The sequence below is a fragment of the Mustelus asterias genome, chromosome 13 (assembly GCF_964213995.1).
Source record: "Mustelus asterias chromosome 13, sMusAst1.hap1.1, whole genome shotgun sequence".
NCBI lineage: Eukaryota > Metazoa > Chordata > Chondrichthyes > Carcharhiniformes > Triakidae > Mustelus > Mustelus asterias.
Window position 1 is genome coordinate 44,849,012 of NC_135813.1, and position 144,179 is coordinate 44,993,190.

Below are 144,179 nucleotides of genomic sequence, written 5' to 3' on the forward strand. Positions count from 1 at the left end.
CTTGTGACTGACCCTTCAATTAAGGGGAATAGCTGCTCCTTATCCACTCTGTCCACATCCCTCAATCTTGTACACTTCGATCGCGTCGCCCCTCAAGTCTCTGCTCCAATGAAAACAACCCAAGTCTACCCAACCTCTCTTTGTAACTTAAATTTCCATCCCAGGCAGCATCCTGGTGAATCTCCTCTGCACCCCCTCCATGGAAATCACATCCTTCCTATAACGTGGCGACCAGAACTGCACACACTACTATAGCTGTGGCCTCACCAAAGTTCTATATAACTCCTGATGTGAAAACGCCAGCATTGGACTGAGATGAGCACAGTAAAAAGTCTCAACAGTAGGTTAAAATCCAACAGGTTTATTTGGAACCATGAGCTTTCAGAGCATTGCTTCTTCACCACCTGGTGAAGGAGCAGCGCTCCAAAAGCTCATGATTCCAAATAAACCTGTTGGACTTTAACCTGGTGTTGTGAGACTTCTTACTATACAACTCCAACATGACTTCCCTTTTTGTAATCTGCCTTGATTGATAAAGGCAAGTGTCCCATATGCCTTTTTCATCACCCTACTAACATGTCCTTCCGTCTTCAGAGATCTGTAGACAAACACACCAAGTTCATTCCACTGAACTTCCTAGTGTCCTACGATTCATTGAGTACTCCCTTGTCAAATTACTACTTCCATATCACCCCTCACCTTTCAGGGTTAAATTCCATCTGCGCCTTACCTGTCCATTTGATCATTCCATCTATATCTTCTTACAGCCCAAGACACTGCCTCACTGTTAACCACCTGGCCAATCTTTGTCATCCGCAAACTTACTAATCCTAAACGCTCCCCCCCCTCCTCCCTTCCCCAACATAGTCATCAATGTCATTTATATAAATGACAAATAACAGGCGGCCCAACACATCCTTGTGTTAAGCCACTGGACACTGGCATCCAGTCACTAAAGCAGTCTTCCGTCATCACCCTCTGTCTCCTACAATTGAGCCAATTTTGAATCCAATTCATCAAATTACTCTGTATCCCACGTGAATTTATCATCTTTACAAGTCTCCCATGTGGGACCTGGTCAAAGGCTTTGCTGAAATCCATATTAACTACATCAACTGCACTACCCACATCTACACACCTGGTCACCACCTCAAAAAAATTAAATCAAATTTGTTAGACATGGCCTCCCTCTGACGAAGCCATGCTGACTATCCCTGATCAAACTTTGCCTTTCCAAGTGGAGATAGATGCTCTCCTTCAGAAGTTTCTCCAATAGTTTCCCTACCACTGACGAGAGACCCATTGATCTGTATTCCCTGGTTTATCTCTACAACCCTTCTTAAATAGCAGAACCACATTTGCTGTTCTCCAGTCATCTGGCACCTTCCCTTGTGGCCAGAGTGGAATTGAAAATTTGGGTCAGAGCCCTGCAATCTCCTCCCTTGCCTCCCACAATTGTGCCCAGGTTGGATGGCCTCTACTTCAACGCCCAGGGCACAATTCCTCCAGATCTAAGGCTGCAAACATGTCCAATACCTTGTTCTTCCCTTTGTCAATTTGCTTAAGAACCTCAGTCTCTCTCTCCCTGAACCATTGTCCTCATTCTCCTGGGTGAAGACAGATGTGAAGTATTCATTCAACGCTCTACCAATGTCCTCTGGCTCCACCCACAGATTGCCCCCTTAGTCCCCCCTCTTTCCCTGGTTATCCTCTTCCCATTAGAATATCTTGGGATTTTCCCTACTTTTACCAATCAGAGCTTTCTCATATCCCCTCTTTACCTTCCTAATTGCTTTCTTAAGCTCCACCCTGCACTTTCTGTACCTCACTAATACCTCCACTGATTTGCTCCTTATATTTTTTTAAAGCCTTTCTTTTCCTTCATTATATCCTGAACATCTCTGGTCACCCATGGTTCTCTCTGCTTGCTATTCCTTCCTATCACCCTAGAGGGAACATGCTGGGTTTGCACCCTCCCCATTTCCTTTTTGAATGCCCCCCCACTGCACTCCAGTAGATTGTTAGTAGCTGTTCCCAGTCTACCTTGACCAGATCCTGCCTTTTTTACTAAAATCTACTCTTCCCCCCAATCCAAAATGTTTTTTTGGAACTTGTCTATTTCCATGTCCATAACAAGCTTAAATTGTACCATGTTGTGATCGCTATCACTAAAATGCTCCCCCACCACCACCTCAACCACCTGTCCAGCACAGCTCCTTGCCTTGTTGGACGGTCTACATATTGGTCTAAAAAGTTCTCCTGTACACATTTCAAGAAATGTACTCCATCCAAGTTAACTAACTATCCAACTGACTATCCCAGTTAATGTTGGGAAAGTTGAAATCGCCTAATATAACCCTATTGTTACTGATTTTACACCTCTCCGTGAATTATGCACATATTTGTTCCTCAATATCCTTCTGATTGTCTGGGGCCTATATTAAACATCGAACAATGTGACTGCCCCTTTTTTATTCCTAAGTGCTCCCCACAAAGCTTCATTTGATGCACGCTCTAAGATGATATCTCTCCTTACTGCAGTAACTGACTCCTTAACTAATAATGCAATGCCTCCTCCTCTTTTACCCGCTCTTCTGTCTCACCTGAAGATTTTAAATCCTGGAATGTTGAGTTGCCAATCATGCCCTTTAACCATGTCTCTGAGATGGCTACTATATCACACTTCCATGCATCAATCATCACCCTCAACTCACCCACTTTACCTCCAGTACTCCTGGTGTTGAAGTAGAGGCCATCCAGCCTGGCCTTACTCCCTTGAATATTAAGCTGCACTCCCTCTGACTTGATTGTTTTACTGTATGACTCTGTGCCCTTTTGCTGCTAACAGTCCATGTCCCCTCCCCTTGCCAAATTAGTTTAAACTCCTCCACAAGGATGTTAGTCCCAATCTGATTCAGATGTAGACCATCCCGCTTGTACAGATCCCACCTTCCCCAGAAATGGTCCAGGAATCTTAAACCCTCCCTCCTGCACCAACCCTTAAGCCACACATTCATCTGTACTATCCTATTTCTGCGCTCGCAAGCATATGGCACTGCGAGTAATCTAGAGATTACAACCTGAGAGGTCTTGCTTTTTAGCCTACTGCCTAAGGCCCTGAATTCTTGATGCAAGACCTCATCCCTCTTTCAATCTGTCAGTCATTGGTACCAACATGTACCATGCCATCTGCCTTATCACCCTTCCCCTTCAGAATGCCCTGCAGCCATTCATGATATCCCAGACCCTAGCACCAGGGAGGCAACATACCATCCTGGAGTCACATTGACAACCATAGTAGCATCTACCTGTACCCGACTGTAGAATCCCCTATTACCATTGCCCAGCTTCACTTTCTTCCCTCCTCTACAGACAGGCTGTTTGTGGTGCCAGACATTTGGCTTTGTCTGCACTTTATGGGGGAACCAGTGCCCTCATCAGCCTCCAAAATAGAATACTGATTTGCAAGTGAGACTCCAGAGGACTCCTGAACTACCTGCCTATATCTCTTAGACAGCCGATGGTAACTCATTCCCATCCTTAAGTCTCTTCAACTGTGGTGTGACCACCCCCCTAAATGAGCTCTCCGCAATGCTCTAAGACGCACTGATGCTCCACAGTGTTGTTGTACCTGTTAATTCTCAGATACTTTCAACCAGTTTACTTACTCCAAGGTTTTACCCCAGTGCCCTTATTTGCAAGGTGGACAAAGGACAAACACAAGTAAAGGTTCAACAAGTTTATTAATAATAACACCATTGACCCTTAAATTACCCACATAAAACAAGAGGATACCCCAGATTCAAGTATACTACCCGTAAAGGTGGTTTGGTTAAACTGCAGGCCCGATTCTCTTAGTCCCTCTGGTCTGTCGTCACGAAGGTGAGTCTCGATGGCCGCTTCTTCCTTCCTTCCTTCTCTGGTCAGTCTTCCGAATGGTCACGGGCGCCTCCCTTGTCGAGTCTTCGCTGCAGTGTGCCTCTGAGTGTGTCCCTTTATCCCCAGCCTGCTTGCCTTTCCAGAAACTTCTCTGGCTTCTGGCCAATGAGGTCCCAGGAGGGGGTTCCAATACCCAGTGGGTTTCTTGATGTCTGCCTGACAGGACACCAGGGTCCGCCCCCCCAGGTTTCTTGATGTCTGCCTGACAGGACACCAAAATCCGCCCCCCAGGTGTCCATCTCCATGTTGTTGAACTTGTTATCAGGTAAGCTTTCTACAAGATCTCTTGGTGACAGAAAGTCTGGCCCGATCTGGGCTTCTAACAATAGACCGATGCATTTCAATGAGGTGCCATGATCTCCTGCTAAGTCTGAAGTAGAGTGTAACGACCTTTGATGGGTGGTTGATGGGTCAGGCCCAGACACATTTGTGTATTGTACAATTGGCGTGCCTGAGGTGTGACTGTGTTTGATTTCAAAATGCCCAATTCTTTAATTTAAGATATCCAATTTTATCAGCCTTAAAACTAGGCCCTGTTTATATCACCACATTCCCTCCTCTTGATCCAATGAGCGTCAGCGAACCGGATCACACAATTCTCACAAACCATCTGAACAAGCAAGTACCTCGAATCTGGAGTTGACAGTATCATCCCTAACCCACAATAGTACTAACAAATTTAAATGATGTAAAATAATTTTAAAAAAACAATAAGCAATCGGGTATATACAAAACCAAGCAATAAACAGTACAAAATGAAGTAAAATAATTTTTTTTAAAAAACAACAAGAAACAATACGTCAATTGGGTATATACAAAACAAAGCAATAAACAGTACAAAATGACAAGTGACCAAGATGGGAGAGTATCAAGGCTCTTGATTGTAGAGCCTCTCCCGATGTCGGATGGCCCTTGCCGAAATTCCTTAGGACGATAGGGAAGCCGGAGCAGTCTGATTGTTGTTGGAAGAAAACGTGGTTGGAAAACTTCCAAGTTGCTTCTGTAAATCAACCATATACTGGTAACACTGAGCGTAGTAGGTCAACTGGGCATCAACATAGTCATGCAGGCAACGAAGGTGATGAGCATGTGTACTGCTAATTCCTTCAAGCAAAAGTCTTGTGATCTCTGCCTGGCGATCAGATTCACTTTGTGTAATTCTCATTTCCTGTTCTGCTGCTGAACGGGCCTCTGAGACCTTTGCCTTCTTCAGTCTTGCTTTTGCTCACTACCAGGGGTTGGGCCTATGTCCTGCGCGGCTTTGTGGTTCCCTGTGTCGGCAATCAGCAATAGTGTATGGGTATTCGGGGTTTGCTGGTCCCCTGAAATTTGGTGGTGCCCTGCAGTCCCGGGCAAAATGGCCGATCTGGCCACAGTTATAACACTCTGCTTGTGGGGGTGCATATCTGGGATTGGTTTTATCTTGTTCCCTGTACCTGGGGTTGGGAATATATCGGGGTTCTGTGTGGGGCTGTGGTTTTCTGTATCGATGATTGGCACGGGTATATGGGGTTGATTTTCCCAGTCCCCTGTTTCCACCACCCCCTTCGTTACGCCAAACCGGGGCCAGGTCTGTGTGGATTGGGTTCATCTTTCCATGTTTTGTGGGCTTGGGGGTGTCTGTTTGTCTGACTTCCCGTTCCCACACACGAGTCATTTTGCGGATGGCCCAGGCTTCTGTGTGTGTATTATCATCGGGATCAAAATTCTCACAGGCTTTCCGACTCCCCTCGGTGGCGTGTGCTATCAGAGTCCGGATCCATGTGGGCCGGTTGTGTGCATTTAATTGGACTCGATTTAATTGGCCAAAAACCGCAACAAATTGGTTCCATAGTCGGCCAGCATAGGCTGTCAGGTGCTCCCCTCTCTTTTGTTGGCAGTTGTTTAAGCCTTGTACCGGGTCATCCCTATTGTAGCCTATGGCGGCCAGAACGGCCGCCTTCATTTCTGATAGGGTTCCCCCGGCCACGTTCTGGGGTTCGGGTAGGGCGGAACGGATGGCAGGACTTAAACATAACAGAATAAGTTTAACCTCTTCTGCCTCGTCTAGGCCGTTTAAAACACGATATTGGGTAACCTGGTCAAAGAGAGCATGTGGATCCCCGGAGGGTTCAAATACTCCAATCACTTTAGCTATGTCAGTGAGCTGTGTCATGGTGTATGGAGTTACATAAGTCACATTGTGGTTCTGTCCGTCCTGTCATTGGGTGGTGACCGGATTCATCGGTACAGGAACCGGATTAGTGACTGGGCTTTTTGGGATGGTACAAGGACTAGGAGCTGAGACTGAGTTTTCCCAGGTGGGGGCTGGATTAGGTGGTGCCGTTGGTTCCACTACCGGGAAGGGAGGTGGGGATCCCCAGTCGGCAGTGATGCGAGCTGTTGCATAATGGCAGGCATCCTCTTCTAAATCCCCCCACTCTACCCCTGGGTCACTATCCCCTGTTTCAGTCGTGTATGCACACATTACCCCCCTTTTTATGGCTAGTTGTGCTTTTAAATCTTCAATCTCGTGCAGGCATTTGGAGTGGTCTGTTGCGCGGGCTGTATTTACTTTTCCTGCTTGGTGCAAAACGTTTACTGCAGCCTGTAGGTCGCTGCATTTACGTTTAACTTCCTCTACCTGTTGCAGCACAGCCTCTCTCTCACGGACAGCTCGCCGTGCCTTTAGGTAGGCTTTATCACATTGAGCCTGGAATTGGCTCATGTGTATCATATTGATTTGGTTCCTTTCCTCTCGTGTGTTTACCTCCGCTTCCAATTGTTGTATGCGTGCGGTCTTCCATTGGGCGCACTTAAATGTGAGGATAGTTAGGTACACTATCATAAGTAGGATTCCTATTACGGCCAGTTGTAACAGAATGCGGACCCATGGGTGGATTTGGACATTTGAACCCCAATCCCAGAGGTCCTCCCATGCAGCATGACTGGCCATGATTATTTCCTTTTAGGATTCGTCACTTGAGTATAGGTAAGGTACTAAATTCCCTCCCGTAGATTTTACCCAAATTCCCTAGACTGTTCTAGTTCTGACGACACAGTTTGTCCACCTTGTGTTACAGACACCAGGTTTATGGCCCAATTTACTGGTTGAATCTGTATTAGTCCTTCACTCACTTAAGACTGGCCGTCACGTGGGGCAGCTGCCCTCTTAATTCAGGCTCAGACGGAGTGTTGGAGAATACCGGGTTGAAGGTTCGACTTCGGAGCAACGTATTACTTCTTATCGAAGTCCCATCTGGAGTGCCACTGTTGTACCTGTTAATCTCAGATACTTTCAACCAGTTTACTTACTCCAAGGTTTTACCCCAGTGCCCTTATTTACAAGGTGGACAAAGGACAAACACAAGTAAAGGTTCAACAAGTTTATTAATAATAACACTATTAACCCTTAAATTACCCACATAAAACAAGAGGATACCCCAGATTCAAGTATACTACCCGTAAAGGTGGTTTGGTTAAACTGCAGGCCCGATTCTCTGAGTCCCTCTGGTCTGTCGTCACGAAGGTGAGTCTCAATGGCCGCTTCTTCCTTCCTTCCTTCTCTGGTCAGTCTTCCGAATGGTCACGGCCGCCTCCCCTGTCGAGTCTTCGCTGCAGTGTGCCTCTGAGTGTGTCCCTTTATCCCCAGCCTGCTTGCCTTTCCAGAAACTTCTCTGGCTTCTGGCCAATGAGGTCCCAGGAGGGGGTTCCAATACCCAGTGGGTTTCTTGATGTCTGCCTGACAGGACACCAGGGTCCGCCCCCCCCGGTGACTTGATGTCTGCCTGACAGGACACCAGGGTCCGCCCCCCCAGGTTTCTTGATGTCTGCCTGACAGGACACCAGGGTCCGCCCCCCAGGTGTCCATCTCCATGTTGTTGAACTTGTTATCAGGTAAGCTTTCTACAGGATCTCTTGGTGACAGAAAGTCTGGCCCGATCTGGGCTTCTAACAATAGACCGATGCATTTCAATGAGGTGCCATGATCTCCTGCTAAGTCTGAAGTAGAGTGTAACGACCTTTGATGGGTGGTTGATGGGTCAGGCCCAGACACATTTGTGTATTGTACAATTGGCCTGCCTGAGGTGTGACTGTGTTTGATTTCAAAATGCCCAATTCTTTAATTTAAGATATCCAATTTTATCAGCCTTAAAACTAGGCCCTGTTTATATCACCAGTGTCCCCAGCCGCCGTTCCAGTTCTGAAACGTGAGCTTCCAGGAGCTGCAGCTTTGCACACATGCTGGCCCCGGGCACTGGAAATGTGCCAGGCCTCCCACATGGAGCAAGAAGAGCAAACCACAGCTTCGAACTCTCTTGCCATGGACTTTAAAAAAAACCAAATAATTCCCTACTCCTGTCTAAACAATGAGTTTCAATTTAATATGGTTTGTAAATGCCCACCAGGACTTAAAGTCTCATGGGAAAGCACTAACTATTCACGGCTGACGCACCAGATCCTTTCTACTACTCTGCTCTCCACAAGGTTTCTCAGACTTGAGGTGCTACCAGTGGCTCTGACTCGGTCTCCAATTCCCCTTCCTGACTCTTTAGCCACCGTCCATGCCTTCAAACTGCCCTACCCACGGCCTTGTCTGTCACCACACTACAATTCAAGTCCTGGGGTTATCCTTGCTGCTTTCTCCCTCACCTCATGAAATCTGGCTCTGCTCATAAGTTTGCCAAACACACTGTTCCCTGGTTCCCTGCAGGAAGGCACAACCAGTAACCCTGCTCAGTGCGCCCCTGACACCATTGCCAGCTGCTGCCGGAGGCTCACTGGTACCTTCTGAAGTGACTTAATAAGCCACTTGTACAATTAGTGGGATCAATGAGAAGGTGGTCAGATAGCTGAAGATTCAAAATGAGTCCTAACTCCAGCTCCTTCAGTGTCACTCACATCCATGTCAACTGGTTCATAATTCTGAAACTATACTGACTCATGAAATTTATATCAATACAATCAGGTCATAAACATTGCTAGAAATGCTATAACTAGCCTCTACCAATGGAATGTAATAGACATACAAAAAGGATAGAGAAAGCCCAATCAAGCTGGTTCCATCCATGGCCCAACTATGTACACAATTAAGCAACGCTAAGTGCTTTCTGATTTCGTTCCCGAGTAGCCTAGCTCGACGGTGGCACAGTGGTTAGCACTATTCCCTCACAGCGCCAGGGACCAGGTTCGATTCACGGTTTGGGTCACTGTCTGTGGGGAGTCTGCATGTTCTCCCTATGTCTGTATGGGTTTCCTCCCACAGTCCAAAGATGTGCTGGTAGGTGCATTGGCTATGCTAAATTCTCCCTCAGTGTATCCGAACAGGCACCGGAGTGTGGTGACTAGGGAATTTTCACAGTAACTTAATTGCAGTGTTGATGTAAGCCTACTTGTGACACTAATAAACTTTAAACTAATTCTTAGCCTGTGTTTTCCCCCCTTTCCCTCCCCTTTTTCCTCTCCCCCGCCCCCTCCCACCCACTCCCCCGCCCCCTCCCACCCACCCACTCCCCCTCCCACCCACTCCCCCGCCCCCTCCCACCCACCCACTCCCCCTCCCACCCACTCCCCCGCCCCCTCCCACCCACCCACTCCCCCGCCCCCTCCCACCCACCCACTCCCCCGCCCCCTCCCACCCACCCACTCCCCCGCCCCCTCCCACCCACCCACTCCCCCGCCCCCTCCCACCCACCCACTCCCCCGCCCACGCCCACCCACTCCCCCGCCCACGCCCACCCACTCCCCCGCCCAGCGTTGTGTGAGAATCAATTGGAGTCCACAATACATGCCATTTCTAAAAATCCAACCTTCAGTTCGTTAGCTCTTTATAAGACACTTTGTGGAAATATTTACAGAGTTCCTGGCTGGGTTAGTGATTTTCACACCATTGTATCATACATTTGGAACTGCCCTCAGCAGAAGAGTGAGCAGTGCACTAAATTGCCCCAGAACATTGACGACTCCAGGTCCTTGAATTAGCAATTCTCAAAATCCTTAGGTACTGGTTCTGAAGCCTGTTGAACCTGTACACTCTGTGTGTTTGTGTTTGTGTGTGTCTGTCTGTCTGTCTCCTTGCCATCAGTGGAGGTTTCCAAACAGAGAGAAGGGTTTGTTGATGTGAGGATTAGGTCGGTAACCAATTCGCTCGTTTATCTTCTCTCGGACTTTAGCATCATCTCGTGCTCCATTTGCACCATCCACGTCACTGGAGCTCACCATTACCCCTTCCTCTCGCTGCTGCTTCTTCCGATTCTGCAGACACACCAGACCACAATAAAAATTTAGCAACTCTTCCAAAATTCAGGTTCTGGGCTTTGAACACTTCCAGCAGAAACTAGAGACATTGCTTAACTTGGAGTCAGAGGGACAACAAACCAGAAAACCAGCCAAAGTCCAGGACTGGGATAGAAACTGTTAAAAGCTCCAATGAGCCTGAACATCCTCATGAGAAGTAAAGTAAAGTCTATTTATTAGTCACAAGTAAGGCTTACATTAACACTGCAATGAAGTTACTGTGAAATTCCCCTAGTCACCGCACTCCGGCACCTGTTCGGGTCAATGCATCTAACCAGCACGTCTTTCAGACTGTGGAAGGAAACTGGAACACCCGGAGGAAACCCACGCAGACACAGGGAGAACATGTAGATTTCACACAGACAGTGACCCAAGCCGGGTCTCCGGTGCTGTGAGGCAGCAGTGCCAACCACTGTGCCACCATGCCGCCCAGGAGGGGAAGTGTAAAGTAGTTGTAGGGAGTTCAATAATTAAAGCTACGGGAAGCCTCCTGCGTAAACAGGATTGTGGATCCTATATATATTGCTTATCTAGTGCCAAGGTGAGAAACCTCAAACTAGTTTGAAAGGATATTGGAAAAGGAGGGGAGGATCCAGTTGTTGTGGTCCACATTGCGACCAATAATGTAGGAAAGAAAAGGATAAAGTTTGGTTCAGGGAATATCAGGAACAAGGAGCTAAAACAGTACATCAAAGGTTATAATCTCTAGAATATTACTCGAGCCATGAGCAGAATAGGGAGGTGAACATATGGCTAAAGGATTAGTGTTGGAAAGAGGGGCTCCATTTCATGGGGCGCTGGCACCAGTCCTGGGAGAGGAAGGAGCTGTGCGGTTGGGTTAGGCTCCACTTGAATCGAGCTGAGTAAAGAGTCTTGTGGAAAAGATAAATAAGGCAGTCGCAAAGACTTCAAAACTAGTAAATGCTGGGGAGGAGGGTTCAGGTGGAAAAGATAGTGAATCATTGAGCGGATTTTCCAGCCCTGCTCGCCTCAAGGCCGGAAATTCCCACCTGAGGTCAATGGACCTTTGCATGGTCCACCCCCAACGTGCTACGATTCCCATGGTGAGCGGAACAGGAAAATTCCACCCATAAAATTCCTACAGTGCAGGAGGAGGCCATTCGGCCTATCAAGCCTGCACCGACAACAATCTCACCTAGGCCCCATCCCCTTAACCCCACGTATTTACCCTGCTAATCCCCGACACTGAGGGGCAATTTACCATGGCCAATCAACCTAATCCGCACATCTTTGGACTGCGGGAAGAAACCGGAGCGCCCGGAGGAAACCCACACAGCCACGGGGGTAATGTGCAGACTCCACACAGACAGTGACCCAAGACCGGAATTAAACCCGGGTCCCTGGCACTGTGAGGCAGCAGTGCTAACCACTGTGTCATCGTGAACAATAGTGTGAATAATCGTTCAAAATGAAACCAAAAAGAGAGTGTCAGAAATTGCTCTTTAGATGCTACAGTTAAAAGGAAAAACTAAAGGGTGTAAATTAAGTAAACCAGGATAGATAAAGAAGAAATGTGTGCAAAACAAACATCAGAGAGGAAGGACAGGTTAGGGTTTGTGATGCAAATAAACGCTGTTTACAAATACAGAGGATAAGGAACAAGCTGAATGAGTTGCAGATGCAAATTTGACTTAGGAAGGTATAACATGGTGGCCAGTATGTGGTGGCTGTAAGACAGTCAGGACTGGGAACTACATATACAGAGTTATAAGGTTTACGGGAAGGACAGGGAAGGAATACCCCTAGTGATTAAGGATTTAATAACTTCTATATTAAGAGATGATATAATGTGTGGAATGTGGACAGTGGACACTTTATGGGTAGAATTGAGAAATAGAAAAGGATTTAAAACTGTAGTTGGGTGTGTGTATGTGTGTGTGTATGTGTGTGTGTCTCCTCTCCCTCCCCCAAGTAGGAGCTGTGCAGTGACAGATGTTTAAATGCAGAGATTCAACAAGCACATAGAAAAAGCTGAGTGTTTTTAATGGGAGAATTTAGCTTCCAACAGTTTGGGGTAAACCATAAGACCGTACGGAAAACGGAAGCTCATGTCAGAAAGGCAGTACATTCCTTGCGAGTGTTCGAGACAATTCTCAACAACATGTCCGAGAAGCAACAAGGGAGAATGCCACATTAGAGTTAATAAATGAGCCAGGTTTTATTAACAGCCTGTTAATGTGCATGAACATTTATCCAAGATGGATCACAATACTTTCCCCTTCCATTGGCCAGGATTTGTTTCCTTCTCTTTTCACAGTAAATTCATTGCAACGTTAATGTAAACCTACTTGTGACACTAATAAATAAACGTTAAACTTTAGTTTCTCTCCTTTCTCCCCTCATGCCCTCTCCAAACTCACCTTGTCCATGAGACTCACCTTCCACTCTCTCCAAATCCTGGCCAATGGAAGGGGAAAGTATTGTGATCCATCTTGGATAAATGTTCATGCACATTAACAGGCTGTTAATAAAACCTGGCTCATTTATTAACTCTAATGTGGCATTCTCCCTTGTTGCTTCTCGGACATGTTGTTGAGAATTGTCTCGAACACTCGCAAGGAATGTACTGCCTTTCTGCAAGGAGGCTGTTTCCTTGGTTGGAGAATCTAGACAGTAAGAAGTCTCACAACACCAGGTTAAAGTCCAACAGGTTTATTTGGTAGCACAAGCCACTAGCTTTCGGAGCGCTGCCCCTTCATCAGGCGAGTGGGAGTTCTGTTCACAAACGGGGCATATAAAGACACAAACTCAATTTATAAAATAATGGTTGGAACGCAAGTCTTTACAGGTAATCAAATCTTAAAGGTACAGACAAGGTATGGGGATGGCCTTGGCGAGATGTTCGTCTTCATCAATGGCATGTTGAAGGCTCTGGAGAAGATGTCGTAGCTTCTCCGCTCTGGAGTGGAGAAGCTACGACATCTTCTCCGAAGCCTTCAACATGTCATTGATGAAGACGAACATCTCGCCAAGGCCATCCCCACACCCCCACTTCTTGCCTTCAAACAACCGCAAAACCTCAAACAGACCATTGTCCGCAGCAAACTACCCAGCCTTCAGGTGAACAGTGACCACGACACCACACAACCCTGCCACAGCAACTGCTGCAAGACGTGCCGGATCATCGACATGGATGCCATCATCTCACATGAGAACACCATCCACCAGGTACACGGTACATACACTTGCAACTCGGCCAACGTTGTCTACCTGATACGCTGCAGGAAAGGATGTCCCGAAGCATGGTACATGGACCATGCAGACGCTACGACAACGGATGAATGAACACCGCTCGACAATCACCAGGCAAGAGTGTTCTCTTCCTGTTGGGGAACACTTCAGCGGTCACAGGCATTCGGCCTCTGATCTTCAGGTAAGTGTTCTCCAAGGCGGCCTTCACAACACACAACAACGCAGTCGCTGAGCAGAGACTGATAGCCAAGTTCCGCACACATGAGTACGGCCTCAACCGTGGGTTCAATCTTGGGTTCATGTCACACTATCTGTAACCCCCACGACTTGCCTGAGCTTGCAAAATCTCACTAACTGTCCTGGCTGGAGACAACACACATCTCTTTAACCTGTGCTTAACGCTCTCTCCACTCACATTGTCTGTACCTTTAAGACTTGATTACCTGTAAAGACTCGCATTCCAACCATTATTTTGTAAATTGAGTTTGTGTCTTTATATGCCCTATTTGTGAACAGAACTCCCACTCACCTGATGAAGGGGCAGTGCTCCGAAAGCTAGTGGCTTGTGCTACCAAATAAACCTGTTGGACTTTAACCTGGTGGTGTGAGACTTCTTACTGTGTTTACCCCCAGTCCAACGGCGGCATCTCCACATCATGGAGAATCTAGAACCAGGGACACAGTTTCAGAATAGGGGGTAGACCATTTAGGACTGAAATGAGGAAAGATTTATTCACTCAAAGGATAGTAAACCTGTGGAATTCTCTACCAAAGGCGGCTATGGAGGCCAAGTCACTCGATGTATTCAAGAAAGAGGTCTATAATTTTTTAGATTTTTAGGGCATCAAGGGGTATAAGGAGAAAGCTGGAATATGGCATTGAGATCAAGGATCAGCCATGATCATATTGAATGGTGAGCACACTTTAAGGGCCAAATGGCACCCTAGTCCTCCTAGTTTCTATGGAGCTACTTACCACGAACCTCCCTTCATAGCTGCCATGTTAACTGACATTGTTAACAGTTCTGGTCTCAGGTTTTGTCCCTTGCTCTTTCAAATCTGCCGTCATAACCCTTCTAAGCCCATATTCTTGCAAACTATGCCCCATCTCCAACCCGTCTTTCCTCTTCCTTTCCATGACAAGTGTTGTTGACTCCCCATCTTTCCTGAAACTGTTTGAATCCTTCCAATCAACACCAAAAGGACTCAATTGTCATGAGACTATGACAAAAACGAACTATTCATCCTTGCCCTTCTCACCCTGTCTGCAGCCTTTGACACAGCTGACATAGAAACATAGAAACCCTACAGTGCAGAAGGAGGCCATTCGGCCCATCGAGTCTGCACCGACCACAATCCCACCCAGGCCCCACCCCCACACATTTTACCCGCTAATCCCTCTAACCTACATATCCCAGGACTCTAAGGGGCAATTTTTTTTAACCTGGCCAATCAACCTAACCCGCACATCTTTGGACTGTGGGAGGAAACCGGAGCACCCGGAGGAAACCCACGCAGACACGAGGAGAATGTACGCAGACACGAGGAGAATGTGTCTCCTCCAATGCCATCAGCTGGATGGAATTGAACTCTTCTGGTTCCATTTTTTATCTAATCATAGCTGGAAAATCACCATAATTGGATTTCCATTCCCATAGTTGCCCCTGGTCTTGTGCAAGGATTTATCCTTGGCCCCCCTCCTGTTTCTCATCTACATGCTGCCCCTTGGCAAAATCATTCCCAACTAATAGTGTTAATTTTTTGCATATATGACATCCAGCTCTACCTCAGCGTGCCTCTCTCAACCCTTCTATTTACACATTCCTTATCTGACATCCAATACTGCATGAGCAGAAATTACTTCCAACTAAATGTTGGGAAGACTGGAGACATTGTTTATAGTCTCTGCTGCTCCATTGCCATTGATTCCATCCCTCTCACCGGTAAGTGTTTTTGGCTGAACAAGGCTGTTTGCAACCTTGGTGTGATATTTAAGCCAGGAATGAACCTTCAACTACATATCTGCGCCGTCACTAACAATGTCTATCTGTATCTCCCTTGCATCGTCTGATTCTGCTCCTGCCTCAGCTCTTGCTGCTGAAACCCTCATCAATGCTTCTGTTACCTACAGAGTTGTCTATTCTAATGCACTCCTGGCTAATCTCCAACAATCCAAGCAGCATAAGCTTGACATCATTGAAACATCAGCTGCCTGCGTCCCCAACGCATGCCAAATTCCTTTCACCCAACACTCCTGCACTTGTTGACCCGCATTGACAACCGGTTAAAACAAAAGCTCGATTATATCATCTTCATTGTTGTTCTCAAATTCTGCTGTGGCTTGGACCTCTCTTTATTTGTAACCTTCTCCAGCCTTAATATCTGTGCTCCTCTAATTCCAGCCTCTTGAGCATGCTGGATTTTAATCCTTCCACCACTGGTGGCAGTGCCATCAGCTGCTTGGGCCTTAAGCTTTGGAATTCCCTCCCTAAACCTCTCTGCCACTCTATCTCACTTTCCTTCTTTAAGATACCATTTCAAACCTCTCTCTTTGACCAAGCTTTTAGTATTCTGCCCCACTATCTCCTTGTGTGTAGTTTGGTGTCACATTTTGTTTTAGAATGCTTTCCGGAAGTACCTTGGGACATTTTACTGCATTAAAAACACTTTATAAATGCAAGCTGTTGTTAAGGTTGTTTCCAACACACTGTTTGAAAGGGAGAAATTAAACCAGCAACAATTCTAAATTTCTGTTTCGTCATATTCAGCAGGAGGTCACAGCTGCTACCTGACCTGAGCGTTTCCAACATTTTGTATTTTTATTACTAAACTGAGTAAATCTTTCAATGGGTACAACTGAAGATCAGTAGGAAGTCAAAAATAATTATAGACCAGTTAGCTTAACACGTTACGAAATAACCAAAGTCGATAATTAATTATAAAGCGATTGAACATCAGCTGACCAGAAAGAGCCAGCATGGATTTGTAAAGGGTAGGTGATGCCTGATGAACCTGACTGAATTATTTGAAGAGGTGACTAAAGTAGTGGATAGGGGAATAGCTTTGGATGCTGTTTCTATGGACTTCCAAATGGAATTGGGAGGAAATTACAGGGGCTCTGTCCTAAACTTATAATTGCTCTCTGGCCACAGGGAGGTGCCAGAGTATTGGAGGAACCATAGAATCCCTACAGTGCAGAAGGAAGCCATTCGGCCCCTTCGAGTCTGCACCAACTCTCAGAAAGAGATCCCACCCAGGCCCTCTCCGTCACCGTATCCTCGTAACCCTGCGCATTTACCATGGCTAATCCACCTCACCAACACAACTTTGGACACTAAGGGGCAATTTAGCATGTCCAATCCGCCTAACCTGCACATTTTTGGACTGTGGGAGGAAACAGGAGCACCCAGAGGAAACCCATGCAGACCGGGGAAAATGTACAAACTCCACACAGTCACCCAAGGCCGGAATCAAACCCGGGTGTCCTGGATATCCTTGTACAAGAACCACAAGGAGTTGGTTTGCAAGTGCAGCCGGTAATTAAGAAGGCAAATGGAATTTTGTCTTTCATTGCTAGAGGGATGGAGTTTAAAAACAGCAAGGTTATGTTGGCAGCTGTATAAGGTGCTGGTGAGGCCACATCTGGAGTACTGTGTACAGTTTTGGTCTCCTTACTTGAGAAAGGATATACTAGCACTGGAGGGGGTGCAGAGGAAATTTACTAGGTTGATTCTGGAGTTGAGAAGGTTGGATTATGAGGAGAGACTGAGTAGACTGGGGCTATACTCATTGGAATTCAGAAGAATGACAGGAGATCTTATAGAAACATATAAGACTATGAATAGATAAGATAGAAGCAGGGAAGTGGTTTCCACTGGCGGGTGAAAGTAGAACTAGGGGGCATAGCCTCAAAATAAGGGGGAGCAGATTTAGGACTGAGTTGAGGAGGAACTTCTTCACACAAAGGGTTGTGAATCTGTGGAATTCCCTGCCCAGTGAAGCAATTGAGGCTACCTCATTGAATGTTTTTAAGGCAAGGATAGATAGATTTTTGAACAGTAAAGGAATTAAGGGTTATGGTGAGCGGGTGGGTAAGTGGAGCTGAGTCCACGAAAAGATCAGCCATGATCTTATTGAATGGCGGAGCAGGCTCGCGGGGCCAGATGGCCTACTCCTGCTCCTAGTTCTTAGATTCTAATGGGCCCATGGCGCGAGAAGGCAGCAGTGCTAACCACTGTGCCGTGGAGCATAACTGATGTAGTTCCACTTTTCAAGAAGGGTGGTAGAGATAAATCAGGGAATTACAGACCAGTGAGTCTCACACCAGTGCTAGGGAAAGTACTGATTTAATCTCCACTTGGAGGGGCAAGGTTTGATCAGGGATAGTCAACATGGCTTTGTCAGAGGGGGGTCATGCCTAACAAATTTGATTGAATTTTGAGAGGAGGTGATTAGGTGTGTTGATGAGGGTGGTGCAGTCAATGTAATTTATATGGATTTCAGCAAAGCCTTTGACAAGGTCCCACATGGGAGACTGATAAAGAAGGTAAACGCACTTCGGATCCAGGGTAACTTGGCAATTTGGATCCAAAACTGGCTTGGTGGGAAAACACAGTAAGAAGTCTCACAACACCAGGTTAAAGTCCGACAGGTTTATTTGGTAGCAAAAGCCACTAGCTTTCGGAGCGCTGCCCCTTCGTCAGGTAAGTGGGAGTTCTGTTCACAAACAGGGCACATAAAGACACAAACTCAATTTACAAAATAATGATTGGAATGCAAGTCTTTACAGGTAATCAAGTCTTAAAGATACAGACAATGTGAATGGAGAGAGCGTTAAGCACAGGTTAAAGAGATGTGTATTGTCTCCAGACAGGACAGTTAGTGAGATTTTGCAGGTCCAGACAAGTTGTGGGAATTACAGATAGTGTGACATGAACCCAAGATCCCGGTTGAGGCCGTCCTCATGTGTGCGGAACTTGGCTATCAGTAGCCAAGTTCCTGGTAGCCAAGTTCCACACACATGAGGATGGCCTCAACCGGGATCTTGGGTTCATGTCACATTATCTGTAACCCCCACGACTTGCCTGGGCTTGCAAAATCTCACTAAATGTCCTGTCTGGAGACAATACACATCTCTTTAACCTGTGCTTAACGCTCTCTCCACTCACATTGTCTGTACCTTTAAGACTTGATTACCTGTAAAGACTCGCATTCCAATCATTATTTTGTAAATTGAGTTTGTCTCTTTATATGCCCTGTTTGTGAACAGAACTCCCACTTACCTGATGAAGGGACAGCGCTCCGAAAGCTAGTGGCTTTTGCTACCAAATAAACCTGTTGGACTTTAACCTGGTGTTGTGAGACTTCTTACTGTGTTTACCCCAGTCCAACACCAGCATCTCCACATCATTGGTGGGAAAAGACAGAGGGTCATAATGGAAGGCTATGTGTGACTGGAGGCCAGTGTTCAGTGGCCTACCACTAGGTCCCTTATTGTTTGTGATATATATATAAACGATATGGATGAGAATGTTGGGGGGATGATAAGTAAGTTTACGAATGACACGTAGATTGGCAGGGTGGTTAACAGTGAGGAAGAAAGTCTTAGGTTGCAGGAAGATAGACGGGTTGATCAGATAGGCAGATGTAACCTAACCTGAAAAGTGCGAAGTGATGCACTTCAGAAGGAGTAACAAGACAAGGCAGTACTCAATAAATGGCAGGACACTAGCAAGCTTAGAGGAACATAGGGATCTTGAGGGGCTTGTTCACAGATCCCTGAAGGTGGAAGGACAGGTTAAGAGGGTAGTTATGAAGCCATACGGGAGACTTGCCTTTATCAGCCGTGGCATATATTAAAAGAGCAGGGAGGTTATGTTGCAACTTTTGTTAGGCCACAGCTGGAGTAGTGTGTGCAGTTCTGGTTGCCTCACTATAGGAAGGATGTGATTGCACTGGAGAGGGTGCTGAGGAGATTCACCAGGATGTTGCCTGGGATGCAGTATTTCAGCAATGAAGAGAGGCTGGATAGACTCAGGTTGTTTTCTTTAGAGCTGAGAAGGTCGAAGGGAAACTTATTCAGGTCATAGGATCCCTACAGTTCAGAAGAAGGCCATTCAGCCTTTCAAGTCCGTACTGACCACAATCCCACCCAGGCCCTATTCCTGTAACCCCACACATTTGCCCTGTTAATACCCTGACACTAGGGCCAATCAACTTAACCCGCACATCGTTGGACTGAGAGAGGAAACGCACGCAGACACTGGGAAAAAGTGCAAACTCCACACAGACAGTGACCCGAGGCCGGAATTGGACCTGGGTCACTGGAGCTGTGAGGCAGCAGTGCTAACCACTGTGCCATTGTGCTGTTTAAGATTATGAAGGATATGGACAAGATGGGAAGCAGCTGCTTCCCTTAGTTGAAGGGTCAATAACAAGGGGGTATAATTTTAAGCTGAAGGGCAGGAGGGGATTTGAGGAAAAGGTTTGGGAGTCTGGAATGCACCGCCTGAAAGTGAGGTAGAGGCGGGAAACATCATAATCTTTAAAAAGTATGTAGACGAGCACTTGAAATGTCATAACATTCAAGGCTGTGAGCTAAGTGCTGGAAAGTGGGATTAGTGTAGATTCAGTGTAGTTTTGTTGGTGTAGTCTCTATGGGTCAAAGGGCCTATTCTGTACTGTATAACGCTATGACATAGCAAACCCTCTCAAAGTGCTTTTTAAACCAAAGTTGGGTGGGAGGGTGAGCTGTGAGGAGGAGGCAGAGATGCTTCAGCCCACACAGGCTGAGTGTGTGGGCATCTGCATGGCAGATGCAGTATAATGTGGATAAATGTAAGGTTATCCACTTTGGTAGCAATAATAGGAAGACAGATTATTACTTGAATGGGTGTAAATTGAGAGAGGTAGATACTCAACGAGACCTTGGGGTTCTGGTGCATCAGTCGCTGAAGGTAAGAGCGTAGGTACAACAGGCAGTAAAGAAGACAAGACGACAAATGGTATGTTGGCCTTCATAGCGAGAGGATTTAAGTATAGAGATAGGGATGTTTTGCTGCAATTGTATAAGACGTTGATAAGGCCACATCTGGAGTATTGTGTGCAGTTTGCTGTCTTTATCTGAGGAAGGATGTCCTTGCTATAAAGGGAATACAACGAAGGATTACCAGGCTGATCACTGGGATGGCAGATGTGTCATATGAGGAGAGACTAAATCGGTTAGGATTATATTCTCTGGAGTTTAGAAGAATGAGAGGATCTCATATAAACACTTAAAATTTTAACAGGGTTAGACAGAGTAGATTCAGAAAGAATGTTCCCAATGGTGGCAGAGTCCAGAACTAGGGGGTCATAGTTTGAGGATAAGGGGTAAACATTTTAGAACTGAGGCGAGGAGAAATTTCTTTACCCAAAGCATGTGTGGAATTCACTACCACAAAATGTAATTGAGGCCAAAACGTTGTCAGATTTCAAGAAGAAATTCGATATAGGTCTTGTGGCTAAAGGGATCAAGGGATATGGGAGGAAGGAGGGATCACGATATTGAATGCGATGATCAGCTATGATCAATATGAATGGTGGAGCAGGCTCGAAGAGCCAAATGGCCTACTCCTCCTTCTAGTTTCTATGCAAACCAGAGCTGAACGCCAAGAATTCAGGAAGGGGGGGAAAATGGTTGCATCCTTTGAAAAACAGGGAGGGATGTAAAAAGGATTTGGGGAAAGGTTTTCGGAGTGCTCCAGCACACAAGCAGGCCATTCAGCCCATCATATCCAAGCCTGTTTTTTTCCACCTGGTCTATCGCTATTGTTCAGTTTTTAGTTTGTTTATTATTGTCACAAGTAGGTTTACATTAACACTGCAATGAAGTTACTGTGAAAATCCCACAAATTGTCATTCACTCTGCTAGTTCTGGAGTGATTCCCAATTCCCCCTGACTCTGTTTTGGTAACACAGGATGTTCCAAGGCTGCAGTGTGCTGACTCCAGGCTGTGCCACAGGCGGTGCCAGAATAAAGCCTGGGCCTAACCCGTCTCCGACACTCACCTCCAGCTCCTTTTTCATACTCTCAAACTCCTCGATGTCATCCAGTTTCAGTTCGAGCCGGGTGGGCTTCCTCCGCAGCATCCTCTCACACACTCAACACCCAGGCTTCAGACTCAAACAGGCCGCATCGCGCTAGGGCGCATGCGTCGCCGAACTGCATACCGGGACAAGTAGTCCATGCATGAGGACTACAACTCCCGGCGGCCTGTGCGCCGCCACCGCGCCGCATGCTGGGACATGTAGTCTCCGAATGAGAACCACAATTCCCAGCGGTCCGTGTGGAGATCTCGGCCCGGATGTAGTCGGTGCCAGCCTAGCGACAGCGGTAGCTGCAGATTGAAGTGTGCGAGGTAAGAGGCCTAGCTCAAGTTGTTTCATTGGACCCTTCGGGTTAAAGAAGCGGGCTGTTTCACCTCCTTTCAGAAGTACCTGGATGAGTACTTGGCACATCATAACATTCAGGGCTATGGGCCAAGTGCTGGGAGATGGGGTTAGGTGGGAATTCAGGTGTTTCTAATGTGTCGGTGTGGACTCGATGGGCTGAAAGGCCTCTTCTGTGCTGTATGAGTCTATTCTATGATATCCCGGCTGGAGTCTCCGGGAGATCAGCCGGTAGGAGAGAGTGAGGCCCAAGGCCAGGTGATGCTGGTCAGTTTCCCCCTCATGAACTAAGCCTGGATATCTCCTGGACTGCTGAGTTTGCGGTTGGAATGGGACCACAGGCTGTTCCAGTGGCCCTCAGTGAGCAGTGGGAGGGGTCAGTTGTAGCTGGATGGCAGCAGGGATTTGGGATCATTTTAGTTTGACCCTTAAAAATAGAGCAGGAGATTATTCCGGACTTAAAAGCCAGATCTGCCCTTTATTAAGATCATGATAGACTCAATTCCACTTTTTTTTATTCATTCATGCGATGTGGACCTCACTGGCTAGGCCACCATTTATCGCCATTGAGAAGATGGTGGTGAGCTGCCTTCTTGAACCATGGTAAGAAGTCTCACAACACCAAGTTAAAGTCCAACAGGTTTATTTGGTAACACAAGCCACTAGCTTTCGGAGCGCTGCCCCTTCATCAGGTGAGTGGGAGTTCTGTTCATAAACAGGGCATATAAAGACACAAACTCAATTTACAAAATAATGGTTGGGATGCGAGTCTTTACAAGTAATCAAGTCTTAAAGGTACAGACAATGTGAGTGGAGAGTGGAGACTGTGCTTACCCCAGTCCAACACTCTCCACTCACGTTGTCTATACCTTTAAGACTTGATTACCTGTAAAGACTCGCATTCCAACCATTATTTTGTAAATTGAGTTTGTGTCTTTATATGCCTTGTTTGTGAACAGAACTCCCACTCACCTGATGAAGGGGCAGCGCTCCGAAAGCTTGTGGCTTGTGCTACCAAATAAACCTGATGGACTTTAACCTGGTGTTGTGAGACTTCTTACTGTGCTTACCCCAGTCCAACGCTGGCATCTCCACTTCTTGAATCATTCCAGTCCATGTGGTGCAGGTGCACCCAATGTGCTGTTAGGGAAGCAACTCCAGTATTTTCACACAGGGATAGTGAAGGAACAGTGATATATTTCCAAGTCAGGATGGTGAATTTGCAAGTTGTGGTGTTCCTGTGCATGTGCTGCTCTTGTCCTAGATGATAAAGGTTGTGGGTTTGGAAGGTGCTTTGGTGAGTTCCTGCAGTGCATCTTGTAGATGCTACACAATGTGGCCATTTTGCGTCAGTGGGAGGGAGTGAATATTTGTGGAAGGGGTGCCAGTTAAAGCTTTGTGCTTTATGGCATTTAGCTTCTTGAGTGTTGTCAGAGTCAAGTGGAGAAGATTCCATTGCATTCCTGACTTTTGGCTTGGAGATGATGGACAAGGTTTGGAGAGCCTTGGGGTGAGTTGCTCATCACAGATTTACCAGCCTCTGACCTGCTCTTGCATCCACAGTATTTATATGGCTGGTCTTGTTCAGTTTCTGATCAATAGTAACCTCCCAGGATATTGGTAGTGGGAGGATTCAGCAATGGCAATGCTGTTGAAAGTCAAGGGGGGATATGGATTCTCTCTTCTTGGAATGTTCATTACTTGCCACTTATCAACCCAAGCCTGGGCATTGGGTCTTGTTACAGATGGACATGGACTGCTTCAGTGTCTGAGGAGTCACAAATGGTGCTGAACATTGTGCAGTCATCAGCAAACATCCCCACTTCAGACCTTATGATGGAGGTATTTGATGAAGCAGCCGAGGATCTTTGGGCCGAGGACATTACCCTGAGGAACTCCTGCAGTGATGTCCTGAACTGAGATGATTGGCTTCCAATAGCCACAACCATCTTCCTTTGTGCTAGCTATGACTCCAACCAGTGGAGAGTTTTCCCCTCAATTCCCATTGTTTCCAATTTTGCTAGGGCTCCTTGATGCCTCACTCAGTCAAATGCTGTCTTGATGTGAAGGACAGTCACTCACCTCAACTCTGGAGTTCAGCTCTTTTGTCCACATTTGGACCAAGGCTGTGATGAGGTCAGGAGTTTGAGTGGCCTTGGAGGAGCCCAAACGAAGCGTCAGTGGGCAGATTATTGCTGAATAAGTGCAGCTTGGTATAACTGTCAACGACACCTTGCATTACTTGCTGATGATGGTGAAGAGTCTGATGGGATGGCAATTGAAATAAAAACAAAAAATGCTGGAAACACTCAGCAGGTCAAGAAGCATCTTTGGAGAAAAACAGAGTTAACATTTCAGGTCAAGATGACCTTTCATCACAAAGGGTAGTTGGTTGGATTGGAATAAAAGAACAAAGAAAATTACAGCACCGGAACAGGCCCTTCGGCCCTCCAAGCCTGCACCGACCATGCTGCCCGACTGAACTAAAACCCCCTACCCTTCCGAAGACTATATTCCCATCCTGTTCATGTATTTGTCAAGACATCCCTTAGAAGTCACGATTGTATCTGCTTCCACTACTTCCCCTGGCAGCGAGTTCCAGGCACCCACCACCCTCTGGGTAAAAAAAAAACTTGCCTTGTACATCTCCTTTAAATCTTGTCCCTTTCACCTTAAACCTATGCCCTAGTAATTGACTCTTCAACACTGGGAAAAAGCTTCTGACTATCCACTCTGTCCATGCCCCTCCTAATCTTGTAGACTTCTATCAGCTCGCCCCTCAACCTCCATTGTTCCAGTGAGAACAAACCAAGTTTCTCCAACCTCTCATAGCTAATACCCTCCATACCAGGCAACATCCTGGTAAATCTTTTCTGTACCTTCTCCAAAGCCTCCACATCCTTCTGGTAGTGTGGCGACCAGAATTGAACTCTATATTCCAAGTGCGGCCTAACTAAGGTTCTGTAGAGCTGCAACATGACTTGCCAATTTTTAAACTCAGTGCCCCGGCCAATGAAGGCAAGCATGCCGTATGCCTTCTTGACTACCTTCTCCATCTGTATAGCCACTTTCAGTGACCTGTGTACCTGTACACCTAGATCCCTCTGCCTCTCAATACTCTTAAGGGTTCTGCTTTTGTGCACAAGGCATGTCTGGGAAATTTTCCACATTGTTGGGTGTTGTAACTATACTGGAACAGCTTGGCTAGGGGCAGAGTAAGTTCTGGAGCAGGCGTTATCTGTACTATTGCTGGAATGTTGTCAGGGCCCATAACCGTTGCAATATGTAGTGCCTTCAACCGTTTCTTCATGTGAAGTGAATTGAGTTTGCTGAGGACTGGCATCTGTGCCAGGAGGAAGCCAAGATGGATCAATTGCTCGCCATCTCTGGCTGAAGATGTTGTAAATGCTACAGCCTCGTCTTTTGCACTGATGTGCTGGACTCTTTCTCCCTCCCCCAATTGAAGTTGGGGATATTTATAGGGTTTCCTCCAGTGAGTTGTTCAATTGCCCACCACCATTCATGACTGGAGAGCTTTGATCCGATCCATTGGTTGTGGAGTCACTTAACTCTGTTTAGTACTTGCTGCTTCTGCTGTTTGGCATGCAAGTGGTCCTAGGCCGATGCCTCCTTTTTAGGTATGCCTGGTGCTGCTCCTATATTGCCCTCCTGCAAGCTTCATTAAACTAAGGTTGTTCCCCTGGTGTCATGATAATGGTAGAATGAGGGTTATGCTGGGCCATGAGATGATAGACTGTGGTTGAATACAATTCTGCTGCCGATAATCCACAGCAGCTCATAGATGACCAGTTTTGAGCTGCTAGATCTGTCCTGAATCTTCCCGTTTAGCACGGTGGTAATGCTACATAACATGATAAGATGGGACTTGCTGTCACAGGATTGTGTGATGGGCATTCCTACCTGCACTGTTATGGACATAAGACCATAAGAAATAGGAACAGGAGTAGGCCATTCAGATCTTCGAGCCTGGTCCACCATTCAATAGGATCATAGCTGATCTGACATTCCTCACATCCACACTCGTGCCCTTTCCCTGTAACCCTTGATTCCCTTACTGATCAAAAACCTATCTATCTCAGCCCTAAATCTACACAAAGTCTGTACGGCCATAGCTCTGTGAAAAGGAGAGGATAAATACAACAAGTAGATCGGTAAGGACAAGGTCAAGTTAGTTTTTCCCTCTCATTCCTTCTCTCATTAGGGAACCAGCTGCCACAGGCCCAACCTGACAGATATATCCTTCAGGACTCAGCTCAGTCAATATTGATACTTCTGAACCATTCTTGGTGATTGACATTGAATTTTCCCCACCCAGAGTAAATTTGATGTCCTGACCACCATCAGTGTTTCCTCCATATGGTGTTCAACATGGAGTACTGATTCATTCATCAGCTGATGGAGGGCAGTAGGTGGTAATCAGCAGGATGCTTCTTTGCCCAGATTTGACCTGATGCCATGAGACTAAATGGGTTCAGAGTCTATGTTGAAGAATCCCAGGGCAACCTCCTCTCGGCTGTATACCACTGTGCCACCACTAATGATGGGACAAGACATACCCAGGGAGGCGATGGTGGTGTCTGGGACATTGGCTATAAGGTATTCTGTGAACATGACTGTCAGACCGTAGCTTGACTACTCTGTGGGTCAACTCCAAATTTTCGTAGAAACCCCAGATGTTGGGAAGGAGCTGTTGGGTTAGGTGTGCAGTCCTCGATGCTATGTGGTCAGTCCACATTTATTTTTTGACTTTTCAGTAGTGCCTTATAATTCCATTTCAGAGGGCAGTTAAGAGTCAACCACATTGCTGTGAATTTTGATTTGATTTATTAGTGTTACATGTATTAACATACAGTGAAAAGTATTGTTTCTTGCGCGCTATAGAGAAGGAAACGAGAGTGCAGAATGTAGTGTTACAGTCATAGCTAGGGTGTAGAGAAAGATCAATTTAATGCAAGGTAAGGCCATTCAAAAGTCTGACAGCAGCAGGGAAGAAGCTGTTCTTGAGTCAGTTGGTACGTGACCTCAGACTTTTGTATCTTTTTCCAAATGGAAGAAGGTGGAAGAGAGAATGTCTGGGGTGCGTGTGGTCCTTAATTATGCTGCTGCTTTGCCGAGGCAGTGGGAAGTTGAGACCGAGTCAATGGACGGGAGGCTGGTTTGCGTGAAGGATTGGGCTACATTCACGACCGTTTGTAGTTTCTTGCGATCTTGGGCAGAGCAGGAGGCATACCAAGCTGTGATAAAGTCAGAAAGAATGCTTTCTATGGTACATCTGTAAAAGTTAGTGAGCGTCGTAGCTGACATGCCAAACTTCCTTCGTCTTCTGAGAAAGTACAAAGAATCTGGAGTCACATGACCATACCAGATAAGGAAAGCAGGTTTCTTTCCCTAAAGGGAGTTAGTGAACCAGATGGGTAGTTCGGATAATCAATGGTAATTAAATGGCACCATTATTAAGATTGACTTTCAATACCAGATCTTGAGGCCCTATTTGAATTTAATTTGTGGGATTTGTACTCATGTCCCCAGAGCATATCCTTGACTTCAGGATTATTAAGTGAGTGACATTACCACTATACCACAATCTCCACCTATTCCCCTTCCCACCCTATTCCCATATCGCTTAAAAAATCTATTGAGAATATATTCATTGACTGATCTTCCACAGGTCTCTGGTATGGAGCTCCAAAGATTCACAACTCTTGTGAGTGAAGAAAATTCTCGTAATCTCAATCCTGAATTGTCAACCCCTTATTCTGTGACTGTGCCCCTGGTTGTAGACTCTCCTGCCAGGAAAAGCTTCTCAGCATCTACACTGTCAAAGCTTTTCAGAATTTTATCTTTTGATGCGATTGTCTCTGAACTCCAAAGAAGTACAGGCCCGGTTTACTCAGCCTCTCATATCGGACAGGTTTTTCACCCTAGGAATCAATCTACTGAACCTTCATTGCACCCTCTCTAAGGTGACTATATATTTGGATACAGAAACCAAAACTGTACACTGTACTCCAGGTGTGATCTTGCTAAAGCCCTGACTTCATTCCATGGAGAATCAAAGACAACAGTAGAATCAATGTTTCTGGCAGTTGAAGCTCAAAATGCACAATCTTACATATTGTTCTTGCTTCCTGTGTTGAATTCATTACAAGGTCTCCTCTCCCAACTTGTTACCCAGAGCATTAAAAGACTACAATCCCTTCAGCCTTTCTTTTAGGTCTATACCAGGATCAGGATTATAGAACACAATGTTTCTTCTAAATTCTCTTTGCTGTTTGCCTGTTGCACTGTGCAATCCCTTTATGAATGACACGCATATTAAAAGGAACACAGCATGTGCATAGCCCATTTGTCCCCTGCATGGTACATCACCGAATGCTGCATTGCCTTGCACCCATGCAGGCTACAGAGAACATTGATGGGACTTGTAGGTCTCCTAGCCACTCTGCCTTGCCTTTGTCATCTTGTTCCTTTTCAACCTCTGATGCCCAGTGTTATGGCCATAGTCACAACGATCACCTTCTAAACAAAAAGGCTGAAATATTTTCAAATAATTTTGTTTAACCTCAGTCTTGAAAATTTAAATTGACCTAGGGTGTTATCAACCTTTTGGCGGAGAGAGTTCCAGAGAATTCTGCGGTCCTTTGCATGGAAAAAGTGCTTCCTAATTTCACTCCTTGAATGGTCCAATTCTAATTTTAAGATTATGCTTCATTGTCCTGGAGAGTGGCCAGAACATAACATGAGCATTGGGTTAAGACATGTTGTTTGGGAAAGGAAGGGGAGCCTTATTCTGCCTCTTGCTTTACAACCTATTGCTTTACAACGGCGTGTTTCAGACCATATCCGAACATAGTTACTCTGTACCTTGCTCTTGCTATACCGGATATAATACTAAAGGCTGAGTGAAGAACATTGGGGAAATATTTATATTTTTCTGGGTTCTAGGTTCATTCTAGTATGAAGATGCACAGATACAGATTAGAACTAGACTCTTTTTCATCTTTTATCGCTGGTCCTAATAGTTCATTCATTTTGTGCATTTTCTCCACCCACAGTTTTCTTTCTCAGATCACAAAAATGTCTGATGACGAAGATGCCCCAATGGCAAAGAAATCTCGGATTTACTACGGAAGTCTTGAAGAGAAGGAGAGGGAGAGGCTTTCCAAAGGAGATGCAGGATATCTGGGAAGAGATGCAGTGAAAGCCGGGATAGAAGCTGGGCACATTAACATATCTAGTAGTAAGTTCGAATGGTTAAGTGTCTTTCACCTCTGTCATTGAACAATTATTACATTTGATTGAGTTATAAAATGTGGAGGCTCTGAAGAATTGCTGAACATTTCAGTAAGTAACTGTTTTTGGGTGTGATGGGTTGAATTTTAGAAATATTCTGCTTTCAAACATCAATTCCTATGCCCACTGGGATCATGGTAGGTTGAAGAGACTTAAATGCCTCAGAACATTGGAAGGCAGTGGTTATGGTTCGATAGAAATGAATGAAAACATTTTTAAAAATCTGTTCAGTCTAAGGCCTGAATAATGGCACAGCTTATCATCACAGTGCTGGGCCATGGAGTAGCAGGTCAGAGATTCACCTCCAGAATTCTTCACACTGAATTACTGATCTCTGTCTTGCTGCTACAGGGATTTAACAACCACTTGGAGGGAAAGAGAAAGAGCAATTGTGGATCTGTCTCTCAGTTCACACACACCTTATGAGCAACATTAGTAGAGGTCTGGGAAGCAGTCTCCTGGCTTTCTGCTCAGCCAGTATTGAATGTTACAGGAGAGAGGCCATAAGACACGAGGAAAGACTAACTATTGGAGATGTTCACAAGAAGGGTACTCTGAAGATATGGTGAAGTTAGCTTCTGGAAAGGTGTTCAATGTTAACCAAGGAAAAAGGAACATGAATTCATGTTGAGACACGAAGAGGAGAATACATAGGTAAAATATAACTTATTCACTCAATGTGTGGATAATCCTATCCTGAGAGGCATTAGAAACAGGATGTTACAAATTCCACAAAGATAATGGATACTGTTTGGCAGACAGAGCTCTTCATGTAGAGAATGAGAATTAAATAATTAGCTGGTGTGTGTAATCCAAAGAATAGTGAGAGGAAGAACTGTGGACTCCCCAGCTCAAGCAGGTTGCTTGCTGCATGCTTGCTTAGTGATTCCAAGTCAGAAAACCCCTTGGTTCCTCTTGACTCTCTGCTCCTGGTTCCAGCTGCTTTACCGCTTCTTTTTCTCTGTCTGTCTCAAACGCAGCCCCCAGGTTGACTGTCTGTTACTGTGAAAAATCTCACAGATCAAAACCAAACAAAAACCCACCTCCCTCCCATCTATCCCCATGTCAACATGACACACCTGGGATGTCCCATAGAGACTTGAACTAATTATGCCTCTTTGTTCTGGGAAACCATATGAATAATTTAAACATCTTATTAAGACAGCTGTGGACATCCTCTGTCCACAGGGAAGTTCAGAGAGGTAGCCCATTGCTGAGTTTTCAATACTTCCCACTATGAACTATGAACCTTTGATTGGCAATTCTCAAACCAAGTGTTTTCACTTATCTTATTTGTTTAAAAAAATCAATTTCCAAAGCAGAATTTATACTCCTAAAACACACATAACAAAATTAGACATTCATAACACTGTATATTTAAAAGCTCCACAAGCCTGATTCCCAATTTTAAATTCTACCTTAATCTTACCCATATCTCAAACTCCACAGTAAGAAATCATCAACATGCATCATAAAGATGCCTGAAAACGTTCCTTTAGGATACCAATAAAACATTGCGAGAGCTGTTTTTAATTGAATGCAGCCTGTTTTCAACAAAGCAATTCATACTGAAAAATTCCACACCATGAAGGTAGCATAATGCACTTGTTTAGTTTCCATATTTTCCCTGCTACATCTGCTGTCTGTATAGGAAGTTTTAGAAAGACTTCTCTCTGAAAAGGATCACCCTGTAGAAATGAAGCTTTTATATTTATTGTGATCTAAACTTCCAAAAAAGTTTTAAAAGATTTTTAAGATTAGTTTTCTAGGTGTGGGAGAATCTGAGAGACCCCTTAGCAATAATACAGCAATTTAAATGCGAGTACAGGAATCCCAAATTCAATGTTGGCAATATTTCACACACTGTTAAAGTCCATGATATATTCCTCCATGGAATGAACACATGTTTTTCAAAATCTAACCATTCCTTGTAAACATTTAACAGATCATCTTTCTTGTAGATGTCAACTAATAAATCTAATAGAAGATCCAAACCTTCATCACCTGACTGGCATCTCTCTCACAAAATAATTCTGATTATACTTTGATTTGATTTATTATTGTCACATGTATTAACATAGTGAAAAGTATTGTTTCTTGCGCGCTATACAGACAAAACATACCGTTCATAGAGAAGGAAACAAGAGAGTGCAGAATGTGGTGTTACAGTCATAGCTAGGATGTAGAGAAAGATCAGCTTAATGCAAGGTAAGTCCATTCAAAAATCTGACAGCAGCAGGGAAGAAGCTGTTCTTGAGTCGGTTGGTACATGACCTCAGACTTTTGTATCTTTTTTCCAATGGAAGAAGGTGGAAGAGAGAATGTCTGAGTTGCACGGGGTCTTTAATTATGCTGGCTGCTTTGTCGAGGCAGCGGGAAGTGTAGACAGAGTCAATGGATGGGAGGCTGGTTTGCGTGATGGATTGGGCTACATTCACGACCTTTTGTAGTTCCTTGCGGTCTTGGGCAGAGCAGGAGCCATACCAAGCTATGATACAACCAGAAAGAATGCTTTCTATGGTGCATCTGTAAAAGTTGGTGAGAGTCGTAGCTGACATGCCAAATTTCCTTAGTCTTCTGAGAAAGTAGAGGTGTTGGTGGGCTTTCTTAACTATAGTGTCGGCATGGGGGGACCAGGACAGGTTGTTGGTGATCTGGACACTCAAAAGCTTGACGCTCTCGACCCTTTCTACTTCGTCCCCATTGATGTAGAGAAGGGCATGTTCTCCCTTACGCTTCCTGAAATCAATGACAATCTCCTTCGTTTTGTTACTTCCTGCAGGAAGTGATGCCAGGATCACACTTTGTTTTCTCTTTGTTAGGGAAGTAACCTGTGTGCTCATAGCCACTTGATTCTTCTACTCATCGTATGGTTCAGACTCAATTATCAGCGGGTAATCATACCCTGTCAATTTGCACTTGCCTTCCCCCATTTTTCCCACTGGCCACTAGTTTCCACCTTTCACCTTTTAGGCAACCACGTTCTATTCCAGGAAGCCAGTTGATGAAAGATGGAACTAGAGCCAATCTTTACACACTTTATAAGTATTTATTTATAGAGTTATACATTACAAGCATAGATCTCCTAACCCAACATCCAAAATTTCAGTCTGTTCCTATTTATAGGAAGAAGTTTAACAACACCAGGTTAAAGTCCAACAGGTTTATTTGGTAGCAAAAGCCACACAAGCTTTCGAGGCTCTGAGCCCCTTCTTCAGGTGAGTGGGAATTCTGTTCACAAACAGAACTTATAATGACACAGACTCAATTTACATGAATAATGGTTGGAATGCGAATACTTACAACTAATCCAGTCTTTAAGAAACAAAACAATGGGAGTGGAGAGAGCATCAAGACAGGCTAAAAAGATGTGTATTGTCTCCAGACAAGACAGCCAGTGAAACTCTGCAGGTCCACGCAACTGTGGGAGTTACAAATAGTGTGACATAAACCCAATATCCCGGTTGAGGCCGTCCTTGTGTGTGCGGAACTTGGCTATCAGTTTCTGCTCAGCGACTCTGCGCTGTCGTGTGTCGCGAAGGCCGCCTTGGAGAACGCTTACCCGAATATCAGAGGCCGAATGCCCGTGACCGCTGAAGTGCTCCCCAACAGGAAGAGAACAGTCTTGCTTGGTGATTGTCGAGCGGTGTTCATTCATCCGTTGTCGCAGCGTCCATCATGTATTTATAGGGGCATATGTGACAGAGCAGTTAACGCCCACCACCTTCATCCAATTAAACACAATTAATATACAACTAACGACCCGCTCTTCTTTGAATAGGATCATGGAATCTTTTAGATCCATTGGAAGCAGATGGGGGCCTCAGTTTAATGCCTCATCCAAAGGACAGCAGCTTTGACAGTATCTCGGGCACTACTGCACTGTTAGCTTAGATTTTGTGCTCTTGTATTTCATAGAATCTACAGTGCAGCAGGAGGCCATTTGACCATCAAGCCTGCAGAGACAACCAGGTCCCATCCCCGTAACCCCACATATTTACAGTCCTAATCCCCCTGACACTAGGGCAATTTAGCATGGCCAATCAACATAACCTGCACATCTTTGGACTGTGGGAGGAAACCGGAGCAGACATGGGGAGAACGTGCAAACTCCACACAGACAGTCACCCGAGGCCGGAAATGAACCTGGGTCCCTGGCGCTGTGAGGCAGCAGTGCTCACCCCTGTGCCACCATGCCGGATCAAGTCCCATTTCGAATTGGACTTGATCCAAAAACAAGAGTGCTACCTGTTGAAGTCATGGTGAATCCACCTAAAACCTTAGTAAAATCAGCGGGCAGTTTTTGACTTCATAACTATAGAAAGGATTTGGCAAGAGAGGATATGGCACAGATTCACTTGGAAAAGACAGCATGATAAACAGTCTGTTTTGGTAATAATATGCTATTTAATAAGAGGCATTGAAAATTATGATGGGATGGGACTTGGTAGGTTGAGGTGTCCAGAACAAGGAGACATAACATAAGGTTGGGACTGAGAGCGGCTAAACCCTTTTAACAGAGATTGAGAGGCTACTAGATTGAAGCAGAGATCAGGTCACCATTTAAGAATAAGCCGAATGTGATTGAAAGAAAAGGGAGAAAAACCTTTATGGGATTAGGTTAGGCAAATAGGATTAGGACTTCTGCTCATGAGGAGTGCAAACAGTGTCATGGCCAGGTGAGGAGTGAATGGCCAGTTTCCACATTGCAATCCATTTGTTATTGATCAGAGATTGTGCACAACATAGAACTGGGAGGGTGAATATCTAAGGTGGGAATCAGTGTTGTGTTTAATTCTGATCTCTCTTGTCCAGGCGAGTTCTATGATGTCGAAGAGCACGTCAGTGAGAGGCAGGCTGAGGTGCTGGCAGAGTTTGAGCGCAGAAAGCGAGCACGGCAGATTAACGTTTCTACAGACGACGCGGAGGTGAAGGCCTGCCTGCGAGCACTTGGAGAACCAATCACACTTTTTGGTGAAGGACCGGCGGAGCGACGAGAGAGGTAAAGTTTGGTTAACTGTGATGGGATTTGGTTGTGAGGAGGAACAGTCATGGGGATTGGCTCACTATGGGTAGTCTGGTATATTGGCTGAGAGGGATGATCTGGTGGGGATTTCTGTGAGGAGGGATCGAGTGGTGGTTTGGTTGGAGTCAACTGTGAGGAAAGGTAACTTGGTGACCATGGATGACCTGGTGGGCTTGGCTGTGTTAGGGACCAGATGAGAAACTCCAAGGTACATTCTGAAGCTAACCTAGATCCCAACTATTTTTGATTCTAGCATAGGTGAGCATTAGGTGTTTAACTCCAGGTGTGATTTTATTGACCCACTATAAAGCTTTTATTAAAATAAACTTTATTCAATAACACATTTAGAATATAACAAAAAGAATTAGCATAACTTTTACCAATTGAAATACTTCTGACAAGATGTAATTCTTACTGCTAGCTAGTTCTATTAGTTCCAATTTAAGTAATACAATGCGGCCCCGTTATAATGCGATGGTTGGGGTCCATAAAATGTTATCGTGAAAAAAGCGGGGTCGCGCTAAATTTGCCAATTTTTGCGGGGAAAAAAGGGTCCAATGATTCATCGCGTTATATCCAAATTCACGCTAAATCGGGACGCGTTAAAAGGGGGTTCCACTGTATTTCCATCGACGTAAACTCTTCAGAATCAGTTAGCAAGATGCACAGTCCTCCGGTCTTTTAACTCCTCTGAACAGAGAGACATCTGTCTTCTGAGTCTCAGACAGCAGGCTCCAGAGGAAAACGTGTCTTCACACAGCAGAACTCCAGAGAGAGAGAGAAAGAAAAACACCTCTTGTCTTTTGCAGACCTCTGGAGAGAGATACCTATTTTCTAGCAGTTCCCCACACTTTAATGTCCAGAAAGAGCCACTGTTCTTGTCAAATTCAAACTGGGGCTGCCTGTTTTTTTTTCTCTCTAAGCCTAGATCCACCCACACACATGATTATCCTGTCAGTCAACCTAATCAAACCCTACTCTGAAAAACCCCAGGGGATAACCCTAACATAACACTAATGCATTAGCCCAGATTAAAACCAAACTCCGATAATCAGGAGCAATTAACCTTCTGCAGAATCAGTAGGTGGGCTGCTGGCTGTAGACAATTCAGCATCGTAATCAGAGTTTATGTAAAAACACAACCGTCACCAGAAACATGATATAAATAAATTACTTAAAGGCGCAGTATCGTCACAGCTGTGAGGATGGATAATCAGGGGATGTTTGCTATGAGGAGGAGTAAGGTCTAGTGACGTTGGCTTTGAGAAATGATGGATCGTTGATGATGGATATTCTCCTGGAATTGGCTGAACAGTCACTTCCATCACATTGTAATGTGCAAATATTGTGATGTGTTAATCCAGGCCAGGCCTCAATTAGTGTCATGAAATCTGGTTGCTGCAGCTGAGTGCGATCATTGTGTCCATTAGCTGGAATACAGTGAAAGGATTCAGACTGGGCAGAAAAAAAGGGCACAGGCTCTAGTTCTGGCATAGTGATTTTGAAGATTTCTAATTCTGGAGCAGGAAATGTGACTGTCTATCAATAGTTTAACTTTCATCTTTACAAGAAGCATGGTGTGTGCTGTCTAAGCAGTGCACCCTCTTAAACTGTGTGTAAAAGTCATTTATAAGCAGTGTCCATTTTTATTTCGTCAAATAGCTAACTTTGAGATTGTGAGGAATGGAGCCCTGGCTATGTGTTAGGATTTATATTGAAGATGTGTTGCTCTGGAATGAGACTCCATCCACTCCTTGCAGGCCAGCCCAGGGTCCACATCATTCTTTCAAAGTTCTGAGCACGCTGCCTTGCAATCCATCTCCTCCCTGCATAGGTCCAGCCTGACTGTTAAAAACCCATGACAAATTGTTAAAAACAAAACCAATTTAAAGTTCAATTTCACTTTTGACTTTGGAAGTAGAGGTTTAGAGGGGTGGGTTTGGGGTAATGGAATTATTGGGGGCAGGGCTTAAGAGGTAATTGTTGCAATGACCACCGACAGACGTTGAAAGATTTACAGCACAGAATGAGGCCATTTGACCCATCGGGCCTGTATAATCCAAAAAGAGCTATCCAGCCACTTTTCAGTTCTTGCTCCACAGCCCTGTAAGTTACTGCATCTCAAATACCAAAGTTTTTTTTTAATGCAGTAAGGGTTTCCACCTCTATCACCCTTTCAAGCAGTTAGTTTCAAAACACAATCACCCTCTGGGGGAAGAAACTGCTCCTCAACTCCTTTCTAATCCTGCGACTAATTCTTTTTTCTTTGCTCCCAACCCCCAGTTATTGACTTGACATGGTGCGTGAGTGGCAGTCTCTGTAGCCGCATCATCTTTATACAAGCGCATGCAGGGAAAACAGCATTTGGGAACCTATTCATCTCCCAGATGCTTAATTTCCTTTTCTGCTTACTCTGGCTTTGTTGGTTTAACAAGTGTAAGGTTGAGCACAAGGGGGAGCTGTTTGCCTATAATCTAAATAGGAAAACAAGCCCATGCAGTTAAGTAAAGGAATTGCCCTTTTTATAATTGCCTCTACCGTGTTCCATTTCCATGGGAATCATTTCATTTGATAATCTGATTTAAGATGAGGTTTATCTAGGTTCCTTTAATGATGCTGAAGCATGTTCTCTGTCCTCCCCAGCATGAATCCAGGATAAATTATGGTGGCACAGCGGTTAGCAGTGCTGCCTCACAGCACCAGGGTCTGGGTTCAATTCCGGCCTTGGGTCACTGTCTGCGTGGAGTTTACACATTCTTCCTGTGTCTGCATGGGTTTTCGCCGGGTGTTCCGGTTTCCTCCCACATTCCAAAGATGTGCAGGTTAGGGGGATTAATGGGTAAATATGTGGGTTACGGGGATGGGGCAGGGGGATGGGCCTGGGTAAGATGCTCTGTCAGAGAGTCGATACAAACCTGATGGGCCGAATGACTTTTCTGCACTGTAGGGATTCTATGATAAATATAAGATCCTATATTCACTAATCTTTTCTCTTTTAGCTGAGTGACCTGTATTTCCAGGTCTGTTTTTATTTCGGATTTCAGCCAGTGTCATTTCCTTTCGTCCTAAGATCTTGCTCAGTTTGAAGGATTCTCTGGCCCTTCTTCCTGTTTTTCTCTTCTGCTCAGTTTCCTCTCACTATCTCCCATCCTGTACATTGCACCCATATTACACAGGTATTAATCACGATATAAATGCAAGCTATCATTTCAACTCTGCAGCCGGCTCACACACTCCGGTTTAATTAGTGGATACATTCAGAATTTTGGGCTCATTCAGAAGTTTCCTCATTTTACGATATTGAGACTTTTGGAGTTGGTAACATAGGGCCTAACTCAGAGGTTGAAGTGTTGTTGCTAAAAGAGCTGCCATGTGGGTATCATGTTGGAGATGTGTGTCTGCCTGCAGACTCCTGAATTTGTGCTGCCTTTTTCCAGGTTACGCAATATCCTGTCTGTGGTGGGAGCTGATGCCTTAAAGAAAACAGAGAAGACAGAAGATGCAAAGAAAAGCCGACAGGAGGTGAGGCATATGAAATTGTTCTGGTGTGTTATAATACATTGCTGATGACCCCTGACCCCAGGTGGGAACTCATGGCTGCTTGGCTAAAATACTAACTCAATGATGTTTCTGTGTTCAGCATCAGCAAACCTGGTATCATGAGGGCCCCAACACCTTGAAGACAGCTCGTGTCTACATTGCTCGCTTTTCACTGCCAAGGTGAGTCTTATATCAGTAAAGTTGCTGGTTTGAGGATTGGGTATGCATTTCAGGGATCTCTGTACAATACTCACACCATCATACTGGACCCAGTGAGTCTAAAACACTACAACACACTCATCATCATACTGAACCAGTGAGTCTAAAACACTGTACAGCACACTCATCATCATACTGAACCATTGTGTCTAAAACACTGTACAATACATTCATCTTCATACTGAACCAGTGAGTCTAAAACACTGTACAGCACCCGCACCATCTCAAATGAATGCTTAAGAATTGGGCAACTTGTGCATCCCTGTTTTGGGTCATTTCAAATCGCCTGTGGACTAAAAGAAATTATACTTCTGCATTGGTAAGTCTAAATAATCTCAGCAATGTTCAGGTTTTTAATTATTTCTGTGAATCGAGCACAGATTTAAAATGGTATGTACAGTGGTAGTGATGGTGTGAGAACTGTGGCAGACTGTATCACGGTTCAAAGTAGCAGGTCAGCACTGAGAGGGAAAGGAATGAGTCAGAAAATATAGCGTGATCTAGAGACAGTGTTAATAAGTATTTTAGCAACTTGCTTCTCTGTAGACTGGGATCAATTGGCCCTCACCAAGCTTTGTTCATGATGAAAAATGCCAGCACCTACCCCCACCCCTTCAAACAGGCCCTATATATTTCAGAGTAAAGTTAGCAGAAACTGATTTCAGAAGGAATTTTCCAGACAGTGTGTCAGGTTGATTGTGACAGTAGTTTGCATATCCTTTGTATGAAGAGTTTTATCCTACATGGGCGGCATAGTGGCACAGTGGTTAGCACTGCTGCCTCACAGTGCCAGGAACCTGGGTTCAATTCCTGCCTCGGGTCACTGTCTGTGTGGAGTTTGCATGTTCTCCCCGTGTCTGTGTGGGTTTCCTCCGGGTGTTCCGGTTTCCTCCCACAGTCCACAGTTAGGTTGATTGGCTATGCTAAATTGATCCTAGTGTCAGCGGGGGTAAATATGTGGTGTTACAGGAATAAGGCCTAGGTGGGATTGTGGTCAGCATAGGCTCGATGGGCCGAATGGCCTCCTTCTGCACAGTAGGGATTCTGTGAGAATAAATTCTATGAGAATGTATGTGCACGAATTTGTGAATGTGTTTTTGCAATATGGAAATGAGTGTGTCTAAAATACTGATGTGGAGATGCCGGCGTTATCTGTACCTTTAAGACCTGGCTGGCTGTAGAGATTTGCATTCTGATTAGTATTCTGTAACTTGATTTCTGTGTCTGTGCACTGTTGGAGAACAGATATCCACTCCATCTGACGAAGGAGCTGTGCTCCGAAAGCTTATGGTATTTGCTACCAAATAAACCTGTTGGACTTTAACCTGGTGTTGTGAGACTTCTTACTGTGTCTAAAATACTGTACAGCACTCTCACCATCATACTGAACCAGTGAGTCTAAAACACTGTATAACACTCTCACCATCATACTGACCAGTGTGTCTAAAACACTACAACACTCGGGCGCAGTACGATGTTGCTGTTATACAGTGTTTTAGACACGCTAGTCCAGTATGATGGTGTGAGTGTTGTACGATGTTTTAAACACACTGGGCGCAGGATGATGGTGTGAGTGTTATACGGTGTTTTAGACACACTGGGCGCAGGATGATGGTCTGTCTAAAACACTGTACAGCACTGATATCATTTAACTTTGTCAACTTATAAAATACTGTGTACTGTCCAAACACTTTCTCACTGAGTCAGTTTATAAAACCTGTAAAACAGCTTTTGTGCCATCTTTTGGGTGAGTATGTATAAAACACATCTTGCTGGGTCAGTGTTTAAGACAATATGAGGATCCCTAACCATCTATCTGGGTTAGTGTATAGAACACATTGTGTTTATCAACCTGTAATTACTGAATTTTGTAATTTTTAAATATTCTTTCTCAGAGCTGTGAAGAGACTGGAGGAAGCCCGGGCTAACAAGGAGATTCCGGAAGCATCACGAACAGCGCGACAGCAAGAACTCCACAAGGGTTTACGGGTAAGTACAAATGGAGAGTACTCACATTGGATAGTTTGAGAACACGGAGTTAAATATATATCTGAACTGAACAGCAGGTAGTGGATTGCAACCATTTATGTGAATTTTGTATTGGGTAGTGCAAGGAGCTTTACTTGCAACTAACTTGTGTTCTTGTTATGGGGGACACATGATGTGCTCACGTAAAGGAGGGGAGGGGGGGGGGGGGCGTGCGGTTCCACCCAATCTGAAAGTGTTCAGAATAATATAAATAGATTTTCTGTGCAGCTAACCCATGTCATAGCTGATGGGACACTGCAGGGGGAGCTTTGCTGCGGCAGTGTTTGATGGGACTCTGCAGATCAGTGGGTGTTTCAATTAATGTCCCCTGTTACAGGACCATTGACCAGAAGGTTGCAGGATGCTGCATCGTGGAATGATTAAACATGAGTCTGCAGCCTCATTTCGCTCCGTGCATTCACATTGGCACCTCTGCATCATAGTGGCACAAAGCACTAATCACAATGAATTCCTTTGCAAAGTGTGGTGAATGTTACAATGTTACTTGCTTTGTGAATGTGCGAGAGCCCTCGGTTCATGTAGTATTCCTGTGCCTTCACTTTCTGGAGAACAATGGAAGAGAGGGAGTTCTGACAACGATCTAACTCTGCACACCACAGCTGTAAGATCTGAAATGGAAGCCCAGAGGCATATGGAGCAGTATTATTGTGGAGGAATAGAGGTGAAGAGGTGATGGGCTGCAGATGGTTCAAGATAGTACATAATGAGTGCTTTGGATAGGAGAATCATAACACCCACTTTACCCTCCTTGGGGACAGTGTAGAGGGAACTATCGCTGTACCTGTCCTGGGAATGTTTCATGGGATGATATAGAAGGAGCTTTATATTGTATATAATTTGTATCTCTGGCAGTGTTTCATGAGTCTTTAAAAATTCAGAAAAATGTTGCCTTTTTCCAGCACTGACATCTACTTACCCTGCAAACCATTTTAGGAAAATGAACAATCTCAGTGATAAAGTCACATTATATTTGATTAAACTGTCAATATTTGTTTTTGCATTTATCAAGGTGATAGATGTCAGTGTTAGGGATGGGCACACATGTGACTTCTGTCACTTGAACCATGGCCAAACTCTCCCGTGTCAGGTGTAGAGCTGTTTATCATATCCACAGGCCAGATACAAAGTAATGTTTGCTCTCCGATCTGTCTCTTAAATACTGCCCGGGAGGAGCTTCCTTTGCATTTCTGTTTACTATGTTCTCTTCCAATGTGATTGCCATTTAGTGTCGAGAACGTTTTAATACTGCTAGCTTCTCCCAGTGCAATCTTAACAAGGAGATCTTAGAGGTACAAGAAACTGAAGACTTTCATTCTGGTTAGGATTAGACTGAAGCTTTGGTAGTGGAGCGAAAATGTTACCAGTTACAGTATTTGATCTCTGGAAAGGCCACAGTTAAGTTTGTGTTTTATTCAGTGTTGGGCTTTTGTGTGTCACAGTTAGTTACTGCTGCATTCTCCCTTTTGTGTTTATACTACCTCATTGTATTGTAAACAAAGTACAGTTTAAGAGCAAATTCTGTTTGTTTACTCAAGAGGACCATCCACACACGTGCGCGCACACACACACACACGACTTTTACCCCCATTTTCTATTTGTTCTCATTGCAGGCTCTAAATAACTTCTGCAGCCAAATTGGTGATGACCGGCCCATCTCCTACTGCCAGTTCAGCCCCAACTCCAAGCTCCTGGTTACAGCTTCCTGGTAAGACCCAAGGGCATCAACTCCCAGTCATAATGTTCAGTGAGGCTTGTAAGTGGGTGAGTGGACTGCTAGGCATGGTACTGAGCCATACAGGTGGCAGATATCCCTAGTCTTGGTCTCCGCTGAATTAGTTGATTCCAGCCAGGTCATGGCAGAAATGCTGGAACTGTTCCTGAACCCTGGGTTCTGAAACAGAAAATGAGCCGAGGATCCCCCCGGTGCCACTTGCTGGAAAGTGCTGTGAGTGGCTGGCAGTAGGAACAAGATCAGCCTCCTGTTGCAATATTTTGCATGGTTGCATGGTTGTTCTGAATATCCAGTTCAGACACAATGTATGACCACATGATTGAGGCACTAGAGGCTTTTCTCTGTCCAAAAATCCATCTCCCTTTTCTCGGTTATGAGACTTTCAGATCCAGGGGATATCACTGAAGGAAAGAAGTATTTCGTGATTTAAAATAATCAAGTACCATGCTCTCTTTGGTGTTGTTCTTGGGCATGAGTCAGAAAGTCAGTGATTTATGTCCCAACTCTCCAGAAGCTCAAGCACATTATCCAGGCTGATATTTCAGTGCTGTTCTGAGGGAGTATTGCATTGCTGAAGAATTGTCTTTTGGATGAGACATTTAACACAGGCCCTTATTTGCTCCCTCAGATGAATGTGAAAGATTCCATAGCAATATTCAAAGATGAGCAAGGGGATTCTCCACAGCAACCAATATTTATCTCTCAAACAACATCACTAAAACTGATGATCTGTTCATGGGACTTTGCTGTGTGCTAATTGGCAGCCACTTTTCCCTAAATTACAACAGTGACTGCATTTTAAAACTATAAAATTGGCTGTAAAGTGCTTTGAGACATCTTGAGTTTATGAAAGATGTAAGTAGGGAGGTGATGGCCGAGTGATATTATCACTAGACTATTAGTCCAGAAACTCAGCTAATGTTCTGGGGACCCGGGTTCGAATCCCGCCATGGCAGATGGTGCAATTGGAATTCAATAAGAAATATCTGGAATTAAGAATCTACTGATGACCATGAAACCATCTTCAATTGTCGGAAAAACCCATCTGGTTCTTTAGAGAAGGAAAGTTGCCGTACTTACCTGGTCTGGCCTACATGTGATTCCAGAGCCACAGCAATGTAGTTATAGAGTCTTAGAGGTTTACAGCATGGAAACAGGCCCTTCGGACCAACTTGTCCATGCTGCCCCTTTTTTTAACCCTTAAGCTAGTCCCAATTGCCCACGTTTGGCCCATATCCCACTATACCCATCTTACCATGTAACGGTCTAAACACTTTAAAAGACAAAATTGTACCTGCCTCTACTACTATCTCTGGCAGCTTGTTCCAGACACTCACCACCCTCTGTGTGAAAAAATTGCTCCTCTAGACCCTTTTGTATCTTTCCCCTCTCATCTTAAACCTAAACCTATGGGGTTTTTAGACTCCCCTACCTTTGGGAAAAGATATTGACTAGCTGATCTATTCCCCTCATTATTTTATAGACCTCTGTAAGATCGCCCCAAAGCCTCCTATGCTCCAGAGGAAAAAGGTTCCAGTCTATCCAGCCTCTCCTTATAACTCAAACCATCAAGCCCCGGTAGCATCCTAGTAAATCTTTTCTGCACTCTTTGTAATATGGGTGCAATATCCTTTCTATAATAGGGTGACCAGAACTGTACGCAGTATTCCAAGTGTAGCCTTACTAATGTCTTGTACAACTTCAACAAGGCGTCCCAACTCCTGTATTCAATGCTCTGACCAATGAAACTAAGCATGCCGAATGCCTTCTTCACTACTCTGTCCATCTGTGACTCCGTTTTCAAGGAGCTATGAACCTGTACCCCTAGATCTCTTTGTTCTATAACTCTCCCCAACGCCCTACCATTAACTGAGTAAGTCCCAACAAGTGGCACGCTGGTTAGCACTGCTGCCTCACAGCGCCGGGGACCTGGGTTCGATTCTCGGCTTGGGTCACTATCTGTGTGGAGTTTGCATGCTCTCCCCGTGTTTGCGTGGATTTCCTCCGGGTGCTCCGGTTTCCTCCCACAGTCTGAAAGACATGCTGGTTAGGTGCATTGGCCCGAACAGGCGCCGGACTGTGGCGACTAGGGGAATTTCACAGTTACTTCATTGCAGTGTAAATGTAAGCCTTACTTGTGACTAATAAATAAACTTTACTTTTACTTTAATGCCCTGGTTCGATCGACCAAAATGCATCACCTCGCATTTATCTAAATTAAACTCCATCTGAAATTCGTCAGCCCACTGGCCCAATTGATCAAGATCCTGTTGCAATCCTGTATAACCTTCCTCACTGTCCACTATGCCACCAATCCTGGTGTTATCTGCAAACTTACTAATCATGCCTCCTAAATTCTCATCCAAATCTTTAATATAAATGACAAATAACAGTGGACCCAGCACCGATCCCTGAGGCACACCACTGGTCACAGGCCTCTAGTTTGAAAAACAACCCTCTACAACCACCCTCTGTCTTCTGTCATCAAGCCAATTTTGTATCCATTTGGCTACCTCACTCTGGATCCCGTGAGATTTAACCTTATGCAACAGCCTACCATGTGGTACCTTATCAAAGGCCTTGCTAAAATCCATGTAGACAACATCAACTGCACTGCCCTCATCCACCTTCTTGGTTACCCCTTCAAAAAACTCAATCAAATTTGTGAGACATTTTCCACTCACAAAGCCATGCTGACTGTTCCTAATCAGTCCTTGCGTCTCTAAATGTCTGTAGATCCTGTCTCTTAGAATACCTTCTAACAACTTACCCACTACAGATGTGAGGCTCACCGGCCTGTAGCTCCCAGGCATTTCCCTGCAGCCCTTCTTAAACAAAGACACAACATTTGCCACCCTTCAATCTTCAGGCACTTCACCTGTGATTATCGATGATTCAAATATCTCTGCTAGGGGATCCGTAATTTCCTCCCTAGCCTCGCACAGTGTCCTGGGATACACTTCATCAGGTCCCGGGGATTTATCTATATTGATGCGCTTTAAGACTTCCAGCACCACCTTCTCTGTTATGTGTACACTCCTCGAGATATCACTATTTATTTCCCCAAGTTCCCTAACATCCATGCTTTTCTCAACAGTGAATAAGGATGAGGAATATTCATTTAGGATCTCACCCATCTCTTGTGGATCTGCACATAGATGACCTTGTTGATCCTTAAGAGGTCCCACTCTCTCCCTAGTCACTCTTTTGCCCTTTATGTATTTTTAGAAGCTCTTTGGATTCTCCTTTGCCTTATCTGTCAAAACAACCTTGTGTCCCCTTTTTGCCCCACTGATTTCTCTCTTAACTCTACTCCTACACCTTCTATACTCTTCAAGGGATCCACTTGTTCCCAGCTGCCAATGCATGTCATGTGCTGTCTTCTTCTTGACCAGGGCCTTAATATCCCGAGTCATTCAGGGTTCCCTACTTCTACCAGTCTTGCCCTTCAGTCTAAGAGGAATGTGCTTACCCAACCCTGGTTAACACACTTTTGAAAGCCTATCACTTACCAGACATCCTTATGCTTTCCCACAGACTCCCCCAATTAACTGTTGAAAGTTCCTGCTTGATACCATCAAAATTGGCCTTGCCCAATTTAGAATTTTAACTTTTGGCCCAGACCTATCAGTTGACTCTCAACTGTCCTTGGACAACTAGAGATAGAACATAGAACATTACAGGCCCTTTGGCCCTCGATGTTGCACCAACCAGTGAAACCAATCTAAAGCCCCTCTAATCTACACTATTCCAATATCATCCATATGTTTATCCAATCACCATTTGAATGCTCTTAATGTTGACAAGTCCACTACTGCTGCAGGCAGGGCATTCCACACCCTTACTACTCTCTGAGTAAAGAACCTACCTCTAACATCTGTCCTATATCTCTCACCCCTCAATTTAAAGCTATGTCCCCTCGTATTAGCCATCACCATCCGAGGAAAAAGACTCTCACTATCCACCCTATCTAATCCTCTGATCATCTTGTATGCCTCTATTAAGTCACCTCTTAACCTTCTTCTCTCTAACGAAGACAACCTCAAGTCCCTCAGCCTTTCCTCATACGATCTTCCCACCATACCAGGCAACATCCTGGTAAATCTCCTCTGCACCCTTTCCAACGTTTCCACATCTTTCCTATAATGCGGCGACCAGAACTGTACGCAATACTCCAAGTGCGGCCGCACCAGAGTTTTGTACAGTTGCAACATGACCTCATGGCTCCGAAACTCAATCTCTCTACCAATAAAAGCTAATACACTGTACGCCTTCTTAACAACCCTATCAACCTGGTGCCAAATTTCAGGGATCTATGCACATGGACACCCAGATCCCTCTGTTCATCCACACTACCAAGTATCTTACCATTAGCCCAGTACTCTGTTTTCATGTTACTCCTTCCAAAGTGAATCACCTCACACTTTTCCGCATTAAACTCCAGTTGCCACCTCTCAGCCCAGCTCTGCAGCTTATCTATGTCCCTCTGTAATCTGGCACTTTCCTCCGCACTGTCTACAACTCCACCGACTTTAGTGTCATCCGCAAATTTATTAATCCATCCTTCTACGCCCTCATCCAGGTCATTTATAAAAATGACAAACAGCAGTGGCCCCAAAACAGATCCTTGCGGTACACCACTAGCAACTGAACTCCAGGATGAATATTTCCCATCAACCACCACCCTCTGTTTTCTTACAGCTAGCCAATTCCTGATCCAAACCACTAAATTGCCCTCAATCCCATGTGTCCGTATTTTCTGCAATAGCTTACCGTGGGGAACCTTATCAAACGCTTTGCTGAAATCCATATACACCACATCAACCACTTTACCGTCATCCACCTCTTTGGTCACCTTCTCAAAGAACTCAATAAGGTTTGTGAGGCACGACCTACCCTTCACAAAACCGTGCTGACTATCCCTAATCAAATTACTTCTTTCTAGATGATTATAAATCCTATCTCTTATAATCCTTTCCAATACTTTGCCCACAACAGAAGTAAGGCTCACCGGTCTATAATTACCAGGGTTGTCCCTACTCCCCTTCTTGAACAAGGGGACAACATTTGCTATCCTCCAGTCTTCTGGCACTGTTCCTGTAGACAATGACGACACAAAGATCAAAGCCAAAGGCTCTGCAATCTCCTCTCTAGCCTCCCAGAGAATCCTAGGATAAATCCCATCCGGCCCAGGGGACTTATCTATTTTTACCCTTTCCAGAATTGCTAACACCTCCTCCTTATGAACCTCAATCCCGTCCAGTCCAACAGCCTGCATCTCCGTACTCCCCTCGACAACACTGTCCCTCTCCTGTATGAATACCGATGAAAAATATTCATTTAGTGCCTCTCCTGTCTCTTCAGACTCCACGCACAACTTCCCACTACTGTCCTTGACTGGCCCTAATCTTACCCTAGTCATTCTTTTACTCCTGACATACCTATAGAAAGCTTTAGGGTTTTCCTTCATCCTACCTGCCAAAGACTTCTCATGTCCCCTCCTGGCTCTTCTTAACTCTTTCTTTAGGTCCTTCCTGGCTAACTTGTAACTCTCAAGCGCCCTAACTGAGCCTTCATGTCTCATCTTAACATAAGTCTCCTTCTTCCTCTTCACAAGAGATTCAAACTCTTTAGTAAACCACGGTTCGCTCACACGACTGCTTCCTCCCTGTCTGACAGGTACATATTTATCAAGGACACGTAGTAGCTGTTCCTTGAACAAGCTCCACATTACAATTGTGCCCATCTCCTGCAGTTTCCTTCCCCAACCTATGCCACCTAAATCTCGCCTAATCGCATCATAATTTCCTTTCCCCCAGCTATAACTCTTGCCCTTCGGTATATACCTATCCCTTTCCATTGCTAAGGTAAACGTAATCGAATTGTGGTCACTATCACCAAAGTGCTCACCTACCTCCAAATCTAACACCTGGCCTGGTTCATTACCCAGTACCAAATCCAATGTGGCCTCGCCTCTTGTTGGTCTATCTACATACTGTGTCAGGAAACCCTCCTGCACACATTGGACAAAAACTGACCCCTCTAAAGTACTCGAACTATAGCTTTTCCAGTCAATATTTGTAAAGTTAAAGTCCCCCATAACAACTACCCTGTTACTTTCGCTCCTATCCAGAATCATCTTTGCAATCCTTTCCTCTGCATCTCTGGAACTTTTCGGAGGTCTATAAAAAACTCCCAACAGGGTGACCTCTCCTTTCCTGTTTCTAACCTCAGCCCAAACTACCTCAGTAGATGAATCCTCATCAAATGTCCTTTCTGCCACCGTAATACTGTCCTTGGCTAACAATGCCAATTGTTAGATGGGCAATAAATGCTGGTCAGCCAGTGACACCCATGTCCCATGAATGAATGAAAAAAAATTGTGTATTTCTGCATCTTAAGTTTTGAGAATTCTAGATGCAACTGAGTGCACATCATACCCAACTGTAGGTAACCTTGTGGGGCACCGTTTCATTTTATCCTGCAGTTGATGCAATTATAGCTGCTGCTGGCTTGGGGATTATTTGATTTATATTTAATGAAGATCCCTGTTTGTTTTTAGTGGAGCCGCCTCCCTCAAAGTAAAACAAATCTCTATTTCTAGAAGTAAGAGGAGGCCAATAACAGTTTGGACAACAGAGGGCCTGTAGAGATCTGCAGTTAAAAATGAGAAATGAGCACCACTCTTAATGAATAAAGGCTTTCTCGCCCTCCGTGGTACCTCATCGCATAGTTGAAACTTGCTGTTGGAGGTGTAGTTCTTGGATGCATACCTGGTGTGCTGGTGCGGGGAGTTGGAGGGGGGGGGGGGGAGGGGATGGGGGGGGTGGTATAGCGAGGTTCCTCTCCTTTGATCTTCTCACAGAACGAAGAGCTCCGAGCTAGTGTCATAGCATAGTAGTTATGTTACTGGACTGCCAATCCAAATACCTGCACTTATGATCCAGAAATATGTGTTCAAATCCCACCACAGCAGTTGGGGAATTCTGTCAGTGAGATAAAGCTAGTATCAGTAATGGAGCTATCGGATGGTTGTAAAAATCTAACTGGTCACTGACGTCCTTTAGAGAAAGGAATTTGCCATCCTTACCCAGTATACCCTATGTGTGATTCCAGTCCCACAGCACCGTGATTGACTCTTAACTGCCCTCTGAAATGGGAGCCACTCCCAGCAAGCCATTCAGTTGCATTCAAACCACTGAGTTATAATAAATCCACAAAGATTTAAACAATTTCCGAAGGCAGCTCGCTGGCACCTTCTCGAGGGCAATTAGGTATGGTCAGTATGTGAGTCTGGCGAGCTCGCCAGTGGTGGTGAGGAATGGAAAAAATAAAGAGCGAGATCTTCTTGTTTAAAACAGTTTTATAAAAATGAACTTGTGTTCTGTAGTGTTGCTGGTATTGTAATGTTTTGCTGTTTGCTTGGACAGTCATTGCCTTTGTGTCATTATTACATTACAGTGGAGAAAAGCTGCAACTCTGCCTTATCAGTAATATGTTAAAACACTACTGATTTACATATGCTTCTGCCAATTTGGCACATTTGTAAATGTTTCCACCACATTTATAATGGAAATTATCTATGCAAATTCATCAAGTGTAACTGGAGCATCAATAAAAATTCTGCTTCACTGGGTGAATCATTAACCCCAACCCTCTCTCCACTAACATAAAAAGCTGAGTTTAAAGACAGGAGGAAAAATCCCAAATTGAGATGAAAATCTGGCTTTTCTTTTGGCTAAATATGCTCGTTTGGTTTTGTCATGACTTACCCACCCAGATGTATTGGTTGGAAACTCCTCCCTGAATATTGACCCAGTATTAACATGGGCTAGAAGCCTCTGCAAACTGCAACTTGCCTCTGCCTTGCTGAGTGCCCTGCTGTCTTTATGTCCTCCACAAAGTATTTGTAGCTCCCAATCCACTCTAGCCTATTGGCTGTTTCTATCTTCATCTCTGCGTAAGTATCTTCAGGGCCTGAGACTGTTCTGCGTCCTTATTAGCCCTTTCCTCTGAAGTAGTTCCTCATTCAAAGGAGACCTGGCATCGCCATTCTTCAATCCTGGGCCTCTGGTGGCTATCATTCTGCCTGCAGCCCCCACCTCCCTGATGATGTTGGTGAGCAAAGGAGCTGCTGGCCTCAGATTGGCTGGCAGTTCTTGGTGAGTGGAAATTCTGTCCCCAAGGTCCTTGATCCAGGGGAAGGCAGCTTGCTGGGAGGCACTTAATACTGATGGAAGCAACACCAGACTCCTGCTGGCTTTCAGCAGCAGGCAAGGTCCTGATGCCTCCTTAAAATCCTCTTTCACTCATCTGCTTCATAACATGCTGCAATTTTTTGCTGTTTAACTAAGAATATATTTAAAGATATCATGAAAAAAGAATAAGAACACATGGAGCTGCATGGATGCATAGCCACAGAGTAATGCACAGTGAAGGGAAAAACAGGCCATGAACAATAAACATTCCTTTTAGGGTTCACGCTTGCACAGCCCCAAGGCAATCTTAAAGGGGATGCACAGTGCAACAAACAGGGCGAATTCGAGGGAACATTGGTTAGAGTGTCTTAAACTCTTCCCACCCCGATTTCCACCCTCACTGGAAGATTATACTTTCTGCTGAATCTGTGTGCTGTACCTGGGAGATATATAGAAGGATTTGAGAGTGTTCTTGTTCTTGGATTTCCTGCCATGTTTGGTTAGGTTGTGCTGATACCAGTTTGTATTCGTCTCATTTATCTACAGGAGTGGGCTCTGTAAGCTGTGGGGCGTTCCTGACTGCAGTCTCATCCGTACACTGAGAGGTAAGGCACTCTCACACCAAGATTCCACAAAATCACAAGATAGTTATAGGTGAAGAAGGTCTTTTGGTAAATCTTAATTCATGATGCTGAAGATGCCTCCCTGCACCATCAACATTGTAGCCAATTATCTTGTTTCCAGATAATTCCAGCATTCTTCCCAGCAGACTATACTGGTTACTCTGAATAAAGGAGAAATACTGTAATAGAATCATGAAATAGATCAGAAAAGTTTGTTCCATCTCCTTGGTAGAATAACCCAAGTAATCTCAGTCACCCAGTTTCCCTAGTCTTACAAAGTTTGCACATTCTCCTCGTGTCTGCGTGGGTTTCCTCCTGGTGCTCCGGTTTCCTCCCACAGTCCAAAGATGTGCAGGTTAGGTTGATTGGCCATGTTAAAATTGCCCTTAGTATCCTGAGATGCGTAGGTTAGAGGGATTAGTGGGTAAATATGTAAGGATATGGAGGTAGGGCCTGAGTGGGATTGTGGTCGGTGCAGACTCGATGGGCCGAATGGCCTCTTTCTGTACTGTAGGGTTTCTATGATAATACCAATCGGTCATTGCCTCCCCTGTTGTGAATATCAACAAAGCTTTTCCTTTTAAGTATTTATCCAGTCCTCTTCCTGAAATGCATCTATCCTGAATTTTCCATTTACAACAACAACTTGCATCAATATGGCACCTTTAATATAATTAAATGTCCCACGGCATTCACAAGAGCATTCCAAAACAACATATGATACCGAGCCACGTAAGAAGCTATTTGGTCAGATGACCTTGGGAGAATCTTATAAAGAAGAAGTAAGGGGGAGAGACAGCAAGGTGTAGGGAGGGAATTCCAGAGCTGAAGGCCCAGACAATTGAAGGCACAGCCGCCAATAGTGGAGCAATTATAATTGGGAATGCACAAAAGGCAGGTTTCAGGTGTGCAGATTTCTCAAAGGATTGTCGGTTTGGAGAAGATTATAGAAATAGAGAAAGGCAAGGCTGTGAAGGGATTTGAAAACAAGAATGAGAATTTTAAAGTGACGTTATTTGACTGGGAGCCAGTGTCAGTGAGCACAGGAGTGACAGGGGAACCGGACTTGCTGCACATTAAGACATTGGGATGAATTTTCCCATTCCACCCGCAACGGGAATCAGAGTGGCGAGAGGCGCATCATTGAAAGCTTCGCTGACCTCTGGCAGGATTTTCCGGTTTCAGGATGAACACGGCCGGAAAATCCCGCCCTATAAGTCTTTCTTGTTGAATTTTGTAAATGACATTTTGGAGTCTAGGGTATGCTACATCTGGGTCCCTGGAGCTGTGAGGCACAGTGGTTAGCACTACTGTCTCACAGCTCCAGCGGCCCAGGTTCGATTCCCAGCTTGGATCACTGCCTGTGGAGTCTGCATTGTACGTGTCAGTGTGGGTTTCCGCCGGGTTCTCCGGTTTTCTTCCACAGTCCAAAAGATGTGCTAATTAGGTGCATTGGCCATGCTAAATTCTCCTTCGGTGTACCCGAACAGGCGCCGGAGTGTGGCGACTAGGGGATTTTCACATTAACTTCATTACAGTGTTAATGTAAGCCTACTTGTGACACTAATAAAAAAAACTAAACTTAAAACTTGGGTAGCTACTTCCTCATAGAAATGGATGATGTTGTTGGGGTAGGGTCTTCCTCTTCCAAATCTATATTAGCTACTGTTACTTAGATTAGTATTATACAAATAAATCCTCCAGTGTACTGATCAATTCCAGTATCTTACACTGGGTGGAAATAAGACTAATAGGTAGTTGCCTACAGGTGTAGTTACTTGTATCTCTTTTGTTACCCTTTAGGATTCCTGCGCGATGATGTGCTGGTATTAAACTAAAGTTTATTAGTCACAAGTAAGGCTGCAGTGAAGTTACTGTGAAATTCTCCTAGTCTCCACAGCCTGGCGCCTGTTCAGGTCAGTGCACCTAACCAGGTGCATTGTCACAGGACCAGCAATCCCGAGACTCAGGGCAAGATCTGGGATTTTCAAATACTACTAGGGCAGAGGGTGAAATTTGAATTCAGTAAAAGGTCTGACTGCGAAACCATTATTGATTGTTGAAAAAAACCCTTCTGGTTCATTAATGCCCTTTATGCCGTCTTTTAAATGCCGTCTTCCCCTGATCTGGCTTACTCGTAACCCCAATGTGGTTGACTCTCTGAAATGGAGGACGGTTAGGTGTGGGTAATAAATGCTGGCCCAGCCAGCGACCCTCACATCTCAAACAATTTTCTGAACAGCACCAATAACTGTGTTCCAGCCATCCAATCACACTCTAACCATTCCAATTCCACCCAGCTGTAGATTGGGTTAGAGTGACTCTTGTCTGGCCACATTTGCTGCCTTGTTGGCTTCGTTGGCAGAAGTAACATAATTCTTGATTCTGCTTTTAATTTATCCATTTAGCAGCATCCACTAAGTTGTAAACAGCCTGCTTTTATTGCAGTTCCTTTTGGTTTCTTTATGAACAAACCGAGTAATCCTCCTAGTCACCAGCTTAGGAACAAATAAACGATCGCTTAGTTTCAGTATTTTCTGTGCATTCTGTTCATTCTTGACATCAGTGGCTTAGCATCTGGGACACAGTGGCCCTCTTGTACCCCTTCAATGGTCACGCTTCATCTGTGAGCAGGGAAAATTTGTTGATTGGTCCATTTACCCACTGAGCTATCAAAACTGATTTAATGTTATCATTTTGTGTTGTTTTCTTGCCCTGAATTCTGAGGTGTATGAAGCCTGGGGATTCTGTTAATTGTGCTTTGGATGAGAGCAGCATCAAGCTCAGAGAGCCTGTGAACTCTGCTCTGACCAAATGACCCTTATGCAGAGAACTAAGGACTGGATGAGTAGAACTGGGCCAGGACTTGGTACACTATACTGGCCTCTGACTAGACAGTGCTTGTTCAGTGCTTCAAAAATCAGGAATTAAGGCAATTGCTAACTGAGTTTTCTGTTTCACCAGGTCACAGTACAAATGTGGGTGCCATTGTATTCCATCCCCGGGCCACCATCTCGCTCGATGAGAAGGACTGCAACATGGCATCATGTGCAGCTGACGGCTCGGTGAAGCTCTGGAACCTGGAAAGGTTAGTAAAGATTGCAGGGTAAAACATGCATTTTGAGTTGTGGTGAGGAGTAAAGGGGTCAGGCCAAGTGTGGTAAGTTTAAAATGCCCTTTGAAGCACAAAGCAGCATTCGCAATCTTTTGAATGAAACATTCCTCCTCATCTCGGTCCTAAATGGCTGACTCCTTGTTCTGAAACTGTGAGCCTAGATTCCCCAGTCAGAGGAAACACATTCTGAACATTTGTCCTGTCAAGCTCCTAAAGAAAGGGAAACTGTGTTTGACAAATTTGTTTGGAGTTTTTTGAGGTTCTTACTAATAAGATAGATAAGCGGTATCTACTAGCTCTAGGATAACTGGATTTTTTAAAAAAGCATTTAATGCAAGAGGTTATTATACAAAATTAGAACTCATGGAATGAGGGAGAATATCTTAGCGTGGATTAGATTTGGTTAATGGACAGAAAAGGTGAACAGGAATAAACAGGATATTTTTTGTTGACAGGTTGTAACTAGCAGAGTACAGCATGGATCAGTACTTGGGTCTCAGCTATTTTCAATTACAGTATATCAATTACTTAGCTGAGAGGACTTAGTGTACAATGTCCAAGTTTGCTGACGACATAAAGTTAAGTTGAAAGGTAACCAATGTGAAGGATACCAAGTGACTGCAAAGGGATAGGGACCATTTGGGTGAGAGGTAGAGAACATAGCCGATAAAATACAACATGACAAAGTATGAAGTTATCCACTTTGGTTGGATGTTTTATTAAAGGGTATTTTTTGAATGATGAGAGACTGGGGAAATGTTCACAATCTGTGAAACCTAGGTGTCCTTGTACATGAATCACCGAAAATTAACATCCAAGTGCAACAAGCAATTGGGAAGGCAAAAGGAATGTTAGCCAAAAGGGATTGGAGTATATGGGTAAAGAAGTCTTATAGCAATTATACAGGATGTTGGTGAAGCCATGCCTAGAATACTGTGTAAGGAGTCTAACAACACCAGGTTAAAGTCCAACAGGTTTATTTGGTAGCAAACGCCGCTAGCTTTCGGAGCGCTGCTCCTTCGTCAGGTGAATGGGAACTTGGATATCAGTCTCTGCTCAGCGACTCTGCGCTGTTGTGTGTCATGAAGGCCGCCTTGGAGAACGCTTACCCGAAGATCAGAGGCCGAATGCCCGTGACTGCTGAAGTGTTCCCCAACAGGAAGAGAACACTCTTGCCTGGTGAGTCGCTGAGCAGAGACTGATGGCCAAGTTCTGCACACATGAGGACGGCCTCAACCGGGATCTTGGGTTCATGTCACACTATTTGTAACCCCCACGACTTGCCTGGGCTTGCAAAATCTCACTAACTGTCCTGTCTGGAGACAATACACATCTCTTTAACCTGTGCTTAACGCTCTCTCCACTCACATTGTCTGTACCTTTGAGATTTGATTACCTCTAAAGACTCGCATTCCAACCAAATTATTTTGTAAATTAAGTTTGTGTCTTTATATGCCCTGTTTGTGAACAGAACTCCCACTCACCTGAAGAAGGAGCAGCAAGCGCTCCGAAAGCTAGTGGCTTTTGCTACCAAATAAACCTGTTGGACTTTAACCTGGTGTTGTGAGACTTCTTACTGTGTTTACCCCAGTCCAATGCCGGCATCTCCACATGGGGAATCTAGAACATGGGGTCAAAGTCTAAGAACAAAATGGTTGGCTATTTGGGACTGAGATGAGGAGACATTTTTTTCATTCAAGTGGTTGTGAATCTTTGAAATTCTCTACCCCAGAGAGCTGTGGATGATGCTGTTCAGTATATTCAGGACAGAGTTCTTTTTGGGTCCTAAGCAAATTAAGGGTACAGTGTAGAAAGATGACATTGAAGCAGAAGATCGTATTGAATGGTGGGACAGGTTTAAAGGACCAAAAGGACTACTCAAACTCTCATTCCTTGTGTTTTAAAGTTCATACATATTATTCATAAATTACGCATTGATGGAGCATTCCAAACCATAATTTTTAATGTGACATTAAATAAGCAAAGTACTCCTAGAGTACTCATTTAAAATTCTAAATCTGTAAACTATGTCATCACCTCAATCAGATCAGTCTTTTTTTACTGAACTTTAATATCTGCAAACTGGGTGTCCATGTCTAATGCTAAACTTGACACATTGCTCAATCGTTTTACTTAATGTAGTTTGAGTTGTTAAAATTTTTAATTATTTATTATGTGGATGTTGCTGGCAAGACCAGCATTTGTTGCCCATCTCTAATTGCCCTTGAATTGAGTGACGTGCTGGGCCATTACAGAATGCAGTTCAGAGTCAGCCATGTTGCTGTGGGTCTGGAGTCGCATGTAGGCCAGACCAGGTAAAGATGGCAGATTTCCCTCCCCAGAAGACATTAGTGAAACAGATGGGTTTTTAATGACAATTGGTGGTAATTTCATGGTGACCATTACTGAGACCAGCTTTGTACTTCTGATTTATTAATTTAACTTACAATTTCACTAGCTGTCATGGTGGGATTTGAACCCGTGTCCCCAGAATATTAGCCTAGCCCAGTGACATTACCACATGCCACCACCTCCCAATTTGAATAGTTTGTACTGTGATTCGAATAGCTTGAATTCCTTGTGGGGAAGTCTTGTGCCAAAGTTGATTTTTGGTCCCTACATTTTGTGATAGGAAATAGCACCAGTTTAAGCCAGTCAGTACACTGGTTACTGGATCTGATCAGGGCTCGATGCCTCTGGTAACACAAACCACACCCAAGTGGGATTCAGTACAGCACAGATTCTCCTCCTTGTCTGTCATAACAACTGAATTCAGTCAGAAAGCCATATTAATGAACATTATTTTATAAATGCCATTTTTAACAACATCTTTAACACAACTAATACAATCATAAGATTTGATATTGAGATATTTTTATTCTAGCCCATCCCTAATTGCCCTTCAAGTGTTTCAGAGGGCATTTAAAAGTCAACTACATTGCTGTGGATCTAGAGACGCATACAGGACAGATAAGGAGGACAGATTTCCTTCCCTATAAGACATCCAGATGGGTTTTGCAGCCATCGATGATAGTTTCATAGTCACCATCACTGAGACTAGCTTTTAATTCCAGATTTCCTTTTATTGAATTCAAATTCTAACCAGTTGCCGTGGTGAGATTCAAACCCATGACCGCAAGGCTTAGGTAAAAGTAAGGAAAAGTCACCATTGTCCCAGATGATCATCAGCTGCTGTCCCCTTTGAGAGGCAGAGCTGACTGTTGGTGATTTAACCTGAGGATCACCACACCTCAGGTGAGGGCAAGGTTGGGAAAGCGGAGCCTTATGAATAACCTCAGACAGTATGGGAATTAAACTCGCACTATTGGCGTCACTCTGCATCACGAACCAGCCATCCAGCCAACTGAGCTAAGAGAACCCCCGCAAGGCATAACTAGTCCACTACTCCTGTATTTCCCATTCTGTCTTCATCCTGTCTTCCTGACCTACCTACCGAGTTTAGGTCATCAGAGCAGTGTCTCAGCCTCTCTTGAACTTTGCTTATAGACAGTATTTGTGAGCTATGGTCAGTGCCAAACACCACAGTGTGACTTGGCAGTTCACACTTGGCATACAGTATGACACAGTACATTTGTAGCATTTTGCTTTTCCTCTACATAAAATATACAACCCTTTCCATTAGTCTTTTGGCTGTTTGCGTTGGGCCACTGAGAACCTCCCACCTCTTAGGATGTTCAACTTCACACATCCCTTCCCTCCCTCCACCACTTACTCTGGTATGTTCAGCTTCCTTCCCCATCCAGGATGCTCAGGTAACACCCCTTTGTCCTAGGTGCTCATCTTCTCCCTCTGGGAGTGCCTGTGGTGAGCCCCTGTTATCTTATTGTTTCAGCCATTGTCATCTTGTCCTGGTTTAGATAACCTTGCATGTACATGACCTGTCAACTCCATTGTTACTCTGATGTCTCTGGGTTTGCAGGCTTGTATGCTAGTAACTCCACTTGTGGCAGACTTTAAAGGATTTGTTTTCATTCAATCAAACTTTTAACCTTTTTCCTCCAAATTGTGCTTTTACTAATTTCCCTGTTTTTGCAAAACTTTTTTTAACAGTTCATCCTTTCCAAAACACTTGCTTATAAGCTTCTGAATCTTCATGGAAACAAATTGGGGAAGAATCATAGAAATCATAGAAACCCTACAGTGCAGAAGGGGGCCATTCAGCCCATCGAGTCTGCGCCGACCACAATCCCACCCAGGCCCTACCCCCACATATTTTACCCGCTAATCCCTCTAACCTACGCATCCCAGGACTCTAAGGGGCAATTTTTTTAACCTGGCCAATCAACCTAACCCGCACATCTTTGGACTGTGGGAGGAAACCGGAGCACCCGGAGGAAACCCACGCAAACACGAGGAGAATGTGCAAACTCCACACAGAGTTTTCACTAGGATAAATCTACTAATGGAACCAAACGATTGCTGACAGGATCAATTATTTATCATTGGGAATAATTCCAAGGTGTCAGCCAACTCCACATGTTTGGATATATAATTACTCAATATCAGCTAAACCAGTGCCAAGTTCCTCATCAGAGTGTCAAGGTTCTGGCACCAACTGCTACAAAGAGCTTCCAGGTCGCTACATTTTGCTGCAAGTCCCATTGCACATTCCTGTGTTTCCTGGTCCACAAACCTGAGAGACAGTGCACAGACCCAGCCAGCTGTCACTGTCTCTGACTGTTGGGGATATCAGAATGCACAAGTCCTCTGTCTGTGTCTCAGCCTTGCAGAAGTGGCGAGTGAGCCCTTTATGTTATGGAATGGTTACAGTGTGCTTTGCAAGGCCAGCTTTCCTTTGTAAATCTCGATAGATTTGTGATTGAGGGAGGGGGTAATATTTCAGATCCCCACTGTCTGTGTCTCATTTCCCACAGTCACTTGGACTCCATTTGTTTAGCGATTGTATATAATCACTTGATAAATGGATACTAGTGATTGAAGACCTTGCTGTAAAACTAAGATGTAAACTATCTGTTGGTGTTTTCTTTGACAGATTCAATATGACATACAATATTAACTCCCTATCGGCTGCAGTTAAACTCTGCTATGTTTAATATTGGAAAGGCAGGAATCTGAAGTAACAAAGAATGGTGCTGTTGAACTGCTTCAGTAAAGACTTATCTAGGAAAGTGGTCAGACTATGGATCGGTTATTGTGAATTATATTATGACAGTTCTGTCAGAGTTGGGTAACGCTTCACTCTTGAGTCTGACATTGGAGTCAAAGAGCTACACATTACATTTTAATTTGTTGATTCCAGCTTTTTGGAATGCAAAGCTTTGTTGAGGGTTTCTAGTCCTCAGCAGGTTGATCTGTTTACACAAAGCACATACCACCACGCTAGCATTGACAAGCCTTGGCTCAGTAGTAGCACTCTCTCGCCTCTTGAGTCTGAAGGCTGTTAATTTAGGGTCCACACCAGAGAATTGATCACATAATACAAGCTTGACTCTCCAGTGAAGCGCTGGGGGACTATTATACTGACCGAGATGTTTATCTTATGGGTGAGACATTAAACTGAGTCCTTGTATGCCCTCTTGGGTGAGTGTAAATATCCCATGGCATATTTTAAAGAAAAGGAATGGAGTTCTCCCAGTGTCTTGGCCAATTTTCATTTCTCAACCAACAACTAAAACAGATTATCTAGTCCGCTATTTCATTTCTGTTTGTGTGCAAATTTTCTACTGTGTTTCCACATTACAACAGTGACTACACTTCAAATTGACTGTAACTTGCTTAGGGACAACCTGAGGTCACAAAAGTGCTATGTAAGAATATAAGTTTTTGTCTTAACTATGTACCCCATGTGTCTGAGCTGTCAATGTATTGTTCTTTTGCAGTGATGAACCAGTAGCTGACATTGAAGGGCACACAATGCGAGTTGCTCGAGTGGCGTGGCACCCATCAGGCAGATTTCTGGGCACCACATGGTAAATAACAGCAAATGTCAATATTACCCGAGTTAACGGGAAATGTAACTGTTGCATTACATTTGAATAAGTAGAAAGTTGTTTGTGTTTTATGACCTGCTGTGGTTGCTAGAATTGAAATATGTAAGGTTTGGCTTCTGTCACGTCCTGCACACCTCCAGGCTTCTCTCTTCTCAATGTTTTGTTTCATACACTCACGAGAGTACTCTCCAGTGTGTCTCATATACTCCATGTGTGTCTTACACACTCACTGGAAATGTGTACACTTTGCAGTGAATTTCATTAGTGTTCCCCGTTCTCCCCTCTCTATCAGTGTATACTCTCTGTTTGTGTGAATGCGTGTCTCTACACCCTGCTGTGCCCCATACAAACATTTTCTCTAGTTTCTGCGATGACATAATTACAGGTAGGATCTAGCTTTTTGTGGCAACAGACGACTGGAAGTAAGATGTAGTTTACAGATGGGTAACCTTTACCTTTAACAGATGGTTGCAGGTAAAATTCAACTTCTATGGTAACAGATTGTCATAGGGAAGATGTCATTTTGATTGTAAAAGATGTTTCCATGGTGACATTTTGATTGCTGTTTAGTTATGACCATTCCTGGCGACTGTGGGATCTGGAAGCTCAAGAGGAAATCCTGCACCAAGAAGGCCATAGCAAGGGTGTTTACGACATTGCCTTCCACCGTGATGGCTCATTGGTGGGAACTGGGTAAGTCTGGACACATATTTATTGTACGTTTAGGAGTGAATCCTTTCAAACTAGCAAGAATTGAAAATCCAAAATAATCTCCTCTCTACAGCAGCAATAAAGCCCATGTTTTTCCTTATTCCCTCAACTTCCACTTGAAAAACAATACTTCCCTTGCAGATATGGAAAAGGCAACTCTGGAATTGACTCTGGAACTGTCCGTTTGAAAACCATTGGCTCTCTCTGGGAGCTGTATTGATCAGATTATCCTCCCCACGACTGGTATATGTAGGAGACTCATTGTGTACTGTACCTCACCATTTCACCTCCATCAGTTTCTACTGGCCAGCAAGTTCAACCTCACTCTTGGAATAGATTATTTGCACAACTTCAAACTTTGTTGATTAATCTAAAAGAATGGGATTTTAACTTTCAGTATCTGATTTCTAATTCAGTGGCGTAAGTAATAAAAAAACAAAAAAAATCTTGGCAATATCCAGCAGGTTGGTCAGCATCCTTCAAGAGCTAAACAATAGATTAGTATTAAGAGAGTGAAACTTTCTGTCCATATTCAAAACGTTGACCAGTATTTCCTTCCTACTAACACTGGGGCATGTTGTGCCTCTTCAGCATCATCTCCTTTTTGATCTCTTATAAAGTCACTCCTACTGTCGTTCAGTCTGTGTGGGCTGTGTCACTTTGGTGGGCTGGTAAAGCACTTCCCTCAAGATCCTTTCTGCTTGATTTGTTTTGTGACTTTGGTGGATGTTGGCACTGGATTCAACTTCCTCACATGGTATAAAAATGTGTCTTTTTGACATCTCGTCAGTCCCACGAGGGCTAACCTTGTTCCAAGCTTAAAAGCAGGGTGCCATGGATGTGCTAAAAGAAATGAGTCATAAAAACAATTGCCAATTTTCAGTTTGTTCGAAGAGTTCTCAGAGGAACAGTGATGTTCCCCCTAATTTTTTTTTGTTCTGCACAGACAATCCATTAAAAAAATTATTTCATGAGACGTGGCCAGCATTAATTGCCCTTGGGAAGGCAGTTAAGAGTCAACCACATTGCTGTGGGACTGGAGTCACATGTAGGCCAGACCAGTTAAGGATGGCAGATTTCCTTCCCTAAAGGACATAGTGAGCCAGATACGTTTTTACAACAGTCAACAATGGGTTTATGGTCACCATTAGACTTTTAATTTCAGATTATTATTTAATTGGACTTCAACCCAGATAAATGGGACTTCAACCCAGATAAATGCATAGTGGTCCATTTTGGCAGGTCGAATGGGATGAAGGAGTACAATATAAAGGGAAAGACTCTTAGTACGGTAGAGTATCAGAAGGACCTTGGGGTCCGGGTCCATAGGACTCTAAAATCGGCCCCGCAGGTGGAGGAGGTGGTTAAGAAGGCGTATGGTGTGCTGGCCTTTATCAATCGAGGGATTGAGTTTAGGAGTCCGGGGATAATGATGCAGCTATATAAGACCCTCGTCAGACCCCACTTGGAGTACTGTGCTCAGTTCTGGTCGCCTCATTACAGGAAGGATGTGGAAAAGATTGAAAGGGTGCAGAGGAGATTTACAAGGATGTTGCCTGGATTGAGTGGCATGCCTTATGAGGATAGGCTGAGGGAGCTCGGTCTTTTCTCCTTGGAGAGACGTAGGATGAGAGGAGACCTAATAGAGGTATATAAGATGTTGAGAGACATAGATCAGGTGGACTCTCAGAGGCTTTTTCCCAGGGTGGAAATGGCTGCTACGAGAGGACACAGGTTTAAGGTGCTGGGGGGTAGGTAAAGGGGAAATGTTAGGGGGAAGTTTTTCACACAGAGGGTGGTGGGCGAGTGGAATCGGCTGCCATCAGTGGTGGTGGAGGCAAACTCAGTAGGGTCTTTTAAGAGACTCCTGGATGAGTACATGGGACTTAATAGGATGGAGGGTTATAGGTAGGACTAAAAGGTAGGGATATGTTCGGCACAACTTGTGGGGCCGAAGGGCCTGTTTTGTGCTGTAGTTTTCTATGTTTCTATTATTATTGAATTCAAATTTTACCATCTGCCATGATGGGATTTGAACTCTAGTCCCCAGAACATTACCGTGGATCTCTGGATTACTAGTCTAGTGTTAATACCACTATGCCACTCCCTCCCCTTTAAGTGTGTAGGTGTTTTAATTGTTTTTGTGCAGCTGAGCACAGGCAGTAACTTTGAGGTAACATTGGTTATGGATGTTCTAAGGTACTCTCCTAAAGAGAGATTCTATCTGAGTTTGATCTCCTGAAAGAAGATAGCTATCCAAATAATGCCGTAATGTGTCACGGATTTTAGGATGGTTCCAGTTCACAAGGTAATTGCAGTGAGGGAGGTCTAATTCACCCCACCTTAATTTGTTCATCGAAAAGGATCCTAAACATTCCTCAATTCATTTGTTTCTTAGATTTTCAGCTCCACTACTCTTCCTAGAAATGTCTTCAATGTGTTAAAGGCAGAAAGAAGTACATTTATATAGTGTCTTTCATGTTAACCAGGCGTCTTTGCAACCAATTTAGTACTTTTGAAGTGAGATTAGTCCATGCCTTTCTAAATGATGATTCATCCAGTTCCTCAGAACTATTTTGCAATTGTTTGCTCACTACCAAATTTATGCTGATTTGACCTGAATTTATATTATCTATCCCTTCCCTCTTTTAAATAATGGTACAATTTTAGCAGTCCTTCTGTCCTATGACATCTCGCCTGTTGTCAGAGGGGTTTGAAAAAGGGCCTCGACTATATATTTACTTCTCTTCATAGCCTGGGACATGTTTCATCCAAGCATGGTCATTTATCTACTTTCAAACATGCTAAACTCCATGCTATTTCCCCTCTCACTCTGTTATCCTATCCCCTGGAACATCTGTGTTTTCCCCCCCCTTTGTGAAGGCAAACGCAAAGTACTCATAAAAGTTTATTAGTCACAAGTAAGGCTTGCATTAACACTGCAATGAAGTTACTGTGAAATTCTCGTAATCGCCACAGTCCGTCGCCTGTTTGGGTCAATGCAGCTAACCAGCATGTCTTTCAGAATGTGGGAGGAAACAGGATAAAACCCACGCAGACATGGGGATAACATGCAAACTCCACACAGACAGTGACCCAAGCCGGGAATCGAACCCAGGTCCCTGGCACTGTGAAGCAGCAGTGCTAACCACTGTGCTACCGTGTCGCAAGAACCCGCCTTCATACACCAGTTACCTTTTGGTCTCTGGCCCCAATCTTTCCTTACTTCCTTTTGCTCTTTATGTATTTACAAAACATTTTTGGATTTTCTCTGATTTTACTAGCCAACGTTTTTTCATGTCCTCTCTTTGCTTTCCTAATTTCCTTTTTAATTTTATCCCTGCAATTTCTATATTCCTTTCGGCTTTCTACAGTATTGAGCTCTTGGTATCTATGAATGTTTTCTGTATTTGCCTATCACAACTCTAGATACTCTGAGGGCTCTAAATTTGTGAGCCTAGGGAACAACCTCTCGCCAGTCTCTACATTGCTTCCAGTCCTTGAGTGTCTTTCTTTTGTCTCGATGACTGGAAATGGATGGAATACTTTAGGTGCAGTGTGACTAGAATTCTGTAAAGTTTGATTGTCTCTCTCTCTCAAGATGGCGCCGGAGCGAGGCGACTTCTTGCAAGCTGTGTCCAGCATACCTTCTAATTCTATCTTTTACTCTCGTCCTATGCTATACCCCAGCTATGACTGTAACACTACATTCTGCACTCTCTCGTTTCCTTCTCTATGAACAGTATGCTTTGTCTGTATAGCGCAAGAAACAATACTTTTCACTGTATGTTAATACATGTGACAATGTCAAATCAAATCAAATCTGATTGGACTCTACCGTTTTGGCTTGTAATATACCATCCTACTGGTTGTTTTGACTGCTGCTCCGCATTGGTTTAACACACTGAGCATTGAGTCTTTTTAGATGCATAGGTTTTTTTTGCCTTTTTCCATTATGGATTATGTGTGCTTTTTTTTCCCTGCCTGTACTAAATTTTATACGCCATTTTACCATCCAATTGCATACTGTCCAGGATTTTTGGTTGTTTATATTGTCCATTCAGATTACGACCTCTCCCCATTTGATATTATCTGAGTACTTGACCACATGCTTTTTTACAAAATATTTTTGCACTCCAAACACATTGATTTCTTTTTGAAGTTGGGATGATGTGTTTGAATGTGGTGGTTGAATGAAGAGCATTGTTAAGAAATGATACGTCTTTGCGGCTCCCTCGATGTTTCACCTGAATGGCTTTCAGGATCCACATAGAAAGCTTCCTTTATCTGCAGTTTGGCTCTGCCGCGGGTTATATTCCCTAGTTGTGTCCACTCTGCCTCGTTTAATGCCAATGAAGTTCAGTATGCAGATTTTACGTGGAACAAAGGGCTCCCCATTTGGAGATAATACTTTCATTGCTGTGTGAAAGTCAAACTGTACTCAAAGGACGAGGAAACTCCTTTCTTGGATGGGCAATCAAACATTCTTGGAATGCAGGTATCACTGACAAGTGAGTTGCCTCCTTAAACTGCTGTCGGCATTTTGACATAGCCCAACCCTGCACATTTTCCATGGCTAATCCACCTAACCTGCACATCTTTGGACTGTGGGAGGAAACCGGAGCACCCGGAGGAAACCCACGCAGACACGGGGAGAATGTGCAGACTCCACACAGTCACCCAAGGCCAGAATTGACCCTAGGTCCCCGGCGCTGTGAGGCAACAATGCTAGCCACTGTGCTGCCTTATAAGAGTAAGAAAAGCAGTTTTCATTTCCTAAAAGATATTAGGAAACCAGTGTGATAGAGTGAAGGATATAGGAGCAGACCAAAGGAGGACGTAAAGAGGCTAATAGTATGGACAGAAACATGACAGCATGATGAAATTTAATGCAGAGAAGTGTGAAGTGATGCAATTTTGTGAAGAAGAATGATAGAGGCAAGATAAACTAAATGGGATGCAGGAATAGTGATCTGGGAAGGTTCACATACACAACTTTAGAACATAGCAGGACAAATTCTAAAACTGTTAAGAACATACTGGATCATAGGCTTTGTAAGCGTGAGGTTTAGATCCAAATGCAAGGAAATTCTGCTGAAACTTTAAAAATCACAGGTTAGGCCTCAGTTGGAGTATTGTGTCCAGTTCTGAACACTGTCCCTCTGGGAAGTTTGCAAGGCTTAGGAGAGGGTAGAGCTGAAGGTATCAGGGATGAGAGACTAGAGAAAGCTGAAATTGCCCTGTTGGAGTAGAGGGGGTTAGGGGGAGATTTAATCGGGGTGTTCACAATTAAGATGGAATTTGCTCGGACAATAAAAAGAAACTGCACCAGCAAGAGGGTGGATAATCAGAGAAGACAGATTTAAGATAATTGGGAAAATAATAATTTTATTTACCACAGTGAATTGTTATGAACCCAACAGCCACAATTTCAGTCTCTTCCTATTATAGGGGCATCCCGTTTGGGCGGCACGGTGGTTAGCACTGCTGCATCACAGCGCTAGGGACTGGGTTCAAATCCCGGCTCGGGTCACTGTCTGTGTGGAGTTTGCACATTCTCCTCGTGTCTGCGTGGGTTTCCTCCGGGTGCTCCGGTTTCCTCCCACAGTCCAAAGATGTGCGGATTAGGTTGATTGGCCATGCTAAAAATTGCCCCTTAATGTCCTAAGATACATAGTTTGGAGGGATTGGCGGGTAAATATGTAGGGATGGGGGAATAGGGCCTGGGTGGGATTGTGGTCGGTGCAGACTCGATGGGCCAAATGGCCTCTTTCTGCACTGTAGGGTTTCTATGATTTCTATGATTTGTATGGTTATGAGGAAAGATTGGGACTAATCTGGTGAGTTCATCAGAGACATTTAGACTACAGGTAAATCCCGTTTTTACATAGTACCATTTTACCAGAAATGCTGGTTTTACAGAATAAAAGTCATTGGGTTGTGTGAAATAAATAAATTTTTTTGTTTTGACCGTACCGCTGTTCACTGATTCTCCCACCTGCCATAATAATGTATAAAATTTATTATTATAGAACATAGAACATTACAGCGCAGTACAGGCCCTTCGGCCCTCAATGTTGCGCCGACCTGTGAAACCAATCTAAAGCCCATCTAACCTACACTATTCCAATATCATCCATATGTTTATCCAATGACCCTTTAAATGCCCTTAATGTTGACGAGTCCACTACTGTTGCAGGCAGGGCATTCCACGCCCTTACTACTCTCCAAGTAAATAATCTACCTCTGACATCTGTCCTATATCTATCACCCCTCAATTTAAAGCTATGTCAAATCGTGCTAGCCATCACCATCCGAGGAAAAAGGCTCTCACTGTCCACCCTATCTAATCCTCTGATCATCTTGTATGCCTCTATGAAGTTACCTCTTAACCTTCTTCTCTCTAATGAAAACAACCTAAAGGCCCTCAGCCTTTCCTCATACGATTTTCCCACTATACCAGGCAACATCCTGGTAAATCTCCTCTGCACCCTTTCCAACACTTCCACATCTTTCCTACAATACGGCGACCAGAACTGTACGCAATACTCCAAATGCGGCCGCACCAGAGTTTTGTACAGTTGCAGCATGACCTCCTGGCTCCGAAACTCAATCCCTCTACCAATAAAAGCTAACACACCGTATGCCTTCTTAACAACCCTATCAACCTGGGTGCCAACTTTCAGGGATCTATGCACATGGACACCCAGATCCTTCTGTTCATCCACACTACCATGTATCTTACCATTAGCCCAGTACTCTGTATTCCTGCTACTCCTTCCAAAGTGAATCACCTCACACTTTTCCGCATTAAATTCCATTTGCCACCTCTCAGCCCAGCTCTGCAGCTTATCTATGTCCCTCTGTAACCTGGCACTTCCCTCCGCACTTTCTACAACTCCACCGACTTTAGTGTTATCCGCAAATTTACTAATCCATCCTTCCACGCCCTCATCTGGGTCATTAATAAAAATGACAAACAGCAGTGGCCCCAAAACAGATCCTTGCGGTACACCACTAGTAACTGAACTCCTCAATGAATATTTCCCATCAAACACCACCCTTTATTTTCTTACTGCTAGCCAATTCCTGATCCAAACCACTAAATCACCCTCAATCCCATGTGTCCGTATTTTCTGCAAAAGCTTACCGTGGGGAACCTTATCAAACGCTTTGCTGAAATCCATATACACCACATCAACCGCTTTACCCTCATCCACCTCTTTGGTCACCTTCTCAAAGAACTCAATAAGGTTTGTGAGGCACGACCTACCCTTCACAAAACCGTGCTGACTATCCCTAATCAAATTATTCCTTTCTAGGTGATTATAAATCCTATCTCTTATAATCCTTTCCAATACTTTGCCCACAACAGAAGTAAGGCTCACCGGTCTATAATTACCAGGGTTGTCCCTACTCCCCTTCTTGAACAAGGGGACAACATTTGCTATCCTCCAGTCTTCTGGCACTGTTCCTGTAGACAATGACGACACAAAGATCAAAGCCAAAGGCTCTGCAATCTCCTCTCTAGCCTCCCAGAGAATCCTAGGATAAATCCCATCCGGCCCAGGGGACTTATCTATTTTTACCCTTTCCAGAATTGCTAACACCTCCTCCTTATGAACCTCAATCCCGTCCAGTCCAACAGCCTGCATCTCAGTACTCCCCTCGACAACACTGTCCCTCTCCAGTGTGAATACCGATGAAAAATATTCATTTAGTGCCTCTCCTATCTCTTCAGACTCCACGCACAACTTCCCACTACTGTCCTGACTGGCCCTAATCTTACCCTAATCATTCTTTTACTCCTGACATACCTATAGAAAGCTTTAGGGTTTTCCTTCATCCTACCTGCCAAAGACTTCTCATGTCCCCTCCTGGCTCTTCTTAACTCCTTCTTTAGGTCCTTCCTGGCTAACTTGTAACTCTCAAGTGCCCTAACTGAGCCTTCACGTCTCATCTTAACATAAGTCTCCTTCTTCCTCTTCACAAGAGATTCAACCTCCTTAGTAAACCACGGTTCCCTCACACGTCTGCTTCCTCCCTGCCTGACAGGTACATATTTATCAAGGACGTGTAGTAGCTGTTCCTTGAACAGGTTCCACATTACAATTGTGCCCATCCCCTGCAGTTTCCTTCCCCAACCTATGCCAGCTAAATCTCGCCTAATCGCATCATAATTTCCTTTCCCCCAGCTATAACTCTTGCCCTTTGGTATATACCTATCCTTTTCCATTGCTAAGGTAAACATAATCGAATTGTGGTCACTGTCACCAAAGTGCTCACTTACCTCCAAATCTAACACCTGGCCTGGTTCATTACCCAGTACCAAATCCAATGTGGCCTTGCCTCTTGTTGGTCTATCTACATACTGCGTCAGGAAGCCTTCCTGCACACATTGGACAAAAACCGACCCCTCTAAAGTACTCAAACTATAGTTTTTCCAGTTAATATTTGTAATTAATGATTAATATGATTATGCAATCATATACAGTAGGCTACGTATTTGTTAATGAAGGAAAGCACAAGCCTACATGTTTTATTTTCCAATGTTATTTTCCAATCTTTGTGTGATTTACTATTATTCTAAGGGGCAACTACCGGTTTTTAGAAAAATTATTTTTTATAGAATTAATTCAGCCCCGGCCCATTTTGTAAAAAGGGGATTTACCCGTACATTGAAGAAGTTGGTCTGTGTGGGGGAATTAAGGTATTATCAAAGCAACCTGATAACTAACAGCAGTACTAAATTGTTCGGTTTCCAATATGGAGACTCCTTTTCCATCTTCAGCCTAAGTAGCTACCTTGGATACCAATGGGAGAATTCCAGCGGTATTAACAAAGTCAGGGTCCCACCTCTACAACTCTGATGAGGGAAGGTGAGGGGTCATCATTCATTACATGACCTTAGTCATCCTGACTAAGCAGAATAGTAAGGTTCAAGACCAATCTCAGAAGGATAGTGATGAAAAAAATCATTGATTTGACAAAACCTGGTTGGGCTTGCTTGAGTTGACTTCATCTCAGGGGTTTTTTTTAATTGCTGACTAATACTGAGTGTTTCTCCTTCTGACCAGTGGCCTGGATGCCTTTGGGCGGCTTTGGGATTTACGAACAGGTCGATGCATCATGTTCCTGGAGGGACACTTGAAGGAGATCTATGGGGTCAGCTTCTCTCCCAATGGGTAAGCCAAGTATATATGAAGTTTAGCAAAGCCTTTGACAAGGTATCTCATGGAAGGTGACTGGAGAACAATGCAGTTTTGGAAGTTGGAGAAGGATAGCAAACTTGATTAAAAACTGGTTATACTGGAGAAATCAGAGTTAAGGCGGTTTTTCCAGAATGATTGGTGATGTACCTTAGGGTTCAGATCTGGAATCACTTCTGTTTCGCTGTACACTAGTGATTTATATCTAGATATGATGTTGAAATTTTAGGACCATGCCAAATTAGGCGTAGTTAGTCCACTTGCCAGCCAATTAGCACCCTTTTCTCAAGCAGTATAAATTGTTGCTCCCTTTGAAATTTGGCGTTCTTGTATCTGATCTGATAAGTGCAAGATGAAAAGATTCAACGGCATGTATTTTTTAAACAATGCCGTAGTTAATTCCTTAAAAGGCAAAAGGAATTTTGATGAGATTGGGGAGAATGGGCTAAAGAATGATTGATGGAATTCTCTGTCGTTAAGTGTAAAGTTGTGCATTTTGGTTTTTAAAAAAAGCATTATTCTGAATGGAAATAGACTTGATGCTGTGGCAGAGCAGAGAGATTTAGGAACAAGGCTACAGGACATTGAAGGCAGCATCTCGGATTAATAAAGCTGTAAAAACCAAAGAAATGAATTTCTAGGTTTTGTCACGAAATTTAACAGGAAAGGGAATAGTTAATGATGGCTCAGTATAAAATCTTAACTCCTTAGTTAGATTTCTGTGTGTAATATTGGACTTTACATGATAGGAAGGATATTGAGGCATTAAAAGATGTTAGAGTGCGAGACACCAGGATTCTGGTAGGGAATACAAATACTAAGAAAGACTTGAAAAATGGGGGTCTTTTCTTGGATCAATACAGGTTGTAGATTGTTACGATAGAAATGTTTATAGTTACAAAAGGGTGAGACTGGCCAGATGGAAGTTTTCAATAGCTGCTTGGAATGAGGGGTCACAAATGAAATATTAAATACAAAAGATTTTCAAGCCGAGGGCAGGAGAACAACAGAAGCTGTGAGGCAGAAACTATGTTAACATTGCGGGTTTAATTGCAATGCTGGGTAAAGGAATATAGGAACAAGAAGGGTAAATGTCATTAGAACTGTTTGTTCCTGTAAGAGGGTAAATGCCAACACGGACTGGGTGAGTTGAATGGCCTGTTTCCATGTTTTAAGTTCTGTAGATTTTTATGTATGCACTTCTCTGAGTTAGAAGCAGCACACTAGGTCAAAGCATGGTTCACAGTCAGTATGTATAATAGAGACTGAAAGACACTGGCAAATTGTGACAATTTTTGTAACTATGGGAGTGTGTGTGTAAATTCCATGGAGAAACAATTTAGACTTTTGCTCTGTAAATCACAGGTCCTGCTGTTCTCCCTATAATGTAGATAAGCTTAGCTATTCATGTAATGTTTAAACTGGACTCTGCTAGTTGCGATGTACTTTGTACAAACTGCTGTTTGTTCAGCAAAATGGACGGGTGCAGCTAATGCCCTTACCCTATATTGTTCACAGACCCACCCCTGTCTCCCCCCCCCCCCCCCCCCCCGCCCCCCCCACCCCACATACACCGCTTAATGGAAGCATACCTCATTCGTTCCTTCCATAATTAGTGTGGACTCCATCCTCCCATAATGGATAATAGTGAATATAGACTCCACCAGCCCTCCCATAACTAGTGCAGGGTCCTATCGGTCCCTCCATAATTAGTGCAGGAGCCATCAGCCCTCATTGGTCTCCCCCTATAACGGGTGCAGGATCCCCTGCGTTCCTCCATAATGGGTGCGGGGATCCATCAGATCTCCCCTAGAATAGGTGCAGATCCTGTCCCCACAATGGACCCTTTCAATTCTCCTATAGAAGTGTACAGTTTGCTGATATTCTCCCTTTATCGTGAAGTGACACTGAACTTGCCATCATATTTTGATATTCTGCCATCTCCTTGATATGCTGCTTTTGTGTACTGCACTGCAACTTGCAGTTGTACACATGGTCAGTGAGTGTCATGTGATGTAGGGTCCACCAGCTTGTTGAGCTTAATAATGGCATCTCTCCCTGAACGCAACAAGGGGCTGGTTGTCACTTTCTCACACTGACTCTCTTGGTTTTGTTTATAGATACCATGCAGCAACTGGAAGTGGTGATAATACCTGCAAAGTTTGGGACCTTCGACAGCGAAAATGCATCTACACTATTCCAGCGCACCAGAACCTCCTGTCAGCAGTCAAATTTCAACGTAAGTACCACACAAAGCAATCCAACAGTGGATTTTCTTATAGTTCTCCTTAGAACAGAACTGGTTAAAGGGTGATTTAAAGAGGTGTTCAGAATTATGAAGCATTTTTTTCATGAAAGTGTGGCTCTGGCACAAGGGTCAGGAATCAAGTGGGGAGGCAATGGTGCAGTGGTATTATTATCGCTGGACTGTTAATCCAGAGACCCACGGTAATGCTCTGGGGACCTGGGTTTGAATCCCACCATGGCAGATGGTGAAATTTGAATTGAATAAAAATCTGGAATTAAAAGTCTAATGGTGACCATGAAACCATTGTCAATTGTCATAAAAACCCATCTGGTTCACTAATGTCCTTTAGGGACATTAGTCCTTTAGGGAAATCTGTCATCCTTACCTGGTCTGGCCTACAGGTGACTTCAGAGCCACGGCAATGTGGTTGATTGTTAAATGCCCTCAGGGATGGGCAATAAATGCTGGCCCAGCCAGCGATGCTCACGTCCCATGAATGAATAAAAGAAAAGGAAAAGATCAGAGAACACAGATTTTGAATAATTGAGCAAAGAACCGGGGGGAGATGAGAATTTTTTTAACATCAGATTGTGATCTGGAATGTGTTGCCTGAAAAGGGATGGAAGCAGAATCAGTGTAACTTTCAAAAAGGAATCGGATAAACACTTGAAAAGGAAAGGTTTACAGAGCAATGAGAGGAAAGTGCTGGGGAGTGGTGCTAATTGGATCATTCTTTCAAAAAGTCAGAACAGACATGGTGGGCTGAACAACCTTATATGTTGGAAGATTCTTTGAATTAAGTGACCTGGGACAAGGATTACCTACAGCAGGTTGTCCAGCGTCTCAATAGCAGGACAGTTCACTTGGAGAATCCAAGGCATTGTTTTGGGTCATTTATGCTGTTCAGCTTCTGCCAAATACATTTGAGTGGTGAGGTGATGAAATGCTGAGCAGTAATGGAAATGGAGCAGCAGCCAAACCTCTGATTCAGACACAGTCTGAGACAAGGGGGCGGGACTTTACAGCCTCGCTTGAGCGAGACCGGAAATTCCAGCTCATTGTCAACAGACATTTCATTGTCCGCCCCTCGCCTGCTCCAATTCCGTGGCAGGCGAGGTGGTAGAATTCTGACGAAGGTCTCTGTTTTGCCCCACAGTCTCGCCTCCTTGAATTGGGAGAAAAGAGAGGGGTTTATTTTCAGTATTAAAAATTGCATTCTGATGAACTCTCAGCTTCAGATTGTGTGTGATGTACTGTGATGCTCTTACAGACGCTCCAGTCTCGGTGACAAGCCCAGACTCACTTTGGTAAATGCAACTACTTCAATCATACTGGAAGCTCTTTGTGTGATACCTGGAATCTGGTCTGCTCATGAAACACTTGTCAGTTGTATTTGTTTTCTGGCATGCTGGAAGTTTTGACTGACATAGGGCCCGATTTTACCAAAACTTCGTGCCCGACAATGGGCGCGAAATGGTGGTAAAGTTGGGCGTCGGGCCTATGTCGCGATCCGCACCCGATTCCTAGCGGATCGCACCTTTACCAACGGCCGATTCAGGCGCCGTTCTGGTGCGCGCCCAAATCGGCCGGCGTGACGATTTAAATGCATTTGCATGCATTTAAATCGACTTAATGAAGCGCGCGCCCAACTTTACCATCAATTCCCCCATTACCAGCGTTCGGCCCATTCGCGTCCGCGCCTTTACCGACCTGATAAATAAAAGTCCAACTTGTACTTTTATTCGGCAGGGGAATCGCCAAGGCCCTTCGTGGACACCCCCTCTAACCACTCCGGCATCCTCGGCACCCCGGCATCCTCTGGGGGGATGGGAGGGGAGGAGGTGTGATGTCTCATCCTCTGGTCGGGGGGATTCCGCTGCATGTCTGCGGCCGATCCCTCCTCGCACCATCACTGGTACACTACCAGCCACAGCCATCTCTCTCGCACCTGCAGGGAAGAGTAATCTGTGGCTGGTAGTGTACCAGTGATGGTGCCAGGAGGCAGCGGAACCCCCCCGACCAGAGGATGAGATGTCACACCAGCCCCCCCCCCCCCCCCCCGCCCCGACCAGAGGATGAATAGGCAGAGAGACTCTCTCCGCTGTCTGCTTTTTTTTTTCGCGCTCGGGCGCATTCTGTCCGATTTTTTTCCAAACTGCGCATGCGCAGTTCGGAGCTCCTATCATTCCGGCGGCGCTAAGCCCCGCCCACTGGACCGGCGCCGGAAAGAAGCGTATGGGCACGCTGGAGGGCGGCCTCCGGGCTTGGATCTATTTGACGCCCGCACCCGGCACTTAGTCTCTAAATGGTAAAATCGGGCCCATAGTGTCTGCTCCAAATTTGACATAAAACTCCTCACCACCAACACGGGCAACAAGGACAATGAGGTGTTTGTTCCGTGGTTTGTACCACAGCTAAGTAAATGATAACCTGACCAGTTTCTTGATACCATTTTTATTTTACTTCCGTCTCTGAAGTGGTATGTTATTAGTCTCCAAACCTACCACTGTGTAACAGACAGGCGATTTATGTTCTCCCCACAGCCACAGATGGACATTACCTGCTGACTGGTGCCTATGACAACACAGCAAAGATTTGGACACACCCTGGGTGGTCACCTCTCAAAACAATGGCCGGACATGAGGGCAAGGTGATGGGGTTGGACATCTCTCCGAATGGGCAGTTGATTGCTACGTGTTCGTATGACAGGACCTTCAAACTCTGGACATCTGAGTAAACCGAATGGAACAGAGCACTGACTACAGGGCACCGCTAACCTGTAGCTAGAGAGAAAGATGCCATCTGGTAATTACACCAGCAAACTACTGGCAGCTGGCCACCAGTTCAACAATTCCAAACACTCACGTCGAACACGAGTTACCATAGTCACCTGGAGGCTGAGTTGATCACCATATATTTTTTGTTTGTCTCAGTGATTGACAGGATTATTAAGAACTGTTTAGGTTTTGGACCTTCCCAACTCCTCATAAAAACCAAGCTGATTGTTAACAGTTTGTTTAAATTGACCTGGCTCTGCTTCACACAGTAAGTTGTCGTAACAAAAGCCACTAGCTTTCGGAGCGGTCGCTGCTCCTTCGTCAGCCTCACCTGACGAAGGAGCAGCGCTCCGAAAGCTTGTGGCCTTTGCTACCAAATAAACCTGTTGGACTTTAACCTGGTGTTGTGAGACTTCTCACTGTGTTTACCCCAGTCCAACGCCAGCATCTCCACATCACTGCTTCACAGGAGCAGCGTAACCCTGATATGGAGCAGACATTGAACAAGATCTTCTCTGCTTGCAAAAACAAATCCTGGAGAAGATTTGTGTTCTTCGCTGCCTTCTCATTCCCACTGGCAACTTCAAAGAAACAACATCAGCAGAAGCACTGATTCAAATCTGGCACATCTACAGTCAAGGTCAAAGGTTAGCTGGGCCCAGCAGCACTTTGCAAACCCTCATTCAGCTTTATGTAGCTCAGTGTAACACTGAGCCCAGCTGTTTCAGTGATGACCCCGGAATTTGTTTGTGCATGTGCAGTACTGTATAAGCCATACAGAGGCTTAGACTCTGAAGCTTTTGTAATAAATATTTTAATAAATAAGTGTTTCTGTAGTTTCAGTATCAGACTGAGTAATTCTCATTCAGTAAGTCATAGCAGCATATTACACATAGATATCGGTCTGTAACTCACTGTGCATCTATTCTATTTATAAACTATTTAAACCTCTCAATTAGATTCCAACCTGTAACTCACTGCAGGGTATTATTCTATAGGTAGGGAGTACATCAAGCTGATATTTTTAATGGTTCTCTTCAGATTCAGTCCCTCTGTCCTTCAAGTCAACTGTCATTACCCCACTTCTCAAACAGGCCAACCCATGACTCCCAGCTTCCTTGTAAACCATCCCCCACCACCCATCTCCAACCTCTCTTTCCACTCCAAAATCCTTGAACATGATATTGCCAAGCAAATCCACACCAATCTCCCAGATATCCATATTTGAATCCCTCCATCTGTTTCCGGGGGTGGTTAACTCAATTAGCTGGATGACTAGAGTATGATGCAAAATAACAGCAACAGCACAGGTTCCATCCTCATACTGGCAAAGGGGCTTACCTCTTTGCCAGGCTCCATATTGTAGCTACCCTCAGATATGAAGGACACAATGTGACAGGAAGGAACTGAAAAGGCTTTTCTCAAAAACACAAAACCATTCTATGACAAAGTTAAACCATCCCTCCTGAACCTTTCAACCTGTACATCCTTTGATACAGTTGATCACAATGTTGTTCTCCACTCGTCCAGCTGAGTGGAACTGCATTCACCTTCTATTCATATGTAGCCAATCATAGCCAGAAAATCACCTATGATAGTTTCTCTTTCTGCTCCTGTACCATTGCCTCTTGTGTTCCCCAGGGATTTTTCCTTGGCTTCCTCCTATTTCACAACTACACACTAACCCTAAGCGGCACAGTGGTTAGCACTGCTGCCTCACAGCACCAGGGACCTGGGTTTGATTCCCGGTTTGGGTCACTATCTGTCTGCACGTTCTCCTTGTGTCTGTGTGGGTTTCCCCTAGGTGTTCCTGTTTCCTCCCACAGTCCGAAAGATGTGCTGGTTAGGTGCATTTGCCATGCTAAATTCTACCTCTGTGTACCCGAACAGGTACTGGAGTGTGGCCAGTAGAGGATTTTCAAAGTAACTTCATTGCAGTGTTGATGTAAGCCTACTTGTGACACTAATAAATAATAATAATGGGCAATGTTATTTGAAAAGACAGCATTAGGTTTCATTCGCATGTACGCTTACAAACTCAGTTGTACTTCACCACCACTGCCCTCCCCCAGCCCTTCCAGTGCCTCTGAATGTCAGACTATGATATGTAGTGCTGGATGAGCAGAAATTTCCTCCATTTATGTACTGGGGAGACCAAAGCCATTGTCTTCAGTCCCCATCAAAACTCTGTCCCCTAGCCACCAACTCGATCCCTCTCATTGGCAATCCTGAAGCTAAACTAGACAGTTGTCGTATCTTGACCATCAGAAGAGCTTCTGACCATCTGCACCATCATTAGATCACCTATTTTCACCTCTGAGTCTGATTGTGCCCCTACCTTGGCTCATCTGCTGTAACCCTCACTCATATCTTTCTCACCTCTCGATTTAACTACTTCAATTCCCACATTCTATCCTCTGTAAACTTGATGTCATCCAAAACTCTGTTCCCATGACCTAACTCACATCAAGTCCTGTTCACCCATCACCCCCTGTGCACTCTGACCTACATTGCTTCCTGATTGAGCAATGCCTCTGTTCTGAAATTCTCATCCTTGTCTTGTTGGAGAAGGCGTCGTTCCTCCCTATCTCTAATCTGTCCCTAATCAGAACAACCCTCGGAGATTCTGGCCTCTTGAGCATTCTTAATTTTAATTGCTGTTCCATTGTTGGCTGTGTCACCAATTCAGTCCCTCAACATCTTCTCTTCCTTTCTCTCAAGACATTCCTTAAAACCCATCTCTTTGACCAAGCTTTTGGCCATCTTCCTTTGAATATCTTTATGTGGCTCAAAATTTGTTTTGTGAAGATGGTGAAATGTGTTATTTAAAGGCATTATATAAGTACAAGTTGTTGCCAAGCATTTGAACCCCTGGATTAAATTCCAGTATATAATTCAGTTTCAGATATTCCTTATTCTGCATTAAAAACTATCTAATTCCTTAATTTAGATTCCTGCATGTAACTCACTCCTGGGTATTTGTAACAAATATGAAGCAGTTCTGATTGCTATTTCTTCAAATCAGCCACTGGACTAGAGTTTTAAAAGAGACACAAGTGTAGGCATAGCCTGTTTTGTTAAACATACAGTAAGTTTTGTTGTTCTGCTAGTCACAGGTTAAATATGAACTCTATATGCAGACTTACTGGTTAACCCTCTGTGACACTGCATTTTGATGAGCTATGCACAAGTCTTGGGCAAATCAAGTATCAAGTAACCTGGAGGGATAATTAAGGCAGAGTGCAATTTAATCCTCATTTTAAAATGGTACGTTCTGACCTTTATTCTTTGACTTTACATCATATGAAGTGAGAACAGGAGCTAACATTTGAGAAGTAAAGGAGGAGAATTGTTTGGAGTTTAGGAGTTCCTGTGCAGGCTGAGGTAACATCAATACCACTGATGGGACATGCTAATTAACATCAACTAAGTGAGACAAGAGGTCAGGTATTGTAAACTGGAAGCCAATGTAATTTTATATATGTACAACTTTCAACAATCCAGTCATTCCTTCGATTCCATTTTGTATTTCTGGGTTATGTATCCCTTATTTTGTGTACGGTGATGTCCCATTGCTCGTGGGGGTTAAAAGTTTTATTTATTTGTCACAAGTAGGCTTACATTAACAATGCAATGAAGTTACTGTGAAAATTCCCGAGTCACCACACTCCGGCGCCTGTTCAGGTACACTGAGGGAGAACTTAGCATGGCCAATGCACCAAACCAGCACATCTTTCGGACTGTGGGAGGAAACTGGAGCACCCGCGGGAAACTCACGCAGACAGTGACCCAAGCTGGGAGTCAAACCCAGATCCTTGGTGCTGTGAGGCAGCAGTGCTAATCACTGTGCCACCTTGCTGCCTCTGGAAAATCCAACAAACAGCATCGCTGGCCGGGCCAACATTTATTGTGCATCCCTAATTGCCCTTGAGCCTATCTAATATTGTAACTTATTGTTGTTTACTGCTTGGTTCAGATTCACATTTTTAATAATGGTCACTTAAAGATTGCACAGATACTGTGTAGTAGACACAAATAAAATCAACAGCAATAAACACCCACATGCAAACATTCCAGTAAGCAACATGATGCAGTGTGCATCTTCTAGTCCAGGAATTATATCATGCAAACCTTCCATACCATATTTTTGTAAATATCTGGGCACTTTTTCTATTTTATGACAATTTTTCTACCACGTTTTTATTCTCTCATGGATAAGCAAATATTGGACCCTCAATCTGCAAAATGATGTACATAATGTTTTGCACAGATGAGCAAATTCACAATTGGCTTAAGACATGAATGGTGGGACTTTATTGCATCTAAACTACCTAAACCCCTCAATTAAATTGTACCCTACAACTCATCCATACAGAGCCATTAATTTCGCAGTTTGATCCCTCACTCTGCTGGTAACGGGAAGGGAAATCTGGTGAGCACCTCCCACTGATAGCTGTGATTCTCATTGGAAAGTTTGTTGGGCACTGGGAAGGACAGAATTGAGCTGCCGATCGTGCAATAACACACTCGCAGTTATATTCTTGGCCAAGTTTCCAGGACTTGATCAGTATTCATGTTATTCAGTACCTAGAAGGGACCAATATTTTAGGGATGGGTGGAGATTGTATTATTCGCTCCCTCTACCACCCATGCATTGTGAAATATCCTTTGACACCACCCTCCGATCTCTGCCACTTAGAAGGACAAGGGCAACAGGGAACTCCAGCACCTTTAAGTTCCCCTCCAAGGCACACACCATCCTGACTTGGAACTATATCTTCTTCATTGCTGAGTCAAAATCCTAGAACTCCCTCACAGCACTATGGCAATACCTTCACCACACTGAAACTGTTTTTCTTTTATTCATTTATGGGATGTGGGTGTCACTGGCTCGGCCAGCATTTATTAGTCATCCAGTTTTATAGCACTGATCAAGTCCTGGAAACTTGGCCAAGAATATAACTGCGAGTGTGTTATTGCACTATCAGCAGCTCAATTCTGTCCTTCCCAGTGCCCCACAAACTTTCCAATGAGAATCACAGCTATCAGTGGGAGGTGCTCACCGGATTTCCCTTCCCATTACCAGCAGAGTGAGGGATTGAATTGGGAAGTTAATGGCTCTGTATGGATGAGTTGTACAAAAGAGGCCCTTTTGCCCATTGTATCTGCATCAGCAATCAAGCACTTATTGCCCGTGAGACAGTGGTGGTTAGCTGCTGGTCCATGTGGTGCTGGTACAGCCAGTGTTGTTTAAGAAGAGGCCCAATATTGCTATCTCAATAAATTCCAACCTTGCCAGTGATACCCTTATCCAAAGAATGAATTTTGCTTTTATTCGTTCATGTTTTAAAATATGTGTTCATGGGCTGTGGGCATCGCTGACTGGGCCAACATTTATTGCCCATCGCTGAGGGCATTTAAGAATCAATCACATTGCTGTGGGTCTGGAGTTACATATAGGCCAGACCAGGTAAGAACGACAGATTTTCTAAAAGGCATAATGAACCAGAACAATCAGCAATAGTTTCATGGTTATCATTAGACTTCCAATTCCAGATTTCTATTGAATTCAAATTTCACCATCACCAATTTCGAACCCGAGAGCATCACCCAGAATCTCTGGATTACTAGTTCAGCAACAATACCACTGCCTCCCCTATTGAAAAAAAAACACGACTAACCTTGAACATTCAGTGATTGTCAGATAAATTTACAGTTCAAAGGAGGCCCCTTGGCACAACATGCCTGGGCTGTCTCAGATGGTGCTACTGATATAGTTCCACAACCCTGCTTTTCCCCCATATCCTGAAAATTAGTTGTCTTCAAGTAAATATCCATTTTCCTTTTGAAGTTACTGGGGAATTTTCTTCTATCATGCTTGCAGGTGGTGCATTCCAGATCTTAACAGTCCTTACTGAAGAAATTTCTTCTCATTTCCCCTCTAGTTCTTTTGCCAACTTAAAATAAAAATCTATGACCTATGTTTATCGATCCACTTGCCAGAGGAAACAAATTTCCCCTACTTGCTCTATTAAACCCCTCATAGTTTTGAACATCAGTATTGTGTGCAGTTTTGGTATCCTTCAGCTGAGGAAGGATGTTCTTGCTATAGAGAGAGCAGCAAAAGTTTACCAGGCTGATTCCTGGGATGGCAGGATTGTCATATGAGGAAGGACTAATTTGATTAGGATTATATTCATTGGAGTTTAGAAGAGTGAGAAGGGATCTCAGAGAAACTTATAAAATTCTAACAGGATTAGACAGGGTAGATTCAGAAAGAATGTTCCCGATGGTGGGGGAGTCCAGAACTAGGAGTTATAATTTGAGGATAAGGGGTAAACCTTTTAGGACTGACGTGAAGATAAATTTCTTCACCCAGAGGGTGGTGAATCTGTGATATTCACTACCACAGAAAGTAGTTGAGGCCAAACGTGTGATTTCAAGGAGTATTTAGATGTAGCTCTTGGGGCTAAAGGGATCAATGGATCAAAAGATATGGGGGGAAGGCAGGATCAGGGTGTTGAATTTGATGATCTGCCATGATCGTAATGAATGGCAGAGCATGCTAGCAGGGCCGAATGGCCTACTCCTGCTATGTTTCTATGTATATTAGGTTTCCCATTAAATTTCTGTTCCAAAGACAGGTCCAGCTTCTTCAATATTTCCACAAAGCTGCCTTTTTCTCATCCTTTTTTAAGGCCATGACATCCTTTCTGAAGTTTCCTGCCCAGAATTGTAAACAATGCTCCAGCAGAGGCCCATCCAGTAATCATTTGATATGACTTCCTTGTTTTTGTATGCAACACTCTTATTTACAAAGCTATGAATCAAATATGCTTTCTTAACAGCCTTATCGACCTGCCCTATCACCTTCAAATATTTGAAAACATGCACATCAAGGTGCTTCTGCGCTCCTCAAAAAAGAACTGTTTAAATTATACTAACTCTCCATGATACTTAGGGATCTCTTTCAAATTTACCATTTTTTGTGAAATCGGGACCACCTTAGTGGGCTGGCCTTACGGTACATATTGGTCCTAGAGAAAAATGTCTCTTTGCCTCACCTTTCAAACTAATGATTTTGCATATTGCATTTGTTCATCTACCAACACCAAAATGAGTCATTTTCAATATTTTTAATGAACATATCAAGTTTTACAGAGATTTAAAATAAACAATATTACAGTCCTTTCCCAGCACATGTGCACTGTATAGGAAATAATTAGAAAAAAAGAGAGGGCCTGATCAAACAGCATTGTACAAGCAGGAACTGTCTTGGTGGTAATCCCTAAACCACTCTCAGTGGGTAATTGGGTAAGTTCCTTGTGTACCGGTACGTTCCATGCATCTCTGGATATGTTTCCTGTATGTTGGGGTTTGTTCCCTGTATGTCGGGGTATGTATCATGTCTCTGGATATGTTTTGTGTGTGTCTGGATATAATCCATGTGCCCAAGAATGTTCAGTTTATAATGTCCTGCACCCGCTCCTCTAACATTGAATTATTCTTGCCAACTCTGCACCCTGCAAATACCAGCTGTGTGGCTACACTCCTCAAATCTTGCACATTTCAATTTACAAGACAAATTGATTTTAATGTATCTTGCTTGGAGTAACTCACCCATTCTACTTCAGCAAGCTGGTGTTTAATCCTATAAACCTCACTCAGAAGTTACCTTGCTGACACTGACAATGTTTATGAGGTGTGAATTTGTGAAACTCACAAGCTCTGTGTTGTCAATTGGGTTTATGCGGTAGTCCAGGACCACTGCTGATCTCTCCTTCCCATGGCTGAATCTTCCATCACTAAAATAAATGATGGGACCCGTCTGTTATCATCTGGAGTTCAGTAAATTAGGTGACAAGGCAAACTCCAATTGAAAGAACCACCAGTTCCCTTGCTGATCATCAAACAGTCAGAAACAAGCCCATTGCGTGATTCAAACACCAATTGGATCCTTCCTTAGGAGGCAACCTAGAGGAACCACAGTACACAGGCTTCTTTGGAGATCACAGGGGGGCCTCTACAAGGTTTTGCATGACTAGGACATGTTTTAACACATACATCTAAACACACATGGAAGTGGTCCTTCCTGAAGTCAGCTCCTAATGATAAAGAAACATAGGAACAGGAGCAGCTCGGCCATTCAGCCCCTCAAATCTGTTTCAACATTTAGTAGATAATGTTCCTATCTCAACCCCATTCTTCCACAGTTGCTGCACATGCTTTGATATTTGTGCCTAACAAAAACCTATCAATCTCAAACCATAAAGTTTTAATTGTCCCACCTTTTGGGAAAAAAAATTCCAGCTTGCCACTATATTTTGTGTGGAAAAAGTGCTTCCTGACTTCACTCCTAAGTGACCTAACTCTAATTTCAATATTATGCCCCTTCAGTCTGGATCCCCACCAGAGGTAACTGTTTCTCGGTGTCTCCCCATCAAATAATTTAATCATTTTAAACACCTTGATTACATCACCCCTCAACCTCTTAAATTCAAGTCTATTCAACTCGTTCCTTTAGTTAACCCTTTAAAGCAGGTATCATTCTGGTGAATTTGTGCTGTACACCATCCCGGGGAAAACATCGTTCCTGAGGTGCGGTTCCCGAAACTAAATGCAGCACCATAATGAACCGCAATGGTTCACGAAGGTGACTTGCCACCACCTTCTGAAGGGCGGTTAGGAATGTGCAATAAATACTGGTCTGGCCAGCAATGCTAACATCCCAAGAATTAAATCAAAGCTTTTTAAAAAATTCCTTTCATGGGATGTGAGTATCGCTGGCAAGGCCAGCATTTGTTGCCCAGTGCTAATTTCCCTTGAATTCAGTGGTTTGTTAGGCCATTACAAAAGGCAGTTAAGAGTCAACCACATTGCTGTGAATCTAGAGTCATATGTAGGCCAGATTGGATGAGTGGCAGACTTCCTTCCCTAGAGAACATTAGTGAAGCAGATTGATTTTTCTGCCATAACACACACACAGAAATACATATATATACAGAAACATATCTGTCTATATATTATATATAGTGAAAAGGTTATCTTGACTCCCAAAATTATACATTGTTTCAGCTGTAAACTGGAAATAAATATTAGACTAAGCTCCAAGCAGTCACGTCACACAATATTACCATACATGACCCTCATTCTTGAGGATCCCTAATTTCTTTCATTAACGTTATGACTGGTCTTGATTCCGATTCATCCAGTATCTGAAACACACAAACCTACTGATCTCCTGCTCTCTGAGTGAAGTCCTGGCATTAGTTGGATTTTTATCTACACAAGTGCCAATTTGGTCATCTCACTCAATGGTACCAGATGTTAACTAAGGAAAGACATTTGTCACCTAATGTTACCCAATGTCCCAGAAAAATCCAGTCCAATAGCCCTCAACACCACCAAAATAAATTTTATGGTCATTATCACATTGCCATTTTTGGGATCTTGTTGTGTGCAAATTAGGCTGCTACATTTCCTACAAGTAAAAGTACTTTGTTGGCCAGAAAATACTTTGGAATGTCCTTAGACCATTGAAGGCACTTTATCAAAACAAATCTTTCTTTCTTTAATGATGATCTTGAAAATGATGTTGAAGCTTTCCATGAATTAATAACAATCTGGGCTCCGACGAAAAGGTAGCAAAACCAATTTGCCCAGAGTTGGAGTTCCTGATTTTTAGATGCGGTATGGTGACCTTGGTGTAAAGACTGATGTGGTATCTCCCTGGCAACCAAAGGCTGATCGTGGTATCTCCCTGGCAACCAAAGTCTGAAGGTGCTATCTCCCTGGGAACCAAAGTCTGATGGTGGTATCTCCCTGGGAAGCAAAGGCTGATGGTGGTATCTCCCTGGGAAGCAAAGGCTGATGGTGGTATCTCCCGAGAAACCAAAGTTTGTTGGCAGTATTCCCCATGGAACCAAAGTCTGTTGGCAATATCGCCCTAGAAATCAAAGGCTGATTGCAGTATCTCCCTGGCAACCAAAGGCTGATGGTGGTATCTCCCTGGGAACCAAAGTCTGTTGGCAGTATCTCCTTAGAAGGCAAAGGCTGATTGCAGTATCTCCTTGGCAACCAAAGGCTGATGGTGGTATCACCCTAGAAACCAAAGGCTGATGGCAGTATCTCCCTGGAAACCAAAGTCAGTAGCTTCTTGACAACCAAAGTCTGATGGCAGTATCTCCTTAGAAACCAAAGGCTGATGGCGGTACCTCCGTGGGAATCGAAGTCAGTAGCTCCTTGACAACCAAAGGCTGAAGAGAAGGTATGTGTTTTCCAACATAATTCTCTATGAATGTGCTAAAGCTCGGGGAGTTCAATGATGAGAGATTGTCTTTTACAGAAATTATTTGGATACCCTGTTTAGTGTCTGTTTCTCTGACTCATACTACAAACAGTATAAGGATCTTGAGTCTCTTAAATGGCAAATGTTGCTGGCTGGGTTGCCCATCCTAATTGCCCTTGAACTGAGTGGCTTGTTCCGCCATTTCAGAGGGCATTTAAGAGTCAACCACATTGCTGTGCGCCTTGGGTCACATGTAGGCCAGACCAGGTAAGGACGGCAGATTTCCTTCTCTAAAGGACATTAGTGAACTAGATGGGTTTTAACAACAATCAACAATTGTTTCATGGTCATCGTTAGACTTATAATTCCAGATTTTTATTGAATTCCAATTTCACCATCTGCCATGGTGGGATTTGAACCTGAGTCCATAGGGCATTACCCTGGGTCTCAGGATTATTTGTGCATTGACAATACCACTACACCACTGCCTCCCCTTTGTGTACCAGACCCTTACCTGACTGGAAGTTAGTATACCAGACCCTCACCTGGATAGCAGTTAGTGGACCAGACCCTCACCTGGATGGGAGGATATCCTGTTATATACTGAGCACACACTGTTCCTCACTCCCATGCAGTTTATTGCAATCGTGATATGATGCCATTGTGACTCTTGGCCCTGATCAAACCAGTACCTGACCACACGTGTCTATTTTGATCAATGAGATCAGTGGGGCACTGAGGCATTTTCACTGCATGAGGACAAAAGTAATAAATCATTTGCTAAAGGTGTTGTAAAGTGTTTTCCTACATCCGTGTGATGCTACAGTCAGAACTTGTCAGACCCAAAGAGACTGCAAGAGCAGCTTTACTATGACACTGGGCCCCAGGATTGTATGTGAAATGGGTATGATATGGACCTCCTTTATAAAAACAGAGGACGAGTGACCCTTCCTGTGAGCTGGAGAACAGATTTCAAGGCATAATTAAGGCCAAGGCCTTTGACCTGTGCTCCCAACAGAAGGTGACATTCTCCACCTGTCATGAAGTCACTGCTGAACAGAGTTTCTCACTCGGACGCTGCTCCTGCTCCTGCTCCTCAGGGCTCAGCCTTGTCTCAGTTGGGAGTGCACTAGTATCTGAGGCAGGAGGTTATAGATTCAAGTCAGACTCCAGAGACTTAACACAAAACTAGGCTGACACTCCAGTGCAGTAATGAGGGAGTGCTGAGCTTTCAGTGGTGCTGTCTTATCGTTAAACTGAGCCCCAGTCTGTCCTCTCAGGTGGGTATAAAATATCCCACAGCATTATCAGAAGAAACGCAGGAGGTGTTCTCCCCTGCATACTGGCCAATACTCATCCCTCAACCAACATCATTAGAACAGGCTATCTGGTCATTTGTCACACTGCTGCTTGGAGAAGCTTGCTGTGAGCAAATTGGCTGCTGCGTTTCCTACATTACAACAGCCACTACACTCGGAGAAAGAAAGTACTTGATTGGCTGTAAGAGGCTCTAGGATGTCCCGAGGACGTGAAGGGTGCTAAATGAATGCAAGATGTTTCTTTCAGCCCAAATCCCACAGTATTTTCTTAGTCCAGAAGAGTGAGATGACTAGAATGATGGTGATTCCAAAGGTGGCGATCATGATGTAGGTGACGGTTCTGCAGGGGGGGCTCTGGCAGCATTTCCACAGCGTGTTCTGAGGCAACCGCTCTTCCAGCGCCGGAGCCGCCTGGGTTCGCAGGGGGAGGCCGCCCTCCCGCTCCACCTCCAGGCTCAGGGTGTAGACGGTGGGCCGCCGCAGCAGGAAGCTGGCCTTGCCGGGCCCCTTGTAGAAGAGGCGGCCGTGGTCCAGGTAGACGTGGAGCGGCTGCAGCCGCATGCGGCCCAGGATGTCGGCGTTGGTGCGCAGGCCCGTCACCAGTTGCCCGGCGCCCAGCGGGGTGAGGCGGCGGCACAGCGGGCAGCACATGCCGGGCTCCATGTCGGGCACGGAGGCCAGGCTCATGCGGGCCAGGCACTCCAGGCAGAAGGTGTGCTCACACTCCAGGATCTTGGGCGTGCGGAACGCGTTGTCATAGGCGTTCCAGCAGATGGCGCATTCGCACTCGGTGCCGTTACCCTCCGCTGCCATGGCGACCCGGGAGCTCGCGCCGGCCTCCGCTTCTCGAACCATCGGCGGAGCAGCGCGCCCGGCTTGGCCCCGCGGCTTAGCCCCTCAACCCGGCCCCGCTCAGCTCTCCCCTCCTCACTCAGTCCGGCCACTCGGCCCCGGTCCCCGCGGCTTTCCCCTCACTCAGCCCGGCCGCTCGGCACCACTTCCCTCAGCCCCGCACAGCTCTCCCCTCAACCCGGCCGTCCTCTTCCCTCAGCCCCAGACAGCTCTCCCCTCAGCCCCCCCTCACCCGCTCAGCTCCCTGTGACCGGCCCAGAGGCTGCCCCCCCCCCGCTCTCTCTCTCTCGATAACAGGTCGTCTCCTCACAATGTGCCGGCACTCAGGTGGACATCTCTCCCGCTTCAGGGCCCCGCCGCCTTCACCCCACCGTGCACAGGTCTGAATGGGTCATCCAGGCAAGTGGACACTTGACTCGGTCTCCAGGCCTCCTCAGCACCGCCGCCTCCCACTGAAGGTGATTCTTGATGTCTTGCGGCTCTTGGTCTTTGGCCGGCTGGGTGCTCCCTCCCTCTCTTCATCTGGGTCGGTTGGCCACTTGTCCCAGTTTGATGCCGCACTCCCCCTCCCTGTCTCCCATTCTCTCCAGCAACTGCTGCGTCTCTGACTTAAAGGACCGCTCGTCTTGTGTGTGCTGTGTGAGAAGCTAGTGGAACAGGTTCTCCTGCTTTTAGCTTGAGGACGTTTTCCTCTCAAGGCCACTGCCCCTCCTTTAAAATTTACTCTATTCCTAAAGTTACAAAGCCAGTGTTCAGAGTTTATTTATTAGTGTCACAAGTAGGTTTATATTAACACTGCAATGAAGTTACTGTGAAAATCCCCTAATCGCCACACTCCAGGGCCTGGTCGGGTACACTGAGGGAGAACTTAGCACGGCCAATGCACCTAACTAACCCGTCTTTTGGAGGAAACCAGAGCACCCGGAGGAAACCCACGCAGACAGAGGGAGAACGTGGAGAGTCCACACAGACAGTGACCCAAGCCGGGAATCAAACACGGCACTCCTGGTGCAGTGAAGTAGCAGTGCTAACCACTGTGTCACCGAATGGACTGGGCAAGCCTTTAATCTATCACCGATCTTGTTCCAAAACCAATTCAAATTGAATCCGGTTCATGGTCCTCACAAGAGAGATGTACAAGATCCAAGCTGTCAAGAAAAGGCATTGCTCCTGATCTTGGGCTTGATCTGACGCTTGATCTTAGCCAAAAAGGCTGCTTTGTTGCAAGCTGCCTGCTTGGGTCTTCTCATGAAGCTGGGGCCTCACGCTACCCAAGGGCCCAGCCTGAAGGGAGCTGGAAGCATAGCGTAGGAAATAATGGCCTTTCATACCTGGAGCAAGTAAACAGTTGCCAGGGAAATCTTTATGGTGGGGTGGGTGAAGAGGGCTGAACAGAAGCTGACAGATTGAGGCACTGACAGGTGTCTGACATCGGAGGGGTTTTGGCTGTGAGGAGTGTCCCTCCCAGTTATTCCAGGGGAGAGAATGTGGAACTTAAAAACAAAAAGGTGGCAATCACATTGCTGAGAATGCTCTACAGGCCCCCCCCCAAAAAAAAAGATAGAACAGCAGATATGTGAACAAATAAAAATAATAAAGTAATAATAGTTGGAGATTTCAATTTCCCCAATATTAAGTGTGAAAGGCTTAGAGGGGTGGAATTCTTAAACTCCATCCAGGAGAGTTTTTTGAGCCAGCACGTAGAAAGTCCTACGAGAAAGGGGGCAGTACTGGACCTAACTTTAGTGACGAAAGCCAGGCAAGTGGTAGAAGTGTCAGTGGGGAAGCATTTTAGTGATAGCATAACTCAGTAAGATTTAAAGTAATTATAGAAAAGGATAAAGATGGACTGCAAATAAAGGTTTTCAATTGGTGGAAAGTCAATTTTAACAGGCTAAGACAGTAGCCAAAGTGGATTGATAGCAGCCATTTGTAAGAAAATCCATGTCAGAGCAGTGGGAGTCATTTAAAAAGAAAATAGAGGGTCAATATGTTCCTGTAAAGGTAAAGGATGGGACCAAAAAGTCCAGAGAATCCTGGATGTCAAGGGATATACAGGATTGGATGAGGAAAAAAAGGGAGGCTTATGGCAGATAGAGGTGTGCAAAACAATGGATGTCCTCGAGAGGTCTAAAAAGTGCAGGGGCTGATTAAGAAAGAAATTAGGAGAGCAAAGAGGGGGCATGAAAAAACACTGGTCGGCAAAATAAAGAACAACCCCACGATGTTTTGTAAATATATTAAGGGCAAGAGGGTAATCAGGGAAAGAGTAGGGCTCATTAGGGACCAAAGTGGCAATGTGTGTGTGGAGCTGAAAGAACATGGTACTCTGGTGAGGTATTAAATTAGTATTTTGCATCTGTGTTCACTATGGAGAAGGACAATGTAGGTATAGAGAGAAGAGAGGGAGATTGTGACATAATTGAAGAGATTAGCATTGAGAGGGAGGTGATGTTAGCGGTTTTAGCACATAGAACATAGAAAAGCTAGAGCATAAACAGGCCCTTCGGCCCACAAATTGCGCCAAACATGTCCCTACCTACTAGGCTTACCTATAACCCTCTATCTTACAAACCCCCATGAACTTATCCAAAAGTCTCTTAAAAAAACCTATCGAATCCGCCTCCACCACCACTACCGGCAGCCGATTCCGCACCCACCACCCTCTGAGTGAAAAACTTACCCCTAACATCTCCTCTGTACCTACTCCCCAGCACCCTAAACCTGTGACCTCTTATGGCAACTATTTCAGCCCTAGTAAAAGCCTCTGAGAATTCACTCTATCAATACCCCTCAACATCTTATACACCTCTATCAGGTCATCATAGAAACCCTACAGTGCAGAAGGAGGCCATTCGGCCCATCGAGTCTGCACCGACCACAATCCCACCCAGGCCCTACCCCCACATATTTTACCCGCTAATCCCTCTAACCTACGCATCTCAGGACTCTAAGGGGCAATTTTTTTTTTTAACCTGGCCAATCAACCTAACCCGCACATCTTTGGACTGTGGGAGGAAACCGGAGCACCCGGAGGAAACCCACGCAGACAATGTGCAAACTCCACACAGACAGTGACCCAAGCCAGGAATCGAACCCGGGACCCTGGAGCTGTGAAGCAGCACTGCTAACCACTGTGCTACCGTGCCGCCCTCTCATCCTTCGCCTCTCCAAGGAGAAAAGACCTAGCTCTCTCAACTTATCCTCATAAGGCATGTCATCTAATCCAGGCAACATCCTTGAAAATCTCCTCTGCACCCTTTCTATGGCTTCCACATTCTTTCTGTAATGAGGCGACCAGAACTGGGCACAGTACTCCGGTGGGGTCTGACCAGGGTCCTATCCAGCTGCAGCATTATCTCCCGATTTCTAAACTCAATTCCTCTATTGATGAAGGCCAGTATTCCATACGCCTTCTTAACCACAGCCTCTACCTGTGACGCTGCTTTGAGCGTCATATGAACCCGGACCCCAAGATCCTTCTCATCTTCCACACTGCCTAGCGTCTTACCCTTAATATTATATTCTTTCATCCTATTCAACCTGCCAAAATGAACCACATCTACCGCTCTTCCCTCGTCTATGTGTCTAGTTACATCTTCAAAAAATTCAATTAGGTTCGTAAGGCATGATCTGCCTTGGACAAAGCCGTGCTGGCTATTTCTGATCATACTATTCCTCTCCAGATGTTCATAAATCCTGCCTCTCAGTTTCTTCTCCATCAACTTACCAACCACTGAGGTTAGACACACCGGTCTATAATTTCCCGGGCTATCTCTTCTCCCTTTCTTAAATAACGGAACCACATCCGCAATCCTCCGGAAGCTCTCCCATCTCCATTGATGACGCAAAGATCATCGCCAGAGGCTTAGCAATCTCTTCCCTCGCCTCCCACAGTAACCTGGGGTACATCCCATCCGGTCCCGGCGATTTATCTAACTTGATGCTTTTCAAAAGCTCCAACACATCCTCTTTCCTAATGTCCACATGCTTAATCTTCTCAGTCCACTGCAAGTCTGCACTGCAACTACCAAGATCCTTTTCCACTGTGAATACTGAAGCAAAGTATTCATTGAGTACCTCTGCCATTTCTACCGGTTCTATACAGACTTTCCCACCTTCACATTTGATAGGTTCTACTCCTTCACATTTTATCCTCTTGCTCTTAACATAATTGGACAAATCCTCAGGCCCAGATGAGATGTATCCTAGGCTGCTACGTGAGGCGAGAGAGGAGATTGCAGGAGTTCTGATGCTAATTTTCAAATCCTTCCTGACCAGAGGAGAAGTTCCATAGGACTGGAGGACTGCTATTGTAGTACCATTATTCAAGAAGGAAAGTAGGAAAAAACAGGTAATTACAGGCCACTCTAACATCAGTGGTAGGGAAGTTATTGGAAAAAATTCTGAGGGACTGAATTAACTTCCACTTGGAGAAGCAAGGATTAATCAAGGATAGTCAGCATAGCTTTGTCAGGAGAAGATCATGTTGAACAAATCTGATTGAATTTTTAAAGGAAGTGCCGAGCTGTATAGATGAGAGCAGTGCAGTTGAAGATGCAAGCTTTTGACATGTATGGGAGACTGATCAAGAAGGTAAAAGCCTCTGGGATCCAGGGAAATTTGGAAAAAAGAATGGTGGTGTGGTAAATAGTGAGGAGGAAAGCCTTAGCTGACAGGGTGATACAGACAGGCTGGTCAGATGTGCAGAACATTGGCTAATGGAATTTAACCCTGAAAAGTGTGAGTTGATGCATTTTGGGAGGACTAACAAAGCAAGGGAATACACTGAACAGTAGGACACTAGGAACTACAGAGGACCGGGTAGATAAGATGGTTAAGACATATGGGATACTTGCCTTTATTAGCTGAGGTATAGGGACGTTATGATGGAGCTGTATGAAACGCTTGTTGCTACAGCTGGAGTACTGTGTACAGTTCTGGTCACCACATTATAGGAAGGATGTGATTGCACTAGAAAGAGTGTAGAGGAGATTTACAAAGATGTTGTCTGGAATAGAGCATTTCAGCTACAAGGAGAGCCAAGTTAGACTGGCGTTGTTTTCCTTAGTGCAGAGAAGGCTGAGAGAGGACCAAATTGAGATATACAAAACTGAGAGACATAGGTAGGAAGAAAACTTTCCCCTTAACAGAAGGGCCAATAACCGGGGGCATAGATTTAAGGTAAAAGGGCAGCAGACCTAGAAGGGTGCTGAGAAAATACTTTCACCCAGAAGGTGGTGGGAATCTGAAACTCTCTGCCTGAATGGTTGGTAGAGGTGGGAGCCCTCACAACATTTAGATGAGCACTTGAAATGCCATAGTACACAAGGCTATGGACCAAGTGCTGGAAAATGGAATTAGAATAGATAGGTGCTTGGTGCAGGCACAATGGGCCAACAGTCCTCATCCTGTGCTGTAAAACTCTATGACTGAAAATAACTCTTGATAATTGAAGCTTAATTTCCCGGACACATACAAATATTAAAAGAAAATTGAATGCCCATTTCATTTCAGTGATAATTAGTGATAAAACAGTTGGAGGAGAGACTAGAAAGCAGTGTAAATTGTAGAGGAGAGCCTAGGCAAAATAATGCCATGCTGCAAACCAACCAAAGGACTTAACACCAGTTGGGAGTATTACGGATTCTGACTTCATCTGTGGGTGAATAAATGTCTGGATGTGCAGCGCACGCCACTGCGGGTGTAGCACACGCGCCTGTCATATATGTAAGTGTTAGCATGATTGCTTTAAAAGGCAGTCACATGATTTGATGGTGATGTCATTGGGGTTTTCACGGGCTCCTGCTTAATTTAGTTTTCCTCAATAAACCTTGTTAGTTTGAATATGTGTGCAAACCACATCTTATCATTTTTGTGTACCCACAACTCCTAACATAATTAGGACATTATAAAAAAAGATGATGAGTCAGGATTTTATTTTGTTGAGAAGATTCTATGGAGAAAAAGAATTGTGGTTCTCGTGCTTTGAATATTAAAAGGCTGAGGAAAATCAACAACAGGATTAAAGATTGAAGTGCCAGTAAAGGAACACCAAGTAAGGAAAAATAATCGCATTTTTTACGGAAAAAATAAATCGGGTAGACTCCTCTAAGTTTCAGGATCTGTGCATGTGTTGCAGTATGTACCGTCAGACTCGCTACTCAGATGATAAAGGGTGGAAACTCTGTGGTTTTAAAAAAGGGGGGGTTTCCAAAGAAAGAAGGATGAGATTCCAGGCAGTATCTGACACCTTTGAAAAGAAGGAATGCTCTGCTGTATGGTTCATGCAGCAAAGCTGATATTGATTTGACAAAGATCCTTGAAGAGCATTACTCAAGATGAGGTGACTGGGAGCGAGGAAGTTAGCTCGCAAACAGAGAAGGGTTATAGATGGTGCAAGAGGGAGGATGGACCGGAGATAGAGAAGGGGAGAGCTCAGACCAAAGGATTGAGATGTTTACTTTAATGCCAGGAGTATAGTGAATAAAGGGGATGAGCTCAGAGCGTGGATCGATGCCTGGAAGTGTGATGTGGTGGCCATTACGGAGACTTGGATGTCTCAGGGACAGAACTGGATACTACAGGTGCCGGGATTCAGATGTTTCAGGAAGGACAGGGAGGGAGGCAAGAGAGGGGGTGGAGTGGCACTGCTGATCAGGAATAGTGTCACAGCTGTAGAGAAGGTGTATGCTGTGGAGGGATTGTCTACAGAGTCTCTGTGGATGGAAGTTTGGAGTGGGAAGGGGTCGATCACTTTGCTGGGAGTTTTCTATAGGCTGCCCATTAGTGACAGGGGGGTGGAGGAGCAGATAGGGAAACAGATCCTGGAGAGTTGCAATAATAGCAGAGTTGTGATGGGAGACTTTAATTTCCCAAACATAGATTGGACTATCCCTAGAGTAAGGGGATTGGATGGGGAGGAGTTCGTTAGGTGTGTTCAGGAGGGTTTCCTGACACAGCATGTGGACAAGCCTACAAGAGGAGAGGCTGTACTTGATCTGATACTGACCAATGAGCCTGGACAGGTGTCAGATCTCTCGGTGGGAAGCATCTTGGGGATAGCGATCATAACTCTATCTCCTTTATGCTTGCATTGGAAAAAGAGAAGATCAGGCAAGCTAGGGAAGCGTTTATATGGAGTAAGGGGAAATATGAAGACATAAGGCAGCAAATTAGAGGAGTAAATTGGAAGGAGGTATTCTCGGGGAAATCTACTGAAGAGAGGTGGCAGTTTTTCAAGGAATGTCTGTCTAGGGTTCTACAGGACAATGTTCCGAGCAGACAGGGAGGAGTTGGTAGGTTAAAGGAACCGTGGTGCACGAAAGCTGTGCGGGACCTAGTCGAGAAGAAAAGGAAAGCGTACAAAAGGTTCAGAGAGCTTGGCGAAGATAGGGATCTAGATAAGTATACAGCTTGTAGGAAGGGACTAAAGAAGGAAATCAGGAGAGCCAGAAGGGGTCACGAGAAGGCCTTGGCAAGTAGAATTAAGGAAAACCCTAAGGCGTTCTATAAATATGTGAAGAGTAAAAGGATGAGATGTGAAGGAATAGGGCCTATAAAAGGTGAAGGCAGGAAAATCAGTACGGAACCAGTAGAAATGGCAGAGGTGCTTAATGAGTATTTTGCCTCGGTTTTCACAGAGGAGAAGGACATGGGTGGATGTACTGTGGGCTTGCGGTGGACTGAAAAGTTTGAGTATGTGGCCTTTAGCAAAGAGGTTGTGCTAGAATCTTTGAATGGCATCAAGATAGATAAGTCGCCGGGTCCGGATGGGATGTACCCCAGGTGAGAGACGAGGGAAGAGATTGCAGAGCCTCTGGCGATGATCTTTGCGTTGTCGATGGAGACGGGAGAGGTGCCGGAGGATTGGAGGATTGCGGATGTGGTTCCTATTTTCAAGAAGAGGAATAGGGATAGCCCAGGAAATTACCGACCGGTGAGTCTAACCTCAGTGGTTGGTGAGCTGATGGAGAAGATCCTGAGGGACAAGATTTATGAGCATTTAGAGAGGTTTAGTACGCTCAAGAATACTCAGCATGGCTTTGTCAAAGGCAGATCATGCCTTACGAGCCTGGTGGAGTTCTTCGAAAATGTGACTAAACACATTGACGAAGGGAAAGCGGTAGATGTGGTTTATATGGATTTTAGCAAGGCGTTCGATAAGGTCCCCCATGCAAGGCTTCTAGAAAAAGTGAGAGGGCATGGGATCCAAGGGACTGCTGCCCTGTGGATCCAGAACTGGCTTGCCCAAAGGAGGCAGAGAGTGGGTATAGATGGGTCTTTTTCTAAATGGAGGTCAGTCACCAGTGGTGTGCCCAAGGGATCTATTCTGGGACCCTTGCTGTTTGTCATTTTCATAAATGACCTGGATGAGGAAGTGGAGGGATGGGTTGGTAAGTTTGCCGATGACACGAAGGTTGGTGGGGTTGTGGATAGTCTGGAGGGATGTCAGAAGTTACAGAGGAACATAGATAGGATGCAAGACTGGGCGGAGAAGTGGCAGACGGACTTCAACCCAGATAGAACATAGAACAGTAGAAGAGTACAGCACAGAACAGGCCCTTCGGCCCACGATGTTGTGCCGAGCTTTATCTGAAACCAAGATCAAGCTATCCCACTCCCTATCATCCTGGTGTGCTCCATGTGCCTATCCAATAACCGCTTAAATGTTTCTAAAGTGTCTGACTCCACTATCACTGCAGGCAGTCCATTCCACACTCCAACCACTCTCTGCGTAAAGAACCTACCTCTGATATCCGTCCTGTATCTCCCACCACGAACCCTATAGTTATGCCCCCTTGTAATAGCTCCATCCACCCGAGGAAATAGTCTTTGAACGTTCACTCTATCTATCCCCTTCATCATTTTATACACCTCTATTAAGTCTCCCCTCAGCCTCCTCCGCTCCAGAGAGAACAGCCCTAGCTCCCTCAACCTTTCCTCATATGACCTACCCTCCAAACCAGGCAGCATCCTGGTAAATCTCCTCTGCACTCTTTCCAGCGCTTCCACATCCTTCTTATAGTGAGGTGACCAGAACTGCACACAATATTCCAAATGTGGTCTCACCAAGGTCCTGTACAGTTGCAGCATAACCCCACGGCTCTTAAACTCCAACCCCCTGTTAATAAAAGCTAACACACTATAGGCCTTCTTCACAGCTCTATCCACTTGAGTGGCAACCTTTAGAGATCTGTGGATATGGACCCCAAGATCTCTCTGTTCCTCCACAGTCTTCAGAACCCTACCTTTGACCCTGTAATCCACATTTAAATTTGTCCTACCAAAATGAATCACCTCACATTTATCAGGGTTAAACTCCATTTGCCATTTTTCAGCCCAGCTTTGCATCCTATCTATGTCTCTTTGCAGCCTACAACAGCCCTCCACCTCATCCACTACTCCACCAATCTTGGTGTCATCAGCAAATTTACTGATCCACCCTTCACTATCTCCAAATTGCTCTCCCACAACCAAATCTAACACTTGGCCCGGTTCATTTCCCAGTACCAAATCCAATGTGGCCTCACCTCTAGTCGGCCCATCCACATATTGTGTCAGGAAACCCTCCCGCACACACTGCACAAAAACTGCCCCATCCAAACTATTTGACCTACAAAGGTTCCAATCAATATTTGGAAAGTTAAAGTCCCCCATGACAACTACCCTGTGACCCCCACACATATCCATAATCTGCTTAGCAATTTCTTCCTCCACATCTCTATTACTATTTGGGGGCCTATAGTAAACTCCTAGCAACGTGACCGCTCCTTTCCTATTTCTAACTTCAGCCCATATTACCTCAGTGTGCAGATCCCCCACGAAGTGCCTTTCCGCAGCCGTTAAACTATCCTTGATTAACAATGCCACTCCTCCACCTCTTTTACCAGCTTCCCTACACTTAGTGAAACATCTATACCCCGGAACGTCCAACAACCATTCCTGTCCTTGTTCTACCCACGTCTCCGTAATGGCCACAACATCGTAGTCCCAAGTACCAATCCACGCCCCAAGTTCATCTACCTTGTTCCGGATGCTCCTTGCATTGAAGTAGACACACTTCAACCCACCTTCCTGTCTACCAGTATCCACCCTTGACCCTGATACCTTCCCCAATACCTCACCACCCTCACTGACTTCTGGACTACAACTCCCTTTCCCACTCCCCTGACAAATTAGTTTAAACCCCCCTGAAGATAAATGCGTAGTGGTCCATTTTGGCAGGCCAAATGGGATGAAGGAGTACAATATAAAGGGAAAGACTCTTAGTACTGTGGAGGATCAGAAGGACCTTGGGATCCGGGTCCATAGGACTCTAAAATCGGCCCCGCAGGTGGAGGAGGTGGTTAAGAAGGCGTATGGTGTGCTGGCCTTTATCAATCGAGGGATTGAGTTTAGGAGTCCGGGGATAATGATGCAGCTATATAAGACCCTCGTCAGACCCCACTTGGAGTACTGTGCTCAGTTCTGGTCACCTCATTACAGGAAGGATGTGGAAAAGATTGAAAGGGTGCAGAGGCGATTTACAAGGATGTTGCCTGGATTGAGTGGCATGCCTTAGGATAGGCTGAGGGAGCTCGGTCTTTTCTCCTTGGAGAGACGTAGGATGAGAGGAGACCTAATAGAGGTATATAAGATGTTGAGAGGCATAGATCGGGTGGACTCTCAGAGGCTTTTTCCCAGGGTGGAAATGGCTGCTACGCGAGGACACAGGTTTAAGGTGCTGGGGTGTAGGTACAGGGGAAATGTTAGGGGGAAGTTTTTCACACAGAGGGTGGTGGGCGAGTGGAATCGGCTGCCGTCAGTGGTGGTGAAGGCAAACTCAGTAGGGTCTTTTAAGAGACTCATGGATGAGTACATGGGACTTAGTAGGATGGAGTGTTATAGGTAGGCCTAAAAGGTAGGGATATGTTCGGCACAACTTGTGGGGCCGAAGGGCCTGTTTTGTGCTGTAGTTTTCTATGTTTCTATGTTTCTACTCTCCAAAGCTACTGATCATCATGGAATGGCTCAGATTTCACCAAGGGAATCAAGTGGATGGCAGAAGCATTGCTTAGCTTGTGGCAACCTTAAAACGCTGGCACAGCATTGTGAATTTGTTGATTCATTAGAAGGTACTCATCAAGATTGTCTAGCTTGTAGACTTCAAAATGAGGCTGTCCAAAGAAGGTTGCTTACTAAACATGCTTTGACTTTAAAGATGGCAGTAGAAATCGCAGTGTCACTGGAATTGGCTGCTAAAGAGGCTTCACAATTTGCAGGGATGACAAGTTGGGGACTGCCCACAAGAAGTTAAAACAGCAACAACATGTCACAGATGTACCAAAATGGGCCATTCAGTGAATGCTGGAGCAAGGATAGTCAACGCAAGAATTGTGACAAAATGGGTCACATTGCAAATGCTTGTTGGACAAGACCAGCTTCCCTTGAGAAGAATATTCAGAAGAAGAACCTGGATGCCTTCAAGAACAAGTTGCATTCTACAAAAAAAAATGCAACATGGGAGAAAAGAATCATGACTGTGAAGAAGAGAATGTCTGCAAATATGATGAGCTCCAACTGAATATCTTATCCATACAGGGACATAGATTCTGGGTGATTCTGAAATTAAGGGGACAACCTATTAGGATGGAGATTGATACTGATGTTGCTGCATATTTAATTCCTCAGATTATATACCAACAAAAGCTGAAGCATCTTCCTTTAAAACCAGCTGATGTAATTTTAAGGAGATACACGGAAGAGATTGTGTCATTAAAAAATTACATCACTGTCAACATAAAGTTGAGTGGACAAACAGCGGAGTTGCCTCCGTGTGGTCTGTGGTAATTTTCCAGCTCTGTTTGGGAGATCATGGTTGGAAAAGATAAAGCTTAACTGGAGTGCTGTCAACAGATTGGTCGATGCCATAACAGACCTACAGCACCTTCTGGATAAATACCAGTGTATTCGAAGAAACACTTGGCTCAGTGAAGGGAGTTCAAGTGAAAGTCAAGATAAAGCCTAATAGTCAACCAAAAAGTCTCAAGCAAGAACAGTGCCAAATGCAATTTGTCCCAAGGCCGAAGAAGGATTCATGCGGCTTGTTAATACTAGTGTACTGAGCCATTACAATGAGTGACTGGGCTACGCCCATATTATCTGTCATGAAACCAGGTGGTTCAGTTTGTATCTGTGGTGGTTTTAAAACAACCATAAATCCAGTGTTGTGTGCTGATCAACATCTGCTTTCTTTAATTGAAGATTTCTTTGCTGGGTTATCACGTAGGCAGAAATTCAGCTAGATTGATCTTTCATAAGTATATTTACAGATGAATGTAGCCGCTGAATCTTAACCATTGCTTACCATTGTTACTCATAAAAGTCATTTTCATCATAAAAGATTGCCTTTTGGAATAACATTTGCACCAGCCCTCTTCCAAAGATGGATTGATCAGATTGTAAGTGGTCTCTCTGGTGTATCATGTTATCTGGATGATATTCTAATTACAGAGTCCAGTGAACAAGAGCACTTGAATAATAGTCCACTTATCAAGAAAGAAAAGTATGACTTTTTCCAGGGGGCATTCAGTATTTGGGTCACATTATTAATTATAAAGGCCTTTATAAAGCAGCTAAAAAGACGGAAGCTATTTTAGAAGCACGAAGTTTGACAAATGTGATGCAATTGAGGTATTTTCTAGGATTAGTAAATTATTATGGCAAATTTGTTCCTATTGGTTACACAGTTTAGTATATGTGAAACAGACATAGGACTGGACAACAGAATGTGAGAACGCATGCAAAGATGTCAAAGATGCTTTGCGGAAGTCTGAAGTATTGATTCATTTTAGTCCAAGCTACCATTACTGCTTGCTTGTGATGCTTTACCTTATGGAGTAGGCGCAGTTGTTTCACTATTATACCTTTGGGAGAAGAATGACCAATAGCTTTTGCTCTGACACTCTGACACGTGTTGAATCTAACTGCTCAGCTAGAAAAAGAAGCACAAGAGTATAATTTTTGGCATACAGAGGTTTCATCATTTTTATGTACATTGGTACATCTGTGACATAAATCAATTTTTATGATTGACTAATCATCAACTCTTAGCTACTATTTTTGGGCTGTAGGAAAGGCATTCTGTTGTTAGCTTCTAGCCGAATGCAAAAATGGTCACTGATCTTATCTGCTCACTCCTACTATATAAAGTATTGTCAATCAGAGTGCCTTGCTAATGCTGATGCATCATCATGTTTACCTTTCCCCACTGAGGAGATGCCACCAACCAGTCTTGCTAATATTCTTTATTTTTCGCTAGTGATCATTTGCCTGTGACAGCTTTTCAAGTTCAGAGACATACCAGAAATGATCCTGTGATGGGGAAGGTGATGGATATGGTATTGGAAGGAATGATAGCTGGAAGGCATCATATGCATCCTGATTTGAAGCCATGTGTGTCAAGAAAGCTTGAGTTGACCGTCCAAGGTGGGTGTCTATTGTAGAGAATCTGAGTGATCATTCTTTCTAGTCTGCATGGAAGAGCTCTTGAACAAACTACATGAAGGACATCCTGGGTGTAGTCCGGATGAAGGAATTAGCATATAATTATTTTTGGTGGCGAGGTCTGGATGTTCAGAATAAAGAAAAAGTGGGACAATGTCAATCCTGTGCATGAATAAGAAATACAACACTGTTGTCTCCTTTACACCCTTGGGACTGGCCTAAAATGCCATGGCAATGAATGCATATAGATTTTACTGGTTCATTTGAGGGTTACATGTTCGTGTTCATAATTGATGCACACTCAAAGTGGCCAGAAGTTGCTGTCATCAGATCTATTACAACTGAACAAACCGTTGAAAAATTTGATAAAACTTTTGCAAGATTTAGTAAACTGGTACAGATTGTTAGCAATAATTGTTCACAGTTTACTTCACAAGAGTTTGCAGATCATCTCAAAGTAAATGGTATTCAACAAATAAAATCCACACCTTAACATCCATTAACCAATGGATTAGCTGAAAGATTCATACAATCCTTGAAACATTCTTTAAAAACCTCAAGAGCGCAAGGTTCATTATCATGTTGTGTGAATGTGTCAACATCAATCCCAAGTTACGAGACGAGAAGCAAAGGCAAAACAATGCTCATTTCAATAAGGAGATGTAATGTAGTGTGTAATTATGCCCCAAGTGACAAATGGGGACCAGCCGTAGTGTGTCTCAGTGTTTAGTGTGTGTGTCTCAGTGTTTAATGTGTGTGTTTGTCTTAGTGTGTGTGTGTGTCAGTGTTTAGTGTGTGTGTTTGTCAGTGTTTAGTGTCTGTGTGTGTTAGTGTGTGTCTGTGTTTAGTGTGTGTCTCTGTTTAGTGTGTGTGTGTGTCTCAGTGTTTAGTGTGTGTGTGTCTCAGTGTTTAGTGTGTGTGTGTCTCAGTGTTTAGTGTGTGTGTCTCAGTGTTTCGTGTGTGTGTGTCTGTGTTTAGTGTGTGTGTGTCTCAGTGTTTAGTGTGCGTGTGTCTCAGTGTTTAGTGTGCGTATGTCTCTCAGTGTTTAGTGTGTGTGTGTCTCAGTGATTAGTGTGTGTGTGTCTCAGTGTTTAGTGTGTGTGTGTCTCAGTGTTTAGTGTGTGTCTCAGTGTTTAGTGTGTGTGTGTCTCAGTGTTTAGTGTGCGTGTGTCTCAGTGTTTAGTGTGCGTATGTCTCTCAGTGTTTAGTGTGTGTCTCAGTGTTTAGTGTGTGTGTCTCAGTGTTTAGTGTGTGCGTGTCTCAGTGTTTAGTGTGCGTGTGTCTCAGTGTTTAGTGTGCGTATGTCTCTCAGTGTTTAGTGTGTGTGTGTCTCAGTGATTAGTGTGTGTGTGTCTCAGTGTTTAGTGTGTGTGTGTCTCAGTGTTTAGTGTGCGTCTCAGTGTTTAGTGTGTGTGTCTCAGAGTTTAGTGTGTGTGTGTCTCAGTGTTTAGTGTGTGTGTGTCTCAGTGTTTAGTGTGCGTGTGTCTCAGTGTTTAGTGTGCGTATGTCTCTCAGTGTTTAGTGTGTGTGTGTCTCAGTGATTAGTGTGTGTGTGTCTCAGTGTTTAGTGTGTGTGTGTCTCAGTGTTTAGTGTGCGTGTGTCTCAGTGTTTAGTGTGTGTGTCTCAGAGTTTAGTGTGTGTGTGTCTCAGTGTTTAGTGTGTGTGTGTCTCAGTGTTTAGTGTGCGTGTGTCTCAGTGTTTAGTGTGCGTATGTCTCTCAGTGTTTAGTGTGTGTGTGTCTCAGTGATTAGTGTGTGTGTGTCTCAGTGTTTAGTGTGTGTGTCTCAGTGTTTAGTGTGTGTCTCAGTGTTTAGTGTGTGTGTCTCAGTGATTAGTGTGTGTGTGTCTCAGTGATTAGTGTGTGTGTGTCTCAGTGTTTAGTGTGTATGTGTCTCAGTGTTTAGTGTGTGTGTGTCTCAGTGTTTAGTGTGTGTCTCAGTGTTTCGTGTGCGTGTCTCAGCGTTTAGCGTGTGTCTCTCTGTGTTTAGTGTGTGTCTCAGTGTTTCGTGTGCGAGTCTCATTGTTTAGAGTGTGTATGTGTCTCAATGTTTAGTGTGTTTGTGTCCCAGTGTTTAGTGTGTGTGTGTCCCAGTGTTTAGTGTGTGTGTGTCTCAGTGTTTAGTGTGTGTGTCTCAGTGCTTAGAGTGTGTTTTTCTCAGTGTTTAGTGTGTGTGTGTGTGTCTCAGTGTGTGTGTGTGTCTCAGTGTTTAGTGTGTGTGTGTCTCAGTGTTTAGTGTATGTGTCTCAGTGTTTAGTGTGTGTGTCTCAGTGTGTGTGTGTGTCTCAGTGTTTAGTGTGTGTCTCAGTGTTTAGTGTGTGTCTCAGTGTTTAGTGTGTGTGTGTCTCAGTGTTTAGTGTGGTGTCTCTGTGTTTTGTGTGTGTTTCAGTGTTTAGTGTGTGTGTGTGTCTCAGTGTTTAGTGTGTGTGTGTCTCAATGTTTAGTGTGTGTGTCTCAGTGTTTAGTGTGTGTGTGTGTCTCAGTGTTAAGTGTGTGTGTGTCTCAGTGTTTAGTGTGTGTGTGTCTCAGTGTTTAGTGTGTGTGTGTCTCTCAGTGTTTTGTGTGTGTGTAATTCAGTGTTTAGTGTGTGTGTGTGTCAGTGTTTAGTTTGTGTGTGTCTTAGTGATTAGTGTGTGTGAGTGTCTCAGTGATTAGTGTGTGTGTGTCTCAGTGTTTCGTGTGTATGTGACTCACTGTTTAGTGTGTGTGTGTTTCAGTGATTAGTGTGTGTGTGTCTTAGTGTTTTGTGTGTGTTTCAGTGTTTAGTGTGTGTGTCTCAGTGTTTAGTGTGTGTTTGTGTCTCAGTGTTTAGAGTGTGTGTGTCTCAGCATTTAGTGCACGTGTGCCTCAGTGTTTAGTGCGCGATTGCCTCACTGTTTAGTGTGCGTGTGTCTCTGTTTAGTGCGTGTGTCTCAGTGTTTAGTGTGTGTGTGTCTCAGTGCGTCGTGTGTGTGTGCCTCAGTGTTTAGTGTGTGTGTTTCAGTGTTGAGTTTGTGTGTGTCTCAGTGTTTAGTGTGTGTGTGTCTCAGTGTTTATTGCGTGTGTGTCTCTCAGTGTTTAGTGTGTGTGTCTGTCTCAGTGTTTAGTGTGTTTGTGTCTCAGTGTTTTGTGTCTCAGTGTTTAGTGCTTGTGTGTGTCTCTGTGTTTAGTGTGTGTCTCAGTGTGTAGAGTGTGTGTGTGTCTCAGTGTTTAGTGTGTCTTCAGTGTTTAGTGTGTGTGTCTCAGTGTTTAGTGTGTGTTTGTGTCTCAGTGTTTAGAGTGTGTGTGTCTCAGCATTTAGTGCACGTGTGCCTCAGTGTTTAGTGCGCGATTGCCTCACTGTTTAGTGTGCGTGTGTCTCTGTTTAGTGCGTGTGTCTCAGTGTTTAGTGTGTGTGTGTCTCAGTGCGTCGTGTGTGTGTGCCTCAGTGTTTAGTGTGTGTGTTTCAGTGTTGAGTTTGTGTGTGTCTCAGTGTTTAGTGTGTGTGTGTCTCAGTGTTTATTGCGTGTGTGTCTCTCAGTGTTTAGTGTGTGTGTCTGTCTCAGTGTTTAGTGTGTTTGTGTCTCAGTGTTTTGTGTCTCAGTGTTTAGTGCTTGTGTGTGTCTCTGTGTTTAGTGTGTGTCTCAGTGTGTAGAGTGTGTGTGTGTCTCAGTGTTTAGTGTGTCTTCAGTGTTTAGTGTGTGTGTCTCAGTGTTTAGTGTGTGTGTGTGTCTCAGTGTTTAGTGTGTGTGTCTCAGTGTGTAGTGTGTGTGTGTGTCTCAGTGTTTAGTGTGTCTTCAGTGTTTAGTGTGTGTATGTGTCTCAGTGTTTAGTGTGTGTATGTGTCTCAGTGTTTAGTGTGCGTGTCTCAGTGTTTTGTGTTTGTGTGTGTCTCAGTGTTTAGTGTGTGTGTCTCAGTGTGTAGTGTGTGTGTGTGTCTCAGTGTTTAGTGTGTCTTCAGTGTTTAGTGTGTGTCTCAGTGTTTAGTGTGTGTGTATCTCAGTGTTTTGTGTGTGTGTCTCAGTGTTTAGTGTGTGTGTGTCTCAGTGTTTGGTGTGTGTGTGTCTCAGTGTTTAGTGTGTGTGTGTGTCTCAGTATTTAGTGTGTGTGTGTCTCAGTGTTTAGTGTGTGTGTGTGTCTCAGTGTTTAGTGTGTGTGTGTGTCTCAGTGTTTAGTGTGTGTGTGTGTCTCAGTGTTTAGTGTGTGTGTGTGTCTCAGTGTTTAGTGCGTGTGTCTTCTCAGTGTTCAGTGTGTGTGTGTCTGTGTTCACTGTGTGTGTAAGTGAATTCATCTTGGGCACTACCTCCTGTTGGACACTGCTTCATGAAGTTTGCTTTTCCATTTTGGATCCGGCTTCTTAATTAATGAAACTTATATTGCTTGCTATTTTTTACAGGACATTAGTTCATGTTTGACTCTTTTTTATTTTTTCATGGGATTTGGGTGTCGTTGGCTTGGCAGCATTTATTAATTTGTGTCATGAGTTGGCTTACAATAACCCTGCAATGAAGTTACTGTGAAAATCACCTACTGTTTAATGTTAATCATTGCTCTGTGTTGTTCTCTACTTTGTTTTGGACATTGCTTTTTTTCACATCCTTACATTGGGAATGTTGGTTGGGCAAGAAATGAGTGATATTGGTAGCTAGCAGGAGAACAGTTCGAGAAAACATGGCAGGAGACTTATGTCACTTAAAGACATCTCGAAGTATTTAAACTTCAACGTGATGGATCTTACAAAATTCAAGTTAGATACAGAAAAGATCAAGGTGGCATCATAAGCAGTATTTAATGCAGAGTGTGAATTTAGCAGATGCACACAATCAAAATACAAGTGCAGTTCATATTAATGTTCCACAAATTCTGTTGTCTGAATGTCCTTTGTCCTGCACACCAGAAATTTTTAATGAAGTTCCTTGTGCTAGTTGGTTTCAGGTGCTTAACAAACTTTTGCAGGACTGTTTATGACTTTTGTGTTGATTAAATCCACTGCTGTTCAATGGCTAACGGTCCCGAAACAACCAAATGGAACTACTGAGAAGACCCACAGATAGCAGGATAATAGCAATTGTCACAATGCCAATCCACTTGTGAGACCAACAGTAACAGCTCTGGTCTTGCTGCATTTGACTTCCTGGTTCGGCTGGGAGACCCACGTCCAGACTCTGACTAACCGTGCTGACAAAGAACATCTTGACTTTTGTCCTCTCCTTCCTCCTCTGGGACTTTGATGCCTTCTTCACGAAGAGCTTGCCTTTTTCGCGGCTGAAGTGGATGCTGTGTATTCTCTGCATCGCCTCTGGGAGGCATGACACGATATTCAGGTCATTGCCCAGCCTAGGCAGCCCATCCTTGGGAACCAGTGTCAGGTCACGACAGAAGGGGCACAAAATGGCCTCAGCAACATTTGACTTCATGTTCATTCGGGCCAAGCACTCCAGGCAGAAGGTATGGCCGCAGCTCAATATCTTGGGAGTTCTGAAGACATTGTTGTAGTTGCTGAAGCAGATGGCACACTCTAAATCGCAGGGCTTCTCTTCAGACATGCTTGATCTAGCAACAGTTCTAATGGCAATAATAAAGAACAATCACTCAAAGGAAATCATTGACCTTCCCTCCCTAATTTCTCCCAATTTCCTAAAGCCAGGACACTGTTGTGTAATGATTCTCCTACTGGGTTAGTAATCCAGGTACTAGATTATTAATCCAAAAGGATATGAGTTCGATTCCCACCTGGGCAATTTGTGAATTTGGAAAAACTGGTAGTGGTAATAATGATGTGGGGATGCCGGCGTTGGACTGGGGTAAACACAGTAAGAAGTTTAACAACACCAGGTTAAAGTCCAACAGGTTTATTTGGTAGCAAAAGCCACACAAGCTTTCGGAGCCTTAAGCCCCTTCTTCAGGTGAATGGGAATTCTGTTCACAAACAGGGCATATAAAGACACAGACTCAATTTACATGAATAATGGTTGGAATGTGGATACTTACAGCTAATCAAGTTTTTAAGATAATTCAAGTCTTTAAGAGACTGTTCTCTTCCTGTTGGGGAGCACTTCAGCGGTCACGGGCATTCGGCCTCTGATATTCGGGTAAGCGTTCTCCAAAGCGGCCTTCACGACACACGACAGCACAGAGTCGCTGAGCAGAAACTGATAGCCAAGTTCCGCACACATGAGGACGGCCTCAACCGGGATATTGGGTTCATGTCACACTATCTGTAATCCCCACAGCTTGCCTGGACCTGCAGAGTCTCGCTGGCTGTCCTGTCTGAAGACAATACACATCTCTTTAGCCTGTCTTGATGCTCTCTCCACTCACATTGTTTGTATCTTAAAGACTTGATTAGCTGTAAGTATTCGCATTCCAACCATTATTCATGTAAATTGAGTTTGTGTCTTTATATGCCCTGTTTGTGAACAGAATTCCCACTCACCTGAAGAAGGGGCTTAAGGCTCCGAAAGCTTGCGTGGCTTTTGCTACCAGATAAACCTGTTGGACTTTAACCTGGTGTTGTTAAACTTCTTACAGTGGTAATAATGACCATGGAGATTGTCAGAAAAAAACCAACTAGTTCACTAATATCTTTTCTGAAATGAAATCTGTCATCCTTGCTGTAATAATTACAAGGAATGGTGACCACCAGTTAGTATAATGAACGATAACAGTTTATTTCTAAGCAGATAAATATTACAGAATACTTTCACGATGTTAACACTTCCAGCTCTATAATCTACTTTGGCTTTGCACCAGGATCCATGTGCTCATTCCTATTGAGTGATCAGATTACCTGACTCTCCTGGTGTATGCCCCTTAAAGGAACCAGCTGTTACACTTACCCGATTGGGGCTTAAATGTGACTTCAGTGCCACACCAATGTGGTTGACTCTTAACTACCTTTAGAAACGGCCAAGCAAACCAGTGATTGTATCAAACTAATACCAATGGTTGAAGAAGAAGGACCACTGCTATCTTCTAAATATGGGAGAAGATAGTAGTGGTAATGTCACTCGAGTAGTAATTTTTTAAAATTCATTTGTGGGACATGGACGTCGCTGGCTGGCCAGCATTTATTGCCCATCCCTAGTTGCCCTCGAGAAGGTGGTGGTGAGCTGCCTCCTTGAATCGCTGCAGTCCATGTTCTGTGGGTTGTCCCACAATGCTGTTAGGGAGGGAATTCCAGGATTTTGACCCAGCGACTGCAAAGGAGTCCAAGTCAGGATGGTGAGTGGCTTGGAGGGGAACTTGCAGGTGGTGGTGTTCTCATTTATCTACTGCCCTTGTCCTTCTAGATGGAAGTGGTCATGGGTTTGGAAGGTGCTGTGTAAGGATCTTTGGTGAATTGCTGCAGTGCATCTTGTAGATAGTACACACTGCTGCTAGATTGTGCTGGAGTACAATTCCGCTGCTGTTGATGGCCCACAGCGCCTCATGGATGTCCAGTTTTGAGCTGCTCGATCGATTCAAAGTTTTGCACGGTGATAGTGCCACAGAATACGATGGAGGTTATTCTCAGGGTGAAGGTGGGACTTCATCTCCACAAAGACTGTGCGGTGATCACTCTTACCGATACTGCCATGGACAGATGCATCTGCAGCCAGCAGATTGGTAAGGATGAGGTCAAGTATGTTATTTCCTCTTGTTGGTTCCTTCACTGCCTGCTGCAGACCCAGTTTAGCAGTTATAACCTTTAGGATCCGACCAGCTCGATCAATAGTGCTGATGCCAAGCCACTCTTGGTGGTGGACATTGAAATCCCCCACCCAGAGTACATTTTGTGCCCTTGCCACCCTCGGTGCTTCCTCCAAGTGTTATTCAACATGGAGGAATACTGATTCTTCAGCCAAAAGAGGACGGTACGTGGTAACCAGTAAGAGGTTTCCTTGCCCATGTTTAACCTGAAGCCATGAGACTTCATGGGGTCCGGACTCAATATTAAGGACTCTCAAGGCAACTCCCCCCTGACTGTGCCGTCACTTCTGCTGGTCTGTCCTACCGGTGGGACAGGACATACCCAGGGATGGTCATGGTGTTGTCTGGGGTGTTGTCTATAAGGTATGATTCCGTGAGAATGACTATGTCAAGCTGTTGCTTGACTAGTCTGTGAGACAGCTCTCCCAATTTTGGCACTAGCCCCCAGATGTTAGTAAGGAGGACTTTGCAGGGTCAACAGGGTTGTTTGTTTTGCCATTGTCTTTTCTGGTGCCTAGGGTCGATGCCAAGTGGTTCATCCAGTTTCATTTCTTCGTTGAGACTTTGTAGCGATTGTTACAACTGAGTGGCTTGTTAGGCCATTTCAGAGGGCAGTTAAGAGTCAACCACATTGCTGTGCCCTGAAGTCCCATGTAGTCCAGACCAGGTAAGGACGCCAGATTTCCTTCCTTAAAGGACATTTGAGAACCAGATGGGTTTTTTTGACAATTGACAATGGTTTCATGGTCATCAGTAGACTCTTAATTCCAGATTTCTTTAATTGAATTCAAATTGCACCATCTGCCATGGTGGGATTCGAACCCGGGTCCCCAGAACATTATCTGGGTTTCCGGATTAATAGTCAAGCGATAATACCACTAGGCCATCACCTCCCCTGTAGTAATACAGAGAAAGAGTTTTAACAACACCAGGTAAAAGTCCAACAGATTTATTTGGTAGCAAATGCCATTAGCTTTTGGAGCGCTGCTCCTTCATCAGATGGAGTGGAAATCTGCTCTCAAACTGGGCACAGAGACACAAAATCAAGTTCCAGAATACTGATTAGAATGTGAATCTCTACAGCTAACCAGGTCTTAAAGATACAGACAATGTGAGTGGAGGGAGCATTAAGCACAGGTTAAAGAGATGTGTATTGTCTCCAGACAGGACAGCCAGTGAGATTCTTCAAGTCCAGGAGGCAAGCTGTGGGGGTTACTGATAGTGTGACATAAACCCAACATCCCAGTTTAGGCTGTCCTCACGTGTGCGGAACTTGGCTATCAGTTTCTGCTCAGCGATTCTGTGCTGTCGTGTGTCGTGAAGGCTGCCTTGGAGAACGCTTATCCGAAGATCAGAGGCTGAATGCCTGTGACCGCTGAAGTGCTCCCCCACAGGAAGAGAACAGTCTTGCCTGGTGATTGTCGAGCGGTGTTCATTCATCCGCTCTCGTAGCGTCTGCATGGTTTCCCCAATGGGGAAACTTCAGCGGTCACGGGCATTCAGCCTCTGATCTTCGGATAAGAGTTCTCCAAGGTGGCCTACACGACAGCGCAGAGTCGCTGAGCAGAAACTGATAGCCAAGTTCTGCACACATGAGGACTGCCTAAACTGGAATGTTGGGTTTATGTCACACTATCAGTAACCCCCACAGCTTGCCTCCTGGACTTGCAGAATCTCTCTGGCTGTCCTGTCTGGAGACAATACACATCTCTTTAACCTGTGCTTAATGCTCCCTCTTCAGATAAGCGTTCTCCAAGGCGGCCTTCACGACACACGACAGCGCAGAGTCGCTGAGCAGAAACTGATAGCCAAGTTCCGCACACATGAGGACAGCCTAAACTGGGATGTTGGGTTTATGTCACACTATCAGTAACCTCCACAGCTTGCCTCCTGGACTTGAAGAATCTCACTGGCTGTCCTGTCTGGAGACAATACACATCTCTTTAACCTGTGCTTAATGCTCCCTCCACTCACATTGTCTGTATCTTTAAGACCTGGTTGGTTGTAGAGATTCACATTCTAATCAGTATTCTGGAACTTGATTTTGTGTCTCTGTGCCCAGTTTGAGAGCAGATTTCCACTCCATCTGACGAAGGAGCAGCGCTCCGAAAGCTAATGGCATTTGCTACCAAATAAACCTGTTGGACTTTAACCTGGTGTTGTTAAAACTCTTACTGTGTTTACCCCAGTCCAACGCCGGCATCTGCACATCGTAATACAGAGACCCAGGTTCATGCTCTGGGGATGTGGGTTCAAATCCCACCATAGCAGCTGGTGGAATTTAAATCAATTAATTAAAACAAATTTGGAATTAAAAGCTAACCTCAGTGATGGTGACCGTTAAACTATCATTGATTGTTGTACAAAGCCGACTGCTTCACTAATGTCCTTTTAAGGAATGAAATATACCATCCTTATCTGGTCCAGCCTACATGTAATTCCAGACCTAAGGAAATGTGGCTGACTCTTAACTGACCTCTGAAATAGCCTAGCAAACCATTCAGTTCATGGGCAATTGAGGATGATCAAGAAATGCTGGCCTTGCCAATGATGCCCACAGCCCATTGGTAAATTAAAAAAAATCCTGGTAATGCCAACAGCCTCAGTGTATTTTTAAAAGGTGGCAGGAGGAGTTTAGCTGGTGGTTATAGGATGACAGATTATGGACCATGGAGTATCAGAGCGTACTCAGCCTCTTTTGAGACCTGAACATCCATACTTCGAGTCAGCCAACAGCTAAAAACAATCAGCAAAAGCTTCTGCAAGTATATAAAAAGAAGAGTAGCTGAAAGTGAGCATTATTCCCTTAGAGACTGAGACTGGAAATTATTAATGGGAAACAAGGAAATGACAGAGACCTTGAACAAGTACTTTTTCTGTCTTCACAGCAAAAGACAAAAAAAATTCCAAGAATGTTTAAAGTTTATTTATTCGTGTCATAAGTAGGCTTACATTAACACTGCAGTGAAGTTACAGTAAAAATCCCCTAGTCACCACATTCCAGTGCCTGTTCGGGTATACTGAGGGAGAACTTAGCATGGCCAATGCACCTAACCAGCATATCTTTCGGACTGCGGGAGGAAACTGGAGCACCCGGAGGAAACCCACGCAGACACGGGGAAAACGTGCAGGCTCTGCACAGACAGTGACCCAAACTGGGAATTGAACCTGGCCCCCTGGTGCGGTGAGGCAGCAGTGCTAATCACTGTGCCACCGTGTCGCCTTATGGGTAGAATAGAAGAAAAACACAAGGAAAAAGGAAGGGAGAAACTTAAAACAATAATTATTACTAGAGAAAATTTACTGGGAAAACTAATTGGACTGAAGGCTTCTGGGCCAGATGTCCTGCATCTGAGAGTCTTAAAAGAAGTAGTCACAGAGATAATGGATGCATTGGTTGTAATCTTCTGAAATTCCCTAGGTTTTGGAAAGGCCCCAACGGATTAGAAAACCGCAAACATAAAACCTTTATTCAAGAAAGGAGGGAGATGGAAAGCAGGAAACTTTGGGCTAATTAGCCTAACATTTGCCATTAGGAAAATGCTAGAATGCAATATTAAGGAGGTAGCAGCAGGACATTCAGAAAATCATTACACAATCAGGCAAAATCTTCTTTGAGGATATAACAACCAGGGTGGATAAAGGGGAACCAGGAGATGTAGTGTAATTTGATATCCAAAAGGCATTTGATAGGGTGCCACAGCAAAGATTACTACAGAAGATCAACCTCATGATGTTGAAGGTGATATATTAGCACTGAGAAAGGATTGACTAACAGGAAACTGAGAGTGGGGATAAGTGGGTCATTTTAACTTGGGAAACTAATTAGTGGAGTACCAGAAGCATCAGAGCTAGGGCTTCAACTATTTATGGTTTAAAGAAATGACTTGGATGATGGGACTTACTGTATTGTAGTAAGATTTGGTAACAAAATGGAGATAGGTAAGAAAGCAAGTTGTGAGGAGGATGTGAAGGGATATAGATAGATTAAATGAGGGGGTAAAGACCGAGTATGAGAAGAGACAGGCAGCTAACATAAAAGACAATCCAAAACTCTTTTCTGGGCATGTGAATAGTAAAAGGATGGTAAAATGAGGAGTGGGACAATTAGCATAGTTGGTGGTTGTTACACTGCATGTGGCTATTAACACCCAAGAATTCTGTATGTTTTATAACAGCCTTCTTAACGTGTCCTGCCACCTTCAGAGCTGTATGCACATCTATCTATAAGTGTTTCAATTCTCAGGTTCCCAAACTTCCTTGAATTGAGAGTTTTGTGGAATCAGCAATTTATGTCCCAATTGCTACATCTAACAGCCCAGGAGATCAGCAATTTAAATTTCCCACCACAGTGTGTCCACCTGAACAACAAACTGTGTGTAAATAATGGCTAATGAAAAATCTACCTCTTTGACCGAGCTTTTGGACTCTTGCCCTGTTAGCTCCTTATGTAGCTTAGTGTTGAATTTTGTTTGATAAACCACTCTTGTGAAGCACCTTGGGATTTTCCATCATGCTAACGCTGATAAACTCAAGTTGGCAGATCAGGTTTGACAGCAGATGGGATGAGGCAGTGACAGAGGTGGGCAAAGCCAGGAGTCAGTGATCTTTTTGATGGAGAAGATCAGGAGCTCAGCTTGTGGTGGAATGGGATATCACTTGTAAAATCTCTCACACACAAATCTCATTCAGTAATTCATCAATAAAGCAATAAAAATGAACTAATCACTATTGTTCCATTTCCTTAGAGCCTTTGCCTATGCAGTGCTATACCAGTGGCTGGTTGATGAAGAATAACGTAACATTCATTTGAGGAGCCTACAGACTTCCTTGGAAAATGCCCTTGGGGAACTCCGATCCTTGAAGGCCTGGTTTTGGTCTTCACAACCTCAGCATAGGTGGCAGCAGTCTGGCCTAGCTGACCGACAGCTCCCTCTCCTATGGTGCAGTATAATGGGGTAATAACAAGAACACACAATCCTCATCCTCTCCTAGAGCACAGATTGCTGCAGTGCTGTAACAGCTTGTTAACCCTGCCGTGCACAGATCACACCCAGAATGGTAGCTGGCTGTGCTTGGATGGAAACAGTCTGAGATCCCTTGACATCAGCCAAGGTCCTCATGACCTCTATCTGAGCTACCACTGTTCTGTGCAATGTTCTGTGCTATGATGCAGCCAATTCATTCACATCTCTAACCAGCGACTGGAGCCTATCTGACAGGCTGATCATGTTGATGTGCATGTTTCCTATAGTCTATCTCAAAGCCCTAATCTGGGACCCTGTAGCAGAACCCAGTCCCTCCAGGGTGTTCCCACACAAGTTGACCCATCCCCCTGGTCTGACTGCAGCCCGGTCACTCACTACCTGCAGATCCCGACTCTAAACTAACCTCTAACTTTCACAGTGTGCCAGTATCTGAGCTCATGGCTGCCAATGTTAGGTTGAGTGATGGGTCATCTTCCCCTTAGCTCTCTTCCTCCTCTCATTCATCCTCATAAGGATGTGAGGGGACTGCAAGGGCTGAGCAACCAGCAGTTCTTGGATATCTGAAACACAAAAGTGTAAGTGGAGGGTATAGGTGATGGATTGTTTGGGGGAGGGGTGTGAGGGTTGGTGACAGTGAAAAAGGCAGAAAATCTACAGTCTCTCCATTGCCCATTTTGGGTCATGGCAACTCTCAGGGTGAGGGTGAAGGGTCTTTAGAGTGGATGCATAAGGCAACAACCTATCACCTTCCAGGATGGCCTTTGCAGTGCAGGGCGTCACTCAGGTGGTCCTGAGGTGCTGTGGGAATGGATTCTAGATGGTGCCCCCACCCCCCTCTTCATTTGCTTCTTCCACCTGTTGTGGGTGACCTTTTTCTGCAAGAGAGAGGGCATAATATTAGTGACTATCTGTGTGTTCAGGTGTTGTGCCTGTTAAATAGATGTCGGTTTACAGGGCTAAACAGAGGAGGGTTTGCAGATAGCATAATGGGAAGATGTGTCTGGGTGAGGTGCAGTATGAGGATGTTAGAGATGAGTTCTAAGTGTCAGCTAGGTGTCAATTGAGTGATGGAGGTGTGGTGCATTGAGCAGTTTGAGAGGTGAGTGGTGGGTGTGAGACGTAATGTGTAGATGCATTCACTCCCCTCCTCACTTGAGTGAGAGCATGAAACATTTTTCAGCACTGCTGCTAGGTTTGTGGTCCCACATTCTGGGCATTCACTACCCTTGCTAGCTGCCCTCATTACCTTGAGAAGATTATCTGGAGAGCTTCCTACCACAAATTGTGGGCCAGCTCCAAACATTAAAACAAACAAATGTTGTGCTCAATGACTGGAAAAATCAGACCCTGAGTGCTGGGAGAATTTCTGCTCTCAGTCTATCATTTCTTCCATCTCCAAAAGGATGTGTAACATCTTTCAATCTCAGTGCCATCGTCCCAGTGACAGACTGGCATTCTCTTTCCAGACAGAAATGTTTTGTGAGAATCTCACAATCTAGCTTTAAGAGTTTATTATTAGTTCAGCTTCAACATTTGATTTAGGATGTTAGCTGCTGGAACAAACTTACAAAGCCAAAACTATTTCTCATCTACCTAGCTAAAAATACAATGCCAGCTTCCACATGTATGCTGAAGGTACCCAGCATTACATCGCCACAACCTCTCTCATACCCGTGTTGCTTATGATATGGGCCAAGTCTCGGAAGGAGGAGCAGCTGCACAGTGAGTATTCATTGTAGCTGAAAAAAAGGAAGAAAAAACCCCTGAAAAAGTCACGTCACAGGAAAGTTGTGCTAAATTTGAAAAAGAACACTGCAAAACCAATTAATAATTTATTTAACTAAGTAGGTGAAGTGCTATAGCTGTATGATGGGAGCTGGCAGATCCCATTACGAGGTGCTCGAGGAACTTTGGCTCAGAATTGATGAGCTGGAGTCTGAGCTTCAGGCACTGGGCATATCCAGGAGGGAGAGAGTTACCTGGACGCTTTGTTTCAGGAGGCGGTCACACTGCGTAAATTAAGTACCTCTAATTCAGTCAGTAGTCAGGGACAGTAGGGTGTAACTGCATGTGAGGTAGGTAGAGGGATTCTGAATTCAGGAACGAAGGAGCCTCAGCTCTTGAACTTGTCCAATGGGTATGAGGTACTTGCTCCCTGTGTGGATGAGGAAAAGGACTGTAAGGAGGATGAGCTAGCCGACCACTGCACTGTGGTACAGGAGGCCTTTCAAGAGGGGGGAGCAAAAGGACAAGTGGTAGTTATAGGGGATTCTATAATTAGGGGGATGGATAGCATCCATTGTAAGAAGGATCGAGATTCCTGCAAGGTATGTTGCCTGCCCGGTGCCAGGGTGAGGGACACCTCTGACTGGTTTGAAAGGATATTGGAGTGGGAGGGGGAGGATCCAGATGTTGTGGTCCACATTGGGACAAATAACATAGGCAAGACTAGGAAAGAGGACCTGTTTGGAGATTATGGGGAACTAGGAGCTAAATTAAAGAGCAGGTCCTAAAGGGTTATAATCTCTTATAATGCAAATTGGCATAGGGATGAGAAAATTAGGGAAGTAAACACATGGCTAAAGCAGTGATGCAGGAAAGAAGGCTTCCATTTCATGGGGCATTGGCAACAGTATTGGAATAGGAGGGTTCTATACTGTTGGTACGGTCTCCACCTGAATCAACCTGGGACCAGTGTTCTATCAGAAAGGATAGGGTGATCACAAGGACTTTAAACTAGCAAGTAGGGGGGAAGGAAAGAGTAAAACTACAAGAAGTATAATGGTTAGTGGGAAGCAAAGCAGCAGGTTAGCATGTGGAGAGGAGGGTTCAACTATATGGAAAATTATGAAAAAAGTTAAAAGGAAGGAGAATTCAGGAGATGTTATTAACGTCTCCCGAACAAATAATAGGACAGAGTGTTTGGAAAGGGTTAGGAATCTAACTTCAGACTTAGCAGATAAGGGAACGACAATAAGAAGGGGGGCGGTTAATGCAGGACTGAGGGTGTTTTATTTGAATGCATGCTGTATACAAAACAAGGTACGTGAGTTTGTAGCGCAGATTGAAATTGGTAGGTATGTTGTGGTCATCACAGAGACGTGGCTGCAAGGGGACCAGGGCTGGAAGCTAAATATCCAAGAATACACATCTTATCGAAAAGACAGGCAGGTGGGCTGAAGGGACGGGGTTGCCTTGTTAGTGAGAAACAAAACTAAATTGATAGCAAGAAATGATATAGGGTCAGAAGTAGAATCTGTGTGGGTAGAGTTGAGGAACCTCAAAGGTAAAAAGACCATGATGGGAGTTATGTACAGGCCTCCAAGCAATAGTCAGGATGTGGGGTACAAGATACACCTGGACATAAAAAAGGTGTGTAAGAAAGGCAAGGTTGCAGTGATCATGGGAACTTCAATATGCAGGTGGACTGAAAAAATCAGGTTGGTAGTGGATCCCAAGAAAAGGAATTTGTGGAATGTCGACAAGATGGCTCTTTGGAGTAGCTTGTGGTGGCGCCTACAATGGAACAGGCAATTCTGGATTTGGTGATGTATAATGAGGCAGACTTGATAAGGTAGCTTAAGGGGAAGGAACCCTTGCAGTGACCATAATATGATAGAATTCACTCTGCAGTTTGAAAGGGAGAAGCTGGAATCAGATGTAATGGTGTTACAGTTGAGTAAAGACAACGACAGATGCACGAGGGAGGAGCTAGCCAGAGTTGATTGGGAGAGGAGCTTTGCAGGACAGCGGGTGGAACAGCAATGGCAGGAGTTTCTGGATGTAATTCGGGAGATACTGCAAAATTTCATCCTGAGGAAGAAGAAGCATATTAAGGGGAGGGTAAGGCAACCATGGCTGATGAGGGAAGTCAGGGACAGCACAAAACCAAAAGAAAAAGCATACAATGTAATGAAGATTAGTGGGAAGTCAGAGGATTGGGAAGCCTTTAAAAACCAACAGAGGATAACTAAAAATGAAATAAGGGGGGAGAAAATGAAATATGCGGGTAAGCTAGCCAGGAATATAACAGAAGATTGCAAGAGTTTCTTTTAGATGTATGAAGGGTAAGAGAGCGGCAAGAGTGGACATTGGACCAGGGAAAATGACCCTGGAGAAGTAGTAAAGAGGAACAAAGAAATGGAGGAGAAACTGGATAGGTACTTTCGTGAGTCTTCACGAAGGAAGATACCAGTAACATACCAAAAATTCAAGAGAGTCAGGGGGCAGAGGTGACTATGGTAGCCATTACAAAGGAGAAGGTGCTAGGGAAGCCAAAAGATCTGAAGGTGGATAAATCACTTGAACCAGATGGACTACACCCCAGAATTTTGAAGGAGATAGCTGAAGAGATAATGGAGGCATTAGTGGTGATCTTTCAGGAATCACTGGAATCAGGGAGGGTCTCAGAGGACTGGAAAATTCTAATGTAACACCCCTGTTTAAGAAGGGAGGGAGGCAAAAGACAGGGAATTACAGGCCAATTAGCCTGACCTCGATCACTGGTACGATTTTCGAGACCGTCATTAAGGATGAGATTTCGGAATACTTGGAAGTGTATGGTAAAATAGGGCAAAGTCAGCGTGGTTTCATCAAGGGGAGGTCATGCCTGACAAATCTGTTAGAATTATTTGAGGAGATAAGAACAAAGAACAATACAGCACAGGAACAGGCCCTTCGGCCCTCCAAGCCCGCGCCGCTCCCTGGTCCAAACTAGACCATTCTTTTGTATCCCTCCATTCCCACTCCGTTCATATGGCTATCTAGATAAGTCTTAAACGTTCCAGTGTGTCCGCCTCCACTACCTTGCCTGGCAGCGCATTCCAGGCCCCCACCACCCTCTGTGTAAAATATGTCCTTCTGATATCTGTGTTAAACCTCCCCCCCCCTTCACCTTGAACCTATGACCCCTCGTGAACGTCACCACCGACCCGGGGAAAAGCTTCCCACCGTTCACCCTATCTATGCCTTTCATAATTTTATACACCTCTATTAAGTCTCCCCTCATCCTCCGTCTTTCCAGGGAGAACAACCCCAGTTTACCCAATCTCTCCTCATAACTAAGCCCCTCCATACCAGGCAACATCCTGGTAAACCTCCTCTGTACTCTCTCCAAAGCCTCCACGTCCTTCTGGTAGTGTGGCGACCAGAACTGGACGCAGTATTCCAAATGTGGCCGAACCAACGTTCTATACATCTGCAACATCAGACCCCAACTTTTATACTCTATGCCCCGTCCTATAAAGGCAAGCATGCCATATGCCTTCTTCACCACCTTCTCCACCTGTGACGTCACCTTCAAGGATCTGTGGACTTGCACACCCAGGTCCCTCTGCGTATCTACACCCTTTATGGTTCTGCCATTTATCGTACAGCTCCTCCCTACATTATTTCTACCAAAATGCATCACTTCGCATTCATCAGGATTGAACTCCATCTGCCATTTCTTCGCCCACATTTCCAGCCTATCTCTATCCTTCTGTAGCTTCTGACAATGCTCCTCACTATCTGCAAGTCCTGCCAATTTTGTGTCGTCCGCAAACTTACTGATCACCCCAGTTACACCTTCTTCCAGATCATTTATATAAATCACAAACAGCAGAGGTCCCAATACAGAGCCCTGCGGAACACCGCTAGTCACAGGCCTCCAGCCAGAAAAAGACCCTTCCACTACCACCCTCTGTCTTCTGTGACCAAGCCAGTTCTCCACCCATCTAGCCACCTCCCCCTTTATCCCATGAGATCCAACCTTTTTCACCAGCCTACCATGAGGGACTTTGTCAAACACTTTACTAAAGTCCATATAGACGACATCCACGGCCCTTCCCTCGTCAACCATTCTGGTCACTTCTTCAAAAAACTCCACCAGGTTAGTGAGGCATGACCTCCCTCTCACAAAACCATGCTGACTATCGTTAATGAGTTTATTCCTTTCTAAATGCGCATACATCCTATCTCTAAGAATCTTCTCCAACAACTTCCCCACCACGGACGTCAAGCTCACCGGCCTATAATTACCCGGGTTATCCTTCCTACACTTCTTAAATAACGGGACCACATTAGCTATCCTCCAATCCTCTGGGACCTCACCTGCGTCCAGTGACGAGACAAAGATTTGCGTCAGAGGCCCAGCGATTTCATCTCTCGTCTCCCTGAGCAGCCTTGGATAGATTCCATCAGGCCCTGGGGATTTGTCAGTCTTTATATTCTCTAATAAACCTAACACTTCCTTGTAATGGAGATTTTCTCCAACGGTTCAACACTCCCCTCCGAGACACTCCCAGTCAACACATCCCTCTCCTTTGTGAATACCGACGCAAAGTATTCATTTAGGATCTCCCCTACTTCTTTGGGCTCCAAGCATAATTCCCCACTTTTGTCCCTGAGAGGTCCGATTTTTTCCCTGACAACCCTTTTGTTCCTAACGTATGAATAAAATGCTTTGGGATTCTCCTTAATCCTGTCTGCCAAGGACATTTCGTGACCCCTTTTTGCCCTTCTAATTCCCCGTTTGAGTTCTTTCCTACTTTCTTTGTACTCCTCCAGAGCTCCCTCCATTTTTAGCTGCCTGGACCTAATGAGCAGGTTAGACGAGGGAGAGCCAGTGGATGCTATCTACTTGGATTTCCAGAAGGCCTATGACAAGGTGCTGCACAGATAAGACTCCATGGTGTTAGAGGCAAGGTACTAGCATGGGTGGAAGATTGGCTGACTGGTAGTGATTGGAGATAAAAGGGTCCTTTTCAAGATGGCAGCGGTGACTAGTGGAGTTCCGCAGGGGTCAGTGTTGGGACCACAACTTTTTTACTTTCATACATCAATGATCTAGATGAAGGAACTGAGGGCATTGTGGCTAAGTTTGCAGATGATACAAAGGTAGGTGGAGGGACAGATAGTGTTGAAGAGCCGGGGAGGCTGCAGAAGGACTTGGACAGGTTAGACGAGTGGACAAAGAAATGGCAGATGAAATACAATGTGGGAAAGTGCGAGGTAATGCACTTTGGTAGGAGGAATAGAGGCAAGCCCAGGCAAGTCGTGTGGGTTACAGATAGTGTGACATGAACCCAAGATCCTGGTTGAGGCTGTCCTCATTTGTGCGGAACTTGGCAAACGGTCTCTGCTCAGCGGATCTGCGTTGTCGTGTGTCGTGAAGGCCGCCTTGGAGAACGCTTACCCGAAGATCAGAGGCCAAATGCCCGTGACCGCTGAAGTGTTCCCCAACAGGAAGAGAACACTCTTGCCTGGTGATTGTCGAGCGGTGTTCATTCATCCGTTCAAGCGCCACGACAATGGATGAATGAACACCACAGCCTCAGAGTAAAGGGATGACCCTTTAGAACTGAGATGAGGAGGAATTTCTTCAGCCAGAGGGTGGTGAATCTATGGAATTGATTGCCACAAAAGGCTGTGGAGGCCAAGTCATTGAGTGTCATTAAGACAGAGATAGATAGGTTCTAATTGGCAAAGGGATCAAAGGTTACATGGAAAAAGCATGAGAATGGGGTTGAGAATCTTATCAACTATGATTGAATGGCAGAGCAGACTTGATGGGCCGAACGGCCTAATTCTGCTCCTATATCTTATACCTTATGGTCTTATGATTTGTCGCACTGTAGTTCTAACACCCAGTATTGGATGAGAAGAAATTTCTACAGTAATGTTGGAAAGATTGAAGCCATTGTCTTCAATCCCCACTACAAAAATCATTCCCTAGCCACATCCCTCTCCTTGACCACTGTCTGAGGCTGAACCAGGCTAGCTATGATCCTGTATGATCCTAAGCTCAGCTTCAGACCTATACTATCACTAAGATCACCAACGTTCACCTCAGAAAAATCATTCTCTGCATTTGCTTCAGCATACCTGGTCTCTGTGGAGCAATTTGGTCAGTTCCAATCCCTTGAGTTCCACGTCACATTGGAATGGATGAGAGTTATAGAGTCAACTTGACCATGCCACCCATTTTTTTTTAAACCCCTGAGCTAATCCCAATTGCCTGCATTTGGCCCATATCCCTCTATACCCATCTTACCCATGTAACTATCTAAATGCTTTTTAAAAGAGAAAATTGTACCTGTCTCTACTACTACCTCTGGCAGCTTGTTCCAGATGCTCACCACCTTCTGTGTGAAAAAGTTGCCCCTCTGGACAATTTTGTATCTCTCCCCTCTCACCTGAAACCTATGCCCTCTAGTTTTAGACTCCCCTACCTTTGGGAAAAGATATTGACTATCTAGCTGATCTGTGCCTCTCATTATTTTATAGACCTCTAAACGATCACCCCTCAGCCTCCTACTCCTCAGTTCCAGATGAGCTGAAACTGGGGTGAAGTCGGACGATGTCACTGAGATAGGAATAGGCGGTTTTGGTGATGTTTTGGATATGTGGCTGGAAGCTCATCTTGGGGTGAAATATTTCACCATGGTTGTGAACAGTCTGACTCAGCCTCAGACAGTTACCAGGAAGAGGGATAGAGTTGCTGGTGAGGGAGTGGTGTTTGTAGTGGGGACTGAAGACAATGGGTTCAATCTTCCCAGTGTTTATATGAAAGAAGTTTCAGTTCTTTTAGTAGTGGATATCAGACAAGTCAGGATTGTGTGTGAGTTGGAGGGGGGGGAGGGATCTCGGAGGTGATGGTGTTCACATCCACCTGCTACCTTGGTCTTTCTAGGTGGTGGAGGTTGAGCATTTGGGAGATTCTGTCAAAGTTCTCATTGAATTCTAGATGTATAAAATCCCTCTCCTTCACCCCGGCCACTTCTACTTCTCTCTGTCTCCACTCAGTGCCCAGAGTCTTATTTAGACCAGGTGCCAGATTTCCTTTATTGACAGACATCAGCATACCACTTGGGTTTTTATGACAATCCAGCAGCTTTCCTCTGTGTGGGTTTCCTTCGGGTGCTCTGGTTTCCGCCCACGGTCCAGAGATGTGCAGATTAAGTGGGTTGGCCGTTTCCTCTTAGTGTCCCAAGACATGTAGGTTAGATGGATTAGCCATGGTAAATGTGTGAGGGTATGGGGATAGGATGGGAGAGAGGCTCTGGGTAAGATACTATGTGAGAGAATCGGTGCAGACTCAATGGGTTGAATGGCCTCCTTCTGCACTGTAGGGACTCTATGATAATGTGGGAAAATGTGAAACTGTTCATTTTGGAAGGGAGAGCAGGGGAGTATTATTTAAATGGGGAAAAGACTGTAAAGCTGCAACACAACAGGACTTGGGGGACTTCTGCACAAAACACAGAAACCTAGCACACAGGTGCAGTTGATAATCAGGAAGGCTAATAGAATGTTGGCCCTTATTTAAAGTAAAGTTTATTTATTTGTCACAAGTAGGCTTACATTAACAATGTTACTGTGAAAATCCCCTAGTCGCCATACTCCGGCACCTGTTCAGGTACACTGAGGGAGAATTTAGCATGGCCGATTCACCTGGTCTGCACATCTTTGGACTGTGGGGGGAGACCGGAGCACCCGGGGGAAACCCTTGCAGAACCGGGGAGCATGTGCAAACTCCACACAGACAGTGACCCAAGCCGGGAATTGAACCCGGGTCTTTGGCGCTGTGAAGCAGCAGTGCTAACCACAGTGCCACCGTGGTTGGAGTATATGAGTACGGAAGTCTTGCTGCAACTGTACAAGGTACTGGCGAGACCATATCTGGAGGACTGTGAGCAGTTTTGGTCTCCTTATTTAAGGAAAAATATTATTTCATTGGAGGCAGTTCACAGTAGATTCACTTGGATTATCCCCGTTATGGAGGGATTGTTTTATGAGGAAAGGTTAAACAGGTTCGAAGACAGAGCGTGGTGGTGGATGGAAAATTTTCAGACTGGAGGCAGGTTGCTAGCGGAGTGCCACAGGGATCAGTGCTTGGTCCTCTGCTCTTTGTGATTTTTATTAATGACTTAGAGGAGGGGGCTGAAGGGTGGATGAGTAAATTTGCTGATGACACCAAGATTGGTGGAGTAGTGGATGAGGTGGAGGGCTGTTGTAGGCTGCAAAGAGACATAGATAGGATGCAAAGCTGGGCTGAAAAATGGCAAATGGAGTTTAACCCTGATAAATGTGAGGTGATTCATTTTGGTAGGACTAATTTAAATGTGGATTACAGGGTCAAAGGTAGGGTTCTGAAGACTGTGGAGGAACAGAGAGATCTTGGGGTCCATATCCACAGATCTCTAAAGGTTGCCACACAAGTGGATAGAGCTGTGAAGAAGGCCTATAGTGTGTTAGCTTTTATTAACAGGGGGTTGGAGTTTAAGAGCCATGGGGTTATGCTGGAACTGTGCAGGACCTTGGTGAGACCACATTTGGAATATTGTGTGCAGTTCTGGTCACCTTACTATAAGAAGGATGTGGAAGAGCTGGAAAGAGTGCAGAGGAGATTTACCAGGATGCTGCCTGGTTTGGAGGGTAGGTCTTATGAGGAAAGGTTGAGGGAGCTAGGGCTGTTCTCTCTGGAGCGGAGGAGGCTGAGGGGAGACGTAATAGAGGTTTATAAAATGATGAAGGGGATAGATAGAGTGAACGTTCAAAGACTATTTCCTCGGGTGGATGGAGCTATTACAAGGGGGCATAACTATAGGGTTCATGGTGGGAGATATAGGAAAGATATCAGAGGTAGGTTCTTTACGCAGAGAGTGGTTGGGGTGTGGAATGGACTGCCTGCAGTGATAGTGGAGTCAGACAGTTTAGGAACATTTAAGCGGTTATTGGATAGGCACATGGAGCACACCAGGATGATAGGGAGTGGGATAGCTTGATCTTGGTTTCAGATAAAGCTCGGCACAACATCGTGGGCCGAAGGGCCTGTTCTGTGCTGTACTGTTCTATGTTCTATACCTGCTGTTGAAACCCTTATCCATGTCTTCATTAACTTTCAACCATTCAAATGTATTTCTAACCATCCTCCCATTTTCCAAACCTCTGCCCTCATATCTGAACTCTCACCTAAGTTTTGGTTACCCACGGTAGCACAGTAGCACAGTGGTTAGCACTGCTGCTTCACAGCTCCAGGGACCTGGGTTCGATTCCCAGCTTGGGTCACTGTCTGTGTGGAGTTTGCACATTCTCCTCGTGTCTCCGTGGGTTTCCTCCGGGTGCTCCGGTTTCCTCCCACAGTCCAAAGATGTGCGGGTTAGGTTGATTGGCCATGCTAAAAATTGCCCTTTGTGTCCTGAGATGCGTAGGTTGGAGGGATTAGTGGGTAACTATGTAGGGATATGGGGGTCGGGCCTGGGTGGGATTGTGGTCGGTGCAGACTCGATGGGCCGAATGGCCTCTTTCTGTACTGTAGGGTTTCTATGATTTCTTTCTATGATCTCTCCTGTGGCCGTTGTCCCACAATGGTTCGCAATTTGGCAGTGCCTTGATTTGGAAAATTTTATCTTTGTTTACAAATCTTTCCATGGCCTCATCCCTCTTGAACACTATAACCTCCCTTCCTGCCTCTGTAATTCTTCCAGCCCTCCAACCCTTTGAGATCTCTGTTACTCCAATTTCGGTCCATTGAGCATCTCCAATTTTAATCCCTCTACCACTGGCAGCCATATCTTCAGCTACCAGGGGCCTAAGCTCTGGAAATCTTCCACTAAACATCTCCACCTCTCTTTTCTCCTTTAAGATGTTCCTTAAAACCTGACTTTTTGACCAAGTTTTTGATCACTAGTCTTAATATCTGCTTATGTGCCTCAGTGTCAATTTTTGTTTGATAATGCTCCTGTAAAGAACATTGGGTCATTTTATTGCAGTCAGGTACAACGTTGTTCTTTCCACCTTATAAAGATGAACACTCCTGCAACGAAGGGTCATTGTTCCTGGTTGTGTACCAGCAACCTCAAGATTTGGAGACCTGGAAGGAATACCCATCAATTGGCCAAGAATGTGCAAACCACAAGTATGACAATTGACTTGTACCCAAATTGCCAGCGAGAGTAATGCAATGACCTCTCAGACATTTGGCTGAAAATGTTATGCCAAGACACACGTTCACACTTTGCTGATAGCGATGCCAGTGGTTTGATACAGTTGAGCATTTGGATGTTGCTATTGGTCAAACTGTGGTGCTACAATCTAATGAAAGAAAACAATCTGACCAGAGTCCATACCGACTAATTAAAAATGCACTAACCACTCATGAAAGAATCATGGAATCAAAGTACAGTTACAGCACAGAAGGAAGCCATTCAGGCCATTGGCTTTGTACTGGCTCTCTACAAGAGCAATTACCACTCCACTACCTTTTTCGTGTGGTCCTGCAATAATGAATATACGAACAATGAGCAGGAATAGTCCATTCAGCCCATTGAGCCTGTTCTGCCATTTCATAAGATCATGGTTCATCTGATTGTAACATCAAATCTGCATCCAGCCTATCCCTGATAACCTTTCACCCCCTTGCTATCCAAGGATCTATCCACCTCTGCCTTAAAAATCTTCAAAGACTCTGCTTCCACCACCTTTTCAGGAAAAGAAATTTCAAAGACTCACAACCCTCTGAGAGAAACAATTGTGTCTCATCTTTGTTTTAAATGGGTGACCACTTATTTTTAAACAGTGACCCATAGTTCTAGATTCTCCCACAAGAGGAAACATCCACTTCACAAACACCATGTCAAGAGCCCCTCAGGACCTAATGGGCGGGATTTTCTAGCCTCGCTCACCCCGAAAATGGAAAATCCCACCAGAAATCAACGAACCTTTCCATGGTCCACCCCTCGCCTGATCCGATTCCCGTGGCGGGCGGGACGGTAACATTTGCCCCTATATGTTTCAATCAAGTCACCTCTTTGATCTTCTAAACTCCAGTGGATACAAGCCTAACCTGTGCAACCTTTCTTCATAAGACAACCCACCCATTCCAGATATTAGTCCGGTAAACCTTCTCTGATCTGCTTCCAATGCATTTATATCTTTCTTTAAATAAGGAGACCAATACTATAAACAGTACTCCAGATGTGGATTCAACAATACCCTGTACAACTGAAGGATAACCTCCCTCCTTGTCTTCAATTCTTCTCATGATAGATGAGAACATCCTATTAGCTTTCCTAATTACTTGCTGTAGCTGCATACCAGCCTTTTGTGATTAATGCGCTAGGACACCCAGATGCCTCTGCACCTCTCCAAATAGTTATCAAAGTCTCTTTCTGAAAGATAAAATGATAGTCATTAATCTTACTCTTTTATGTGATCCTATCTCCATTGGGACTCACCCATTCATTCTGCCGCTGGGGCAGGGAAGGTTGTACTTTCCCTGATTGTGAGGCACATCATGTCAGTGGTTGCAGATCAGCATGAGGTGACAGGCGAGTTTGTGGAAGAAATTACTTTTGTGAAATGAGATGTTCTTTTCCCAGAAACACACCAGCAGAGAAACTGTGCTAAACCTGGTGTTCAAGACTGTGCACAGGCATTTAACAACATGCATTTATATAGTGCCTTTAGCAACAAGGAGTGGAAAACATTAGTGGGAGCTGTCTATAGGCCTCCAAACAGTATTGGTAAAGCAGGGGATGGCATTAAACAGGAAATTAGAGATGCATGTAACAAGGCTTCAGTATTCAGGGGTAACTTTAATCAACATATAGACTGGACAAACGACATTAGTAATAATACTGTGGAAGATGAATTCCTGGGTTGTGCAGAGGATGTTTCATTTGGACCAGTATTTGAGGAACAACTAGGAACAGGCTATCCTAGAGTTGATATTGTGCAATGAGAAGGGATTAATTAATAACCTTGTGATGCAAATACGGATCATAACATCATAGAATTCTTTATTAGGATGGAAAGTGAAGAAGTCCAATCTGAAACTAGGGCCCTAACCCTAAACAAAGGAAACCACAAAGGCACGAATGATGATTTGGCTGCGATAGATTGGACAACTTCATTGAAAGATGTGTTGGTGAAGAGGCAATGGCTAATATTTAAAGAACAAATGTATGCATTATGATGCTTATACATTCCTTTCTGGTGCAAAAACGCAACAGGCGAAATGGTTGAACTATGGCTAACAACAAAAAATTCAGCCTAGTATTAGATCCAAAAAGGAGTCATATAAAGTTGTTAGAAAAAGTAGCAAGCCTGAGGATTGGAAGCAGTTTGGAATTCAGCAAAGTTGGGCTAAGAGATTGATTAAGAGGAGAAAATAGAGTATGAGAGTAAACCTGCAAGGATCATAAAAGCAGACTAAAGCAGTTTCTATAAATATATATAAAGTAAAAGATTAGTGAAGATAAATGTATGTCCCTTACAGTCCAACATGGGAGAATTTATAATAGAGGACAAGGAAATGACAGAGCAATTAAACAACTACTTGTCTTCGCAGAACAAGACACAAATAACTTCCCAGAAATGTTGGGAATCAATGGTCTAGTGAGAAGGAGAAATTGAAGGAGTTAGTATTAGTATAAAAACACTGTTGGAGAAATTAGTAAGACAGAAAGCTGATAGGCCCCCAGGGCCTGATAATCTACATCCCAGGGTACTAAAGGAGGTGACCATGGAAATAGTGGATGTGTTGGTTGTCAACTTCTAAAATTCTGTAGATTATGGAACAGTGCCAGCAGATTGGAGAGTGGCAGATGTAACCCCACTGTTTAAAAAAAGAGGGAGAAAGTCAGGAATTACAGTTAGCCTAACATCAGCAGTAAGGAAAATGCTAGACTCTGTTATAAAGGATCTGATAATAGGGCATTTAGCAAATAACAATGGAATTAGACAAAGTCAACATGGATTTATGAAAGAGAAATCATGTTTAACAATCCTACTTGAGTTTTTTGAGGATGTAATTGGCAGAATAGATAAGGGCAAATCAATGGATATGGTGTATTTGGATTTTCAAAAAATTCTTTGATAATATCCCACTTAAGAGGTTAGTGTGCAAAATTGAAGTGTATGGGATTGGGGGTAAAATACTGGCATGGAGTGAGAATTGGATAACAGAGAGGAGGAAAAGATGGGTCCTTTTTGGAGGAAAACGTGGTGACTAGTGGGGGTTTGCAGGGATCAGTGCTTGGTCCTTAGCAATTTGCAATATATAGCAATGATTTGGATGAGGGAATCAAATGTAATATTTCCAAGTTTTCTGATGACACAAAATGTGGTGGAATTGTTAGCGGTGAGGAGGCATTAAGGCGGTCTAGACAAGTTGAGTGAGTGGGCAAATATATGGCAGATGTAGTATACTTCAGAAGGAAAAACAAAATTGCAGAGTTCTATTTAAACAGTGATAGATTGGGAAATGTTGATATACAAAGGAATCTGGGTGTCCTTGTACACCTGTCATTGAAAGCAAGCATGCAGGTACTGCAAACAATTAGAAAGCTAACTGGTATGTTGACCTTCATTGCAAGAGGATTTGAGTACAAGAGAAAGGATGGCTTATGGTAGCTGTAAAGGGCCTTGGCGAGACCACATCTGGCATAGTGTGTGTAGTTTTGGTCTCCTTATCTTGCCTTATATACTTGCCACAGAGGGAGTGCAGCAAAGATTCACCAAACTGATTCCTATGACGGCAGGATTGTCGTATGAGGAATGATTGGGTCAACTAAGCCTGTATTCAATGGAATTTAGAAGAATGAGAGGGGTTCTCATTGAAATGTATTTAATTCTGACAATAGATTGGATGCAGGGATGATGTTTCCCCTGGCTGGGAGGTCTAGAACAAGGGGTCACAGTCTCAGGATACTGGGTAGGCCATTTAGGACTGAGATGAGGAGACGTCTCTTCACACGGAGGATAGTGAATCTGTGGAATTCTGTACCACTAAATGCCGTGGAGGCCAAGTCATTGAATATATTTAAAAAAGAAAAAGATAGATTTCTAGACACCAAAGGCATCAAGAGGTATGGGGAGAGAGCTGGAGTATGGCTTTGAGATAGAGGATCAGATATGATCACATTGAATGGCAGAACAGGCTCATTGGGCTGAATGGCGTATTCCTGTGCCTATTTTCTGTTTCTATATTTAAAGGTAGCAAAATGTCCCAAAGTGCTTCAGTAGGAAGTAATCAAATAAAATTTATAACTAAGCCACATAAAGAACTATTCAAACAAATGAAAGAGGGAGGTTTCTTAGCATCTTAAAAGACGAGAAATAGATAGACAGGTTTGGAAAGGGAATTACAGAGCTTACAGTTCAGCCAGCTGAAGGCAAGATTATCAATGGCGTAGTGATTAAAATCAGGAATGCTGAGGAAGCCGGAGCACAGACAGCCATTAAGGTTGTTTGGGTGAAGGAGGCTATCGGACTGTGATGTTCAGTTGTTTTGTGTTTAAGTGAGTCTGGTTTATCTATGTTTGCTGTGCTTGGTTGGTTCTGCCTGGGTGTTGACTCAGAACAAAATAGGTAGACACCAGAGAAGCAACTAAAAGCTAAACTGTTTGTATGAGTGCAGACATTTTGAGATTGCAGAGGTAGCTTAAAATTCTTGTAAATAAACCTGTTACACACCTAGGGGAAAGGCTAGGAAGGCATTGGAAAAGAAAGACGAATTCCTTAGCAATTACAAACTATGAGCGAGTGTCACATGATCTGTTGTCACATTGATCATAACACATGATCAGAACTCTAGGAATATGCCCGCCAGGATTTCCAATCCTTACCATATTACCTCAAGAGTTAATTGCCCTAGTAGATCAGCAGACAGCTTTGGATTGGACCTGGGGCAACTCAGGTAAGATATCACATGGGCCAATGCCTAACTGACTCAAGTCATGTGCCACAACCAGGAGGATAAGGAATAATATTTTTAATTCCTCTCTGGCCATGGTGCAGGTGCCAGAGGACTGGAGAACAACTAATGTGGTTCCGTTATTTAAGAAGAGTTGTAGAGATAAGCTAGGGAACTACAGACCAGTGAGTCTCACGTCAGTGGTAGGGAAACTATTGGAGAAAATTCTGAAGGAGATAATCTATCTCCCCTTGGAACGGCAAGGCTTAATCAGGGATAGTCAGCATGGCTTTGTCAGAGGGAGGTCATGCCTAACAAATTTGCTTGAATTTTTTGAGGAGGTGACCAGGTATGTAAATGAGTGTAGTGCAGTTGATGTAGTCTATTTGAATTTCAGCAAAGCAAGGTCCCATAAGGGAAACTTATAAAGAAGACAAATGCATATGGGATACAGGACAATTTAATCAGGTGGATTCAAAATTGGCTGAGGGTGACAGAGGGTGATGACAGGCGGCTGCTTTAGTGACTGGAAGCCAGTGTCCAGTGGCGTACCACAGGGATCTGTTCTGAGTCCTCTATTTGTTATTTAGATAAATGACATAGATGACAATGTCGGGGGGGTAGGATTAGTAAGTTTGCAGATGACACAAAGATTGTCTGGGTGATTAACAGTGAAGTTAAGTAACTTGGGATACAGGAAGATATAGACGGGATATAAATGGGCAGATGGAATTTAACCCTGAAAAACGTGAGGTGATACTCTTTGGAAGGAGTAATTTGATAAGAAGTATTCAATGAATGGCATGACACTAGGAAGTTCTATGGAACAAAGAGACTTTGGCATGTTTGTCCAGAGAGCTCTGAAGATGGAACAGCATGTTAGTGGGATGGTGGGAAGAAGGCATATGGGACACTTGCCTTTATCAATCGAGGCACAGCTTACAAAAGCAGGGAAATCATGTTGGAGTAGTATAGAACTTTGGTGAGGCCACAGATGGAGTACTGCGCACAGTTCTGGTCGCCACATTATAAGAAGGATGTGATTACACTGGAGGGGTTGCAGAGGAGATTCACCAGGATGCTGCCTGGGATGGAACAATTAAGTAATGAAGAGAGGTTGGGTAGGCTTGAGTTGTTTTTGTTGGAGCAGAGAAGACTGAGTGGCGACCTGATCAAGGTGTACAAGATTATGAGGGACATGGAAAAAGTGGATAAGGAGCAGCTGTTCCCCTTAGTTGAAGGGTCAGTCACAAGGAGATGCAAATTCAAGATGACGTACAGGAGGTTTAGGGGGGATGTGAGGAAAAACCTTTTTTACCCAGAGGGTGGTGATGGTCTGGAATGTGCTGCCTGGTGTTATAATGTAATCAATGATAACATGGTGGGCCAAAGGACCTCTTCTGCATTCTGTGATTCGATAATTCTATGAAAAGCCAAGTAAACGGTGCAGATAAACAGTGAGTTTGATGTTGATTAACACAATGGGCAGAATGACGCAACAAACATTTGATAATCAAATCAAATGGTGAACCGTACACGGGAGCTTCGTACAGGGCTATGCAAACCACCCTGATATTTTACATAGAAATGCTGTTGGCCTCTCTCCCAGAGTTTGTTTTGCAGTATTGATTACCTGCCGTCAAGTAAAGCAACAGCAATGTTTCTCATTCCAAATATTTAATTCACCTTGTACTATTTTAAAACATACTTTTACTCGATTCTCCCTAGACTATACATCACTCTTCATTCAATAGGTGCTGCTGCCTGTATATTTGTTGCTGTCTTTCTGTCCTCTTCTTTCTGTCCCTCTCTCTTTCTCTCCTTTCTCTTTCTCTCTCTCAGGCTGCCAGTGGGGCGATATGTGACTGCAGTCCAAGTTTGAAGCTCTTTGGTTCTCCGTCATTTACTGTAGGGCGAGGCTAGGCCCAGTCTTGTATTAAGATTGACCCCAGTTTCTGAGGAATTAGAAATGGAGATGCTGCCCGCACTATCACCAGCAGAACTTCCTGAAGTGACAGCTCACACCGACTCCATCTTGATTCATGAGAATTAACTTTTTTTCTCCCCTCCCCTGAAGATGCTAATACTCAGTGGGGTACATAGGTGCTTACCCGTGTTGGGGTTCAGGTACCGTGAGGCATTGAGTTTCAGCCTAGATATTGAAGCAGGCCACAGCAAAGGCATGCTCAGTCCAGTTAACCTGCTAAGTCCTCCGCTCTAACATCTGAGGATCTGTGTCCAAATTGAGAGAGGGTTCCTACAGTAGAATTAATCATTAGATTAATATAGTCATACTGACAGAATCATATTTATTAGCCACTACTGACTGAGCTGGCCAAGTCCTGAAGGACATATCTGCCAGACTGGGCCTGTTGCAGGTAGTAAATGACTGAAAAATCCACTCGATCTCACCCTCATTGATCTGCTGTCACAGGTGCATTTGCCCATGACAGGATTGCTAGGAGTGACCATCACACGGTCCTTGTGGAGACAAAGTCCCATGTTCACACACTGAACATATCTTCCATCATGTTAAATAGAATAGATTGAAGAACAGATTTAACAGCTCAGAACTGGGCAAACATGAGGTGCTGTGGGCCACCAGCAACAGCAGAATTATATTCCACCAAAATCTGTAACTTCATGGCCTAGCATATTTCATACTTAACTATTACCGTCATGCCAAGGGATTAACCCAGGTGAAATAAAGAGTGTAAAAGAACATACCAGGAGCAGCACTAGACACATGAAAGTAAGTATTATAATGTACCTAGTTAAGCTGGAGCAAAGGAGTATACACATGCTAAACAACAGAAGCAACATGCTACTTGTGACAGCTATGGTTCTCACCTCTGAATCAAAGGGGTTCCTGTCGTACTCCAGAAACTTAAGCCCAAAATCTAGACTAACTCGAGGCAGTAATGAGGTAGTGTGTCACACACTTCATTCAAACGTATGAAGTGACGTTTTTCAGATGAAATGTTAAACAGAAACTGTTTGCATTTCTGTTTGTAGAAGAATCCTTGGCACTATTTGGAACAGCAAGGGTAATTTAGCCTGGCATCCTGGCCAATATATATCCCTCAACAAACACAACTAATGCAGATGATCTGGTCATCACCTCGCTGCTGTTTGTGGGACCTTGCTGTGCACGATTGACTCCTGCATTTCCTCTATTGCAAAAGAGACTACACTTTAAAAATATTTCATTGCACTTTGTAAAGTCCTGGCGTTGTGAAGGGCACTACATAAATACAAGGCTGGAATTTTGCAGCCCTTCCCTACAGTGGAAAATTCCAATTCCACAGAGGTCAATAGACACTTGAATGGCTTGCTGCACCTGCCACGGGGGTATCTGCCACAGTGGGCTCTGAAATTCTGACCCAAGGCTGGAATTTTCCAGTCCCTTCTGCCAGCAAGATCTTCTGATCCCGCAGAGGTCAATGGATACTTGAATGGATCACTGCAGTGAGACCAGAATTATTTCTTTCTTTCTCACTCCTGATACGCAGCAAAGCTTTCAGCAACATACTTTAGGAAAGCACACAGGAAAATATTTATGTTATTTATTATTTAGAAATCTGAACTATCTTTTGTTCCCTTAGGATCACTCTCCTGTATTCAATAAGTGATTAAGCGTCACAACTTCAGATCTCATTTTAAGTTTCAATCATTAAGCACATATATTTTACAAAGGGTGAATAAATAACTAAGAGTTATAATAATCTTGCAGTAGCAATTCTAGCGACTAGGCAAGAAAAATTCAATGATTCAATTTCAATACAACATTCCAATTTAATGCTAAGCTTTTTTTTCTAGAACATTGTTACTGTTATATCTGCAATCTTTCTTTTACTCTTGTAGTTCCTGCTGCTCTGGGGGTTGACTTGATTTGATTTATTATTGTCACATGTATTGACATACAGTGAAAAGTATTGTTTCTTGTGTGCTATACAGACAAAACATACCGTTCTTAGAGAAGGAAGCGAAAGAGTGCAGAATGTAGTGTTACAGTCATAGCTAGGGTGTTGAGAAAAATCAACTTAATGCAAGGTAAGTTCATTCAAAAGTCTTACAGCAGCAGGGAAGAAGCTGTTCTTGAGTCGGTTGGTACATGACCTCAGGCTTTTGTATCTTTTTCCCGAAGGAAGAAGGTGGAAGAGAGAATGTCCGGGGTGCATGGGGTCCTTAATTATGCTGGCTGCTTTGCCGAGGCAGCGGGAAGCGTAGACAACCAATGGATGGGAGGCTGGTTTGCGTGATGGATTGGGCTACATTCATGACCTTTTGTAGTACCTTGCGGTCTTGGGCAGAGCGGGAGCCATACCAATCTGTGATACAACCAGAAAGAATACTTTCTATGGTGCATCTGTAAAAGTTGGTGGGAGTCGTAGCTGACATGCCAAATTTTCTTAATCTTCTGAGAAAGTAGAGACGTTGGTGGGCTTTCTTAACTATAGTGTCGGCATGGGGGGCCCAGGACAGGTTGTTGATGATCTGGACACCTAAAAACTGATGTTGGTTTAAACTGTTCTCTCATGAACTCCAAATTAAAGCAGACATTTGAATAGCTACAGTTTCCTAATCATTCTTGGAGATAGCTAGCAGGACTTCCTGCATTTGAATAATTATCAACCACATTCGTCATAAACCAACAAGGACAGATGGTGTGTGATGTGGGGAAATTTGGGCTCATCTATTTTAGAGTAAGAGTATTTTCTAAATGGTCCAACCCTCGGAATTGTGGGGGGCGGGGGGAGTGCAGGGGCCAAGAACCTAGAGATCCAAGCACTAGAAGCTAGTGGACAGTTACAGCAAAAAAGTTTGAAGGCCAATGTAATACTGGCCTTTATCTTAAGAGAGATGAAACATAAAGGGGTTGGAGTTATGTTAGGGTTGTATAGAGCTCTGATACAAAACCATTTGAACTGCTGCATTCAGTTCTGGATGTCACACCTCAGGTAGAATGCATTGGCCTTGAAGGAAGCACGGCACAGATTCACTAGACTAGTCTTGTATTCCTTTGAGTATTGAAGATTAAGAGGTGATCATGAGGGATTTAAGAAGATTAAAAAACTGCCTAAGGAAGTTTGAAGAAAAAGAGGTCTTAAAATGTACTTATTACTCATTTTACAGGATATGACTGTCATTGGCTAAGCCAGCAAATAATTGCTCATCCCTAATTGCCTTTGAGAAGGTGGTGGTGAGCTGTCTTCTTGAGCCGCTGCAGTCCATGTGATGTAGGTACACCCACAGTGTTGTTAGGGAGGGAGTTCCAATATTTTGACCCAGTGGCAGTGAAGGAGTGGTGATTTCCAAAACAGGATGGTGAGTGACTTGGAGGTGGGAACTAAAACTAGAATTGGTTTTGGTATTTAGAACTAAGCTGTTCAGTGATGATTTCAGGCAAGTATTTCTTCATTCAAATGGTCGTGGAAACCTGGAAATCTCTCAGCATAAAAAGCTATTGAGGCTTGGGGGTCACTGAAAATTTCAAAACAGAGATTGTTCTATTTTTGATAGGAATGGATATTGAGGGCTACAGAATCCAAAGTGGGTGGATGAAATTGAGATACAGAGCATCAATGATTTAACTGAATGGTGCAACCTGTTAGAAGAGCTGAATTCCCTCATTCTGTTCCTCATTAGGGAATACGTTTTCATTCTTTGTCTCAGAAGTGGCAGGAAGCAAATGGTACTGGTGGCAACCCAGAGATGTGTCTGCTAACATCATTAAACCGGATTCTCTGCTCTTTTACCTCAACACTGTCTTTAGGAGCATGCTCTACTCAAATTGGTTCCTGAATTTCCCTGCATTGCAATAATGTTCACACTTCAAAATAGGATTTCATTGGTCGTGAAGCCTTTTGGGATATTTTGAGGTGGCGAAGGGAGCTATATATAAATGCAAGTCTTTCTTTTACATGCCTAAGTAACTCTTGGAGCCAACATCAGGGGTAACTAGGTTAAATAAAGGTTCTTTCAGGCTATTCTGTATGCACATTGTGTTCATGACATGTTAAGTATAATGCTGTAACAGAGGGTATTGAAGGCAAAGAAAGAAATCTCATTTTTCCACAGTTATAAGCTGAAGCTTGCTTGTTATGCTGCTAGGCAACTACAGTAAACTTGGCAAGAAAAAATAAATTATAGTGCGTATAATATATCCATACATAGCTATAATGTGCGGGTAAGAAAACAATGTCCCACAAACAGAAATATGATAATAATCAGATAATCTGTTTTTGTGATATTGTTGAGGGATAAGTGTTGGCCAGGACACCAGGCAGAACTCCCTTTACTCTTATTCGAATAATGGTCTGGGTCTTTTATGTCCACCTGAGTGGGCAGGTGGGACACGGTTTAATGTCACAGCCAAAAGGCAACACCAAGGACTATCAGAATATAGGAAAACTAATGGGACATGTAGTCCGTCAAAATTTAAACCTCATTCAATGAGGTTGTATCTGATCTGCAACCTATGTCAATATGCCCACCTTTGCCCCACATTCCCTAATATCTTCGGTTAACAAAAATCTCAGATTTAAAATTAACAATCAATCTTGTATCAATTGCCAATTGCAGAAGAGATATATAAACTTCTGCCTCATTTTGCGTGTTGAAGTGTTTCCTAATTTCACTCCTGAAAGATCTAGCTCTAGATTTTGGACTACAGCCCTGAGTTGCAGACTCCCTAACTAGCTGAGATAATTTATCTCTACCTATCCTATTTGTTCCCCTTAGTATCTTGAAAACTTTTATTAAATTGCCCCTGACCTATTGTATTCTAGGAATACAACTCTAGTTTATGCAATCGGGAGCCCAGCTAAAATTCTGGTAAATCTACACTGTGCTTCCTCCAAGGCTAATATATCCTTTTAAAGGTGTGGTGTCCAGAACTTCTCACAGTAACACCGGGTGTGGGAAATCAGGATTTTGTATACCTGAAGCATGACATCAACTTGCTTGTATTGCAGTCATCTAGATATAAAGGCTAGTGTTCCAGCAGCCCAGCACTGCCCAAACTAATCCGTAACTTGACCCAATTTTTAACATTTGAAAATTAATGCAACACCAGATTAATGCAGCACCTCTGGGGAGGCGATGGCCTAGTGGTATTATCACTGGACTATTAATCCAGAAACTCAGCTAATGATCTGGCGACCCGAATCCCACAAAGCAGTTGGTGGAATTTGAATACAATTTTTGCCGACATGTGACTCCAGAGCCACAGCAATGTGGTTGACTCTCAACTGCCCTCGGGCAACCAGGGATGGGCAATAAATGCTGGCCAGCCAGCGACATCAATGTCCCACAAATGAATAGAAAAAAAAAGATGCTAATAAAAACAAAACAGAAATAAAACAAAATGGTAACATTTAAAATATAGTCATTAAGGTTTGTGCAATAGATTGACATATAGGCATGAAAATGTGTTTTCAAAATATTTTTTAAAAAGGTTATTGTTTTATGTGCTCACCAGGCTGAATGAGACTCAGGAGCAAACAATTTCTCAAGATCCCATTTTACTGGCCACTCCCTGAATTTGATTTGAGAAAGAAAGCTCATAGTCACCACCATTTCCTTATCCCTGTCGGTCAGATAAGGCCCCTCTATTTTTTCCATTTCTCTATTTTGCCTTTTATTCTCAGATTTTTCTCATTTCAAAAGCTGTTGAGTGGCATGGCAGCACAGTGGTTAGCACTGCTGCCTCACAGCGGGTTCAATTCCTGGCTTGGATCACTGTCTGTGGAAATGTGCTCTTACATCTTTAGGATGTATATTGCATCTTACATTTTAAGCAATATACAATCCATCTGACGAAGGAGCAGTGCTCCGAAAGCTTATGGTATTTGCTACCAAATAAACCTGTTGGACTTTAACCTGGTGTTGTGAGACTTCTTACTGTGTTCACCCCAGTCCAACGCCGGCATCTCCACTTCTATGTCCAAGCCAGTTTTGTATCCATCTTACCAGCTCACCTCGGATCCGATATGACTTCACCTTCTGTATCAGCCTGCCAAGGGGAACCTTAATGATGGCTTTACTAAAGTCCATGTATATAACATCCACTGCCCTGCCCTGGTCAATGTTTTTTGTCACTTCCTCAAAGAACTCGATCAAGTTTGTGAGACACGACCTCCCCTTCACAAAACTATGCTGCCTATCGCTAATAAGTCTATTCTCTTCCAGATGTGAGTACATCCTGTCCCTAAGAATCTTCTCCAATAATTTCCCCACCACTGATGTAAGGCTCACAGGCCTGTAATTTCCTGGATTGTCTCTTCTGCCCTTCTTAAACAGGGAAACAATGTTAGCTGCTCTCCAATCCTGCTCGCCTGTCGCTATAGAGGATACAAAGATTTTGGCCAAGGCCTCAGCAATTTCTTTCCTCACCCCTCTCAGTATTCTGGGATAGACCCTATCTGGCCCTGGGGACCTGTCCACCTTAATGTTTTTCAATACCTCCTCCCTTTTTATCTCAGCATATCCTAGAATGTCAACATCCTCCTTTCTACACTCACCATCCACCGCATTCATCTCCATTATGAATGGTTGAAACTTTAATAATCTTGAGGATCTAGACTAAGCAATATACATCCTTTGTAAAACGAAGGTGGAGAGGTAGAGGTCACATGACCCTGCACGCCTCCCCCCACCCCAAGCTGATGGAACCTGTAATATTGTTTTGTGGAGCTGAAAGGAGGAGTCCTCTATCTTCCATCAACCAAACAGCAGCTCAGAACCAGAGCTCTGTTCAGTTTTGAATGGCTGGTCCCTTCTACACCTTTTCTACTGAAACGTTTAAACTCCAAATCATTGTCCACAATGTTAATCCACCTCTGCGTGACAATCTCATCATGGAAGTTAACTCTACTAGAAAAGTGGATCATCCAGCATCAGTTTCAGCCTGCTGACCTATGTGATGGAATTCACCATTGAACTTTGATTCTAGAATCTGGACTTAAGTGGAACAATAATTCTTATTTTCTCTGAGACTTTTCCCTGTTTGTCTTCCTTTTCTTAATCCCTCTTTTACCGTTTGAATGTAAAAAATGGTGTGTGTGTTGGGGGAGGGGAGGGCATTATCAACCCTCTTCTCACTTCGTCGGTCTGTGTAAAATAAACTAATCCTCTAAGTTTATCCTTTCTTGAGTTTGCGGTGAAATGATTCATAGAAAATTGGAACACATCAAAAGCGAGGGGTTGGGAAATACACTTATGAAGTGGAGAAATCAAAAATCAAAAACATTTTTCCGTTTACAGATGGATAGTGGGAGGAGACATCAGGGATGTTTAAATTAAATCCCCTCCTGTTGTAACAGTTACCATTAAAACGAGAATCATGGCTAATAATCAATAAGTAGGGGAAGAGTCATTAACTTCAATTATTTTTGCTTCAAGATCTGGTTGATCTTAGTTCTATCCACTCATTTTGTATTATTTATCACCAACTGCATCACAGAATATAAACGTTGCAGTACAGAAACAAACCATTTGGCCCACCTGGGTCTGTGCTGGCGTTTCTGCTCCCCATGAATCTTTCCCCATTCTTCTCTCTCTAACCCCATCAACATATCCTTCTTTTCTTCCGAGCATTTTAATCCAACTTCGCTTTCAATGCATCTATGTTATTTGTCACCACTACTCCTTATGGTCATGAGTTCTAACCAACCGCTGGGTAAAGAGGTTTCTCCTGAATTCACTCTTTGATTTATTAGTGAATAGCTTATGTATCTGACCACTAGATTTTGTCTCAACGTCCACAAGTGGAATTATTTAGTCCAGATCTATCGTATGAAACCCATTCATGATCTTAAAGTCCTCGATCACATCACCATTCAAGGATCACCCTTATCTTGAGTAGAGAGCCCCAGCCTTATCATTTAACCAAGAGTTATATTCTCTTGGTTTTGATTGTAAATCATTTATGCATCTACTTCAATGCTTCTATATCCTTTCTACAATATAATATAAACTGGAACTGTTGGCAGTACTCCAAGTAAACCAAGATTTAATACAAGTTTACCGTAATTATTCTGCTTCCATTTCTATCCCTCTAGAAATGAATCCCATATTTTGCTTTTTCTTTTTTGATATCTTATTAAACTTTTCCACCACTTTTAGTGATATGTATCTCTGTCCCCCTAGATTTTCTGCCCTGCTGTAATATTAGATATCCCCATTATCTAACTGGTCAATGCTCAACAATCACGTTCACTTTCAAACAGTAACACAAAATAAATTTGTTGCTGATACTGATAAGGCAGTATTTATTGCCCATCCCTAATTGCCCCGAGATCATTTTAAGTTAACCACTGGACTTGAGACTAACTCACCCAATCAGGTAACAACGACAGGTTCCTTACCCAGAGATATTAGTATCTATATGCCAATCATATTATTTTTTTCTTGTTTATTGGATGTGGACAAGGCCAGTGTTTATTGCCCATCCCTAATTGCCTTTGAGAAAATGATGGTGAGCTGCTTTCTTGAAGTGCAGTTGTTTGCCAGTGTCGGTACCTCCACTGCGGCTTTCGAACTCTCTGTCACAGAGGCACTGGAGGTGGAGGGTCATTGAATGTTTTTAAGGTAGAGGTAGATAAATTCTTGTCAGGCAAGGGGCTAAGAAGTTATTGGGGATAGGTGGGGAAAATGGAATTCGAAACATACACTGATGAGTTATGATCTTATTGCATGCAGAACATGCTCAAGGCACCAAATGGCCTATTCCTGCTCCTATTTTAGCATCCCTACAGTGCAGAATGAGGCCATTCGGCCCATCAAATCTGCATCAACTCTCCAACAGGGCATCTTACCCATCCCCTTGCCATATCCTGGTAACCCCACATATTTACCCATTAGTGCCCCTAACCTACACATCTTGAGACACTAAGGGACAATTTAGCATGGCCAATCCACCTAACCTGCACATCTTTGGAGTGTGGGAGGAAACTGGAGCATCCAATAAGTTTGTATATATTCCACACACTGAAAAATTGTAACCTCATTATTTCAGGGGGACCTGAGCACTGATCTGCATTCCACCTTCTGTATAGAGAATGCTTCTGCTCTCAGGAAGGAAAAAATAGTCAAAACAAATTCTGGGTCATTCCAGGGCACCTCTAAACAGCAGTAAGGTGTGCTCACATTTCTTTCCTTGGCTGCTGCAATATTCCAGTGAAGCCCAACACAGACTAGAGGAACAGCACCTAATCTTCCAATTAGGTGGCACAGTGGTTAATACTGCTGCCTCATAGTGCCAGGGACTTAGGTTCAATTCCAGCCTCGGGTCACTGTCTGTGTGGAGTTTGTACATTCTCCCCGTGTCTGCGTGGATTTCCTCCGGGTGCTCCGATTTCCTCCCATTGTCCAAAGATGTGCAGGTTAGGTGAATTGGCCATGATAAATTGCCCCTTAGTGTCAGAGGATTAGCAGGGTAAAGATGTGGGGTGACAGGAATAGGGCCTGGGTGGGATTGTGGTCGGTGCAGACTCGATGGGCTGAATGGCCTCCTTCATTCTCTCTGTAAATAGGCCTTTCGGATTTAATGTTGAGTTCAACAGCTCTCCTCCATTTTCTATGTTTTTCCCGTATTGCTGGTTTGTAACTTTTTCCTCATGTTTTGCTTTCACACAGCACTGACCTTTATTCTGCTATTAAAACCTACTCTGTTCCGATGCTTCTTCCTTTATTACTAACGTTCCCACTCTCTCTGTTGCAACCTAATTTCTCCCCTTCCCTGACCTATCCCTGACCCTCCCATTTTGCTCCACCTGACCCTTCCCCTTTTTTCAACAGCACTAACCCATCACCTTTCCACCTCCCTTCAGTTCCGAAGAAGAGTCACATTAGACTGGAACCTTTGGCCGGGATTCCTCCAACGTCACCCGCGGCTGGGATTCTCTGGTCCCGCTGCAGTGAATGAGATTAGGCTGAGCCCCACATGCCCCATTCTTGCTGGCAGCGGTAGCAGGGTATACGAAACCAGAGAATTCTGGCCATTAACTCTGTATCTCTCCTCAGATGTTGCCTGACTGGCTGAGTTTTTCCAGCACTTCTGTTTTTTATTAGAGCAGTAAGGCACTATTAGAGGGTGGGAAAAAATAATTTCACTTCTCAGGTCATGATAATTGGCTCTAAATGGGATTAATTCCATTGTATTAACAACCCAGCAAAACCAAACATGGTGGAAATAATTAGTTAAAATTAATTTATACTTGGCACTATGGCATGAAAACTATGGATAATTAAGAAGTAGACCTTACATCTATTGAGCTTATCAATGGTGCCATACTCTATCTGGGCCAGTACTAGGGACCATCAGTCTGAGTATGTGTGTAAAAAATAAGAAAAAGAAGGAATATCTTGCATTTACCGAGCACCTTTCATTTCCCCGGAGTGTCTCACAGCCAATTAAATAATTTTTGAAGTGCAGTCACTGTTGTAATGTAGGAAATGCTGCTGTCAATTTGCACACAGCAAGATCAAACACATAACAATGTGATAATGACCAGATAATCTGTGTTTGTTGGGTGGGGTAAATATTGACCAGGGAAAACCTTGCTGCTCGTATTTGAAATAATGCCAAGGGGTTTATTATATCCATGTGAGAGAGCAGATGGGTCCTTTAGCATATGATCTGAAAGATGGCACCTCTGACAATGCAGCACTCCACCAGTATTGGGCTAAAGTGTCTGTCAGCCTAGATCGGGTGCTCAAATCTCTGGAGTGGAACTTCAGCCAACAATCTTCAAGTGAGACATGAGAATGTTCAGTCTGAACACCTGTCTGGAATACCAAGTTATGCATAATTATTAACATAATAGGCTGCTACTTTCAGAGTCACTGGGTGAGATTCTCTGACCTCCCAGCCATGTGTTTCCCACCAGCGGGAGGTGACACATTGTGTGCTAGCGGTGGGATTGGCTGGTCCCATCACTGTCAATGGGAATTCCCATTGATGTCGCCCCATGCCAGTGGGAAAGCCGCGAGCGGGGGTGCTCTGCTGGTGGGACCGGAGAATCCCACCGGCGTGAATGGCAGGAGAATTCTGGCCGCTGTCTTTCAGACTTTCATTTTCCTTTCAAAAAATATACTTTATTCCTAAACTTTGTAAATGTACATTACATAGCAGTTGGTAATGTGCATTACACAAAGTGCAATACAGTTCAGTTTCTTTCAGAATGGTACATGACACTCCCAGGTGCCTCACTACATTTACAATTACAGGTTATATTTACAATCTTATGTCAAGTCTTCCCTGGTGGAAACATCCCAGAGGTTTTACATGGTTTCCAGCTCCTTTGATGTACTACGATGGGAGGGCCTTAGACTGTGGCCCTTTCCTGTTGACCCGATGCAGTGGCTGCCCTAAGATTTAAAGCCTCCCTCAGCACCTAGTCTGTCAGTCTGTGCTGTCCTGACCACCAACCAGCTTATGTGCTGATGTTTGTTTGGGAGTTCCAGCAATAACGCCTTCTGCCAAATGAGTTTGACAATCTGCCATCTCCTTTCCCCACAGGGCCTCAAGGATGTTACGTGTGGACCACTGCCTGATTGACTTGTGGTCTTCTGCATAAGCCTCTCCATGAAGGACAAGTGGTACAGCACAGTCCCTCTGATGGAACGTTCTGGGTTAAAGTGGCAAAACCCATCCTTCGCAACACTGGAGACAGATTTTTTTTTTTCTACTTTTCCAATTCAATCAAATCACATCCAATTCAGAGTCTCAACAAGTTGAGACATTTCAGATCCAGGCTGACAAGACAGGGCGAGCGACCAAAATCACCCTGTCCTGGGCCTGATCTACATGAGCCAAGCTGATTGGAGGAGGGGGAGGTTCCTCCTCCAAGACTTGAGCTCATTTGCATCTTAGCCAAAAGGCCGAGATGCCGCTTTAAAAAATTGCTTCATATGAAACATATGAAGCTTCAGTGTAACCTAATGACCTCAACCAAGTGCGGCCGACCATGGGCTGCCGACCATACTACACTTGATCTTAGCCAAAAGGCCGGGAGACAGATTTTTAAAAAATATACTTTTCCAATTCAATCAAATCAAATCCAATTCAGAGTCTCAACAAGTTGAGACATTTCCGATCCAGGCTGACAAGACAGGGCGAGCGACCAAACCACCCTGTCCTGGGCCTGATCTACATGAGCCAAGCTGATTGGAGAAGGGGGAAGTTCCTCCTCCAAGACTTGAGCTCATTTGCATCTTAGCCAAAAGGCCGAGATGCCGCTTTAAAAAATTGCTTCATATGAAACATACAGATAGAACCTCAGCAAGTAGTGACAGTTAATATTTACGTACAAAAGGTCTCA

The 144,179-nt window shown here is 44.2% G+C and overlaps 3 protein-coding genes across 6 annotated transcripts; 1 reads left to right on the top strand and 2 right to left on the bottom strand.

The window, feature by feature from the left end:
• Positions 1-9,709: 9,709 nt before the first annotated feature.
• On the bottom strand, positions 9,710-21,631 carry cdc26 (cell division cycle 26 homolog). The gene is made up of 2 exons (XM_078227611.1): positions 21,477-21,631; positions 9,710-10,173 (listed from the first exon to the last, which is right to left on the bottom strand). Exons 1-2 carry the CDS (start codon positions 21,555-21,557, stop codon positions 10,000-10,002), a joined length of 255 nt encoding a protein of 84 aa, XP_078083737.1. The 5' UTR covers positions 21,558-21,631; the 3' UTR covers positions 9,710-9,999.
• Positions 21,632-21,761: 130 nt separating this feature from the next.
• prpf4 (pre-mRNA splicing tri-snRNP complex factor PRPF4) lies at positions 21,762-75,437 on the top strand. 4 transcript variants are annotated; one of them, XR_013499355.1, is made up of 15 exons: positions 21,762-21,826; positions 28,934-29,118; positions 33,987-34,173; positions 37,635-37,719; positions 37,838-37,917; positions 39,852-39,945; positions 41,616-41,710; positions 50,482-50,540; positions 53,523-53,646; positions 59,535-59,624; positions 60,216-60,338; positions 69,434-69,541; positions 71,686-71,804; positions 74,357-74,877; positions 74,948-75,437. XR_013499355.1 is itself a non-coding variant. In XM_078226680.1 (14 exons), exons 2-14 carry the CDS (start codon positions 28,956-28,958, stop codon positions 74,548-74,550), a joined length of 1,521 nt encoding a protein of 506 aa, XP_078082806.1. In that variant the 5' UTR covers positions 21,762-21,826; positions 28,934-28,955; the 3' UTR covers positions 74,551-75,431. The 4 variants fall into 4 exon arrangements, 1 of the variants encoding a protein (XP_078082806.1); XR_013499354.1 differs by having other exon boundaries at positions 74,357-74,896; positions 74,937-75,431; XR_013499356.1 differs by having other exon boundaries at positions 74,357-74,868; positions 74,937-75,425.
• Positions 75,438-81,724: 6,287 nt separating this feature from the next.
• rnf224 (ring finger protein 224) lies at positions 81,725-87,010 on the bottom strand. The gene has a single exon (XM_078226681.1). The coding sequence runs from the start codon at positions 87,008-87,010 to the stop codon at positions 86,441-86,443; it is 570 nt and encodes a 189-aa protein (XP_078082807.1). The 3' UTR covers positions 81,725-86,440.
• Between the last annotated feature and the right edge of the window lie 57,169 nt (positions 87,011-144,179).

Bases quoted from the DNA above. Each gene is read 5' to 3' on its own strand.
- cdc26 (XM_078227611.1), bottom strand. From the start codon at position 21,557: ATGCTGCGGAGGAAGCCCACCCGGCTCGAACTGAAACTGGATGACATC. The intron at 10,174-21,476 runs GTGAGTGTCGGA...GTGTGTCTGCAG, and splicing joins GTATGAAAAAGGAGCTGGAG to AATCGGAAGAAGCAGCAGCG.
- prpf4 (XM_078226680.1), top strand. From the start codon at position 28,956: ATGTCTGATGACGAAGATGCCCCAATGGCAAAGAAATCTCGGATTTAC. The intron at 37,720-37,837 runs GTGAGGCATATG...TTCTGTGTTCAG, and splicing joins CAAAGAAAAGCCGACAGGAG to CATCAGCAAACCTGGTATCA. The intron at 59,625-60,215 runs GTAAATAACAGC...ATTGCTGTTTAG, and splicing joins AGATTTCTGGGCACCACATG to TTATGACCATTCCTGGCGAC.
- rnf224 (XM_078226681.1), bottom strand. From the start codon at position 87,010: ATGGCAGCGGAGGGTAACGGCACCGAGTGCGAATGCGCCATCTGCTGG.